This window comes from Dermacentor albipictus, chromosome 2, assembly GCF_038994185.2.
Source record: "Dermacentor albipictus isolate Rhodes 1998 colony chromosome 2, USDA_Dalb.pri_finalv2, whole genome shotgun sequence".
NCBI classification, from domain to species: Eukaryota; Metazoa; Arthropoda; class Arachnida; order Ixodida; family Ixodidae; genus Dermacentor; species Dermacentor albipictus.
In genome coordinates, this window is record NC_091822.1 from 138306364 (window position 1) to 138450542 (window position 144179).

Here is a 144179-nt window from a genome sequence, read left to right on the forward strand (position 1 = left end):
ATTTGTGGTTTCTTCTTGCGTTTCTTTCTCTTCTACAGCCGAAAAGTTTGAAGTTGTCATTCACGTTATAAACTGTGAACCTGCGCCGTATACGATAGACATACCTGTTCATATGCCACAGTTTGCTCAACACTAGGGCAGGAGTAATGTGAAAAGTAAGGTGACCGTTATTTACCTGCTCTCAAATATTACTAAAGTATCGTTACGCGCAATACGTGTATTTCTCTATCAAAAGTTTCTTGAATGTTGTCACCGATTCTATAGCTGAGGAACCTCTGTCTAATCAGGTCGTGAAGATTGTGCGTGAAGTGAATATTGCTGTACGTGATAGACCTTATGCAAGCGCTACGGTTTACGCTGGAATCTAAAGTGAAACATGTACACACACACACACACACACACACACACACACACATATATATATATATATATATATATATATATATATATATATATATATATATATATATATATATATATATATAGATGGCCAGGTAACGTGCAAAAACCACTTTCTGATTATGAGGCACGCAGTAGTGGAGGACTCCGAAAATTTCGACCACCTGGGCTGCTTTAACGTGCACCTAAATCTAAGTACACGGGTGTTTTTGCATTTCGCCCCCATCGAAATGCGGCCGCCGTGGCCGGGATCCGATCCCGTGACCTCGTGCTCAGCAGCCTACACCATAGCCACTGAGCAACCACGGCGGGTAGCCCCTTGTATTTCTTCATTCCTTATTTGTTCTAAAACTACCGGCCGCTTCTTGGCCAATCCTCCATTGGGGGTAATGAAGATCATCATCACTGTCATTATATTAAGCCCGTGGCGACCATGTTAGGGCGGTAGCGCTGCCAGAGAGCCAGGCTCTCCGCGAGAGATGCCGCATTGGCTTTAGTTTCGAATTATCAGCAGCTTATGTCGGTATAATACTTTGTAGACACTATATTTGCAGTTTGTGATGGTCAAACCTTGTGAGAGTTCTTTAAAGTCAGCAGCCCTCGCTTTGTTGCGTAAGCAAACTGTTTCCATACGGACATAATTTTTTTCGCACAGGAACCATAAAGATCCAACACAACTTTGGAATTTAAATGACCCGAACCTTGTTTGTGTTGCCCAGAGTGCCTATGTTCGGTCATTTTCCAGTAGCTTCGGAGTTTTTTCTTGTTTTAAATATTGTTTTAGTTAGTGAGGTAGCAGCAGTGTTGGACGACAAGCGCAGGTGCACATGTGCATTGCAGACACTGGTTTTATGTACAGGATTTATTGCTTGATTGTTCAGAACAGTGTAACACTCACTGGCAAAACGAATCAAAGGAAGGCTAAGGCTCTCAGCAGAGGTGAAACATTACCTTGAACTTGCCTTGAGTGCCAGCGACGCGATGTACCACTGATTAAACCCGCTGGGCTATTGCGACCCGTTGCAGTACCGGAAACGTCGTTTGCTCAATTAGGCTTGTACCTTCTTGGCCCCTTTGCAATATCTGACAGCGGAAACCGATGGGTCATATTCATGATGGACTATCTTACGCGGCACGGGGAAACCAAAGCGATTCCGAGTGGCACTGCCGCTGAAGCGGCACGATTCTTTATCCAGAAAATTGTCCTGAGACTCGGTTCTCCGGCGATGGTCATAACCGACAAAGGAACGACATTTACAGCTGAGCTTTTGCGCACTGTCCTCGAGCTCAGTGGCACAGCGCATAGGAGGCCGACACGCCTATCACCCACAAACGAATGGGCTACAGAACGCCTAAACAGGATGATCGCAGACATGCTTTGCATGTATCTCGACGTGGAGCACAAGAATTGGGACAAAATATTCTCATACGTCACATTCGCATATAATACGGCACGCCAGGAAACAGCCGAAATGAGGCCGTTTGGTTTTATCCATAGTGGCGAAGTCACTACTATGCTTGGTGCTATGCTGCCTCATGACTGCAATGATTCAGACGCAGACACCGCAGAACTCACTGAGCGCGTCGAGGAAGCACGGCAGCTCGCGCGCTCCAGAATAACTACACAGCAAGAACGTGGTGCCCGACGATACAATCTCCGTCACCAATTCATCGCTTATACACTCGGGGATAGGGTCTCGGTTTGGTATCCGGTACGACGCCGAGGCCTCCCTGAGAAACGTCTACGCCGATACTTCGGACCATACAAGGTGCTGCGTCGTATTAGCGACGTGAATTACGAGGTCATAGGTGACAGTTCATGCTTCTCCAAGCGCCATCAACAGGTGTCTGAGGTAGTCCACGTAGTGCGCATCAATGATGTGGTCACCGACAAGCTGTTTATCTAGTCTAACGATTAGCATTTGGTGAGCATCAGGATGATGCTCGCTCTGGAGGGAGGGTAATGCTGTGTCAATATTTCTGCCAACTGCGCCCTGACGACGACCAAGACGACGACGTGCTCGAGAATACGAGCACGGTAAAGAAAAGAAAATGTCCTTCATTTGTGCTGGCCTGCATCCTGCGAGTACAACGCGGTACTTGTCGCAATAAAGCCCCTGTGCTTTGTGACCTGCGACACTGACGGCGACAAAGACGACGACCGGGCTCCCAGAGAGAACGAGCACGATAAAGAAAAGAAAAAAAAACATTCTTTTCTGCTGGCCTGCATCCTGCACGTCCTTCTCAAGTACAACGCGGTACGGCTACTTGCCGCAATAAAGCCCCTGTGCTTTGGGACCTGCGACAATATATTGTGGACTAACATTTAGGGCTATATAAGTTGTCTATTTGGCGAGAGACGTTACGCAATAATGAGGTTTGTTGGACAAGCAAAAGTTCTGTTTGAAGGGAAACTTAGGACATACTTGATCGACTGTCTACTTGTTCAACTCTACAGTGAATTTTCGCAGCACAGTTCTCAGCCTCACGCGGTGCCTTCAGCCATAAGTGTTATTAAATCTTATTGTCATTCCGTCTCAGTTTGAAGTCTCGCACCTGCCACATCAAGGAAGAAGATGATGTCAGGGCTTGTTTCACGTTCTAGTCGCGTGCCGAACCAGAAGAAGAAGACAGACAGTGCGGTCAGGCTGTTGCTCCTCTGGCTCCGGGCTCAAACCGTCGTGGAACAGGCATCTTTCTCGACGACATGCGGCCTTCTCGTAAGTTTTGTTAGTTCTCGGCCTCCGCTGTCCCTCTGTACAAGCAAGCAAGTAAGCTGCAGTTTTCTGGCTTCGAGAATTAAATTGCCGATCATAGTTGTCAGGCGCTGTACTTCATAAAAAGCTCGAAGAGCATGTGGCTAGGAAAAATACACCGCGGGGCCCTTAACACTTTATCACATTAGCGTCTGCGGTGTAGTCATTCTGGCATGGCCGCCGCATTTTGGTGGGGCTAAATGCTAAAATGCCTATGCACTTAGATTTAGGTGCCCGTTAAGGAATCCTAGGGGGTTTAAATTTCCGGAGTCCTGATAATCGGAGCGTGGTTCTGGCACGTAAAACCCTATAATTTACCTTGAAAGTGCGTAGGTTTGGGCATGTTAGTATTCCATAACTTTTTCGTTCTTAGCTCACAAAAGAGATGAGAGACAGAGGTATGACGCGGACATAACGCTGTGTCTGCGTCATACCTCTGTCTCTCATCCCTTCTTGTGCGCTAAAAACCTAAAACCTATAATTTAATTTTGTTTATCTTTCTCTCACTTTTGTTTATGTCTACGTTATGGTGTCATAATTTTCGTTCAACGCTTACCTGAACTAGCTGCGCCAGGGTAGCCGGTTTCGGATGTTACCAACTGAATGTAGCCAAAGAAGGTATGGGGGAAATTAACCGTTCTTTGAACTGAGAAATCGAAATAGTATGTAAAAGGAAAATGAAAAAGGACGGAAAAGCAACTTACCGGGGGGGGAGCCCACATTGTCGACATTGAGCGAGTGATGCTACAGCAATTTAGCTGTAGCGACGGCTGTCCCAATGTCAAATTTTCGTTGCTTTGTGTATATGCGCTAGATCTAACCATGGTAGTGTTGGCCCGCACCACTTAGGTCTATGGTATCTGATGGGCCACATTATTTTAGGTGTAGGCATCACGTAGAACGTGAATTTTAGCGTCATACAACTGACTGATAAATCCTTGTACGCTACATTACCTCATTAGGTCTGCCAGATCTGAGGTCCGTCCTACTTACAGAGCGGCTCAATTTTTTTGTTGCAAAAGCATGAAGTTAAAAGAGAATGAATGCAACTGTTCCCTTCGCTTCAGTATCTGTGTGCTCCAGTTTTCTTGTAAAATGGAGCCCCTTGGTTCCCTTTAGATTTCTTGCTAGTTTGTAATGTAACTATTTCAATTGTTCTTTACCGCGGATTAGGGCACTATGGGGTAGGGTTCTATTATCCTCTTTATGCCAAGAAAGAGGCCTTTTCCTGACATAAATGATAGCACTGGAGCGAAATCAAAGAAGGTGAATGAGGTTACATTCTCTTGATCAGATTATCCAAGAAGGAAGTGTGGACAAATATTCTCGGAAATATTTTACTTTGTTCAAAATTTACACGAGCTAAAGGCCTAGACTACTTCAAAGAGGAACGAATGCTCTCGCTATAATTGAAAAAGTGAGAATACCACCTATTAATCACAAATATGACATGTTTACAAGTCAGGATGTCAAGCGGCAGCCTTCTAAAGTACGAAGCGAATTTGCTATTCTCGCATTGCCATTTGTTGGGCTTGTTGGTAAAATGTTGGGCGCATTGTGTTGTCGTCTCCCTTCCGTCCTTGTTTGCTGGCGCTAAATATGCTTTGCTATTCTCGTTCACAAGTGGCTAATCCCTAGGCAAATTTTTAATATTAGAAGCCTATAGGCAATATTTCATAGGCCAAGTACTTGCAGTGAAGCGAAGAAGCTCAGACGTTCTGTGGCTTATACTATCGCAGAAAAAAATACTTATGCCCCTACACCATTAACATATTGAGACACCGTATAAAAACTAGTATGCTGTCATATATCATACTGGGCCTAAGAGACATGCACCGTATGGGATTCAAGAACATTCGGGCTTTTATATGGGATCCGTATAATCTTATTATGGGATTATCGGACATCGAACATGTGGGTTGTTAATAGTGCAGCGTCGCGGAATGTTACGCGTTCCATTCCAGGAGCCCTCTGTCATGAAAGGCGAGGCTTGCCAGCGTGTCCAGCGCTGGTGACCACCTGGTTTGTCTGCGCATGTATGCCAGGGACAGCAGAGGGCGTTGGTCTATACCGCAGGCTCGCCTTGCACCGCTCCCTGGCGGACATCATCCCGGTGGCAGGATGTGAGTACACGCGACGATCGGCGCCACTCACTTGGGGCGGGCTGGTCTATAATATCTTCATTGTTATCACGGCGCGCTTTAACTAGACTCCATTTTAACATGTGCAGATTGATAAAATCTCTTATGCACTAGCTATCGGTCACGTACAGGTACGTGCACGCGCAGTCTCGGAGCACGTGCCGGGCATTTCTTTGTTTTAATATTCTACCGCTGTTGTTTACTGGCTGCAATAAAAAAAAGAAGGTAGCAGTTTCGTCCCAAAGTCGAAGCATCTATTCGGATAGCAAATTAGTGGACAGCTACAGGAGCTAAGGATAGTATTTTTATCGGCCTTATATATTGTAAGCATACACACACTAACTAAATTAACAAGCGCGGTGTCCCGCGCGCACAAGGAAACGTGAACACATCTCACTCGATATCCAAGGATACTCGCTGTCAAAACCCTGCAGTGAGGAAACGTGGCAGCAACAGCGAGCGAATCGACCTTCGTGTAGCCGCTCGGCATCAACGTGAAGTGTGCCGCGAAAACATGGTGCAGCGCCGACTCTGCACCCGTCACACATGGCTTTCAAGACACAGTGGCCTGGCCGGGTGCACGCGGTCGCCCGGGCCGCCCAGTATAGAACGTAAAGCGGGCACGCTTCCTTCCCAGTTTCCTCCGTTGCGTACACGAAATTCAGGCGCGATTGCCGGCTCACCCTGGCACGGTTTCACGCGCACATACAGCATACAGCACGCTGCGATGATTTTATCGCCGTTGGACTTCATACGGAACCTTGCGGCGATGGCGACGTTGACGCCGACGGAAGAAATGCGCCTGGAATGTGGATATAATTGCTATCGCAATGAAATAACAACAAAACGTGATGTCACAGAGCTGATTAGGCCTTCGTCACGCTTGACCACTATTTCCCATGACTTCATCAGAATCTCATCCCTACTTGCAGTTGGGCTAGACTATTCATACTTATTGCGGTGCAATAGGACGCAAAATAAAGTGAATGAATTCGAGGAGTTGAAAGAGCAATAAACTGTTTGGAATTGCGATAGAAACTTGAGAGCCTGGGCCGGTAAGCCTCCTCCACAGGAGGCCACAGAGCATAGAAATGCTAGGTCGCGCAAGACCTCGTTATTTCTACTCTCTATGATTTCAGAACTATGCACTGCGGCTGTTAATTTCAAAATTGTTACGTCATTCTTTTCATGCTATCAACGTATTTAGATGGAAAAAAGAACGACAGTAACCATGCAAAGACAATGAAATCACCACGCAAAAGCATCGAAAATATTCTAGGCTTTGTTTGCGGAACACGGGGAGTTGCCGTTTCAGAGCTGTGTTGTGACTGGCTGTTCGACTGTGTCACGATGTTCTTGACGTCACTTTCAGGGCGCGAGTACTGCGATGGCGGTAGATGGGCCTACAAGTCGCCGTACTGCGGAAACGTGACCAATATGGACCCCAATTTTTCAGAAGGTAAGTTCACATTGGTTGTTGTAACCTTATACGGAGTTTATTAAGCCGGTGATGGTTACTAGTTCAACACCAAACCGTCATGTAGTAATGATTTATAATTACAAATGAGAGCAGTCCTTGAAAGCTTTCGACTTGGAAAAAGAAACGCGTGAGAGAGAAAAAGATAGGTTGGAAGAGAATATATCTATATACATACATACATACATATCTATATATATATATATATATATATATATATATATATATATATATATATATATATATATATATATATATATATATATATATATATATATATATATATGGGTGTGTGTGTGTGGACGAGACCGTTGTGGGGTTTTCAGCGCAGTGCCTCGTAATCTATGAAGTCGGGCAGTGTCTTTGTAGTCATGTAGTCATGTGTCATGTCATAACTTTAGCCAGAGTTTGAAAATATGCGAATGCCATGTAGCTGGACAGAACAAAGGTAATGCTGTTTGCCGGCGCGTGCAGATATCCAAAGTATTTCTTCATTCCGTCTAATTAGACAAACATAATTATTCTTAATTAATTAGCTTCTCAAATATCGTAATTAGATTAAAAGTGCCAATGAGAATATTGTAGGGCGACATGAAAGAGTCCCGATACATCTTTCTGTTGCTCAACACGTGCTACATAAATTTGGTTTTCCGAGCGTGAAAGTATGCCGCGACTATATGTAGCATATATATATATATATATATATATATATATATATATATATATATATATATATATATATATATATATATATATATATATATATATATATATATATATATATATATGTATATATATATATATATACAGTATGCCACGACGCGGGATACACGACCGGCCAGTCGCGCGCCATTGTACTGCTGCTCAAGATTTCAAATTTCCGTTTTGAAGTTCTGGTTCGTTTGGATAGAAACTTTAGATAGGTCTCGCAGATCCCAATCGCACGCGAGAAATCGTAGGGAAATTGTCAACTTTGTAGTGTCACCTTTTTGAAAGCGTGATTATTGGCAGTGTCTCAATGGTAGTACTTCAGTGTAGCGAAGACAAAATACAAGCTCAACCATCCTTTGTCTAGAGGTGACATACACATTGGGTTAAAACAGAACGCTTTGCTATCGTCTTATTCCTGGAAACAAATTATTTAACTAAATTTGAGCTCATCAAACCGGCATACGGTGCAAGTCAGACAAACAAAAATAAGAATTCGCATCAAATGAAATCGAAGGAAATTGGTTTTCCTTCATTTGAGAAAATTTAGCACCGCACAAATGTTGCTAAACCATGCAGCTTAACGAGGTGGAAACCCGTATAACTGGGAGCTTGGGACAGCAGTTACACGAATACAAAAAACCCACACATACACAAGCAAGCAGTGCTTCGTAGTAGTATTGATGGAAGTAGACATAAATAAGAATAATAGCTAGTATATAATGGTAAATTATGTAGGCAAAGCACAATATTTTACATACAAGAAATAGGTAGAGAGATCGCGGTCTCTCGGAATGTTTAATATATTTTTGTATGAATATGTCACGTGAGTTCGTCAAAGAACTAAAGGAAAAGGTCGAAGTAATCGTGACACATGGCCCTTTAGCATTGTGCGCAATATAAACTTGAGGATTCGTTTCCCGTATTTGGTAGAGCAACAACTGATATGCCACTGTTCCAGATGGCGAGTGTCGCCTATTGCTGTATTCTCTCTAAGCTGCGGTAATTGCATTATTGTTTTGTCATTCTTGCTGGTATTTAATTTATAAAAACGACTTAGTTTAATTTTGTAGATTGGCAACATGTTAAAAATGCGATATCTTTTATTTATGCAATGCCCGTGGGCGAGAAAATTATGCAGCAGAAGATATTCACTGAAGAACTTGCTTCTGCAGTAACAAAAACTGGTTTAGGTTCTCTGTAGTTGTGGTTGAGCTGACTAATGAACCATAATTAGGCGTCCAAGAGAGGAGAGAAGAGTATATTATAAAAAATCACTGACGTTGAGTAGTTAAGGTTTCACCCCACGAAAATATTAGCTCACGATAATTTCTTAATTATGTAATATATGCCCGCACCCCATGTCGTATGTCCCGTGAAATTAGGACCCGTAAAACCCTGGACTAAAAGCTAACTGCGACTGCGGGGTGGGGGTGCTGCCTTGTTCTTGACACCATAGGATTCGGGGTTTCGTGGCCTCGGTGTCTGACGTCACACAGAGGGCCGCTCTCTATGCCACCGGTTACTCTCGGGACAGATAGCTGGCCTACGCTGCCGGAGCGTCACATGGAGGCTAAGCGGGCCCACGCCGTCGTCCAAGCTTTCTTGACGAGGGTTGCTTCTTTCGTGGAGATTAAGAGGTAGAGAGGACGAGGAACGAAACAGGGGGGCGGGGGGGGGGAGGGTTTGTTTCCATTGGAAACGCAAACTTAATTCACATAGAACAAGGGGTGCCCGTACTGGCCGGAGCACGGAACGCAGTGCAGCGTTCTCGGTAACATGAGCTACATGCCAGAAGACTACATCTTTCTGGGAGAGCACACCAGCACACTATAGCACACCCTAGCTACATCAAAGGTGTCCGCTTTTAACCCCTCCGTCCTCCCTAGATCCCTAGGTCAGGGCAAATCCGCGGTCACACCACCTTCCACTTCGGAGCACTCGCAGTCGTCTTGACAGTGAGAGCGGGCACAATCACTCCGGCACCTTTGTTCACGGAAAGCCATCTGATAATTACCCCCGGGTGCACACGGCTCGCTCGCCTACCCCTCCCCCCCCCCCAAAAAAAAAAGAAAGAAAAAAGAAGGGGATGCCCGTAGGCACTTTTGTCACGCTTGGCTCCATTTGCGCGTCTTGGCTCGGGGTATGGCTCAGCAGTGAACGTAACGAAGCGGCAGACAACGCACTTTCCCTGGAGTTTCTGGGTCCCAGCGTCGGAGTCGGCGACCAAGTGCCATCCATCAACCCCGTAGCCGCCAAACATGTCTCGCCTTGGTGTCGCCGCTGGTCTGTCTGAGGCAACGTACTGTGAGCCTCACGATGGGATTCGTCGCAGTAGGGCAGGAGAGGCTAGAAAGTCGCTTCCCCAGCTGGTCGATCGTAACAGCAGGCACTCACTGTCTAACAAGTTTTTGTTTACGTTCATTCCCTTAATTTGCTATTCTAACAGTTTTCAGTAGTAGTTTGTGGCACTTGGCAGCCAAACACCTTGTAGACTACCAAAAGTAAACCTTCCCTTGTAGCCCTGTTCGGTAGACTACGCAGATGAATTCGTTCAAGAAACAGCTAAATACGCCGATAAAATAAATATGTGGAGCGTCAGTAGTGGCTGTCAAAATTTAATAACTTCCGATCTACAGAGTATGGAGCACTTGTGTATTGTTGGTGACGCGGTCCTCGGGGTATCTTAAATAAATAAAAAAAGGAGACATAAACAACAAACTTTAAATGGAAGGTTTCTAGTATTTATGTTAGAAACTACATGAAATTTCCATATAACTTTCAATTTCGAAAGCAGACAAGAATGGCGGTTCAAATTTTTTCCTTGATCATGGGTCATGGGCAACGACCACGTTAATTCTCCAACACACAAACTGCATCTGTGTAACATAGTGCAGGAGCAAAGGGCTGGCGACCAGTCTTTAGCACTTCTCTATTTGTTTTTTCGCTCTTCGCCACTCCGAACAAAGACCTTTGCAACCCAACTTTACGAAAGGACCTGGTGACTGCTGATCTTGTTTGTACACAAAATCTACGTATGTATACCTTGTTAATGACTTATTTTATTCGCACGGAATGCACTGGCAACGCCGCTGTATATCCATGACATCCGGCTCTGCAGCTTGAATATAAACAGTAACTGTCATTAATATTCTGGGGCCAAATTAATAAAGCTTTTGGCTAATGGTAAGTGCTCTTTCCCATTGGGCGGCCGTATTCGCAAATAGTATTTTGAAGGCGGAAAATTCAACGCTATACCCAGTGCCACCCACAAAGAATAGACGAGACAAGCACTGTGTGGTATTTTAAAGGTAAAAAATTCACTTCGTGGGTTGTCCTGGGTCTTGCGCTGAATTTTTCACCTTCAAAATATCATGTACCAACTAACCCCAACCGAAGTTTTATCTGTCGAATAATAGAAATGACTGAAACCTTTTTTTGACGAAAATTTCTCGCGTACAATATTTTTAACGATACGAAGCTTGAATCCGTATTCAGAAACATATTTTTGCGCTAGAACTGTTCGTGAGAGCAGATTCAAACAAGCCGTGATGTCAGACATGTCATTAGAGTAAGCGGCCAGTCAATGGCAAAGAGCACTTACCGATGAAAACGTTTGCTAGTTGGTTCTCTCGATCATAAAAAGATAGGAAGGGGGAAGGGGAGGCCAACTGCTGCGTCCTGTGTTTTCTCTCCTGTCGTTCCCACCGCTGCTCTCTAACGATGTTCAGGCGAGAACAGGGGCCCAGAGTTTCGTTTATTTCAGCAGACCTTCCTCTTTCTTGAGTGCGACCTTCCTGTTTAATTTATGGCATCTTCGAATGCTTGCTTCGATCAGACTAGTCAGGTCTGAAGAGCAGCACTCAAGATGTATTTCGAGAATACGCAGACCCTAAACATGGCACTGAATAGAACTTATCATGGCATGGAAATGAGGCCGCAGACATATCGGTTCTCGAGTGCATTCTATTTGCCTTGCACCTTAACTCTCTTACTACACTGAGCGTGTATCCCCTCAGGGCAGCGCTGAACGTGGCACGCCAGACATTGAGCTTTATGGGTGGTCTCTGCATGATGGAGACGACTTGATCTCGTCACATGGCTTAGTTGTTTTGAAGCTCCGTAGGAATACCTGGAAGTGAACAGTAGATGCTGTCCTAACATAGCCTACTGAGTGACTTGCACTACATGATGGTTGATTTGATTATCTCGCTGCTTGGCCCCTCAGATCAAGACGTGTGGCCGCACTTCGAGAAGGCATGCGGCAATGCTGGCCAGTCGCCCATTGACATCAACTTCCTGCAGACCAGCTTCAAGAGCTTCGGGCCCATTGCATTCCTCGGCTACAATGTGCCCTTCCGCTTCAAGGTGGAGAATGGAGGACACGCCCGTGAGTGGACGGGCAGTACAAAAAGGAAAAAGAAAATAACCTGGCATCAGCTTCGCGGAACATGCCTTTTGCAACGGATGTTAAACGTCGACCATCTCCTTTCATGCTGGCTCGTTAGTTACTGCAGTATTGTAACCAATCTCTCTTAAAAATAATTTAGGGATGACTGTAGATTCTTCAGAGACGCCATATGCATCATCATGTGCATAGATATGCCTGAAAAAATCGGTCTTCTCGAACAAGCATTGTCTCTGGACTCGCAATTTACAATAAATGACATTAAGCACGAGGCTTAACACATCATTTGAATTTATCGTCTTACAGATATAGTTATATATGAGACGATATATACACCGATAGTCTTTGAGCTAAATGCAGTCCTCCAAAATTAAAAGACGTGTCTTATTACAAATTATCGGTGTCTGCTTATGCATTGCTTCTGTGTTGGCCAAGGAAGCGGTTGAGATGAACTGGATTGTATTTGTTAGATATTGTATGCTAATCAGACCTTAGACACCGTTGCCCACTTTTTCCCATCCATACTCCCATCTCGCAAGTCGTTCGCCGCACATGATTAATAGGATGGCTAAATGCCCCTAGAGATGTGTTCATCCGCACTGCGTCGTATGGTCAACGGCTGCTGTGTTGGCGGTATACGACGTGTAGGCGCAGTGGTCATAACTTGTCACGTATCGGTCTAACATAGCGTGTAGCAATAAAAAAATATATCATCGTTCCATTAATCTCCCATCGCTGAATCGGGAACTATATTCCACTGCTGATGTATATCGTGCGTGTGTACACCTCGTACCTTCGGCAGCGTTGCAAACGACTTGGATGGAGCGTACACGAAAAGATGGAGCATGCAAGATAGAGTATATAGACAAACGACACGATGGAGTATAGCGGAAATAGACGTTTCACGGGAAGTGTTGCATCGAAATGTCTACTACTTCTGGCACACAAAACATTACTGGCTGTATTGTAGGGAATGAGACAGTGCAATTAATCAACGTACACAGTGACCTTTACTTTGAGAGTAAGTTATTGCTATTTCGCTTAATCGGTACCACCGTCCTGCACACGTAAGTTTGCAAGACTCTGCAGAATGTATGAATAGTAACGGAACTACCGCGAGAGGAGATGCTGCAGCTTCGTGACTAGAGTATACACGCACAACACACGGTATGTATTGCAGTGTACATCACACCCGAGGACGCGAATCTGGAGTCGTACGGGGGTCCGCTGCCCGCTCGCTACACGCTGTCCAAGGCCGTCTTCCGATTCGGCAACGAGACCAGTGAGCGCGGCTCGGAGCACACGCTCGACGGACGAAACTTCGCGGCCGAGGTACGGAAACACGCGAGCACAGCTACTTCGCCATTCAACTGGTGGGATCAGGGGCGCTATAACGTAAAACTATTCCAAACTTTTCTATTCCAATTCTGCTATCAGTCCTCCGCGATTGGTCGAAAACTTTTTTCAGCCGTCCCCACTTCACCTGTCTGTTACGCGACGTCACGAAAACCGCAATACATCCCCATCTGATATGATGTGTACACACTGATTATGCATGATTTGACAGAAAAAAGAAAAACAGTTATTTCTGATTCGACACCTTTTCGCCATTGGCCCTCGGCTATTGGTAAAAAGTTTTCGGGCTGCACCCACTTCACCTGCCTTTCACGCGACGTCACAAAACCGCACAAGCTGGCCGCGTCAAAGTGACGTGTACGCGATAAAGATGCATTAATATGCCGAACAAAACTGAATTTTTTTCGGAATAGCCACAGGCTGCCCCGTTCCGACAGGAATAAAAGAAGGCTGCCGCCGATCGCTGAGACGCTGGCTACTCGCACCTGCCGGAGTGCATGGGTGTATTTGCATATAATAAAACTTCTTGTGTGACCGTGTAACGTTTTCAAGCACTTTCGGCACGTTTACTACCTCATTCTGCCAACTCTGCTTTGCTGGGGGTCAGTTTTAGCGTCATTCTTAAGTTTCCGTCGTATGCCGCCGCGATTTTCGACCAGCCACCACAAGCTAAGTAAGGGAAAGCCGACCAATCGCAGACGCCGGCACCACCCTCTTTATCCAGTTATCGATTTTCAGTGCACTGGCTCTGCCTCAGTGAATCCCTCTCCACTTGAGCGTTCTCCTCGCCTCTTGTCAGCCAATTAGATACGACAAGCCGCTCAGTGTAGGCAATGTTATTCGTTGTTCAAGCAAACAAAAGTGACCTCCTATGAACGAGGAGAGCGTTTGATTGGTCTGTTCAGGCAACCCTGCGAGTGACCGCCCGGTGCTTGCGTCGGTGGTTACGCAAATTTGACGTCAGGAAATCGGAATAGAAACATATTGGAATAGTTTTACGTTATAGGGCCCCAGATGTAGTTCGTTACCGGAAATTGGAGCGGGGCGACGACGGGACACGAAGGGGACACGTGTCTCGTCGTACAACGTGCTCTGTGCCGTGGCCGGAGTTGGTCTACGTGGCACCGCTGCGGTCCCTCCGGTGTTTCCAATGTAGCCATGCGTGCTCCCGTCGTGGACACTACTGTCGCCGGCATCCACTTCCGAGCAGATTGGAACTGGCGTCACCATACTTGCCTGCCAGGTTGATACCGTGTTGGTGCTGTTGCTGCTCCTAGAACAGGTTCGCCGGAACAATCATTTTCTGTCACCTTTTTGTCCGTCAGTGAAGCTGTCAGCCTGGTTCGGGGACGGAAGCCCAACAGCAGTTCGGCGGGCGATTTTCCTCCTGCCAATGGTGTCGTTCTATAACGAAATAAAAACTTGATTAGTCGCTACATCACGCGTGCTTGATAACACTACAAAGTACGAAGTAGCGCAGCTATTCATCCTATCGCAGACGTAATTCACAAGTAATCTTTTTAGCTATTTGACGTCAGCCAAAGGTACTTTTCTTTTCGACTTCAATGTCTCCATATTGCCTGTCAAAATCTGCGTCTGCCGTAAGGTGTTCAAAGATATGTGTTCGCATCGGTATACATGTGCGGCTTAGGGGAAAAGCACCAGAGTTGATGAGCACTGCTGTTTGGTTAGTTGGTTAAGGTGTTTGTTACAGGCAGTGCTAGCCAGGAAGTCCGGGCATGCAATTGGTTCACCCGTTCGTTTGTTTCGCAGTTCAGGAATCTGCGACCACATGTCTATTGGCCCAGTGTCGCGTAGATACCAAAGTATCCGGCATGAGATGCCCTTATTAACTATCCTCTGCGTTTCCGGAAGCAGTATCTGTTCCACACATGCGTTTGGAAATTCTCTTGTTCGCGTGTTGCCAAGTAGAATACCGCTTACGCGCTAAGCCATTTACTACAGATGTTATGGTCAAACGTTGGTGTTTACCACGGAGGAGCAGAGCAAGCGACACGCGGGTATGAATGCACGGCCCTAGGGTGCAGTGTTTGTTTAGCATTAAGTTGATTTTCCAGTTTTTGTTTGTTCTTGTTCTCGCCCTTCGGCATTGGCTTGGACGAATCCGTGGCACCACGATCTGTCAGAGCATGCACGAGGGACGGCAGATAATAACATAATAAAAAAATGAAATGTTTCACCTTTGTAAGCGCAGATTTAAAGAAAAGTGCTACGTGCTTGTTTCTTCAGATGGATTTTTTTCCTTCGTTATGTTCTCTCTTTATTAATTTTTGCAAAAAGCGCCATGCGGTTTCATGAGCGAAGTACAATACGTCTGTTGTTTTGTGCCGCATGTGCCGGTGTCGCACATTGCTGTCCACATGCTTGATAATACGTTTTTGTTTTTACTCATTCCATGTATTTATTCATTTCCGTCAAACTAGCTATGGGAAGTGCGCTTCGTCAAGCTGCTTTTCACGTTTTTTCAAGCAAGTTTTTCCTGACTACGCCTTTCTCCCTTGGAGATAAAATATATTTTTTTTCTAATTGAATTGAAATGCTGCAAAGTGTAAGGAATCTGAGTTCACTGTTTTCAAAAGTTGCGTAGCCTGTCTGAGAGCCTGTAATAATACGTTGGGCTTTTTCTTTGTTGTTGTCGTTGTTGTGACGCTCGTGTAGCACTATTTAGCCGTGTTTGATTTTCAGGGATTTGGAGCAATATAATTTTTGGTTAAGTGCCACCCGTATGCATCGCATTGACAGGTTCAGACACACGCGCCCGGTGGTTTCGGAAACAATTTTGACAAGAACTTCATATAATGCAGGAATTTGAGCGTCTCTCTGCCGTGCTCTTTCCCCCAGCTCCAGCTTCTGATGTCCTGCGAGAAGCCAACGCCTACCGACTGCCTTCGGCGTGACAAAGGGTTGGCCATATTCGTCATTCTCTTTGAGGTAAGAGCCTATTTTTAGCCTAGCCACGCTTCGTGACACTTGCACTGACGTCACTAAAGAAATTGGAGGACGCTTAAGCTTCGCCTTCAAGAGTGGAACACGACAGCGTTCCCGTCGACTCGCCAAGGGCTGTAAGACAATGGGCTACGGCGCAGCGACTACGCGCCCCGCATCGGACGCGGTGAGCGTCGAGCAATGCAGCGTTCGGCGCGGCAACGAAATGTGCGCCTGAGCGAGCGACGCACGCCTGAGCCTTAGAAACAACTCGTTTCTAAGGCAACACCGCATTCACTAGAGGAGCTTTTGTACCGCTTTGAAGCATCGTACTCGTGGCTCAGTGGTAGCGTCTTCGTCTCACTCCGGAGACCCTGGTTCGATTCCCACCCAGTCCATCTTGCAAGTTGTTTTGTATTCATGAAGTGCCTGCTGGGATTTATCGCTCACGGCCAACGCCGACGACGCCGACACAGACGACACCGGATTTTCTGCGACACGAGCTCCTTAACGCTGTCGCGTTAAAATATATACTACGAAAAACACGCAAGCGCTATAGGCGGCGTCCCGGAGGCAGCAAACGCGCCGCGGACACTCGAAGCAGCGACACTGCCGGTTTGTGTTTGCTTTACCCTCTGCTATTTTGTGAGAGCGAGCTCCGCTATCTTCTTTTTCCACAGTCGTTGTCGAGCTCTGCCTCCGTCGTGAGACATTTGATACATAATCGCATATGCGCAGAGAAATAACCAGACGAATCCGCCTCTATTCCACCTGTGGAAGTGTTTGTACAGCGAAGCTGGCGTGAACGTTAGACAAGGGCCTCCGCCCCAACTGATCGAGATGAAAGGGGGTTATCCGAGGGGCCCGATTTTCATTAATCATACCATAAGACGGACACCAAGAAAAACATAGGAGAAATTACTTGTACTTACGGATTGAATTAAAGAAATGATAAGTTAATGCAAATCCCAGGTCTTCGCATTATGCAGAAAGAATGTTCCACATCCGTCACCAAGGTTTGTGAGTGGTGGCGCTGGCTAAGACTCCCATGGTTCTAGTAGTAAAACATAAAAACCCAAGAAAGTGGATGGGAAGACGGCGCCCGCGGTAGCTCAATTGGTAAAGCGTCGCACTCGTAATGCGAAGACGTGGGATCGTTCCCCACCTGCGGCAAGTTGCGTTTTTCATCCACTTTCTTTTCCAATTATTTATCATTTCTTTGATTCGGTTAGCAAGTACAAGTAGTTTCCCCTACGTTTTCCTTGGTGTCATTCTTTGTTGGCTTCACATCCCCCCAACTGAAGTTAGTCGGCATTACGCAAGCACCAAAACCACAAACGACGTACCTAGCACGATCGCGTATGTGCGCGGAAGTTCACCATAAATCCTCATTCTTCTAGGTCATCTGTCAAGCGCAAGTGCCTTTTGGAACTAAATTATTAATTGAATCTAAATTGCGTCCGAAAACTCGTAAAATACGACATACACACATGCTGTAGATACGATAGCTTCGGACTGTACTGCAAGTACACGAGAAAACGTAATTTAGTTGCGCGGAAACTCAAAGAGAAAACCCTTTTACAGCTGTCGATTGAGGTCTGTCCTCATTTACTTTCATTCTTGTATAGACCCCCTCCCCCGTGTGGTGCAAGTGCTTGATTGAAGTAATGTAATTTTTGAAAGTAAGGTATGTAGAAAATTCGTAAAGTACAACTTACCCACGACCTGCAGACGTAATAGCATGCGACTGTAATTCGAATGTACGAGAAAACATGATTCTGTTAAGGGGAAAGTCAAGCAGAAGCCTTTTTTCCCGCTACTATTTTATCTGGGTGACCACGCCACGAAAAATCCCGATCAACTAGAGGCTAACGGCTTCGCTGTAAAAATAATTATAGTTGTCGGAATATGCGTTATTATGTTGTACGGCAGCACGACATTTTATTTAGTAACTCTAGATTATGGAGCTTTATTCTGCCAGATGTTACTAATGTACAATCTTCACTAATGGCAGTGCGCCCCTCAACCCTCCCGCCAATAAGAAGAGCCGAAAAATCGAACCCGCTAGGCCCTCGTTTTAAAGCTAAATCAAAAGTTAATAGGTTTGGGCATGTTGCTAATGCATCGTATTATATGAAACATACCGCCGTAAGCGCTTGTCTCACCTCGACTTGTCCTCTTTCCTTACTGCGCTGTGTTTTCTGCATTTGAAGATAAATGTCTGTTTCCCCGTCGAAAAGCTTTTATTCAAACTATACTGTGGGCACGAGGCCTTGTTTTGCTTTCTCTGCCGGTGCTCTTCGTTTATATTTATTTTCGTTTTGTTTTGAGCAATATATTTGCGGGCGTCCGTGCAATATCGATGCCCCGTGGAAACTGCAACCTGGCGTCTCGGACGCTCCCGACTTCCAGAAACAGGACGTGTCCAACCCGTCCGTGGACATACTCATCAACGCCACGCAGCACATGACGGCGCGGGGCAACACGACCGAGACGTTCATTCCCCTGGCCGTCCTGCTGCCGAACTCGACGGCCAACTACTACCTATACTTGGGCTCGCTCACTTTCCCGCCGTGCACCGGCAAGGCTCTCGTGGTGGTCTTCAACAGCGCCGTCTCCATCGGAGAGACGCAGGCAAGCGACACGTCCGTTGCTGCTTCTCGATGTTATCGGCAGCCACGTGACGTAAACAGATTTTCACTGGCATTCTCATCTCACAGTTACCTCGAGACCTGTTGAAGCAAACACACACCGCCTCAGTCAATATCGAACGCAGAATACTGCTTGCGTGGGTCTAGTCATCCCCGTTTTGTTTGCAGTCAACTATAGGTGAACCTCTAGTGGATTAGCGCCTTCTCTACTAATATCCACGGTGACCTGGCGCGACACCCGCAAATGAGATAACAAAAAAAAAGTCACTACGTTTCTTTTTTCGATATCCCATGGTGATCAAAGGAAAATAGTACGATTGATAGCATTGCGAAGATTGCTAAATATTAGATGAAGAGCACGACGACCGGGACTAGAGCGTGCTGCACAAGCAAGCGACGCTCACGCGTTCACGCACTTCTTTACTCATTCCAACGGCCAATATGGACGCGTTGCTACCGTTCCCCGGGCAAGAAACTCGCCTCTTCTCTAGTTTGTAGTTTCTAGTTTGCTAAGACAAATTTGCTTCACAAAGATATCACATTATGTCATTTTCTTTCGCTGAATTACGAGTAATGAAAATCATTCGCTGTATCCACGAAGTAGTTATTAGATGAAATCAGTTCGTAAGTACAAGCGCTAGCCAATAGCGACAGCGAACATATTAGCCATTTCAACAGGCCAATAGCAAGGAGCTCACACGTACGAAAGGTTTCGTTATTTTCGTCCCCTGGGGTGCTATGCAGGATGCGTCGAGTTTGGCGAAACTCGGGATCTTCACGAGCTCTGGCGACACCCCAAGATGAAAGCACGAATGGTACCGAGACACAGTTTATCTTTCGACAAGCCTCCAGTTTCATTGGTTTATCTAGATTCACTATGGCTGGCTATCATTCCTTGGGCGTTGCCTTCTGGGCGGTCGACAAACTGGGGCTCACGTGATCATACCGTCGGTGCATGGTCGTGCCTTCTTTCACTTGTTTGTCGTTCCACCGAGTGCATTACATGCAGAAGCAAGTTGTAAAACAAATGCATTTAGTACAATATTATTATTTACTTTAACGTGGTTTAGAAGCATTTTGAAGCTTACAAGATGTGCACTGAATGCGTCTTAGACTAATTTGTAATTTAGTACGCTTCGCATTATACCACGAGGGAGCGCTGTAGTGGCGTCATCACATCCATTCACCGGGCAAGCATGGCGGCTAAGCATCAGAGAGGCCCAGTGTAAACAAACCCGTACAACGAGCTTGCAGTGCGCGACGTAGTGATCAGGCTCGACGAAGGCCACTATTTCTTGGATAGTTCTGTTCCTCCGTGGGCAATCTTCCCGTGCACCCGGTAAGACTGCCAATAGCTTCGGCGATTTTACAGATCGCAACGCGCACCTACTGTTCACGGCGAAGTGCTGAAGAAACAACTTGTCCGGTGCTGCTTCTGCGAGTGCGCCGAGTTCCTCCACTCTGCGTGACTGCGAGCGTCACGAACATTACATAGTGTGGGCAAAAGGTAGACATCCTATATAGCTACGATGCGACGAGGTGGTACCGACGATGGATCTCGCTACCAACACAGTGAAGGAGACTTCGACAAACTGCAGATAAGTATATTTCTAGTGTTTCATATTTAGCATAATAAGAGTGCATGGATTAAGTCACTTTCGTAGTAACGAACTGAATGTCCAGCAGTTTAAAGAAGGCAGTGAGAACCAATGAGTGTTCGTGCTTTTACGTGCAAGTGGGCCCGCGAAAATATGGAATAGATGAAGGTAACCTTCACTAACTTGGTGAGGCAACAGAAATTCATGAGTGACATTAAGCTAGAAAATTTATGGAAGAGTATCTTTATCCAAGTGAAATATCAATAGCAAGTACTTATATAAAGCAGGAAACTTATACAAAAATTTCATGGGTTGAACAGCACATGGAAGGCATTACCGAATCGTGATCGCCACGTTACCGATATCCTTGAAAAAAGTCTAGAATCATTGCATTCCACCGGTTATGCAATATGGGACATAAACCTGGAGGTTAACAAAGAAACTTGAGATGTCAAGGACTGTGTAGAAAGCGAAGTAACAAAAATTGTTGCAGATAGCATTAAGGCAGGAAGACAGTGGCGTAGTAAACCGTGGCAACTGATATGCTAGTTGAGATTAAAAAAGAAAGGAATCGGCAGGCAGGCCATGCACGCATTCGATCACTTGTTGCCAATTCATATCAGGTGATTACATAAGCATTACAGAATGAATGTCAAGGAGAGAGAACTACAGCCAAGGATGGTAGAAAATTGCGTAATGGGACAAGAATATGATGTTTGTAGGCATAGGATGCAATCAGCTCGTATAAGACGGGATTGTAGGGTGAGGCATTTGTTTTGCAGCGAACAAAAATAGGTTTGTGGTGCTGACAGTAGAGACTCGTGAAGGTGCAGGGCCACCTCAGCTGCTGGCACACTAATCAACATGACAATTGGCTCTGAAAAAGAAAACCCCAGTTTTGAAAAATAAAGCAATGTTGTCCCAACGCATTGTTTTACTAAGCATACTACACTAGAGGCTTCCACATTTAAGGGCACTTAGTACTAATAGTGCAACGAGCATTTTTCTTTGTAAATAATGGTTTGTATGTGGCCGATTCATTCCAATACACTTTTTTGCAGCAAAACATTCTGCTGCTGGAGCCACTCAACCACATGGTGGCAGTAGGCGAGCGCCAGGCACGTGCTCTTGAGAGTGTGGCAAAGGTCCAGAGGGCTGCTCCGCAACAGTAGTATCGCTGCCCTCACTGCTCTCCTGTCGAGCCCACAGAAGGCACCTTATAAAGGAGCTTTCAGTTTAATATTTTGTTTATTATTCAAGAACATGAATAAAATTATTGCAGTAAACATTGTGCTGTGCATATTAGGCAACTTATAACATGCACTTTGTGTCCCTTCAAAATAGGCAAAAACGTAAGACAACCTGTGCCACTCTTGGACCATGTAAATAAAAAATACACTAATGCAGCATACACGTCATCATGCTGTTTGTTCTTTTTATGTGCAAGAATACAGTGCGTGTTCATTAGCCACAAGATGAACGGTGTGTGTAATTCACAATGAAGAAAGGAAACAGCAGGAGCTTAATAATGCTATCACCTATAGACTGTGCATATGACTGCAACACTCCCCGATTCAAATGTGCCATTACATGCATGTTCGATAGCACATATTCTTTAACATTGTGTTATAATTGCATGTACCATATTTCACACAACTTAAGCCCTTGCATAGCACACTTCTGATGTATCCATTTCATAGGCCAAATAATTGTACACTTTGTCCTTTTGTGTTGTATGAAAAGCAGCATCCTTTACAGTCGGATAAAACTTCAGAAGACAGGAGAGGCCCCACCCAGATGACCAAAGCGCAGCAGCCGATTGCCTACACGTCTAAAGAAATAGTCCCTCTCCAATGAGCAATATTAGTCTGTCTGGCGGCACGTTATCAGTCTCGAGTGCGTGCCCATTGGTGCAGGCTTGTGTTCACCTGCCTTAAAGTGCAGATTCCGCAGCCTCCTAAAGTTGTATCCGACTAACAGAAACACGTAATGCCTTGCACCAGTTGCATAGACTTCTGCAATTTGATAGCACACAATGATCAGGAGCAGAAATCTATATAGGCATCCAAGGAAAGCTGGCTGGCCACACTTCCATTATGAGGGGCTGAAAAAGGTCTCGCCAAATATTCCCATGACGTCCTTGAAAAAGAGGTGGTGTTTGGCACTTCTTTAGAATCAAAAAGAGATTACACCGAATGTTGTGTAGCACGTCAAAACAAACTGAGCTTGGTTATTTGCACAGCATGTAATGGGAGGTCGAGCTTCACATAGGAAACAAACTGCTCTGTCCAGTACAATTTTGAGGCCGGTATGGCACCTATTATGGCACCGGTATGGCACCTATTATGTCAACAGTGTCTATATACAAATTACACTTTTCACAGGCCATTGATTTTACCATTATTTTTGTGTGATGGTTCTTTCAATCATTGCTGGTATTACATGAGCAGGTGGATTTGAAAGCAAAGCTTTGTTTGCAAACCTTCCGACTTCCATAAGTGTGTGGCAAGGCACTGGCATGTTGTCGAATAGCTCACACTTCCTCGGTCCTGCACCAAAGAAGCCCAATGCTCTATTTTAAGTAGGATCGCACAATTCAACGGCACACAAAGAAGTGTAACACACACAGCAAAGCATTCTGCTGTGTGTATTTCTCTTTGTGTCCCGTCGAATTGTTGTGCAATTAAACTTCAAGCTTCTATACCAATACACCGTCTTCAACCTCACCAATGCTCTAGTTATTAGGCCATAATCGTGCACATCTTTGAAATTTCCCAACACAAATTAGTTCTCCGAAAAATCACAAATGTTAAATTTTGCAGCACAGCTGTATGTATGAACGTGCCATATTCTTTACCACTAAACTCACAGGAATCAAAGAGGCAAGCATTAACCAGCCTTGCTGCTGCCGTTACCATTATCATCATGACACCAATGGAAAGACAGTGCCACGTTTCAGTAAAGGGAGTGCTGGAGGGAAAGGTGTGACAGCGAGGGCTTACAATAAAAATAACAGTTACGAGACATGTTCAATGCCAATATATGCTGCATGTCGCTCAGCCTACTTTGGCAATGCGGCAAGTGTTTACTCGTTTGGGCATATCACGTTTTGTGTAATCGTTGCTCTAAACCTGTACAAATGGTCTATTTGCTCTGCAAGTTTTATTTTTATCATGGTAGGTTAAAGACCCACTTTTCATTGGCATCTGCACCACATTTCTCCCGATATGTAATAATGCCTTGGTGGTTCATGACATCTTCACGTACTGAGAGTTCTGCAGAGTATCGGATGTGCGTTGTTCTAATGCTTAAGAATTAGAGCCCCATTATGAGACGAAAATATACAATTTATCCATCCAGAATAACGCCGCCCCCCCCCCAAAAAAAAAGAAGATGCACTGAACCTCTGGCACCTGCATCGACAGTGAACAGAGCAAACAATCTGAAGTATTTTCTTCATGCAAGCCAACACACTAAGATTCTCAATGCATTTTCATTTCGCCACAAATGCATAGGCACAACCGGCTTGGCGCAACATCCACATCTCGCGCTGCAACAAATTGTGCAATGCCTCGCTGTTTCATAGTGCGGCCGAGAGATTACGCATGACCAAAATTCAGCAGTGTGCATACTTAGTAACTTCACCAATGAAGAACCCCAAGTTGTTCATGAGATTAGGATTCATAGGTTACTTCACACAATTAGTGATATCCATTTATCTATTTATACTTAACCCCTTTCCCAAGAAAGTGAGCCATTTGGAAGGCACTCTGACGGATAAGTAGAACAATCGACAAAAAGTGATCAACCAGCGAAAAAGTCTGTTAATCGCAGTAACGCTGACATTGATGGCGCCTTAATTCCTACGTACGTTCCGTCGACACACCCGACTACGTTCGTAATGTTCCCACGAAGTGGGAAGCATTTTTTTATACATGCCCGCTCCGCCGCAGTATTCTGGAAAGCTAGCCACCGCTTACGCACTGCCGCATCGATAAGCGCGTCATACACATCTCTGACACAGTGGCTAACAGTAGTTTGATGGCGTCCGATGTAACGCTCGGCGCCGACTCTTCCCTGAAAACTCCCAGTCCCGTAGAAACAGAGGGCACAGATGACTTGCTCTACGACGGTGAGCGAATGACGCCCGCCACGCTGTCTCCGCAGACGAGAGTCTTCGCCTAGCTCGTCACACAGCCAGCACACTGATGTCTTCGACAGGCGAAAATAACGCTGAAACTCCCCGTCGGTCATGCAGGTGAACGGGTCCGGACGGTCATACTGACGCTTGCTGCCGCTGGATGCAATGAAACAGGCTGCTGCTGCCGCCGCCATGTTCCCGAGTTGAACTCGGAGGGGGTTTCGCGATGTACGAGTTTAGTACGAGTTCGCCTGTCAATCAAAACCAGAGGTCACGCCCCGCGCGAGGCATGTAACTATTGCGCGCGCACCCACTACAGTTGGGCCCCGCCCAACTTATCTTCCGGCAACAGCGACGCGGTGTCGAGCTGAGAGGCATCAACAATCTTGACCGCCGACATAAAACACGCACAACGCACTGTCATCCGTGATGTACTGAGCACCACTATCGAAAACAAAGCGTTGACTGTCGCTGGCATACATCTTCTCGGGCTGACATGGCCGCACAACACGGTTTCACTGCCTGCATTGCGGCGCGTAGCGCACAGTAAATAATTATTGGCACGTCACTGTAGGTTCTTGCAAGGCGTCGAGGGGGACGACGATGCTGAGGAGTGCTTATTGCAGCAGTCGTTTCAGATGGCTGCTCTGTCATCGGTGATGAAACGGAGTCACAACGTCGTGAACACGATCAGCGTCCGAGAATCGCTCGCTCTTCTAGGCCCAGTGCAATGGCATTTCTTCATCACAAGCACTGCGCACTCAACAGTTCCAACACCTCTCACCGTTCGAAATCTGATTTCATAAATGCACACAAGAGCCCTCACCTGCCAAAATGCGAGTGCTGCGGTGTCGTTACGATATCCATCTGCGATCGCTGCTGGCTCCAGCAGAGGTAATCCGCAAGCACCTTCGACTGCACAACACACTCATATACTGCGTACATGCGCTCAGAGGCGCCTTCACTGGGCAAGCGATGACAAGCGATGAATTCTGTGGCTGGGGAAGCACGCACGTTTCGCAATGTATCGCAGAGGCTTCGCGCACAAAGATAAACTGCATGGTACATTTTCACTGAACTGCGTCACTACGCACTCTAAAATAACATACCGCCATTTTACAGCGACAGCTGTTGTGTCGTTTTTAGTCGGTAAAGCGGGGGCCTTAAAGCCTAGTGAAGCGCCTGCGATGAACAGCCGTACCGCGGCGCTGCGTTTCTATTCCCCTAATAGAGAAAGAGTGGCCTTGACCCTCCATGGATCATGACCGACTTTATTGAGAATAGCACTGCAGCGCCCCTAGGCGACTTATCACCGTAAGAACGCCCTCGTGCGTGCGACCCGCTTCAATGTACCGCTTCTAAGCTTTCGCCTCCCTGTCGCCAGTCACGGCAAGAAGTGCAAAATTTAATAATTTGCTCGATCTCCGTTTGTCATCACAAATTTCTAGCACTGAAAACGAAAAACAGATATATAAAGAAATAAAAATGTGCGTTATTTTATTTGTCGTATTTTAACGTATTCGTTTGAGTGAAAGTGTAGGTGCAAGAATGCGCCGCATGTTGAAATGTTGAATAAAATGAAAATGAAATGTACCCCGTTCGCATTCGATGGAGGATAGATAGATAGCGCCCGAAAGATGAGGCACGCCCTTGACGCGCCCGGGAAAGGCGTGGCAAACGGCTCACGGCAAGTGTGCTGACAGACAGCGGGGCAATCACGGTATCGCTAAGTTGCGATAATCCGTTGATAACAATACGCGGCGCTGGCGCGTTTCGTTGTGCAGCCTTCTGCGCTTGAAACGTGGAAGCAGCGTGCCGCGCAGGGTGCGCTCATGTTGTCATACGCGACTTCTTGTCTACATATTTTTTTGCCTGCACCTTCGGCCCGTTCCGCGCTATCTCCGTTCACTGACTGCCGTCGAGCAAACTCGGGCAAAACTCGGGTGAACGAGAAACTCGACGCATCCTGCATAGCACCCCTGGTTTCCTAATGGCTCGCCAGCTCTGACGTACCTACGTGGGGACCTATTTTTGTAGGCTTATTGGTGACGCTATCCTGTTCCAATTTCGAAAAGCTTCAAAACAGGTTTCAGGCGACAAAGAGCTCTGTAAACAGCATGAGACATGAAAGCACACTTCAAAACTCTTTCTTCTCCCCGTCTAGGTTGTTGTTTTCTTCCTGATTTCATCGCAATGAGTTTTACACTGGCAAAAAAATTGGAACGAAGGGAAGAAGTACGCAAACAGAAGCGGAAATTTGTTTTGCGCAATATTGCGCTTCGTCCACACAGATATATGCGGATGTATATATATATATATATACGTCTAGCATTTATGAATATTGCATAAGAATGGAATACAAAGCAAGTATATAGTACCGGTACTGGCAATGTTACGTGGCGGCATCAATGTTTTCCTGCTAAAGCTAGCTGTCTCGAAGGTGTGGTCTGGCATGCTCATTTCTGAGATTATTCTCTCTCTCTCTCTCTCTCTCTGATACCTACAATGATACATAGTGATACTTATGCATAGGTATCACTATGGTAAAACATAGTGGCCTCCTAAGTACGGAACGATGTTTTCGCGAAGTAGTGAAACGTTTACCAGCATCTTCGTCTCGGAAATTTGAGGGTACTTCCCAGTCGTACCTCGCATAGACTATGCATGCTGTATCACGCTCGTGCGTGCGGCTTATCTGCTATAGAAAGCGCAGGCTATCGCTTTACACGCAGTGTTGTCATTCACCCGAAGTGTGTGTGGGCCAGCCCGTACCATACGCCGGTGCGGCATAACACGCATGGTGGAGCCTGATTACGCCTGCTAACTTTGGCAGCAGCGAACTGGTTACCGCAACGTTCCGCTGGACAACACACTTTGACGTTCATCAGCACTCCTCCGATTCATGACTCTGCGGTCGTACTTTGACAGGCGCCAAAATCATTGGTTTTGTAAAAAATGGAGTAAAAACAATTTTCTTTTAAAGGAACAGATAAACAGCACACCATCAAAATTAGCTATCATCATTTGACAGCAACGTTCTTTATGAGTGTTTATCCTACACTGTTAGTTCATGTACACTCTCGTAGCCAACACTGCGGCTCTTCGAATCCGAAACTTTATCTATATGGCCACAGGTACATTGTTGTGTTAATACAGGGCTTCTTCACAAAGCAGCGCTTTTGATGGCGTGTATGCAGCTGAAGAAGCTGAGGAACAACCTGTACTACTACTTTGGCACCTGCAAGAACCGGGTCGCCGGCAACCTGCGCAAACAGCAAAAGCTGGGCAACCGCATCGTCTACAGGTCATTCAAGTTCACCGGGGCGGCTACCACCTCAAGGCCTGCCTTCAAAGTGCTGATCGGAGTAGCGGCAGCGACCACTGCCCATTCTATCGGAAGTGGCCGCACTATTTAATTGCGCGAACATATTTCGCAACGCGTGCGTACCCTATGAGACAACGAGGAGCAGTTGTTTATATTACCGAAAAAAATTATTGCGAAACAAATACATCTGATGCAGTTTGCATTTATCACCTGATTTTTTTCTGGTTTAATGAACACACAAATCGCTTTGTGAAGAAATAAAAGCAAATATTTTACGGCCCGATCTCCGCCTACTTCTTTCTCGTATAGGAAATTTCGTATTTGTGCACAACTTTAGAGCAAGTGTGAAGTAGCTTTAAAACAAAAAATGTAGTCAGATGATGCATTAATCGTATATTGAGTTGGTGCGATGGAAGTACATAGTAAAAAAACAGTTTTCTCCGGGTACGAAGAGAGATACCAGATTGGTAAGATGGCCGGAGATGCTGAAAACAGTTTACAGGGCACTGTCAAGAAGCTACGCTTTAAAAAACAGAACCAGTTCTTCGTTACAGACTACCAACCAGTTTTTAGAAACACCTGATGTGGGGGAACTATGTAGTGAGAAGACGTAGGACCTGATGAGCAGTAGTACATGATTTGCGACACATTGCGAGGACATTGAGTGGTTACCTAACGGTAGTGGTGCGGCTGTTTCTTGGAACCTTTGGCTTTGTTGAAGTCAACCGGCTCTAGAAGAGCGCGGAATTTTTATTCGCTCAATAAAGTTGCAGCGCGACATTGCTTGTTTAATTTTGCTTACTTCAAAGAGCTTAAGGCGTGACCGTGTTGCGGTCTCCCCTGACTGTTATTAGTGTGCAGAGCTATTATTAATAATAAGGTACAGCGACACAAATCTCTAGCACAAAGCATCTTATAAAGCCACTTGCAAAAGTGCAAAGAGGGATGACGTGGAGGATACGAAGCAAAAGTGGAAGCATGCTTGGATGAGTAACGACTTTTACTAAGAACGTATTGTGGCCGTAAACCGAAACAAAAAACCCCGATAAAATCGGCTGCAGATGACACGATCAGATTGCTTTGAAAGGCAACAAAAGCAATGATGTGTCAGTGTCCTCTCTATTCCTTTTTTTTTTGCGCTGTTTTTATGTTTTGCACATGGCGGCCTCTTACCAATTCACGTTATGTTGGCGCAGGAGAAGAGAATCGGTTTGACAGCTTGTCAGACAAGACGGGACAACAACCTTCGGTCAGCCGTATACCTCAGCAGATGCACGTGTTTGCATCAACACCACACGAAGGCACATTTCGCGAGCGCGCAAATGACGCACGCATACATTTGCGATGTGCATGAAGGATAAACACAAATGACGCCCCACGCATGCACGCAGCCTTTTGTGACCCATTGTCGTTTCATAACCAAAGAAGTCACGTGTTGCGATATGCATTCAAAGCCTGACGACGGAACCGGGAGAATAGCAAAAGCTCCGAGCTATGCGTTGTCAGCGCAAGCATGTTGACAAAGCAGCACAGCGTGACAACTGCGTTTGTCAGGTGTTTGCTGCGTGCATTTTGTGTTCTTTTTTCTTCTCTTGTTCTTCGTTTTTCTCGCGCCAAGTTTATCGTGACGCGTTCTAATTGCTGCGTAATTAAGGGAGAAACCCAGCGGCTTGCCCGATCAAGGTCACCAGCAGACTGCCCGACGGCTGGCCGGTGTTGGCACAGAGCCTTAGAGGGAATTTCGCCTGCCTTGTGTGAATGTGCGACCTAGCCAATTTTAATGTCTTATTTTCTTGTTTCATTTCTCTTCCTCTAAGTTGCTACGCACTCTCTCTTTGAGGCAAGTTCTTCTCATAGAAAGCGCACTCCTTGGTGAAGCCTCTGCTGGACGCGCCCTCTTAGCTCTCGGACGTAAATAAGCTCATTTATTAGTGCCCCATGTGCGAAAGCGTACAACACATACTGGTAAAATGAAGACGTCGGTAGCGCTCACTGTCGCAGTGGTTTTATTCGGTAAGTAGCGACCACTCATTAAGGGATCCATAGTCACGAATTATTTATCGAGAAGGTCGATGCGTGATTGTTGCAGTCAGGAAAATGTGGTTGATAGAATGTCGCCATACAGTCACTGAAACTGAATATTCTGCCCTCCCGAATTGGCACATGTTGTACAAGCTTTTCGAAATAGATTTTCGCGAATAGGTGTTTTAAATGCAAGAGCCATAGCCCTGTCGTCGTGTTTTCTTGTATTTTGCCTGTAAATATTACAAGGTACACCAACGCATAGTTGAGTAATTTAATCTATTTTTCATGTAGAAGCGGCCACGAGGAAGTAAGTGTGTACCTTACTTTTTAGATTAGGCATCATAAGTAAGCATTTTCTTCGTTTCCCTAGAATAGCGTCATTGGACATGTTTTACTGTTCGCTACCAGCGCGACGCCTCCCACGCCAGTGTGAGCCAAAAGGAGGGCACACGTCTACGAGTTTTGGGTTGAAAGTATGGCTTGCGAATATCCGTCAAATTGGCTATCCAGTTTAACCGAAGAGAAGTGGATCTGGCCTTGAAAACTGGTTATCTGGATATCCGTATATTAATTAAATATACAGGACATCTTATTTAATTAACCGGTTAGCCGGCTAATCGTATACTTGAATGTAAATATGCGCTATCAATAAAATACTTCATTCGAATATTTGGTTTCATCGCGTCCATTGCGATATAATGTGCAAAGAGGAATAATTCACAGCCTATATTATATTAAGAACTTCACTTCCTTATTTTAAGACATCGAAACAACCCATATATTCTAAAGAACACAAACAAAAAAGAGGGGGCTGTCATTTTGTTGTAGAGGATATACACGTTATTACTAAATAATAATAGAGATGTATCATATGTATAATATATATATATATATATATATATATATATATATATATATATATATATATATATATATATATATATATATATATATATATATATATATCGGCGAGCTGCGCGAGGCTGCTGACTGACATAGAACTGGACATTGAACAGCCCGTGGAATGCTGTTGCTTCTGCGTGGCTAGTGCTTATTCCCCTTAAATAACTTATATTAAAGTATGGGGTTTTACGTGCCAGAACCACGATCTGATTATGAGGAATACAACCTGGGGTTCTTTAACGTACAAGGCTGGCTTCGTATTTCGACCCTATCGAATGGGGCCGCCGTCGCCGAGATTCGATCCCTTGACGTTGTGCTTAGCCGCCCAACACCATAGCTACTAAGCAACCACGGCGGGTGTATCCCCCTTTCACTAATTCGAGGCGCCATGTTGTTCAGTATCTCTCTAACATTGATATGGATTGCCTCCCTAGCATCTGGCTCCTCGTATGGGAGGTCTTTATAGCCTAAAATGAGAAGTAATGACTCTAACCAGCAACCACCGAGCTCTGCTGGGCGCCCCAGTTCAGAGACAATGGTGACGGGAGACGTCATATCGCTGGAGATCATGGCAATCGATATGTGATGGTGAACACAGAAATAAATTTATCCCGTTTACTTTCGCTCTGAGCGCGGCCTTCAAAAACAGGCTATAATCAAATCCACGCACGGTCTTAACGTAGCTGGGAATAATTCGTCGATTTCGTGTACGACATTCGCGCCACCAAGTATACAGCAATTCAAAGAACTTCAATGCCCAAAAATAAAAACATTTATTCTTATATTTTATTATCCGAATAGCTGGATATTTGAAGAGGCGGAAGCGCGAGAAGACATGCACGGGGACGAGACGACAAGAACGAGTGCTCTCCCTTGTGGCCTCGTCTCCATCCCGTTGTTTTGCGCTGCCGCCTTTTGGAAATGCGTACCAACACGCCCAATTTTCTACATTAATCAGGATGTTATAGCCGAATAAACGGGCAGCCTAGCCAATTACTCCGGTTATCTGGTTTTCGAATTCGAATAACCGGTGAACCGATGAGCGAGTTGGCCACAAACCGTCCTAATGTCGCTGCACTGAAGTCGATCCCATCTATAAGCACGTCCCATCTCATTGTCACCAGGTGGCACGCGTAATACAGGTTCTGAAGGCAAGGGGGCGTACTGTTTTTTTTGCTTTCATATTTTATTCCAGCTCAAATTTGTCAATGGCTAGCGCGAATCTGCGACCCCGCATCCCCAGTATCGGCGATTCAGCTGGCCGGAGTTTGTAGGCTGGTATAAACATCTTCATTACAAATGTGGTGTCGATGGCAAGCGTTAAGGCAACTTTAGTGGTAGAAAGGATGCTCCCTCTGGTCGGTGATTAGTTTTCATTCGAAAATTAACAAGTATTGCATCCACCTTTAAAAACGTTCATGTCAAGTTTGCTAATATGACTGTTTCATAGCTACGTTGATTTTGTGATCTTCCAAGTCACAGGACTCAAATTCTGGAGGGCATTAGTATTCCTTTAGTGCTACCACAGTAATTGAATTTCACATAATTTCTTTTTCATCTTCATGTGCACCGAATACGTTCATAAATGCGAATTCGTTGTACTGGTACGCATTTATTTCATGCAGCAGTGTTATGTGAATATTACGTGTCTGTGACACTTTCCTACCGTGTTCAAATCCCGACCATGAATTCTAGTATTAATGGAGAAACAAGGAAATAAATTTTTAATTTGCTGTCATACTTTACCCGACACAATTACTGGCTGCAGAATAGGCAAAAGAAATGAATAAGCACAGCCTGCCGGTATATTACACCTTTTCTAGCTCTGCCTAATTGAAACAAGACGTTTTTTTTTTTGAAGCCGCTGTCTGTTTAAAGTTGCATATTCGTACAGTGTGCAACATTAATAAAAAATGTTTAGGATAGCTAAAAATAATTGCTCGCTGTATACTGCTTTAAGCTGCTTGTTATATTTAAACCTAGGAAAAAAACTAAGTATTCTGTTCTCTTTCCTAAGCACCTCCGGCGTTTAGACATGTAATGTTGTAAAATTGAATAGGATGCGCAAACCACTTGTTTAAACCAATTAAGGAGAAATTAGCGAACGCTCTGTAAATAAAAGTGCAGCCCCGCTTACACCTACCCATGTAGCCTAAAGACCCGGTCCAATTGTTATTGCTTATATGTAATCGACGAAAAAAAGAAAAAAAATGTAAACAAGCATGCACTGTATTTTTAACTAATTTGAACGCTTTCTTTTTTGCACCTCAAAAACTTAATAAGTGAATGGTTATAATTGGATGGCTAATGCACACAGGGGTGTTCACTGAAGTGACCGCACGCCTGTTCACTGCGGACTCCACTTGCCACCGTCTGCGCACAAAAGTGGTGAGTATATAGATCGAAGTGACTAGTTCAAAATAAAGTTATCGGGTTTTTAAGTGCCAAAATCACGAACTAATTATGAGGCACGCCGTAGTGGGAGATTAATGCACAATAAATTCAACCCTCTTAGTTCTTTAACGAGGACCTAGCCTATGGTACACAGTCATCTTAGCACTCCGCGCCCATCATGATGCAACCGTCACGGCCGGGATAGCACCCAAAACTTCACGTTGAGCCCCGGAATTCTATATACACTGAACTGACATAGCGGTTGAAAGCGGCTCGTCCTCGCGCAAGGAACAATTTACGCGGCTTATAAAGAATTATTGTTTGTCGAATGCTTTCGCAGATACTTGCAGTGTATCTTGATTGCACTGAATGAAAGATTTTATACATGAAGCTTGCTTGGAAACACGATCGCGTTCACTGTGTTTTTTCCCTCTCGTCGCGGGTGGAGCTCGTTTGCGCATTGAGTGAGCAGCAGTAATGCCAGACGGCAATGAACTCCCCATGCAATGATGATTAATCGCTCGCTCTGGACTGCGGCACGTCAATGATAAAGTACGCAGAAAATGAAACACTGCGAGTTTGATTCCTCCTAGTTTCCCCAAAGAAACGTGCCCCTAATTGCTGCTAGTGCCATTAGGGCGAACCGTGGATGGGAGTACAGCGAGTAACGGATTTTTCGAACAACGTTTAAGAAAAAAATGCAGGTTATTATGCCCGATTTGAGCCACTCGAGTAAGTTATTATTGACACCTTTTTACAGGCGGATCTTGGTTGAACGATAGGGAGTTTCTAGTTTCGCTTATCCGCCGATCTCGATACGCAAACTCTCCTCTCTGGCTCCGATGCCGTCCCGTTTTCATGTGATAACAAGGCGTAACCTGGAGTCCGTATCGCACAATTCAATAACCACTAACAGTGCCACTAAATTTCCCGTGGTTTTGGCCCGTAAAATGTACCTGGAGAGCTTGAATAAACGCATTTCTTCAGTGGTGAATGTAATTAAACATCTCGGTGCATTAACTTGAGAATGTGGTTTTAGCGGAAGGGTATAACGAAAGCAAATAGTTAAAATGTTATAGCAACCATGCGGACGTCACCTCAGGGTCCCTTCGGACCATGCAGTTTGTTTCCACAGAGAAAAGATAGCATGACGGTCATACTTTTTTTCTGTTTTTCCCATGTGCACGAGAAGGAAAAGGTACGCAGGCGTTGCGTCTACCTATGTCACTTGCCAGAAGGGCACATTAGGATGGCACTTGAAGAAGACGGTACCCCTTGCAAGGTAAGTAACTTCAACCATTACGCGTTGTGATGTGACGTACATACACATAAGTTCATGCATAAGGAACAGTAGCGGTTGGATTGTCTTATATCTTGAAGACAGGTGAAGTAGCGTTAACGGAAGCTACTGTGAGGTTCCAAAAGGCCAAATATATAGTTCTGCTACTTGCAGGTTACAACGGCTATTCTGCCGCTTATCGTGCAAACAAGAACATGTATAATGCAAGGCGATCGACACTTTTTGATTTTGTGCATCTCCAATTAACTGCAGAACAACTTTAAAAAATACTAGAGTCATACATACACAGCACATTATGCTAGCACTGCTTGGAAGAGCAGGCCAGTCAATCCCGATAACAAGTTTGTTATTCGCGAAGGTCGCAAATAAGTGGCAAGAGCATCATACAAAAGAAGTGCTTTGCGACTTCTGCTCCTACGGCAAAATTTACGAAGCTTTGCATTCGTATGCGTTCGCTACCATCGGCCGGCTACCTTCACTAACGGTGGTGCAGCATCATGATTCGCTGGGACACCCTATTGCAAGCACTCGCAGTGCATAGACTTTCTTCTGAATATGGTCTCTGTTCCTTCGTACCTTTCTTGTTGAAGAAAATGGTATTAATGTGCATCGCTAATGACCTCGTTGTTGAATGCTTGTTCCAGTGGCCAAAAATAATATCTTTATTTTTTTGGTTTCAGCGTTTTGTACGCGAAGGTGTGTGCTTGCGAGGACGTTGTCGGAGGCTGAGACCACGAAAGAGAGACCCCTCTATTAACCATGGCTCTGAAAACGAACCAGTTCCTGATTCGACGACGGCGATCCCACGGGATGAGTGACGGGAAATATTTGAACAGTTCCCATCACACCCTTTTGTCAATTGACATGCATGCACCTAATTCTGACACCTGCAGTGAGAGTACATGTGAATGCATAATTTTTTGCAGGGAAATAATCAATTTGTTAAACACTACTGACAAGGATGCGTCTACAGGTGTGGACACTGCTAGAAATAGAGGAAAGTAGAGCGCCATCGAAGCCAAGCAACCAAAAGATGGATGCGCAACTCTAGTAGTTCTTTTGTATTGTGCAGAACAAGCAGATGCAAAAGATGCCTGATGAAGAGTTGTCAGAACGAGAATGTACAATTCTGAGGCTATGATAACAAATATAAACAGCTGAGACACGTGGTCATGTTCCTCCAATAAAGCATGGCGCAAGAAAAAAAAAACAACTAAGGAGGTGTGAGTTTCGCACCGTACTGATTTTGGAATGACTGACAGCATCAAAATGCATCTTTCTTGTTCTTGCCTGTTTGCTGTGCTCATTCAAAATAAAGCTGCACGCCTGCATTCACTTTCTACTCAACGACTGGAGCCGGCATCCAGTGCGCCTCTTGCTCTAACCTGTTGTAGTAGCCCTTCATCTACGGAAGTTTGATATTGTAATTAATTGCACTCCCTGCATATAATTTATTCCGGAGAAGCTTCAATAAGGAACAGCACATATTGTTTTTGGGTCAAAACTTGCAGGTCTGCAACCAATTTTTTTATGTGAAAGCATCAAATGGCCCATTGAGCGAGGATGCTGGCATCTGTGACAGCTAAACAGTACGTAAATTATCATTGGCTGCAACGCCGTTACATCCGTAGGATAACTGAAACAGCTGGGCAACTGAAAGGGTGCACCTGCTGCCACGCTGGCGCGCCAGGTGTTGTGTGAGGGGGCGATGGCATCGCCACGCCGCCCCGTCATCCTCGCTCTGGGAAGTATGTGCTTATCCGTGCATTATTTGCACGCGCAAGCTGTTGCCTGCCTTATAACTTCGCCTCGGTAAGTGCTATAAATCAATAAATACATTAAAAACAAAATAACTCTGAAAGGAAAGACGTTGGCGGTAGTGAGTTTCGAAGATTCGACCCCACGCTCAGAAGCCGAGTGCCTTACCCGGTGGGCTAAGCCGGCCAAGCCGATCAATGCGTTCGCTTGCCCGCGAGGCGCTCACAACTCGAAGGAGCGCCCGGTGGCGCTCAACTGGCCATTAATACTTTCGCATTCCGAACTCATAAGTGCTTAGTTGTCCTGAGATTTTTTTTTCATTTGTCAACTACTAGGCCACGGCAAATTAGGCAAAATTAGGTCAGAAGAGTGCAGGCTTGGTCTGGTTGGTAATACATAGTTGCACTGGAAGCATAGCGCGGGAAAGACGATCGACAAAGCGTACACAGGACAAGCGCTAACTTTCAACACGAAAACCATTTTCGGTGTTGAAAGTTAGCGCTTGTCCTGTGTAATCTTTGTCGATCGTCTTTCCCGCGCTATGCTTCCAGTGTAACCGTGCTCTCAGTGTTGTCATCGTGTACAGAAGGCTTCTCCAGACTGATCGTTGTGGCACGGCTGCTTCCTTCAGTGTTTCAACTTCTGCGTGAACCCTTCGATAAGTGTCATAACAAAGCGCGCCCTGTCCAAAACCATGGATTACCACAGGCTGCTGTTCTTCCGCGCGTGTGCTCAAACGACTTAAAATGGTGGTAATTTGGGCAAGTGGGAACAGTTCAGTCATGATTGCAGATAGCGCACTACGCGGGCAAGGGATAGAAGAAAAACAGTGTCGTCGTTTCCTTCGCGTTTTCTCATTCTGTCCCTTGCTCGGCGTAGTGCGCTATTCTCCATCATGGCTCTTCAAACGACATGCGATAAAATTGGCGTCGTTACAGTGCACGCATACTTCAGAAGAACTTACATCCCAATTCGTACTGCACTTGGAATGCGACAAGCGTGGGCGGAGATTTAAATAGTCGAGCTAAGCTTTTGTTTATTTTATGTTGATTACCTTGCCGCCTCTTAAGACTACTTATACGGTGAGCAACATACGCTTTTTGTCGTAACTCCAAGTCTTTATCCGCAAAACTTTTCATGCGCTATTCAGCTAACTTCCCCATAACGTTGTTATAACTCAATTTCGCCAATTATTTCTAGTGTGTTTGTGCTAACTTTCCTTCTAGCGCTTACCCTCTGGGCTAGAGGCATTCGTTGATTCTTTGAGTTTACGTTTGAGCGAACTTCAAATGCCGACTTTGTTTCGTTTTGGGATGGCAGGGTTCCTACATTTCCAACGCTGGCTTCTTTTTTTATATTTCCCCCGGGATCGGGCAACACTTGTAATGAGTTTTCTGGGCGCCTTCGTTCGGATTGCCCCGCGGGCTCTGTACAGATCAACGGGTGGCTCTATGAATTCTTGTGTTTTAATGCTTGCCGCTAGCAGCTGTGCCTCCTTTTTTGTGAAGATTTTCTACGAGAATCAGACCGGGGCCACATGGCGATGCCGGCTCTCGCGCAGCTTTCCGGGAATGTGCGAGATTGCCAAACGGCTGGTCTTTCCCGCAGGGCATTTCCCTGCACAATATGACAGGCCAGAGACACACGCTGCTCCAGCTGTAGCCTTTCCGCGTTGAATCACTTAGCTTAACGTTATTTATTTTCGCTCTCTCTTTCTCTCACTAACCGAACGTTACGGGTTAAACGGCGTAATATTTGAGCTTCAGGAGAAGCCAGGATCGATTAGAATTGTCGTTATGGTGAAAACAACATGAGCCATTTTTCGTTTCCACGTAACCGGGATGTGTTGAGAAAACCAGACTCGAAAAACCTGCGTACTGCAGCTCTTCACTGGGCTTTCCAGTTCACGCACGCGCTGTCCGATTTTCGGAGCCATGATTATCGGGTTTTTAGTTCTCAGCGCTAACGTTCAAGCGCTACTTATAATTCTTACTCTGAATGGAAAGTACAGGTAAGCGCAGGTTGTCATTGACTGGCTTAAGTGGAAGGACCATCACTGTTGCGAGAGAAAAAAATACTAATATAGCTGTACTGGCGCCGGCGCAACGTTCCACATTTCCCTGTCATTTACCATAATATAGAACATTATTTATAAATAAAACCATAACAAAACAAAACAACAGTGACGTGAATTTCGAACACGCTTTGCCTATTCTCCAAAAGAAAAACTTTGTAGCCATGGAATTTGACAGCTCCGGTGTTATTGGGCTGTTTCGCTGGTACAGAGGTATTGATTCCCTGCACCACTGCCATTTATTTATGTGGCTTCGCGCAGTTAACGACCAAGATATGTTGCCAAGAGGCATGCAAAACGGAATTCTTCCATCATCCGATCGTGTTCGTACAGCAGAAATAGAGTATACCATGGACGATAACCAAATCCACACAGTTAAGAGCACACAGTGTGAGAGTGTGTGGGTGAGTCCTCACACTCGAGTTGGAAAAGTGGACAGCTAAACTACTTAACCAGTCGCCGTTTAAGGGGAGCTTTCGAAAGTTGCACATAAAGTGTGCGTGCAGCAACTGACTTAAGTGCGTGTGATTCTAAAATTAAAAGATCAGTTTCCGGATTAACATCTTTCTAAGTTTAGTAGAATACAGAGAACCCCGCTAATCTGACGATTTCAGCTGCGAGGCTAGCTTCGACACATTGTTGCAGACAGCCCGCCGATGCGGGGCTACACCTTCACGAAAGATGCGTAAGCCTTTGCAAGGTTATCAACGATGCGTGACCGATATCACTGACCTGAACCACGCTACAAGTCACCGCAGTCATGAATGTGTGCGTTGGTGCTTGCGTTAAAAAAGAAAAGGTGTGCTACATTCAACATACATTAAAGTACGCAATGTTTAAGGCACTGATCTGGACTAGTTGGTGCACGTTCACAATTACGTTGCGCAAGGTTTTACACGAGCAAAAAAAAATGGCGAAGAATGCTTTTTTTTGCCAGTGTAAAAGCCAACGAGACGTAATCATGAATGCAATGTATTGTTAGACACTTCCGTTGGTAACAGCCAGCACTTCAACTTGCGATACCCTGTGCGAAGTAGATATACTTGGAGCACGTCATTGCGATCTACTATTGTCGTGGAGGATATTAAGACCCTTACTGCGAAGTATTCTTCACCAATGTTGTTTTAATATATCATGTTTAGGGTATGTCAGGGCCTTTAGTTAGCATCGGCTATCCCTTTTTAAATAGAAATGTAAATAATAAATTCCAGAAGTATGAAAATATTACATAAACATACAAGTTAAAGACAACTGAATGATGAGAAAGTCGACTAATATAAAGGCTCCCTAGCAAATCATCGTCTCTTGCTGCTTCTAACTAGAGATGTGCATTTACCTCACAGCTTGTTCACAGGCGACGAATTTAAGACATCGGTTGAATGAATGATCATACGTGGTAAACTCACGATCTGCCACTTTGGTTTTTCAATAAATTTCATATGAATGAATACTGAGGAATTTCGGACATGGAGTTTAGGCGCCACACGTTACTGGTACATTTCTCTCGCTTTGCTAGTAGTAATTCAATCTCGTGAATGTTTCCTGTGTGCAGGAAGCTTTCTTCACTTCCTTATTTCCGTACAACTCATTTCACGTGGCTAGTTCATGGCTTGCCCCTGTGCGTTACTTTCGCTACACAGTGCAAGTGCACTGCGCTTCTGTGGGAAGAAACGGCTTTGGTCAGAAGTACAAGGAGATTTTTAGTGAGAAGTTTCAAGTTCACCTGGAATGCCCAGCTTTTCTGCGTTTCGACCAAAGAGCACCGTTTTTCGTGTAATATCTCTAGGGTGTCATTGGAAACACTTCGTGATATCTGTCTATCCAGGGTCGTAACGGTGAGTGTCATTTTCTTACAGAGGTAACCTTAATGAATGATTCTTACACTTCGCAGAAAAAATTAGACTTCGGCACCTCGTTTTTCTCATTTGTGCTTGTAATTTGCTGGTAGATGCAGCTTACGATATTGTTTGCTATAGATTTGGATTATGGTATCAAATTCTAGTAGCACAACATAGTTAATAACGAACGCCCAATAAAAGCTGACCAACAAATCTAGCCACGAGAAATTCAAGACACGTGCAGGCAATGAAAAATTACCTTCAGTCTGCTGGTGCTTCTCACACGAAAACAATTCTTTGATATGTGCGTGGCTCACCATGAACCTTCAAAAATTTAAAGGTGACAAAGTTTGCACTGCAAACTGTCATTTCGCCATTCCACACTTTACAATGAAAAAGAGAATAGTGAGTCAAAGCTAAATTACATTTTATAACAAACGGAACTAGTAATGTTTCCCGAGATGGCTAAGTCAATAAAATTGTGTTTTGAGCAATAGCAACTGGTGAAAATTGTGAACATAATAAATAAAGCGCGGAGATCTGTAAAGTATCGTGCATGGCACTCTACAAAACACGCATAAACCTAAGTGTACTGACTAGTGCATGCAGTCAGCGTACACAACCGGTCTCAACCTCCCAACTACGGCATTGCGGGACTGCAGATTCTGTAGGAACGGAAAGGCGGAGTATGCAAATTCGGATAGAGAGGGATCAAATGTGAAAAGAATCATGCATCATGAGTAGCGGCAAACGGAGGCATTGGACGGCAGTGATCATATTGTTACGTTGTTCTTCTCAGAGTTGTTCGCGCCCATTTATCACTTTCTTTCTCTTCGCTGACCGCCTATGACTGATATCAAAATTTCTCACATGGTCTGTTCTCACTTTGCTTTCGTTGTAAAATGAACCAAGCCTACAGCCATGCGAAAACACTGTATGTGCGCGCCAGCTAAATGCGCAATTGAAACAAACGGATTCACGAGAGTAACGAGGACTGCTCGTCGCTTGAATGTTGCCTGACTTCTCCAGTAGGCCGCCATTTTTAAGATGACCGTATGTACGAGTGATTTTGCGTAATGTACATGCAGTTGTTGAGTCATATACAGAGTAAAGTGATGTGCGAATCCTGTCATTTCAGTGCGTGTTTTGTACCATAACATCAGCGTCATAGTAACTGCAAGCGAAGTGTTTTTAATCTGCCGTAAATCTTAGAAAATTCCTGTAGGCGTTTTTTTTTTTCGCGCGTCTGTGTGAGACAAATTTGATGTTTCCTATAATACTGGAAATCAAGGAACATTATGCTTTACCAAGACAATGACCGTGACCTGCGAATTTTCCACTCACTTCACTGCCGAGTCAATTTCCTTTGCTTGAGAATCGTGGAGCCGAGTTGTGTAGCGTATTTGCGACTGCGCTGCAGAGCACTTGCATCAAATGCTCCTCTTTCTCTTAGTCTACCGTCACCAAACAGTTCAATAAGAGCGAGCACGTTTTCTGCGAAGGAGGTGCTGCGCTTATTCCGTCATCTCTGCTTTATGTTACTGCGATGGTAGTTATGTATTCGAAATTGGGTTATCCTCGTCCTGTCCTGTCTTTAGATTCCGTTACCATGTTGACGACCGTTCTCGTGTTATCGAGGACAGATAAAAATGGCCGTCCGTGTCAGGCCACATCGTCATCGCCAGCTTCATCATCATCATAGAGCGAAGAAAAGAAAAACCATCCGTAACCGCCTTCATTCGAAGTCGAACCCACGTTACAGGAGCAATGTTCCTTTGGGAGTCGGGCACGCTAACCACCGAGATATTGTGCAGTACTGTTTCCTTATTAAATGAGAGTAAAATGTTTAAGAAAAATAATGCACTACAGAAATTTAAGGCAACCCTGAAAACGTACACTCAAAAGTCAGGCCAGCAAGTGCAAGAGTCCAGTAAGGACATCCAATCTGGCGGTGCTTATTTTTTTTATCCATATACTGCAAACGTAAACATGAAGCCATCCGCTTTCTGGAGCAATTTTGAGAGGCAGGGTTGCATAATTACCATAAAAAATGGAAGTTTTTCACCTGTGGAGGGATGATTGTTGAATACTATGGTGTGCAAGGTTGTCGTTAGGTGTGTCACATAAACATTGTCCTTCATAAGATGGCGGTGTGTTGATGTAAAATTTTGTGTTATCGTACTGATGAAAACAGCATTTGAGGTGCACCAAGGAAGCATACACGACAATACTGGTGATAATCATCAAACATCGCACATACGTACGATACAGTATGCGCCAGGAATGAGGTAGTACATGGGAAACAACGAAGAAAGCCTCGATGGCCACAACGTCGACAATAACGACGACTCAGCGGTAACACTATCGAAACTACACAGTTTCCCACAGAGTTCACAGCCGCCAGGTGCCCTAGCAAGGTAAATTTACAGGAAAGCAAATCGAGAATGCTTCGCTTTGACCGATTCCTACAGTGTGTGGCATTTGGATAGCGTCTTTGTTTTTTTGGATGCTTTCCTTTCTTTGCTTTGTTTCAAGTTGGAACGAGAAAAATTCGTAGTTATTTACTTTTCGTTGGCATTCTCCCACTCAGGTATTTACTGAGTATGTGCGTTATGCACAGAAAAAGATGCACAAGTAATTGATATGGTATACGCAAAAATATTTCTGAAGTTGGTTTCATTTCCTTCAGGTTTCGCAAAACTGACTACTCAATACGCTTAGGCTTATTTGATTTAATATTGGCTTATCTTGCATTTTAATTGATCTTTTTATTATTGTAATATGCCACCGATTCCTGTCCTATCCGCCAGCCTGCTATCGTGCAATTTTTGACGGAAATTGTGATCATCATCAAGGAAACGATGCCCTCCACGTGGGGGTTTGCCGGTTGACCACGACGGAGAAGAAGATCGGGCGGTCTCGCGCGTGCCACGACGACGTTGCAGGACCGCGTCAGAAACGACGGCGACCTCCCTTCATCGTAGCCGGACTTCGTGCCACCCCACGGATCTCGGACGCCAGCATCGCACAGGCTGCCACCCCTTGTTCAAGAACCGAGCACAGGCGAAAGAGACATGGCCACGGCTGCTCATCCGCCGGCCGACAGGCCAAGTACGTTCCATTTCCCGATGAAGCGCACTGTCCACAGCTTGTAGTACTAATTCCGAACTCAAAAGCGAATGTCTTACTGCAGAAACAGTATAATTTACTATGCACAGACAGAAACATGCGCAAAAAACACGGATGAAAGTAAACACACATAGAAAATGACACATTGAGCTGTGATACCGCACAAATTGTCGTTCCATATGTGCCGTTACCTTCGTCCGTGTACTTAGCACTGTTCTCACGTGAATGTGAACAACCAACTAGCCAATGCTTTCAAGTTATTAATTTCTTAGTCGACCACATTATTGCGAAGCTGAGGAGCGCCATGTAGTTTATACTTGTGTGCTCTAATATTAGCCGCATTGACCCATGTCAGCACTACACTACGTGCGCAGGGCGAACCATATAATAGGCGAAATACACGGGTAACCACGAGGAACTGTATACGTCGAGGAAAAATCTAGCACAATTTAGAGAACCTTCAAACAAGCCAACAATCACAGCGTTGACGATAGCCTTTAATCATCCTGCGCATTTGGGTGTATTTTATGCATCTCATTAACAGCCGAGACTTACAAGGAAACGGTTTAGTAAATAAGTGTTTACAAAGACGTATATTGGCTTTAAAGTTTTCAAATGTACATGCGCCAATTTGCTTCATGTAGCATGCGGTTCTTCAATGCACATTCTCACTTTTGTGTACATACCGGTACAACCTAGCTCTAACACTTGAGTTACCCACTCTTTACGTGGCCCAGCGACCTCGAGTGTCTAGGCGCTTTCGAAGTTGAACGGTGATATCCGCTAGAGGGACATCCATTGTGTAGGATGTTGCGGCCTGTAGCCTCTTGCATGTCGTCAAGCCACCATCCTGTTCTTCAGTATGATCCTGGTGATAGAGCCCTCAATTGATTCATGGTGATAAGCATAATTTGAAAGAGTGCTTATTACTGCCGTGAAATTTTAACACCCTTTAAAGCATTTCCTGAGCAACGTTCTTGAAATGCTTTTCTTATTGACTTACTGACATGTTAAAGAGGCACTGACACATATTTTCGGGTGCAGTAAAGAACTGTTTACGAAACGTAGACAAAATTTCCTCGAAATGTCATGGTAAAGTCAAAAAGTTATAAGCGCCCCTGGAAAAGAAAAAACGAGACAGGAGTGATAGGCAGCATTAATAGCGTGCTTCGCCAGCTTTAGGGAACTGATGAGTTAAAGGGAAAGGAGAAAATAAAGTTAAAGAAAGCAAATTTCAGTGGCCCTCCTTTGCGTGCACGCACGAACATAGCTAGAGCCCAAAACAAGTGGAGAGATATCACGCAAGTGATATCTCTCCACTTGCTTTCTCTCCACTTGTTCCCCACTTGTTCTCCACTTGTTCTCCACTTGTTCTCCACTTGTATCTCTCCACTTGTGGTTTAAATAAATAAATAAATAAATTTCAGTGGCCCTCCTTTGCGTGCACGCACGAACATAGCTAGAGCCCAAAACAAGTGGAGAGATATCACGCAAGTGCCAAGGAAAACGTAAATTTCTGATTTACCCTGCGGATAAGCGGTAAGACGAAACTGTCATCCGTAACGATGACTAACGAATCGCGAATTTTACGTAGACGTAAATAAGGCACAGTTGCACAGACAAAGCGCTACTTTCAAAAGTTTATCCTTGTGATCTTGTTACTGCGTTAATACCCACAAAGTCATCAATCTAATAATTCAAGCATATTAGACAGCACTACTTGAATAAAACAGAAATGACATGCTATCAAACTAATTAAGCCCTGCTCAGGCTCCCGTGGAAATCGTAAATAGCACCTGTGTTTTTTAGATAATGTGCTTTTTTGTGTCTGTATGCAGTTCCTGTATATTTTTTTTGTTTGTTTGGCAGTTATATGCTGTCTCTGACCTCCGCGGTGAACTGTTGTGGTTGCTGGCGTCCCTGGGCCTGTCATTTAAATCTTGCTAGGAATCATCGCCCCGCAAGAGACAAACTTAGTCATAGTTTATGTCCTCTGAAGAGTGCCTCATTAAGTTCTTCGGCCATGTTGTGCAGGCCGGGATTGAGCAAGCGGGCCGTGGAGGTACTCATGGGTAATCCTAAGGTCTGCTTCTAGGCTTTTTGCATGATTACGTCGACTTTTTTTATTTCTGTTTTGGAGAGGACTGTGCAAGGGTGGTCGCGTTATGCTATCCGAAATAAAACGCTTTGACGGGTCGGACTGTGTCCTGTTCCTTTGTGCCGCGCTGTCTGTTGGAGATTCGTCAAATCACATGCGTGGTTCGTTCCGCTGAGTGCTTGACGTGGTTTATGAGGATAGTGTTGTTGGTATCCGCCTCAGTTGTCAGCCAGACGATCTTGAGGTGCTTTTTTTGGTGGTTGGCGTAGCCGTCCAGTAGAATGTGAATGTCGCATCATTCAATGGCTGCATCTTTTCTCGTGGCTTGTAGCAGTTCCGACTTTCCGACAAGAATGGCAAAAATTGATGGGCCTATTGGGTGACCATATTAGTTGCCTGCTCTCTTGAAGGCCGCCCAGACCATCATGAAGGAAGGAGAAAAGCCAGAGTCAAGGTACTCGACAAACATTATTCGAAGGCCTCCAGATAGAGTACACTGATGCGGCGCCGTACCAGTACGACCTGCGAGTCGTGGCGACCATGGCCACCTCAATAGATAAATCTCTCACCAGTCTCAAAATCAAGACCGACTCCATACAGGAAGAGGACGAAGTGACCACAAAGGAAGAGTAATATCTCACGCCGATTGTATCCCACCACGATATGACGAAATAATATAGGCCATCACCCTTATCCAGTCCAATTTCTCCAAACTGCGGGAAAACACGTTAGGACAACTCCAAGATAACACGGTTCCTCACGCCGTATGATTGAACCTCTTCTTCTCTAGGCAATACTTTCAGGAGTACCGGTTCTGCGGTAAACCAGGCAGACTCTACCACATCCTACTGTAGTGTGATCAGAACCCCGATATGCCTCCTCCCTCCCCAACCGTTCCCGTGAGTAGTGCGAGAGTGTGCGGTCTATTGTCCACCTAGGAGACCAGACCAGCTCAGTCGACCGAGCAGTCTGCGCCACGACCTCTAAATACTTACCGGACTAGAAAGCCACTCCGCAATTCCATTCACTTTATTTTCATAAATCAACTCTCTCTCTCTCTGTATATATATATATATATATATATATATATTGTGCTCCTCTAGTGCCACTCTCACCAGCACTCGACGCAGATAACGGTGTTTCATTTTAATTGTAAAGTGGCGCAGAAGCTGTTGCTCCTGATTCGATGTCTATTTCGGAAGGTTGCATGGCTGCACTTTTTCACCCTGCTAATACTTAAGATTAGCTTAACGTCCAAGGTTGAAGGGAACATAGAAAACGCTTACTACTTTAGTTGGCATGCAGATTACTTGTGACGGGATGGAAGTGTTTCCTTACACACGTTCTTGATATTGCAGACTTGGACAAGAGAAAAGCATCGGCGAAGATGCTGGTGTCACTTTACCCTAGGGTAAGCAACATTGATTTTCATAAGTGCTTTTAGTTCCTCGCTCTCGTCATCATTCAACGACGAACTGATGAAACCATGTAGAGCAACCTACTCCATCTTATAGAGCAGAGCAGTAAATTCTTTGGGCGAAGGCTAGTGTAGTCCGCATGATCTCGGTCGTATATGCTTCCTTGGAAGGCTAGATTCATAACCTAAAAGACGAACACGTTTAATTGAATATAGCTTCCTAAGTAGCCACCACTAATAATGGTAATTTTATCTACACCCTGCACGTCGAGCCTGATCCCCTCGCCCCAGCCTTCATAAAGAAAGACCGCTGAAGCAATACTCGCACGCGAACTTTTTGGTAGAGCTAGAACAGGAGCCGAGTGGGTGCGCTGCATTTCTCAACTGTATAGAATGCGTTGATGGAGTCAAACTAAAAGCATAATATTTAGCTTTAGTTCGTGCTGGTGTATACAAATGGAGTAATGTTGAAGGTGCAATAAAGTTGCAGAAATTAGATCTGTATTAGTATTCCATCTAGTAAAGTAGTCTTGTGATTACTAGACAAGATAGAGAGAAGTTTTTATGTGGCTTTTCGCTTGTCGATAAAAGCCGGTAATACGCGCACTTGTGACTTCAAAATGTATTTGAGGCCACCTGTATTTACGAGCACCGTGCCACCATGGCCAATAGGTGCCACAATAAACAAACTTATTTAAACGCTGCTATAGAAGAACGCACTTCATCCGGTGTCAATCTCGCAGTTTATCACTTCAAGAAGTGACGCTTATTACCGCCAGTTCCTCGGCAACGTGTGAGCACTAAGATCTTCATGTCCTCAAGGGGTAGTGATTCTGTTGTGTGCTTCGGTGCACGAAACTTGCGTAACAAGCAGGGAGGGCAAGGAAACAAGCTTATGCGAAGCCACTCCCATAAACCTTAATACGGGAACATTAAGAGGAAAAAAAATTGAAAGTATAGTTGGGACAGAAGGACAGTTGGACAAGAAGCATTGGAGCTGCACTGAACAAGCTCGAAAAGCGCAAGCACAACAACCTTTAAATGTGGCATTCGCACGCAGCTGTTTTCTTTAAGTACTGTGGGGAGGAGCAGGACGCGACACAGGTACAAGTCCTTTTGCACATGAAAGGATTGAGAGGAATGTCCTGATTGTCGCTACCCCGGGAAGCGGCACTGGGGAGGTTCCCTGTGGTCGTGTCCTCGCAGTGGGGAGTAGTCACGCTTAATCATTTTGCTACGTGCATGTGCTCGTTTTCAGATTCCAAAGACTGCCTCGGTGCTGCTGGAGTTCTTCATCAAGCGCGAGAGCAAGGTGTCCCTGATGCGCGAGCCACTGTCGCACTTCTGCCAGGAAGAGGTGGTTCTCCATGCGCAAGAGTGCCAACTCAAGCTCACCAAACAGGTCATCACGTACCAGGACATCCGCGATATGGTCGAGAATTTGGTCGGTCTCCATAACATGGTAACGATCACCCTCCGCGGCTCCGTCGTCGTGCAGCATAAGCTGTTGTGGCCGCAAACTACAACCCAAACTTTCAATTTTTGTACCATACGCAGCGCATTAAAAGTGAGATTTTAAAGTATCCCGCGCAAATTGGCCGCGGTTGAAAACAGTAAAATACCGCAAGCTCTCTTCTTTGGCAAGGTGTGCGCAATTGGTTATTATATGTACTTTATAAAAGTAAAATTTGATAACGTAAAATATATTTGCTTGCAAAAGTTTTTGTTGCCGACTTTACACAAATATATTGCGAAATTGAACGCGATGTTGAGGCATTGAAGACAAAAGCGTAATTTCGAAATTCTAAAGGCTTTTCACAACGTAGGAACATGCCGTTTCCTTAAATAATGCATCCTGTGCTGTTCTACAGCCAAGCTGTCGGTGTAACGATGCGCTCGTAGGCTGGGTGGTATGGCTTATTTAGGAAAGAATGGGGAACAGTTTAACTACTTATGGGTCTATGCTCTCTTTACTCTCTTTATAGAATGTTGCACACTTGTCTAATATTGATTCTTCCATAGTCTTGCTTGCTCGACAATATACGTACGATGATATTACGCAACCTTCTACCCTTACCAAGACCCGGGATTTCTGCACCAAGCTTTTGCCCTTCTGCACCTTGATAACACGAACACTTCCCGCGTCCATCCTCGGCGAATTCGTTATCACATGCTTGCACTCCACTTAGGCCTCCTCCAATTAGCAGCAGTAGCAGGATTTGCGTGTTAGAATCTTCCACGCCGCACTGCCATAAGGCCTAATGAGACGAAAGACTACATTAAAATAAAAAAATGATCAGAGGCTTAAGTCGAACTTTGCAAACGAGGTTGCCATCCTGTATCCAACGTATTTTGCTTTTTTTGTTTGACTGGGACATGCTGTTTGCTGAGTGCTGGCAAACATGTCATTGACATTCGTTGATGGACACAAATAACTTTATTCGAGTTGTTGGCGCGTCGTGATAGGGTGACCAAAAGCACGCCTATCCCACGCTTGAGTACAGTGTTGAATTCGCTCGCGCGCACAAATCTTCCGGAACCGAATTCACGAAGCTTTTCTTTCGTAAGCGCTCCTTGGCATTGTCCAGCCTGTTTTGCTAATATGTTCAGCATCACGCTTGGCTGCAATTTGCTATTACGGACAATTTTAGTAGAAGTGTTCGTAAAGATCGGCCCTCTACCGTTACTGCTCATTACGATTGGTCATTTCGGCGATGATTAGACCCCGATCAAACGCTGATTGTAATATTGAGCGGCAGGTGCTCAAGTGCCTGCCAATAAGAAAATGGTTTCATCTAACAGGTTTTGAAAATACGGAGCCTGATTTCTTGGTGTTACAATAGCTAAACTGGCCAGGGGCTGAACTAAAGCTTTTCTTTCGGATTCCCATCGGCCCGCCAGCTTCACTAATATCAGAACAAGCCGTACGTCACGATGGCTGGCATCTGCTCTTACGCAAAGCTTTATTATAGGGATATTTCTTTTTCGTTAATATGGGCCCAATTTATTGCATGCTTGCGTCGCAACGTTTCTTTAGAGAACCTGAGTTATTTTACGTACGCAGCTAACTGTTGTCACCGCGTTATTTTTAGCGAATGACGTTGCTAATTTTAGAAGGTATACAGAGTTTGACTAACTAGGGGCGCTATAACGTAAAACTATTCCAAACTTTTCTATTCCAATTCTGCTATCAGCCCTCCGCGATTGGTCAAAAACTTTTTTCGACCACCCCCCACTTCACCTGTCTGTCACGCGACGTTCCGAAAACCGCAATACCTCCCCATCTGATATGATGTGTACACACTGATTATGCATGATTTGACAGAAAAAAGAAAAAACAGTTATTTCTGATTCGACCCCTTTTCTCCATTAGCCCTCGGCTATTGGTAAAAAGTTTTCGGGCTGCACCCACTTCACCTGCCTGTCACGCGACGTCACAAAACGCACGAACTCACCGCGTCAAAGTGACGTGTACGCGATAAAGATGCATTAATATGCCGAACAAAACTGAATTTTTTTCGGAATAGCCGTAGGCTGCCCCGTTCAGAAAGGAATAAAAGATAGCTGCCGCCGATCACTGAGACGCTGGCTACTCGCACCTGCCGGAGTGCATGGGTGTATTTGCGTATAATAAAACTTCTTGCGTGACCGTGTAACGTTTTCAAGCACTTTCGACACGTTTACTACCTCATTCTGCCAACTCTTCTTTGCTGAGGGTCAATTTTAGCGTCATTCTTCAGCTTCCGTTGCATGCCGCCGCAATTTTCGACCAGCCATTACAAGCTAAGTAAGGGAAAGCCGACCAATCGCAGACGCCGGCACCACCCTCTTCATCCGGTTATCGGTTTTCAGTGCACTGGCTCTGCCCTAGTGAATCCCTCTCCACTTGAGCGTTCTCCTCGCCTCTTGTCAGCCAATTAGATACAACAAGCCGCTCAGTGTAGGCAATGTTATTCGTTTTTCAAGCAAACAAAAGGGACCTCCTATGAACGAGGAGAGCGTTTGATTGGTCTGTTCAGACGACGTTGATTTGACGTCTGGAAATTGTAATAGAAACATATTGGAATAGTTTTACGTTATAGGGCCCTAGGACTGAATTATTTTCTTCGTTATAAGGCAATTTCTTTTCACTTTTACCTTCTGAAAACCTAATTGATACTGATGGCACTAATTGCTGCCGTGTTATAAACTCTCGGCAACAAATTAGCTTAAGGAATTCTAACGGAACATGACACGCTCGTACCCAGGAGGACGAAGTTCAGGGAAATTTATGCACTGCTCACGATTGCCACGATGTCTTATCCACTGTAATAGCAGAGCACGCTGCCGCTAATGCACTAGATATTCGTTCTACTAAGTCTTGAAACTGTAAAGCTTCAACAAGTGTAGCAGCTTCATATCTACCGGAAACGACGCTTACCGCTTTCAGATCGCGAGTGTTGCCGCATTATCACGACCCCTATGTCATATTGGCATATTTTCTCTTTGGGGAAAAGACACTAGCTCAAGGAAATATACGAAAACTTTCTGCCTTCGACTCCCTATCAAGGCAGAACAAGGAGGAGCACTTATGTCTTCCAGAAATATCCAAATCTGTGCTTACCGCACACTCACATGGAAACGGGTTTCTCTCGAACATCCTTGTCTGCGAATTCAGAAGGCAATTTTTAATTTCCGTATTAAAACGTTGATGAATTGGTGAAAATTATGCACCACTGTGCAGGGTGTGTACCAGAAAGTTTCGCCTTCGGGAACACACACAGCTGCAAAAATGTCGTCTCCATATCTACTATAGATTTGTATTGAACTCAAGTTCACAGTAAGCTCCCTTAATCTCGACCTCAGCTGCAAGCAGTCTGTCCAGTCCGCGCAGGTCTACCGATTGGATAAAGGGACATCTGACGACAAAGCCATGACGAGGGAAGAACTAAGAACAAGCTGAGTGTTATTGTGAATGTTGTTTCGTTTTTTCCGCCAGTTTCCATGACCCCCGACAAAAAACTACTTCCTCCTAAGCGTTTTGCAATTTCCGATCTATAGGTATTATTATTTCTTTTTCAAGGCTGATTTCGCTTCACCTATGTAGAGGAAAATTCCACGAAACTCCTTAGACGGCACCTTCCATGGAATCTCTTGAGGTGGAAAAGGAGAATACAAGCGTCTTTGTCTTCCACTATTGCGTGACAGTACTGGTACTTTGAAGACCTAAATTAACCACAGGATGTACCTTTTGAGTTACTATTTCTACTATCAGCTTATCACGTGCTTTCGTCGTTCATGGACGGCTAGAGAAATGAATTCGCACGCGCGTGCTTTTTCGTGAGAGGTTTTCAGCGTGATAAAGAAAGTCTCGTAAGGACACCATTGGGGAAGCATGGAGGGAGTTATTTTTTATGAATTGTCGCACAGAATGTCATAACTGGTCCGACCAGCTACAACAGCTAAAATAGTCTACTCAGAGCATATACACCACTCTTCGTACATGCTAAGTTTCCTTCTTGTCACAGCGTATATTAACTTGCAAAACATCGGTACCCCTAATCACAAAAGCCTCTTCAGTTTAAATTGTGCGTAAGAGAAAATCTGAGGTATTCCCCAAGCTGAACATGCTATTAGAGAAAACCGACTGGCAATAATGAAGAGGACTTACGAACTAAAAGCTTCGTGAATTCATTCGCTGAAATGTTTAGCTTTGTAGTTCAGGTGGAGATCAACCTAAGTTTCTTTAATGAAGAGTTGTGTGAGAGGAAAATTCATTTCTTATGCACGGGGACCACATGGTGAGGAGACGCTATAAATTGCCCTGCATAGTGATGTTCCAGCATGTTAATAATTATTTATAGGTCCAAACATTTTTCCGCGCGTTTCAAGACTGATACACCAATCACACCAGTCCGCATATTACGCAGTTAACTAGCTACAACTGAAAAATGAGATACGTTTAAGCTGAAGTAGTGCTCGAAAGAAATTTTAAGCGGGATGCCAAATTTAAGAGTGTGCTTATTGTTAGATCAAAATCATCCATGTAAAAACAAACAGCAGCAATGCAGCAAACATTCGTATAGCGACTGGATTGCTTGTTATATTTTTTGGTTTCTTGATGGACAGCTGCGGCTGGAGGGCTTAAAAAATATCATTTTGAAAGGACACCTACGTTCCATATTTCGTGCACAGAGCTATGTCGCGATTCTCACGCAAACTGGGCTGTCACACTTTGTGACGTGTTGCTTACTAATACGTTTGACGTACGTGGCAAGGAACATTTTGCAGGCCGAGTATGCGCAATAAACTTCGACCCCGCTTCTCGTGCAGTGTTTAAAGAAAAATCCTGAAGTTGCGAAAGAACTAGGCAACACCGTACGCAAGCTGACTATCATCGTGGGCGAGGTAGCGACATCCTTGGAGAAGATTGCCGAAGTCCCCGTCACGGACTGGATGGCCATTGGCGACGCTATTGTCAACAAGCTTGAACGGGTGGGCATTTGATAGGCGTTCAACTCTGAAAGATGAGCGTGTTGCTTCACATCTGTTTGAAAAGGTATGCGTAAGGTTAGACCGCTCAGAAATATCCTATCTATCGATCGACGATGTCATGCTGCGTGCGCCGGTTCTCGTGAAATCACTCAAACCACTTCTGTTTGTTTAATACTTGAAATGCAGACGTAAAATAATTTGTAGTGCTGGTGACAGCCCAGATTTAGTGGAGGGGCACAGGCGTAAACTTCGAGCGGGACTGCTTCGGCCTTCGTGACAGTGGGTGGCTTCATCCTTTAACATCTTGCATTAGTTTTGTTTAAAAAGACAAAGCAAACAAAATTCGTGCGAACAGAGCAGAGTGATGCAGCAACAATCTGAAGAGTTGAAATTTACATTCGTGATGACATACCAAATAATATTACAGGCGCGCCGATATTTGCACCGATGTCTACTAAAAAGATACGAAGAAATTCTGTTATAACAAAATCAAAGTAGATATCGCAGCTGGCGAGCCGGGAACAAGTTGGAAAAAAGCCGTGTTTCGTAAAAAAATTGCTGATGATATAACTGGAGTTTACATTTTATATTTAATGAAGTTCTATTTATAGTTTGGTGGAAGGGTATCATCGGCAAACACTGAAAGGCGGCTCCAACAATAAGGCAAATATTACGAATGGTTCACCTTCTCGACATTGTTCACAATGAAGCGATGAAGCATGGGTGAGGAACTAAGTAGGCTTTCGCATATAGCCAAATACTCGCACATCAACTGAAAATATAGTTAATCTATCCGATTCAGCTAGGACGCAGTTAGGATCAGTAAACATGGAAGATGAAGGCGTGGGGTTATAGATTTCTTTGAGTGGCTATCCAGTTCGGACCACATTAGTTGCCATCGTCGTCTGTCAATGCAGCATGGTCGGCGATAGCATGAGAAGAACACTGTTGCGATGAAACAAACGAACAAAAAAACAGAATGCCTTGTAGTGCTATTACCGGGCATTCTGCTTCGACAATCGACTAGATCGACTAAGGTATATACTTAACGAAGAGGGGCTCTATTTTGCATGAATGTATTTTTCTTTTATTTAGATTTATCACGAGTGGCCGTAAGTGGCCGATACAGGCGATTACGAAAGCGTGGTAACATGCTTTATCCAATGACAATGGACAAAAAGAATAAAAAGAAGGAAAAAAATCTTTAAATAGTGTGTCCCCATGGTGATAAATTCTAAGAATTTTTTTGATTATACTCTTCTAGAATTTTATCGTACGAGTTCTTTTCTGAAGTGGACGGAGAATGTTCGTTGAAGATGTGATCCACTTATTCCCAATGAACAGCCATCCGTGTTCCTTTGTAGCAGTACAATGACTCTAGCAAAGGTCGACGTCTTTTCTTTGCACGAGCAGCACAAATTGAAAGCAAACATTGAAATATCAGACATGGTAAGCTTTGCCTAGATATGTTGCTGAAACCGCTTAGAATAATTTTAAAGTACCAGAAAAGACAAGGACAATATATAAACCGAAAAGATGAGATGATGACAGAGCAGTTGCGATGGCATAAACAATTTGTAACGCTATGCTTCTGGTAATTGTTTTTCCCCAGAAGCACATATGAATATCACATAACCCAACATAGCCATCACTCCATCCATTGAAGTGCCAACTTAGCATTTCTTCTCATAGCACTGTACCCTTGTTTACTTCGCAGTTAAATCCACCTAAACCACTTCCATTCGCCACGTTTATTCCACGGATGCGTGACTTCAAGAGCTTGAAGATGCTCGGGGCTGGCGGCTTTGGGTACGTTCGCATGCAACACAGTCAAGCTTTTATGATTGGCTTAAAGAGACGTACCCCCCTCCACACACAGACACAAAAACACATTGACGCACGCACACACATATGCACGCACACGTACGCACAAATACAGACCCACGCACAGACACACCTTATTATGAGCAATGCGAAACAGGGAAGACGAGATGCTCATTGTTTTCTTAGTAACACCCTAATAGACAATGCAGACAGGGAAAGTATGGGGGCAAATTGAGTTTGACCAATACATTCTTCCAGTTTTAATCATTATTTGTAGAAGATACGCTATATTTGTAAAAGTTGTGTACATAGTAGTAGCAGTAAAGCAGTAGCAGTAAAAGTAGTATTAAAGTAGTAATAAATAGTAGTAAAGGTAGCCTGCAACCACTGAAACTAATCCTGCGCGTAGGTAGTAGAAGAAACTTAGCTCATGCCCAGATGCCGCACAATGTTGTGAGAAATCGGTACTATTTTTGGTGGCATGACTTTCTTCCAATGTAACATATAATGTCTTTGCTTTTTACGTTGGGACACTAGCAAGAGCTTTCACAATTTGGAGCCGACATTGCTCCTGAGCCGAACTTGCACTCCACAGGGCTGTGTATTTGGCCAACTACCGCCCTGCCAACTACGTGACGACGGTGAAGCTGGTTAACATGGACCGGTTCAGCCGGCACAAGCAGGCCGCCATGGACAAGGTTGTCGCGTCCGTCATCAGGAACCCATTTCTCGTCAAGTACTATTGCTGCTTCTGTGTCAAGGTGAATTGAGACGACTTCACGACTCGTCAGTATATCGCTGGGAATCAAATAGAATAAGAAAAGAAAATCCACCCCATTAACTATTTTGCGACAAATCAGATTTTCAGATTTCTGATTTTCTGATTTTTGAAATCAGAGACGAGCAGCCTCAGAACGAGGCTGCTCGTCTCGTCTAAGCAGCCTTTGTGCCACGTCGTGTGCACATGCAATCCTGTAGTGCACCATGGACGCTACCTCTGTCGCGTATTCTAATGCACCTCGGCGGCCACATCACTCATCGTTTGTCCACATACTTTTCACTCATCTTGTGTCATGTCCACTTGCTCATGATCTTCTCCACGCTGTATGGCTTGTCTTGGTCACCCGTGCACCAGTTTGGCTGCAGGCAGCGTTTGTGCTGTTCGTTTCACTCGTTGTTTCACTCGTTTCACTCATTTCCATTTACGAGTTAACTTCTCATTGGGAGCCTCAACCAAGCTTTCGTACCTTATAACAGTGACTGGCTTATCAGACGAGATCTTTTTGCGAAAGACATCAGCTAGTACACAAAGATGTCACTACTGTCATCGTCATCGTGAAAAGCGCCGTATGCATGCGCGTGCACTGAACAAGAAAAGTAGACCGCACTATAGCTCAGGCTGCTGTGACAGCGCCCATTAACGCTTTCCTTGTGGTTTTCGTCTTGTTCCTGGGGCCGCGTCCACAGGCACTGTTCACTGAGTAACTAATCACAAGCGATCATTGCTCCAAAAGGGAATAATTTCTCATCGCGATGTTAGCCCACAATCTTGGTGTTGTGATTTCTGTACAAAACTTTGGTAGCTCAGCGTTTTTTCTTTTATTTGAGTGAGCTACAGGGCGTGATCCCGATGTTACAGATTTTTTGTGCACAGGTGACTCTCGGAACGCTGTTTATTTTTCTTAAGTTTATTTAGAGTAAGACGGTGCATGGACACTGTGACGTATAATATGGAAATTATGAGACAATATTAGTTAATTCTTGGCCCATTTGATGTTGGTTGATAAACACAGTACTGTAATGAACCGTGTCAGGACTTCTCTCACAGTCGAACGCAAGAAAGGTCTTAAAACTTAAAGCGCACAATCGGACGATGACGGTGAAGTAAGACGGGAGACACACGAGGGCTAACTTGTAACAATTATATAGAACGGCAAAGCTGGACGTAAAGCCATGTCATGGCCGCACATCACGTGGCCGTACATTTCCTCATCGTCATCTGGTTGTGACCTTTAAGCTTTTAAACAACAGCTTTCAACAGCAGTTAAACAACAGTACGCCTAAACAACAGCATTACTCAGTAAGAAAATTATTACATAGTTGAAAACTGATAACATTACATCAGAAGGTAACAGCGTACACCTAGCATGATCTTTGTATACCCCGAAATATATCAATCATCGACAGAAGTAACTTTCGCTTTCTAAGCGAACTTTCTTCGATAGACACTGTACTGCAATCTAATTGTTTGCCTTCCCAGGTAGCCCTGGAAAGAAATGTTAATTTCTTTCTAAACCAATGTCTTATTTTTGCTCGCAAGGAGGCTCTGAACTAATTTGAACAGAGTCAATAGAAAGGGACTTGTGCAGTGGTACAAGAAAATTTGTCGCGAAAAGCAAACCGACAAGAAGAATATGGTGATAGTAATAGTAAACAGTAATGCCCCTAGTTAAGGTCTTCAACGGTCACTGAGTTCAATTTGCGAGTGCTAATCAATCATCAGTACGACTGTGGCACACATTATTCTGATTAAAACTCGTGCTTGCATCATGACAGGAGGCGTACGTAACCATCATGGAGTACATCGCTGGCCTAGATCTGATGCGCGTGGTGACTAAGGAGGAGTACTTGGAGATCGAGGCCGTGCGCATCATCATGGCGCAACTGATACTTGCGCTGGAGCATATGCATTTGCGCGGATTTCTCCACCGGGATGTCAAGGTGTCCAAGTGAGTGCCTGCTCGTTCTTGCAGGCGCACTATACCAGCGAATGTAGCGTACCACCGACGCTGGAGCTCAGTACGAGTCGGCGGGCACCGTAAGCTCCGCTCCACCTGATCGTAGATATTCTGGATGCTTATATCTGTACAGAGACGCTGTACTTTCCATGTGGTACACACGTGCAACGCCAACAAATAAACAAATATGGAGCCCGTGAACCCAAGTTCAAGTGGCAATTAGTACCAATACTTGAAAACATTCCTACTGATGTGATTGTGCAGCACATTTTTACGGCTCTACGCCGTGCAATTTTTCATGATGTGGGCGCGACTGCTGCTTTAATAAGAGGCATGCTGAAAACATTACAATGTCGTTATATACTGTCCGCTATTAAGATCACCATGTTCTCCTTGCTGTGTTGCTCTTCGCGACAAACTTGCTTTTACGACTACATACCAGAGATTGATGAATGCATACAACAAACTTTTTTTCCAGCATGCTAATTTTGCCGGGCGGGCGAGTGAAAGTGATCGACTTCGACACAGTTAAGGTCTGCAATGGTCACTGTGAGTTCATTTTGTATTCCTTTTACGTACATAAACGCTTTAAAGAAATGTCAGTGTTCTCGCATTAGCTGGCCATTTTACTGACAATAAATATACCAGCAAAGGGCACCTTCAGGGGACCAAGTATTTTCGTTCATAAGTAAGTACGCCATGATGTCTTAACCAGTGTCCCGACCATAACCTTTCGAACAAGCTTACAGGTCCTATTGCTGCACTTGAACGAGTGCTATGGGATAACATGATGGTTTCTTATCATTAGATGATAGTCCGCCAATATTGGTAGGATGAAACCCCTCTTTCACTCATAGTTACGACTTTATGACTATACGACTTTATGATCTGCAGATATTAGTCTCAAGTCTGACGAGCTTGACCTACTTACAATGCGGACTTACTCCTCAAGACCTCATGTTCTACTGATGGCCTACTTATGATGCATCGTGCAACTATAAAAGTCTGTACCACAATGGTTATTACACAGCAATGTCAGTAGTCGACAAGCCCACAACAGCACAACGACTGCATCAGACTATCGCCAACTTCGTTGGTGTGTCCGTCACATTAAAATCGTTCGGATGAAATATATACACTGTGCAGTAGTATTATAATCGGCTGACCTTCACCTTTTATTACACTGCCTCGGTGATTTGCCAGCCAAGTGTTCTGCGTATCGACATCCCCAACGGAAGGCGGCGACTATCCTGTATAATGCCATCGCATTAAAAATAGGACAGCCAGAATGGGCTATGTCTGATAGGGCTGAATACGCGAAGAAAACTACTACTCACCTGGGGCGCTATAACGTAAAGCTATTCCAATTCTGCAATCAGCGCTCCCCGATTGGTCAGAAACTTTTTTGAAACACCCCCCCCCCCCCCCCTTGCCCTGTATGTCACGCGACGTCACGAAAACCGCGATAGCTCCCCATTTGATCTGATGTGTGCAAACTGATTATGTATGATTGGACCGAACAAAAAAATAGTTATTTTTTATTCGACACCTTCTCGCCATTAGACCTCCGCTATTGGTCAAACGTTTACGGGCTGCACCCACTTCCCCTGCCTGCCACACGATGTCACAAAACCGCAAGAACTCACCGCATCTAAAGGACTTTTACGCGTTAAAGATGAATTATTATGCCGAACAAAACAGAATTTTTTTTCTGAATAGCCGCAGGCGGTGCCGTTCTAAAAGGCATAAAAGATGGCTGCCGCCGATCGCAAAGGCACTGGCTACTCGCACCTACCGGAGAGCATGGGTTTTCTGCGTGGCCGTATAACGTTTTCTACCACTTTCGGAATGTTTACGACCTCGCTTTGCCAACGCTTCCTTGCGGAGGATTCGTTTTAGTGGCATTATTCACCTTGCGTTGCACGCCGCCACGATTTTCGACCAGCCACCGCAAGCTAAGCAAGGGAAAACGGACCAATCGCAGACGCCGGCACCACCGTCCTCACCCGGTTATCGATTTTCAATGCACTGGCTCGGCCTCATCGAATCCCTCTCCACTAGAGCGTGCTCCTCGCCTCTTGTCAGCCACTTAGATAAGACAGCCGCTCAGTGTAGGCAATGTTATTCTTTTTTAAAGCAAACCAAAGTGACCGCCTATAAATGAGGAGAGCGTTTGGTTGGTCTGTTCAGACAACCCTGTGGGTCACCGCCCGATGCTTGCGTCGGCGGTTACGCAAATTTGACTTCGGGAGATTGGAATAAAGAAACAAACACATTGGAATAGTTTTGCGTTAGAGGGCCCTCTGCTGGTCTCGTGAAGCATATACCTGTTCGGCATTAAGTTTATAACACGCCCTATGTATGTATGTATATATATATATATATATATATATATATATATATATATATATACGACATGTTTGGAAAGAATTTCGTTGCTGCCTATCGTTTTCCTCTTAGTCCAACCGATGGAAGTACAGCCCCTTTACTCGTGGTGTCATTCCTGAGTATACCAATGAATCCGCATCGACCTTTTCTGTAACGTTCATCGGGGACCGCAGGGTTTTCGTTATACTTTGTAGTGCTATATGAAAGTCTCAACTGTCCTTTGTTACATATACCTTCCCAGCCTGTTGGTAATATGGGATATTTAATGTGGTTCTACTACTGTCGTGGTCACGAAAACTTCTTCTAGATGCCTCTTGTGCGTCATGTATTTTGCGATGACCGCGTGGTCATCGCGAAAGCTAGTGGGTTTTCTCCGAGTCCCTCACATCTGTACCGCAACTCAATCTGTGACATATAAATATAGCCCCTGGTCAGCATCACAAGATCGAGCATTGCAAAAAAAAAAAGAAGTGGTTCTCCCGAATTTGCCTAAATTGCACTTTGGGTTTCGAAGCACCCATAAGCTCGTAAATATAAGTGCACAAGCGTTTTCATAATCCGCCCCTCGTCAAATGCAGGCGCGTGAGTGGGAACTAAACTTGCAGCTTTCTTCTTAGTAGCGGAATATTATAGCCACTTGGCTACCGCGGCGGGTCCGGAGCGTTGTGCTTTGTCTGAGATGGTAATACATAAATCACTATTAGTTGGATACAAAAAATAAGGTTGCAGCAGAGAGGAAGAAACACGTATCGCCAACATGCCTATCCTCTTCAACCATATATTTGGAGCGTCAGCTGCACACAACCGTAAAGAAGACTGCCTGAAATCCAGCCAAAGTGCATGTTGCTTATGTTTTCTTTTTTTTAATTTAGCAGACAAAGCGAGACATTGGAACCAGATGCTAAGAAAGCTATATATATCAGTAAAAAGGTCATTTATATTATGAGCTTTTATCCCTGTAAAACTTCTAAGAAGTTTCGAACACTCTTGGCTGTTTTAATTATAACCAAATACAGTGGAGTGCAGGTTCTAAGTTTCCTAAATTTTCTGCACCGAGCAGCAGTGAAATAGCGAAATCTTACGTGTTTGCCACTAGGTTGTGCCGACGCACTGATGCAGCTTATTTATTTGGGCAAGCTTAGTCAGTTCAGATGTTTACTTTAGACGCACTATCCCGTGGTGCACATAATGGGTTCCTCTGTAAACATGAATGCATGCGCGACCCTGCAGTCGCCAAGCGTCTCCTGAGGGGCTACTTTCGGAGAACTCCCTTCGAATTCCACGACGGCGAGTCGGCCGGCACCATACCGTACATGGCTCCGGAAATTCTCAAAAGGAGACCGTACGGTACGTCCTACACTCTGCTGTGAACAGAAAGTGAGAACCTTTCGACATGAATAATTGCCTACACTGCTTGTGAGTACCACATTACATGGCGTCGTTTCGCGCACGTTTCCTTCGTGGGTATAGCGAAGTATGATAACGGGGCTCCGCCCTCCCAAGTATACGCGCCTCCTCGCGCGCAAGTCTTGCGGGTTTGGCGGGAAGGCTTAGTTGAGACTCTTGGTACAATATGCGAAGTCGGTGGTCCTTCATTGCGCGTAGGTCGTGCTGCCGACTGGTGGTCGGCGGGGATCGTCATGTACAAGCTGATGACGGGCCGGGTGCCGTTCCGAGGGAAGTCCAAGCAGCTGCTTCGCGAGCGCATCATCACGTCGCCGCTGAAGTGGCCGCGGGCCGACGAGCATCCTCACTCGGCCACCACACCGGCCAAGGACATGACGTATCGAATGCTCAAGAAGAACCCCGTGGAACGGCTCGGCTCGCGCAACTACAGCGACTTGAAGACCCACCCGTTCTTCGACCAGTTCAACTGGCAGGTGCTTTTCAACAAGACCGACTTGTGCGAGATACCGAGCATCGCCGAAATCATGAACAGCGACGCCGCGAAAGACGGCAAAGCTGTGGACCCGGACGACAAGCGCAAGCACCAGCAGATCGAAGAAATGACCGACGTGAGCGCCGACAGCCAGAAACCGTTGCTCTGCTACGCTTCGCCTAGTTTCAAGAAACTCATGCTCAAGGTACGCACACATTCCTCAGAACTCGCGAGGAAGCGATGGTGAGGGTCGTTCCGTCTTGAGAATAATGTTACCGTTATATGCAATCACGCATAAATGAAAGAAAGAAACTCGCCTTCGTGTATGTTCTATAGTAGACACGCAAGCGGCTCTTATGATGCTGGCTGTGGGGACTCTGGTACAACTGAAAGAATAGGTTTTTATTGACCGCGTTTTCTAAAACGGGGAAGGTTCTCTAAGGAAGTTGTAGCCATTCTCAAGAGGTGTTGCACCGTCGGTGACGATGACCTGAGTGTGAAAGCGCCAACAAAATAGTCACACTCCGGTGAACCGGGAAGTGACAGCGGATTTCAATCCTTCCAGGTAAAGGCGAGCAAGACGGCCATCAAGTTATCCGACTCCTTCATGGAGTCCAGCGGGCAGAGCTCTTCAGCCATCGACTACAAGGGGAACTCTCCGGTGTCCACGAGCAGAACCGCGCCGCTGAGCAGTGAGTGCGCACACGAAACACTGTTTTAGCCCGCTCCGGTATCGTTGCTGCTCTTTCGCTCATATAGGAGCACACGCTTCCTGAAGGATAGTTTTACGATTGAATAGCGCAAAAGTATGCCGCGATTATCTCAGGGCCATTGATGAAATTATTAAAGGCATAACTGCTAGAGGCCCACTAATAACTCCAATTTTGTTACCTAATACGCGCTCGTGCTACGCACCATACATTCCGTAGATAGGCGACGTGTAAAGTACAGAAACTACTACTGTGATGGCGACATGTGTCTGCCCTTTCCGCGTTACGAACGGAGCCTTGTCACATCACTGTGCATGGCGACGTTCTTGAACAAGCGTTCGTTCTTTGCAGGCGTGGAAGGTAAAGACAGCGTGGCCTCCGAGAAGGTGGACCTCATGCTTTACCGAAGGAAGCAGTACATGAAGTTCTGGGGCTTCGGCTTCTCGCTGCGGCGTGTCCAGGGAGAGGAAGCGAGCTATACCTACGTGGACGTGAGTGTCAGTCTGCCGATAGAACGTGTTTCACTATCGCCTGGCGGCTGTTTCATATACGGATAGTACGGAGCGCACAGGTTGATGCGTTTCGCATTTGAACGCGTGCGTTACGTTTTGCCTTTGTCAAAACAAAGATCGACAGGGAACTACTCAGTGCGTGATACGAAAATGTCAGGACTGATCTGTAATGTCGGTGTTGATAATTTAGAGGGTGGTACAGTAGCCTTGCATCAGACTCACAGACCGATGCGAAACACCAGATTAGTCCACTGCTTCGAAAAAATGAAGCCCACATGCTAATTGAAAAAAAAAAGCCATTGGCCATGGCATATAGCGTAGACGCAGCCATCATCGGGAAGATCGAAATCCACTAGCGTTCTAAATGGCAGATAACGTACAGGTGACCACTGAACAGGGATGCCCACGCACTAGTCATCTTTCGAGAGGCTTATGCGGTTCACTCTTTTGAAACAGCATTGACAGCGATCTATTCCAGACGCGCAAGAGCCCATTTAGTTATAGGTTTTCATTTTTTTACGTCTCTCAACAGCTTTACTCAGAGCTCGGAAAAAAAACCGCGATAGCATAAGCCCATGTAACCAGCTTTATTAGGTGTTCCTGAGCACGACATACAGCTTTTGAATTTATATTATGCCTTAAAGGAATATTTAACACTGTGAACAATTAAACCTAACCAATTAGTGAACTGAAGACAATTCCAGAAACAGCTTGAGTATATTAAAATGACTGCGAACAATGTGGCGTTGGTGTGCTACTCTGTTCTTAACGTTTGGTATTAGGTTACGCGCAACCCGCAGCGCATTTTACTCACGCGTGAACGTATACGTACGAGTTATCACGCGCAAAGCGTTGTACCTTTAAAATCATCGGTGGTGAAGACGTCTTCCATGCACCAACTCAAATGTTTAACAAAAAAAAAAAGAGGCAAGCACTCGACATGGCACGTGATTTTCGAAGGCTATTCATCTGTGTGCTTAGCCGTAGAGCCGATCTTAAAAATGAGCACACCGTGAAAAATCCGACCATACACAGTAGCAGCTTTCCGAGCTAATGACCCAAGTGAACAGCCGAGGTACTACAGCGACTCGGTCAAAACGTACTTCCGGCTAGCGTAGCTGTGCCATGATTTTGGGGCGGGAAGGCTTACGGGTGCCGCTTTCTCTGTACCGGTGTACAGACGGTGACCAGGGGCTCGCCGGCTGACATGTCCAAGGTGCTGCCGCTGGACTTCATTCTGAACGTGAACGGAATCGCGGTCGTGGACGCGCCGTTGGCCCGGGTCAAGAAGATCATCAGCGCTGCCGGCGACCAAATGGTGCTGTCGGTAATGTCATCGAGCCCGTACCGGATGCTCACGAGCCGTCGAGACATGCTGGGCATCATTCGTGGCATGCCCCGGGAGTCGGCCGTTGTTAAGACCGCTGCGTTCAGCTGCATCGGCGGCAAGCCGTACGGCATCGGCGTCCTCGACGTCGACGTCGCAGACGACAGACTCAAGCAGTCGGCTAAGTGCTTCGTGCTACTGGTGAGGTTCGAAGACTGCGTCCCGCATCGTCGAGTAGTTTTTGGAGCATTGCGTGGCGAGCTTAGTGAGCAGACGTTGAAGCAACGTTGTGCTATATTGATGGAACCGTTGAGGTACGATAGCGTTCGCATGTACAACTGCTAACAGATTTAGTTCAACGATAGAGTAAGAGTGGTGATAAGGGACATGGCGTTACTGCAGCAAAAATGTGAAAAGCGTGAGGCTTTGCGGAAACCGAGTTTTAGTACAGCGTGAAAGCGTTGGTTACGTTCGGGGAACGCTATTCACTCAAGCGTTGAATAGCGCATACATGGTGCACTTACATAAGTGATTTTATCTATTCGCAAAGCATTGCATCGGCGTGCGAAAGCTGCGACAAGCAGCATAATAACAGCCGAGAGCACGCGGTATTTGTGATTTCCCCACCTGCCCGATCGATGGAGAAATCAGTACGAGGCAGCCGTCACACATAGGTCTCGACTTAGCCAAAAGATGGCACTGCCGTTCCAGAAGTTTCACTTTTTAGGTCTCGAAGCATTCGGAATGAGAAGCAATCTCGACAATTCCGCAAAGTTATCATTGAAGCGCCGTCAGACTAAGCAAAAACCATTTTACGCAGTCGTTTGCTATGAACGAAGTGAAGGAAGTCATACGGACCACGTGCTACGAACAGCAACGCTAAATTCAGTTCGAAGCTAGCAGCCGTGACTACCGGCACGTTGCCAAGCTACTTATATATACGTAAACCACACGAAGCCGCTAACGTTAAATCCGAAAAAAAGCGCGTTTGCGCTGAATATTACTGATCTTGTAGAGTACAGCGCATGTGCATTCCGAGCACGCTGTTATGCTAAACGCGGTAATAAAACTGTAATGGATCGGTAAGACACATGGTCATAAAGATAAGGGTAGATGTTTTGGAAAAAATAAGGGTTTGTCGATGCGTGAGCTCTCCGGCAAGAGCTCTTCCGAAAAAGCAAGTCGCTGCCATAAGTTTATTCAATTCACAGTATGCGGGGAGTGGGTATATCAGATTTAACAGCGCCGTCTCACAGGGTAAGATTTTTTCCACTTCTTTCTTTGCGTGACCTTTGAGCCGGATCGCATGTATATATCGCATGATGTTCCTTACACTGTCTTCTTGATTCGGAGTAAACGACTCTCTATAAAGCGGACGCTTCCGAATCGCAATTTCACCACTTGTAAAATAATGTCACCCTGCTCTTTGATTATGCGTTTTCCTTTTAGCCATCCTCCTCAACATTAGCGTATAAAGAAACTGGCGAACAAAAGAAAGAGAGCGATCCCCCAACAAGTTGACACCGTCATGCTGTCCCTTCACCGTCACTACGGGTACGCGCGAAATGGCACCTTCAACAACTGTTTTACATACGTAATCTCGAAACCGCTTGCAGAGTGTTCAGTGTGGGCAGCTACAAAATTAATTGATGCAAAAACTATATATGTCCTATGAGGCAGAAAATCCAGCATGATAAAGCGATGGTACCAAGGAAGGAAGGAAGGAAATGACATTTATTCGAGGTCCTGAAGGCCAAGAGAGCTTTGGGCTCTCATGGAGTGGGCGTCTCCCACGACGGAACCGGGAGGGTGAGTTTCCTGCCGGCGTCGTGGACCTGCTGGATGACCCAGAGTTGGGGAGCTAGTTCTTCGCTGCGGATTGCTTCCTCAAACTTGCGCTTCTCCTGTTCGCAGTCTATGTGAGCTTGCGAGCACGGCCACAGTAAATCATAGACGTTAAGGGATGCATTGCCATTGGTGCAATAAGACTTGTCGTAGAGCTCATGCATGCAATGGTGTAGTCTGTTTTGCGTCGCGTATTTGTCTGATTGTAGCATTCTGAATGTAACCGCTTGAGCTCGAGTGAGCGTGCGGTGTGGCGCGCTATACTCTGTACGTTGTAGGTAGTAGTATTTCGTGATTTGAAGAATCATCATCAGTGACGTCATTAGCGTTTTGTAAGACCCAGTAGTAATACAGAAGATTGTAAATGGTATACGTCTTGTATGGCCTCAGTAGTAATGCAGGAGGTAGTAAATGGTATAAAAACGTTAATTAGTAGTAATTACGAGTAATTAAAGTGAATATAGGTGAATTAGAGTGAAGTATGTAACGCGAATAAAAGTTAGAATAAGTTATATTATAGTAAGGTAAAGTGAATAAAAAAATTAAATTTAATGATGGTGAATTAAAGTGGAATAAGGTGCATTAAGTGTGGTACAAATGAGATTGAGGCGGATTAAGGTGAAATAAAGTCGATCAAGTTGCATTAAAGCGCATTAGGGTGGATTAAGCTTGTTACAAACTAGAGCAAAGCGGTTTAGGGCCGAGTAGGGGCAATAAAGTGTGGTAAAGTAGATTAGATTCAGGTCGATTCAGGTTGATAAAAATTAGAGATTCAGGTCGATTCAGGTTGATAAAAATTAGAAAAAGGTGGATTCAGGTGCATTAAGGTGTAGTTGTGAACGACACCTGACAGCATAGGACGTCCCGTATCATGAACCTAACCAGTTAATTAGAGAAGTCGTAATGCTTTCGCATCAAAATCACGCAAGGATGCTTAAGTGACTGCCAATTTTTTTCCGACCTCTCTCGAAACTGGACGAAACGCTGTTTTCGAAGACGTGGGCGTCAGATCACTTGCGTCCCGTCGTTGCGACTTATTCGTACGAGAATCCGCGCGCAGCCATCGTGCTGCAGCCTTACTTCATCGGCGTGTCGTCGTCCAGTACGTAACCCATTACCAGGCTCAAGCTTGTAAGCTAAAATCAGGAGAAGAAGAAACTATTTAACGGTCTATTAAGCTTCACATGAACACGCAACACTGGGTTCACTGGCTAGGAGGATTTGCTGCTGAGCGCAAGGTCGTGGGTTCGATCAATACCACCTAGATAGCATGATGCCTGTTCCATACGTCATGCTACTAGCCCAGAATTTTCATCGCCAAGGCTGGCATGACGAAAGCAGTGACGTCAAAATCACTGTCGCCTGCTCGGGAGCAGCCCCAGTAGATTCTACGGCGATCGGGCCACTAGCATGGCATCAAGGATCAGAGTGAAAAGACCTTGTGCTATCTATTATAGGTGGTGTTGGTTCAGTGCCCTGCCACAGTGACCGCATTTCGATCGTGTCGGAATGCCGACACGACCGTGCGCTAAGCGTTGCGTGCGGGTTCCAGAATCTGAAGTATCGTCCGAAATTATGTATAGCAACTCACTGCAGTGTCTGTTACGACTTTCGCATTTATTTTCGGACTTTAAGCATGACCAAGCATTCAACTTTCGTGGGAGTGTTCGCGGCCTAGAACACTCCCGAAACATCCCATTTTGGCAGACGCTTGCAGGTGTCTCAACAACGCTTATATACTTTTTAAACATTAACATTCGTCTGATTCGCTTGCAGTACGCAGACGTGGTCAGCTCGAACAACAAGTTGGTCTTCCCGGGTGATGTGCTCTTCCAGATCGACGGCGCATCGGTGGAGGGCATGTCGCGGATGCAGGTCGAGCAACTCCTGGGTGGTGGCAAGCCTGAAGTCACGCTGTCGGTGGCTCCCCTGTCGCCATTACGCAAAAGGCGGTTCCTGATCTCCAAGTTGCACGAGACAGGCCTGACCGACGTTAACGTTCCATCAAAGTCTACTGCTGCTGATATAGACTGATTACTCTATTATTGCCCCTGTCCTCCGACAATTGAGTTATCGCATATGTATGACAACTGCGTTATTCTGCTTGGTGGAAAGCGATTAAGTTAAGAACACTTGTTTTACAACATTGACAGATCTGGGACGCAAGCTTCCAACCATAGCGCTGTTGCTACTTTGGCGACATTTCGCCAGTGGTTATTTAAGGTATGTCTAGAATACGTTTTGTAATTACGTTGGATTTGAGCGGAACGCGTTTTTAGTGGACCGTATTAGGGTGGTTGGCGAATCCGCGAATTTATCGCCTGCTTATCGTGCTGCAATTTTGCATACCGGAATCCTGCGTGTGGTTCCCGTTAACACGAAATGCTCAGTATGTGTGTGAACTCGGAACCGGCTTCACGCAAGAATGCAACTCTGTGTGATCAAATGCTTGATGCAGATGTCTGTGCGACATGGACGAAATTTTGAAACCTGATAGTACCAGTGAGAATCCTGTGGTTTACGATTTTCGCCTACGCTATTTTGTTACGTATGCTGTCGAGCGAGATAAAAAGAAATGTTGCTATTAGCGCACACCCCAGAGACGTTGGCGTCATGTTTAGCTAGAGAATATTGTAGAAAACACATCCTTCCTGGGCCACTTTTCTATAGCGGGCATGTCTGTCACGCTTCTGACCTCTTGGTAGGCCAGTCCCGAAGATAGTGCAATCTATATGATCTCTAACAATCTATAAGGGGTTCCTGCGTACACACTACGGCGCATGTGGCTTTGGGCTTAGTGGGTCGTTGCATGGGTGTGGGCAACTGGAGTAATGACTATGATGATGATGATTGTGACGATGACAATGACAATCATGGCGATGATCGTGATGATGGTAACGATGGCAATTTTGAAGGAAATTTAACCGATAGGTGACACCGATGAAATACGGTGCTCCAGCTCGGTTTTCGCAGTAAATTATACGGTTCACGCTGTCCAGTCACGCCCCACAGTAGGTCTCGAGGACATTCTCTTTCGTGGACTTCAACTAGACGTTGAATCGCCTTCTAGCGTTTTTTTTTATTAGTCGGTTTACTCGCTGATGAGTGTGTTCTTTGAGAGAGGAATGAATCTACTGCACACGCATATTCCACTTCCGCACGTTGCATGCTGCAATGGTCTGACGCATCTTATTACTTAGCAGATCATCTTATTTAGTCGCAAACGCAGCTCTCGCATTTGGCAGTTTGATAAGCTGATGACGGTGCGATCAGCTTTGTAATGAACGTGCAAGCGCAGCAAGACTTACAGCTTTACCAGATGGAAAGCTTAACCATGCTGTGCTTAATAAGTAGGCCAATCACGCATAGCCTTAAATTCAAGCCACATAAGTATGACACATTCAGTCATGAAATTCACGCACATAAGAAAACCAGGGTACACAGGAAGCGCGCAGAAAGCCGCAGGAAGCCGCACGAAGTCGGGCATAGATCCAAGAACATCATGTCACATAAAACGCACACGCAAGCTTTGAACACCCGAATAATACTCAGTATTTGGCGGCAATATCTCTTGCTTCTAGGCACCCCTGGAGACCCACTGGAGCATGGGTGTAGCCACGGTAGTAGAATAGGAGAGGTGACCAAAATAGCGCCCCAGGCGCGTGACCGCACCTTTCAAGTTTCTACAGCAGTCGCCAGGTGCCGAAAGGGGCTTATAGGCTGAAAGACGCGCATCGCAAGCTTTCGCTGTGCTGTAAAAGGTTGTTTGCTCTCGCAGTTTTTCTCGTTTTAAAACGCTGTTTATGAACTTAATAATTTATAGAGGCTGTCCGTTGGCCTTGCCCTCAAAAGTAAGTGTATCAAGCTCTATGGAGCCTAAAAATTTCTAATCGTCGCGGCTAATCGCTCCAAGACTAACACAGAGCGCCGATCGCAAGAGACGCGCCTGTATTATTCTGGAAGCATGAAAATTCTTACCAGCGAGTGTATAGCGCAAAAAGAAATATGTGGTTTTCACGTCATTGTATGTGGTTTTCACGTCATTGTGGGTAACGTTGGGCCTGTGTATGTAGTTGATTTATGATCACCTGGCTGTAACTAAATTTCCCTGATGCGGGGTCACCAGTTGTGCTTTCTTTTTTTGTTAAGCTCCAACTGTTCCAACTTTACAAAGCGAGCAGAAATACCCATGCTATCGCACGCGCAGGTTGGACAGAAAGCCAGAATTACCACATATCCAAGCGGATCACCTAAACACGACTGCGAGGCGCGCGCAACGCTGTAATGCAGTCGGACAATGGAGGAAGCTAGCTGTCCTCCTCCTTTCGGGCGAGCACGCCCCAATACGAAATGCTGGAAACAGCAAACGACGGGAGTAGACGGATGCCGTTGTGTCTATAGAGAGAGCGGTGTCGCCACGCCTTGGCGTTCGCGGCCTACCTTGGCCGGCCACTCTGAGCAAAGAGGAACAGAAACGGCGTGAAACACGCAGTAAGTGGTAGCCGTAGTGGCCGTTGTAGATGCGACGCAGTATACTTCACTTCACCGTCTGTCTTCCGGGCGCTAAGTGTCCGCGGGGGAGGTGACGACGGCCAGAAATAGCGTCAGTGGCGGAAGTATGGCCTATCCCATTGCAAGTGAAGCATATTGGCCTGTCGTCACGCGTGCGCCAGTGATTTGGATCGTGGTATGCGGGATAGCTCTCCCGCATACCTCCTGCCCGATAGAGGGCCCAAGCAGGAGGGGTATAAGTACATAATATATGTAAGCAATGCGTACAAATATTATGTATAACAACGTCCCATACCTAGCAACAAAGAATAGTTTTAAATGTAAAAACAGAAAAATGAAAAGGAAAACGGCACTAACCGTACAAATATTAGCAAATAGCAAAATCAAGTGCCGGGGCAATGAAGCATGCCACTCAACACAACGATATATAAAGTTGCTAACGCACTTGAAAAACAACCAAACTGCCAAAGACGTGTCGCACACACAGACACAAAGAAATTATGAAGCGGTTACTGCAGCTAATGAAACACAGGAATAACGAACATAAGAAACCTAATAAGTGTAGCTACAAATTCACAATACATTAATGCCAGCGATGTCAAATACTGATATGTTCTAAATAGTCAGGTACAAAGCAGAAAAGATTAAATTGGATGTCATTATACGCAGCACCTACAAGCTAGCCTTAGGACTGCCAAACAACACCAGTACGGAACTTCTCCAATTAGGACTCCATAACACCCTCGATGAATTAATCGAAGCGCAGCATCGGTCTCATTCGGAGCGTCTCACCCTCACAGAAACGAGCCAGCACAAGTACAATCGGCATCACCCACCACCCCCTCAACATGGAGACAAATACCCAATTCAATTCCACGCGACGGACATACTTGGCTGCATGCTGACCCTATCCCGAAAAACGTGCACGCGACTACAATAAAGAACGTCGGAAGGCAAGGGCTGCCTCCCTCATCAAAGCCTGGCGACACTACGGGTGCCACCTTCGTCGACGCAGCTGAATATCAAGATGGGCATCACTTCACGGCGACTACGACAGTAGGCAGGTCACTCAAACATGCCGCCAGCAACGTAACCTAAAACATCGAGACGGCCGACGAAGTGGCCATCGCCCTGGCCACCCTCAATCCGGTCTGCCACACCATCGTGAGTGATTCCCGCATGGCAATAAGCACTTACACCAAAGGTTGTATTTCACAATATGCACTATGCATCCTACATCAAGCCCCTTACTCACCCGAAAACCAAATAACTCTCGTCTGGTTCCCGGCGCACGTGGTGACGTACATCCGCAGCTCACCAACCTCAACGAGGTCGCTCACTTCTTAGCACGAGGCCTTGTCAACCGTGCTGGAGACAGCGCAGGTTCACCCGCGGAACGCGATCGCCTCACCAGCTACAACGACCTTACGAAATCATTCTATCCCGAAAGAAGAACCTTCCCCACTCCTCAGCACAAGCTGAACAGAGCACCGACAACCACCCTTCGTCTGTTACACACACACGTACCCCTCACTAACACGTTACCACAGGATATACCCAGACATCTACCCTAGTACCACTTGAAAAATCTGCAAGACTCAGGCAGCATCGCTTCCCCACTTGCTGTGGGAATGCAAACTCCCATATCCGACATTTAATACTGTGGCCCTCTCGTCGAGATGGCACGCCACCCTGCGCAGCTCCCACCTCGACGACCAACTCTGGGCAACCCAGCAGGCCTGCGATGCGGCGAAGAGGCAAGACCTTGACGTCCTCACGTAGGAGGCCTAGGCCCAGCCAACTAAACTGATGGTTTCAATAAAAGTTTGTTCGTCCTCCTCCTGCTCAGCATTAGATATCAGTGAAAAGGATAGGTTGTTCCAATCTGTTATGGTGTTTTAGATTAATGCCTGCGTTTGTCAACTCATCGTGTGCGACGGCTTGGATCGTGGATACTGCCGGGCAGTACTCGTCGTAAGAACGGACCTAGGAAACAGATGGAGACGCAGCCTCAATCTCACGCCGTAGATGACGCAACAAGCTGTTGGTACCGGCCAGCTGGACGTCCTCACAAGTTGAGGTAACGGCGGTGTGTTAGGGTGCCGCACGAATTATTGCTTCGACATGGAGGGCAAGAAAGGAGGAGGGCAAAGTAAAAGAAGGCAAGCTCTAAAATTCTTACTTTGGTAGTACATTTATGTGCTTCTGAATCACCATATGATACAGTCTCTATATATCTTAAGTGCAATACCTAATAATTATGTTGTTAAGCTACACTGAAGCGCCAAAAGAAGTGTCGATAGGTTTCGACTGTCCTCATAATAGGAAAGGGAGCATGACATGCCTCTGCAATTACTAAACCCAATGTTGCTCGAGCAATGCTTTAACATGCTCTACAGCTGTTAGCTATTAACGTTGAAGGCCCTCTTGAGATGACTGCGAAAAACTTTGGTAGTACATTTATGTGCTTCTGAATCACCATATGATACAGTCTCTATATATCTTAAGTGCAATACCTAATAATTATGTTGTTAAGCTACACTGAAGCGCCAAAAGAAGTGTCGATAGGTTTCGACTGTCCTCATAATAGGAAAGGGAGCATGACATGCCTCTGCAATTACTAAACCCAATGTTGCTCGAGCAATGCTTTAACATGCTCTACAGCTGTTAGCTATTAACGTTGAAGGCCCTCTTGAGATGACTGCGAAAAAGTTTCACCATGCAGATGTGGTGAAGAATATGCTGCTTTCTGTTTAATACTATGGGCAAAACGAGAACGAGGTGAAAGCAGGAGCCATCGTTTCGACAAGTGTACTTGTCTTCTTCAAGGCGACATATGCTTTTCTCGCCACAGTATGTATAGGTGGGGTTCTTCTAAAGGGGAGAGGGCGTAAGGTGGATGGGTGCGGCAACGAGCGAAGGACTACCTATCTGTTTAATTGTAGTATTACAAAGCTTTAGTAGCGATGGAACTGATCTTTCCTATGCCGGGCCTGCAGCGTGGCGATTAACATTCATTATTGATCTAACTCGTTTTTCAAGGGAGTAATTATGAGAAGAGAGCTCTCTATCTAGTGTAACCTCAAGAAATATGAGCTGCTTTAACATGTCCAAGTGTTGTCCCACAAGGAACAGCTGAAAGTCCATTAGATGTCGTTTCGTGAAAGGTACCATAGCCGTTTTAGTGAAGGACATTTACATTCTTCTTACGCTTAAGAATTTCTCCACAACGTTAAAGCATTCCTGCAACGTTGCTTGAACAATGCTGATGCATTGACCAGACGTAGAAACGCAGGTATCGTCTACGCATATCGAGTAATATAGTGCAGGCGGTTCTTTGTTTTCGCCCGTGTTCCCTATACCAGGTATATTAGAGCATTTCCACCTTGCTCTATTGCAAGCTGTCGAGAACGTGACGTGCCATGGTAACAAGATGGTGACATGGTGACCACCAAGTACGCATTTTTTCTTTTCGTTTTGGACAGTCGAGAAAAAAGAAATGTGAAATACTATGATGGTGTCCGAAAAATTTAATGTAAGAACAAGCATCCTCTTTAAGGAAGTATCAAAGCGAGAATTAAAGAAAATTAAAAAAGAAGGCCTTGCTAAGGCTTCACTGTAAGTTACCGACGGGTATTAGATGATGAGATAAATAATTCTCATAATCAAATCGTGGTTTTGGCTTGTAAAACCCCATAATTCAATTCAATAAATAATTTAGACTGAGGATAATTTTCGCAAGCGAGTTTCTAGGGCTGAACCACGAATTTGTCTCGCTATAGCGTATCTTCGAGTTCACTTTAATTACGCTACCAGCAGGAGGCAGTCACTTTTCCAGTGAGATAATTGAAACAATTAGGTCACCTGGTACGCTGTTTTGTTGAACTTAATGCTCGGTCGAAGATAAGAGGTTTCTAAAAATGAGAAATGTATACGCAATTATGGAAATAACAAAAGATGATACTAACCTAGAAATTAGAAAGTTCGTAAACAAGATCAAAAGTTTGTGAACACGACGTGAACGCATGTGAGCTCAAATGCTAGGTCGTATATACGTACAGGCTCTTTTAGTTAAGCCTGAAAACGACACGAGCTTTCCCATGTTTAGTTTACGTGTGACCCTCGTTATTTATTGTTGGTGCGACATACTCATAATTATCAAAATTGTAAACTAACAGAAATAGCATGCTGCCTTCGAAAATTGTTGCAGCGTAATTAGCATCCATATTCATGCACTTTCTCGCAGGCATTCTACACAGCTCAAGGTTTCCAAGGGCACCATGCAATTGCGGCATAGCACCCAAAGACTTCCAAGAATCAACAACACGTATCGCCATAGGCACGCCAGCGAGCACACATATTCGGTGGTAATAGCAACAAAAATCGTTCGTCACCATTTCGAAATTCAAGCGTTGTTCTTCCTGTGTTCTTTCAAGCGTTCGTCCTGTGTTGTGCTGTTCCTGTTTTTATTCTAAAGGTGAACCAACCAGCCCCATTCAAACCACTGCTAAGCGTTGTGCCATTGGCTACCTTTGCGCGCGTATCACGTACCTTGGTAGTTTTGCTTGATCTCCGTAACTGGAGCGTATTGACGTGCCGTCGATCGATGTCTTCATCAGTTTACAGAGATTTGAAAAGCTAATGACATAAAAGTGATCGTATTGTTCTGAGAGCAATAAGATGGAACGGGATGTACGAAGTTTAGAATACAAAAAGCGGCAATTCTTCCCGACACCGCATTTTCATTCCCCTTCGTCAATTCTCAAGCCAATTTAAACCACCTCCCTCCACACAATGGGTCCCGTGAATAGCGTTATACATTGATTGTGTTTTGTTTTCGTCAAAAGGATAAAAGCTCGTAACACAAACGGGTTTCGCTTATTATGCGCCCATGTCGAGTGAGACCTCAGCTCGAGCGCCAGTTTCGTATTTCTGCCAGCGAAAGTTTTCCCTATTCACGCCAGACAATACCGGATCCCGTTGTGTGTCCCCGATGGGAAATTCAAAGCGTGCTGATCTATACTCGTCTGCTTTCAATAGTTGGCGAAGTACGAGCAGACGAGTCAACCTAGGGACGCAAAAAAATTGAATCACAGAATGCGACATCCAGGGATGAGTGAAGCCAAAAGCGGCTTTTCACACATTTTCTCATTTTTGCCAAAACTTCTTCGCCATTCGCACTTGTTCTCGCCTTAATAGATTCGATTGCGTAATCATTCGGAGGCGCACTCCGTTTCCCAAAGGGGCTATTTTGTGCGTCAGACCTTTGTATTTGTTTACTGCATTGCCGTACTGAGATGTCATTTATTAAAGTGGCGCCAAAAGAAAGCTAAGAATCTCGCCGCGACAGTCGTCCCATTCGCGTTTCAGTCGTGAATATCTGGCATGAAAAACCCCAACAAAGCGAGGCAGGCGCTCTGCAATACGTCATGCTACATCGATGGGCTCTTCACACAAAGGAAGCAGATGACGCTTTGTGCGTTTGCACGATAGTACTATCGTTTTCATTCCTCATTAGTTGGATAATACGCTGTTGAAGGCTTAGACAAGAATAGGATGCGGTAACTTGTGGAATAGAAATATTTAAGCGGCGGCGAAAGTCCAGCGCAAGATTGTGTCGGCTTCGAAACCACAAGAAAGAACGAGGAAGTGTGGCAAGGAACAACCGCCGAACAATCGAAGAACCGGTGTTATGTCCTTTTTACTTCTCCGTGGCCACAGTCGGGCTAGGGCCATGCTTGTGTACCAACTGCTCGCTTCAGGGCAGAGCAACGGCAGTGCACAAGAGCCACATCACGCGGTACTTTTTTATTTATTTCGCGGGCTTCTTTGGCACACGGAAAAACGAACTACGTGATACTTATCATGCAGGAAACAATTTATTATGCGGTTACTTATGGTGCTCTACAATGCTGCGTGTCACACTTACGCACTTAAGCCATTAATTAAAACGGTTGCCCAAATAAATGTAATTAAATTATTAGTTGTGACGAAAATAAAGATTGCCTGGGTTACTCCAGCCTATTGTCAACACTACGCTCGGTTCGATTCGCGTCCTAAATGCCTTTCATTTTTGAAGTCTTATCTCAAGTTACGTGGGACAAACTGTATAGTGTTCCACCTTAGTTTATTAAAACATTAATTATTACATTATTAATGTAACATTATTAAAACATTAGTTTATTCAGTCGTTACGACTAGGAAGCGCACCACCCACTCCAATAGCGCCCAAAATAAGCACCACTGGACAGACTGTTCGGAGAACAAAATCTGGACGTATTTGACACATACCGGCTATTTTCACAAGCCAATGTGCACTGTCTATTATCCTCAAAAGCACAGAAGCATAAATAATAAAGCGTACAAGAACGAAACATGAAAAATAAAAGTTTTTCAATCTAAAATTTCCTGTTTAAAAAGCCCCTATGCACTGTGTGTACCAGTGGTGCTTCATATCTCTCTCTCTCTCTCTCTCTCTCTCTCTCTCTCTCTCTATATATATATATATATATATATATATATATATATATATATATATATATATATATATATATATATATATATATATATATATATATATATATATATATATATTGGGGGGGTTACTTGAAGTCATTGCTCCCCTCTGCACCCTGGGGCCGAAGCTAGGGGTACCTAATCACAGATTTTAAAAGTTACGTTTTGTGACATTAGTAATTTAAACGCAAGAAAAACTTAGCGCACTGGTTTCCGCATAAGCCTCTATTTTCCCCCAACTAATCGGCGATGGAATTGGTTCACTAGCCGATAGACTACATTGTTTTTCATTGAAACTGTGCCATCTGTACTTTCTTTAAGATTGTGTTTACGTGCCATGACAGTGCTATCTCTCATTTTTGTCATATTTTCTTTACTTCCTCTTCTTTAATGGTATTTTCTCCCAATAATCTTGATTTACATGTTCTTTCCCTCTGTCAGGTACTTTTTGCTATTCACAGAAATGAGGTCTCGTCAACTAACATATCGCTTTTAAACTCAGTTACGCGGCAGAAGTATTGTACTGTCAATGCTCAAAATGCAGTGGACCCCTTGTAATCATCTGTATGAAAAACAATACTTTATTATTATTATTATTATTATTATTATTATTATTATTATTATTATTATTATTATTATTATTGCGAGAGCAACTATAAGGAGAATTCAGGCGCATTTTTGCCGTCGCCGTCACCGAGAGCTTCCGTATAAGTGAAATCGTGTGAGTATGAGCCGGGGAACGCGGTTCAAACTCGCGTTCGCGAGCGAGGAACGCGGCCCGGATGCATGCCCTGTCCCTGTGGCACGCGAGACAGGGGGATCAGGGGAAGGAGGAAGGGTGCCCTTCTCCGGCGGCTGCTACGGTGTCTCGATGTCCTCCTTGACCACCGCTCCGTAGAGTAGAGACAACCGCGGCGTCTACTACGTCGTTGGCCACGTGAATTGCTAACGCTGTAGTAGGCACCTTTGGCGGATGCTGTGTATGGACGCGCTGCCGGCACTCGGGCCTCTTGAAAGCGGTCGGCGACGCGGCTAAAGTACGCGCCCGCGCGGACCTTATCTGCAAAGCGACCTGCGACGTTTACAGAGTGCGCGTAGTGGCGGTAGCTTCGTATGCGCCGTGCTTTCGACGTTTCGTGTGCGTTGAAGCGACAGATTCAAGGAGGTCAATTGGCTCGCGGCTACTGCCACGATTCCTGACTCCAGCGTTTTCGCAGGCAGTTTCCGCTGTCATCGAGCGATCTGTGTTCATGTTCACCTGTGCGCGCGTGACACCGTGCTGTTTAATTTAGTTAAAACACGTTGACGGGCTTATTGGTTTGAATAATTGGTAGAACGTGTAAGGGCGACTGAAGAAGGATGTAGAAAGAAGCAGACACACAAAGACAGCCCTTTCTCTATGCGTCCGTTTCTTTCTACGTCCTCGTTGAGTCAGGCTTACGCATTCTATCATTGTTTACGTAGTTACTAAGCGAATGTTTACAAGTTTATACGGCCGACAAAACTACTATCCTCACTTCGTACAGCTATGTACTAATTTTCTATCGCAATCGGTGCTTCACCTTTCCGGTGGAACTGCAAATAATTTACTTTTATTAAAAAGAGCGACTGAATGCGAAATGAATTAGCATCCAACGCTGCCTGTGGCCCACTGGTGAGACGCGTGGGCGAATTAAGTCCGGCAAGGGGCGACAAGGTGCGCAGCAGTCTCTCCGAAGTGTCACCGTTCCTTTCTTTTTTATTCTTTTCTTTTTTTTTCTGACCCGCCGCGGTTGCTCAGTGGCTATGGTGTTAGGCTGCTGAGCACGAGGTCGCGGGATCGAATCCCGGCCACGGCGGCCGCATTTCGATGGGGGCGAAATGCGAAAACACCCGTGTACTTAGATTTAGGTGCACGTTAAAGAACCCCGGGTGGTCGAAATTTCCGGAGTCCTCCACTACGGCGTGCCTCATAATCTGAAAGTGGTTTTGGCACGTTAAACCCCATGATTAAATTTTTTTTCTTTTTCTGTCTTATTAATTAGGAGCACGGATGTGTCCTGCCACTCGGTAAGTTTTATTCTACGAAACGTTCCACTCAGCTAATCGTCAATTGCCGCGACAAAAAAAAAAAAATTACTCCATCGTTTTCTAGAACATCAAACTGCGCCGTTTCGTGATTACATTACAAGTTATTTCTACCCTTGTGTGCAGCCGTGCGAAGTATAAGAAGGCAGCTATACCATTAAGCAAGTTCACACGCCTGTTATTTTAATCATGTCTCACGCCTCTTAGTTTTGCCTCGGAGGTAGCGCTGCGCTGAAGTGCTCCGGATAAGCTAGCTGGAGTACGTTCGTTACACTTAAATTTACGCCTCCTAATCCGCCTTCACCTAAAAGCTTTCCCGGCTTCTAAATTGCCAGAAATTTCAACAATTTCGGAAGTGCAAGGGCCAAGCCGGATCACGCCGTTCAGGCCGAATTTCTAAGATGAAACCAGTTTCGAGATATTTTATCCCAAAGTGTAAAACGAAATACGTGGGCGTTCCAGTTACTTCTGTGCTTCAGTGCCTCAAAGAGCATTTTGTTCAAAATTTAAGTGGAACAATGGATTTTTACAGCACGTTTAATGGCGCTTATCTCCGAAGTGGCGTCATTCTGAAAGTTCATTCCAACTAGATACACCTTTAAAATTCACCGGACACAATTCGTGAATTGCAATATGGGCGGAGTGTAACAAAAAAAATTAGTGTTTTTTTTATTAATTAGTTGAGTATGTGTTTTGATTTCTCGTGCAAGTAACGTCTCCCTCTCTGAATAGCCTGTCGCAGGTAACATAATTATAGTTCGTGAGCTGGATTATTTAGAAAAATTTATAAAACTTAAAAATTATCGCTTTGTATATTAGCTGATAACACTAATGCTAAAATAGTGTGCTGCTCGTTGCACTTACAAGTATAGTTAGGAACTTTGTTATCTCCTAGCACTGTTTTCTTATTATGTTGCACGCGCTAATGATAGTAACCAGAAATTCCCGCAACTTCCGAGAGGTAATTCCAAACTTACGAGAAATAGTCTAAAGAGGAAGAAGCAGAAGGTAAAGAGCGAGTTTTAAGAGAACTGAGAAGAGGGGAAGTCAGCAGAAAAAAAAAGTGTTTGTTGTCCAGTTCATTTGGGAAGTGCAGGCTGACACGGCAGTTCGAATCATGCAAATGCACCGAGTAGGTCAGGTAACATCCATCTATTACCAAAGGTTTCCGCACAATGCGTTTGTCTTTTGGATTCACCAGAACATTCCCTTTGTTTTCTGATGTGATTACTGATAAGGCTTGCATGCTAGTATATTCTGGTGCCGGAAGCGAATAGCTGTCTGGACGAGTTATAATAGTACCGATCAAGTGACTGTTACCTCTTACTTAAAGAGCGATATTCGCAAGGAATGGTTTCGATGACCATGGTAATCAAACTGCAGCCTCTCGGTGCATTAGAACATTTTTAGAAAATTGAAGTAAAGCATGCTGCATTTTTTAAAACTGAGCCAAGGTTGAAAATTCAATGTCAATTCATTGATTTATTACGTTAAGTCATTAGGGAGCGGCAAATGTTCGAAGAAAACGTAACATCTTAATTTTGTCGCGCCGATGAAGGGTACAATAGTTTACGGAGTACGCGGAGTAGAGCACTAACATAAAAAATTCGTTGCTAGGTCATATGCTTACCGAATCCAATTAGTAGGTCGGCGACAGATGCGTTACTTTTACTAATCTCCTACTTAGCACTCACAATGTCCGAAATGTACTTTGTACGCCATTTGCGATGCTCCATGATCTAAGTTAATATGCAATAAATATTTTGTTCCTAGACACATTTTGTAGAAGATATGTGACAGCAAAAGACGTTTAGTTTCACCCATTTTCTTTTTTTCACTCTCTACAAAATACCGGGGCTCTAACCCAGGCGCACTTCCCGCCTTTCCTCTCACAGCATTGGACCATATATACTATAATGTCAAAAAAAAATGGACAAAATTATTCTATGAACGTTCATATCTAAAACATTCTGGTTAGCTGAACAAGAAAGGCGGGACACATTGCCTTCTGAGGAAACACAGGTGTGGCTGTGTTCATTTTGACGGTTGTATAGCAAGACTGTGTGTCAAATAAATTTAGTTTAGGGTCGTATTTAGGAATACAAATGCTCAAGTGTGCGCGTTAAATGTGGTGTCCTTGAGAAGCCGCCAACATATAAATGAGCCAAATCGTGTGCCCCCTTTCTGTCACAGCTTATTCTGACATCGCTCCGGCTCAGTTGTCTTCCCAGCGTTTATGCTGACCTCGTTTGATTTGGGGCATGCGTGACGAGACCCGTAGACATTGAGGGATTGGAGAGCCTGCTTGCTACGTCATGCCACTCCGGCGATGAGCCCATCCATCATTGGTGGAAATTTTCGCGAACCAACATCTGCTGAGAGATGTCTTACGTCTGCTAGAAAAGAAAATGGATGAAGAGTTGACATCTGAGGAGCTATGGAACAAATCTTTAATAAGTTGTGCAGGTCAACGACTCATCTTCATAATTTTACACCACTTAATGAAAAGAAAACAGAAGTAGTTCAGATACTTCAGGATGAATTGCCGAAAAATTAAAAGGCGCCCAAGCCAGCTATATGACGCATCTGCGCACACTTCAATTAAACACGTGCGTTGTGTACAGAACAGTCATCTTTTGAGAAAATGGAGCGCTACCTACCGCGGGGAAACGACAACACAAAAAAAAAAACTTACGTGTTCTTCTTTAGGCTTTCCCGGCTATTACATGACACTTAGTGACGTCAACAAAGGCATGCTTCTGACGTCACCTGAATAAAGCCTGTCGATTGGCGTTATATTGAGAGACGTGAGCCGTCAGTTCCTATCCATCTGCTATAGCACGCCTTGTCCATGGCGTTCACCGCCCCGCTGTTAATCATCGTTTCGTTCGGCTTTCGTGCGCAAATAAGTGATATCAGCTCTTGTAACCGCCTATTTATTTCTGCGTGCGTGGCAGCAACTGCGGCTAGCAGAAAAGCGCTAGCTCCTGGTAACCTCAAATTGATGCTATTTTCCGACAAACACTCCCATGTCACATTTGGTAATAAACACTGACACTGTAATGTTTGCGTGGCTCCTGGAGAAGAACGCGGCGGATGGCACCCGTGGTGAGTGCATCGCAAGCTAGAGAAACCGCTCCTTCTCTTTAAGCAATGTTGAACAAGCGAAAAAAAACGGATGTTGACATGAAGATTAAAAGTTAGTTTTTTAGTTTAACATTTCTCGAAAATAAAGGTTCTCGTGCACTGTCCACTTAGGTGATCCTTATTTGCGCTGTGTTTACATGGAGTTAACACGGAGATTACACCACTCATGTCTAAAAAATGTAGATAGACGTGTGAATATTATTTTTAAGTCGGTACATCTTCCAAGAGTGCACAGAGGTAACAAAGATTAGTTTTTTTTTTCTTTTTTTAAGTCAAGCAGCCATGAAATGAAGCTTAGGCGATCGCATGTCTTCGAGTTTTATTCTTTTAGTTGCAGTGCACTCAGAACCACGACGTTTAAAATAGGCAGGCAGATGCTTTAACGACTTCCAAATGACACAACGTCCACGTGACGTGGTGTGTGCTAAGAACGATAGGTTGTTGCTTAGAGTTTAATTGCCAAGTTAACAATTTGCTAAGCTTAATGCGCTGCGTTGGAAGAACTCGCCACGCCTATAATGGCCGTAGATAAATTTCACAATATAAGCAAACGCTTAATCGCCCATTGGCAATGACGAGTGCAGCGGTGCTATAGGCGTTTCCACATATTTCTATTATTGCGTAGCCAAAACGCTATCCTGTAGGAAGCACAGGAGCAGACCGTGGCTAGAGTAAAAAAATATACATGATGTTTCAGTTATATTCTGCAGTACCCGAAGAGTGTCGTTAGGCATTGTCCATTGCCCACATGTGCCATTCTATTTTTTTTTGCGGATGTGTAATTGATTACCATGGACAAATTAATTTTTTAGCATCATCCTAAAGAAAATACCTTCAATATAAAAGTATTACAGTGCACTGACAAATACCTCTTTTTTTCTGCATCAACATATATTTTGCAGGTTCATTTTATCGGCAAGAGTTGGAATATTCTACTAAGTGCAATGCGGGTTGACCCTGACGTGAAGCCGACATTAGTGCACTTAATCAAAATTTGTCTATGTTTGGGTGTGCAGCTGTTTTTGGGCTCGATTTTCTTTGATCGTGAACCCAGCTTCGTGTTAAATTGTCTGGTGTAGAGACAGATGGAAAGAGAGAAAAGGAGAGAGGCTATTTAAATATAACCTTGGAAAGCTTAGCCGGTGTGATGTGCCTAACGTGCTATTCAAGGTTAGTACGGTGCAAATTGAAACGATGCGCAAATTTCACAACACAGCTGCACAGAATACACAAAACACACGACAACACTCAAAAGTGTGTGTAAGCGTTTGTACACTCACTGACCTACATTTTGGGGAAGAATTGCAGAATATGACAAATATATTTTCTTGGCCCAACGTGCTGGAACTGCAGTGTGCTGGTTGTGAAGGTCACTGTAGTAGAGGGCTCCATGTTAACTTTAAATATGTGGTGTTCCTTAACATGTACTGAAAGAATGGTGCGCGAAGGTTATTAGATATTGCGGAAGATCAAACTGCTGCCGCCGGGGCCCGAAATCAAAGCCGTTGGCCTCGTTCTCTGCAGCTCAACACCGCAGCCACTCGGCCACCATGGCAGGTTAGAGCTTCGCAATTACTAAGCGAGAAGGCCTTATTTCTCCAGTCTCCCTATTTTATCTAGCATGGCGACATCATTACGTTCACTTCTGAGTCAACAAAACCTCAGAAGTGGTTGACGCCATGAGCGCATCTCAAAGCTTCTCAAAGCAGCTTTAGCTGCGAAACAGCCAAAACTGACACAAAAGCAGTTTAATTAGTTTTGCTGCACCCGATAAGCCTCCCAGTACGTAAGCCACGGCCTTCTGACGACAAATGCGCGGTGCAACATATATGTCGGCTACAAAACAAGGGAATCCCAAGGTTAACGCCAGCACTGAAACTGGAGAAAAATGAAGAAAATGTAAGCTGCGTTCTCCACATTTTCCCACACGTGCCGAGACGTCCTGCTACGATCTACGCTGCGAGGCACCTAAAAACTGGTAATTGCAGCCACGCGGCAATTACGCCGAACCTCTGCGTTTCGAACAAACTTTGACTCCAGTAAAGACTTCTCTGACGAAGCTCATGCATAAAGCTTCTAGCTAGCCTAGTCGTGAGCGGCACAAAAGTTGCACAAGAAAGTTAAAACAATTTTGCACTTGCAGTCTCTGGCCCTTCTGGGTACCGTCTAACTAGCTAACTTTTTCAATGCCAGTTCTGACTTTGCGAGTTGCGGACGCAGATAACATTAAGCGGTTCACGCTCGAACAAAGAAGCAACCAGCACTGGCGCAAATTAGGAGAAGCTGCGAATACGTGTACCCTGCACTGCAAACCATACTGTCTTTGTTCCTGGGACACACGCACATGAATTAGGGCACTTAATCACACAAAACATTTGTGAGCAGATTCATACCCACATCATCTTTATTGTTGGTTTACTTACAGCTGTGCTTTGAAGACTAAAGCCACGTGTGCACGAGCTCGCATGACTACTTCCTCATTCTGACCGCTCGCAAAAGAGGGAAAGGTATTGTATCCATATGAAAGACATACTGTCTACAAAATTGCTAACCGAAAGTAAGGGCGAAAGGGCGGGGCAGCCAGTAAATTCTTCAATCTACGTAGGTTCCACGCCGTTCCACGATTGTGTAAACGAAGAAATATTACTGACGGCAAGGGAGGCTATACCGTCGTTCTACGACCTGCAGTATTAATTTGCGCAAATCCAGCGTTTCGCCGTGGAGCATGCTGTGAGCTTTGATGCAGTAAGTTTGACTGCAGAAGTTCAGCCAGATGTAAAATTGTGCACAAAGAATGAGCCACATACCTTTACATGTATCTGTTAAATTTACGTTAAATAAAGGTTTTCTTGTGTTGAACGTGCTTGGCCTGCTCTATTGGGAGTGGTATGATGCGAGTCTTCTTCAGTGAAGTGGCCTGTGCTATCAAGGATTAGGAGGTTCCTAAGCACTTCATTGTAAAGACCTTTGAGTTCATCGAAAACCTACCCATGGGCCGCAGAACGCCGCGGCCACTAGCCGGTGAGGCACGTATATGATTTTAATTCGATAGCCTTGTAGGGTGACCTCAAATTTCTTGTAGTTATTCTTATGGCCATAAATGTTGCCCGCTTGATGGCAATGAGCGCGAAAATTTCGAGCTTACCCCGAATGCAGTGCAGTCTCACACAGCGTCTCATAGTAGTACCTCTCACGGGGAAATAACACCAGAAACTTGCACGTGACACACGCGCCAGACCTTTCAAGCAGCGCCTTCGATGTGACAGAAGCGTACGCGCCGTGGTCGCTCAGTGCCTATGGTGGTGGGTTGCCGAGCACGGGGTCGTGGGACCGAATCCCGGCCACGGCGGCCACATTTCGATGGGGGCGAAAACACCCATGTACATAGATTTAAGCGCACGATAAAGAAGCCTTGCTGGTCGAAATTTCCGGAGTCCTCCACTACGGCGTTCCTCATAATCAGAAAGTGGCTTTAAGACCCGATAGACCCGATAGACCCGTAAGACCCAATAATTTTTTGGCATGACAGAAGCGTGTATGTGATCGTGGCATAATGGTTAGAGCGTTGCGCTGCTGTGAAGCAAGACATAGGCTCGATCCCACCGTTGGTCACACATTTATTTATAGCAATATTGATAGACCTCACCCACTTTGGAGGTATAAATCGCGTCTCAGTGTGCACGAAATTGCAAAACTGATACGAGCTATAGAATGGTCACCATGATGAATTAATGTTTCCATGGTCCTTCGTAACGCACGCGCGCGCGCAGCGGTCCAGACATTAGAATCATCACAATCTATCGCATAGTTAAAAAAACTTGAGGGCGCTAATTTCAAGCCTAGTTTTATTTAAGAAGGAGTGAGGCAACTGAGAAGGCAGGAGTGTGTTAACTAGAGAAGCGTCTGGTTTGCTATTTTACGCTGGGAGAAGGCAACAGTCTAAAGAGAGATTAAGCGATACGGGAAGGGGAGACGCGCTTAACACGTTCCGGCGCGCGGACCACGCCACGCTGTCAAAAGCGGCCGTATAGGCTATAGTCATCTTTAAAGAGAGACCTGAGAGAAACACTAAACCAGCTTAGATTATTTAACTACACTCTTTCAAAACTATACATATGTTACTTTCGTGGTAGTAGGCTCACTAACGGTAGAAAATAAACGTCCATATTGATTTTTTTTCACCACCGACATCCCAGAACCGCTACGTCATGGTGACGTGACGGATTTCAACGCATTTTTCATATTTTTGTGATTGTGATTAAGTGAAAGTTCTTCGAACCTGGCTATCCATCAGAATGCTGAACTTGTGTTCACTGTTATTCATCCCTCTTTTATGTCATCAACATCCGTCATACCGCTATTGAGTACCCGTCCTCCCTCACCCTGTGGAGAGTAGCAGGCTAGAGCCCGCTGTGGCTGCAGCCTCGCTGCCCTTTGCTGAAATATATTCTCTCTCTTTTCAAACTTGGCTTCACTGATTGGCTCATTTAGAATGCAATGCACTCAGTCTTTACCATAAAAAGCAAAGCAGACGCCGTCAGAATATGACCTCCCGCAGAGCTGCTTCGGGAACTTCAAGGTGGCGTTCATTGCTAACCAGGTTTCGTGTTTGTACTTCTTCTGGTTTACCAAGCGCTTGACATAGTAAGAGTGGGTTTTCTCGATATTATATTACGGTAACTTACAAATACAGCTCAAAGGAATTTTCTCTTTACTGTGCCTTCTTTAGTGCCTTCACTTCCTTCTGGACCAACAATTGGCAGGGGCTATGTAACAGCTGCGCCTTTAGTCACAGCGACCGATGTCACAGTCATCCCAACTCATTAAATAGTTATTGTACTTGTAGATGAAATCGAGGAAAACGGCACAATATCTGGCCGACGCACACTTTTCTAAGGCAGCGCGGAAAGCCTTTGCAGTGAGGTGTCAATATTCTGTATGCAGATTCCCCGCCTCAGATGTCACGTGCATCGCTGTCAGCAGTTCCAATTAGTCTGAATGAGTTTTAATGAAGGCAGCTCCTAATGACAGCATACACAGAAGAGGTGCCCCGCATCGGTTCAGTCTGCGAAGACGGTCAGAGTTGCAGCGAAGGGTTCAATGCATGAAGCCCATTTCGTTTCACATAAATTCTGGCGCTTACTTTCAGTAAAGACATCTACTAGACAGATTGAACTAACAGATCCAGAAGGTAATCTCCTTAACTCTGAGAAATGCGCGTCAGCTCTTAACGACTACTTCACCTCAGTTTTCTCCAACACTAATGACAGTCCGATTGAAGCAATACCACCACTTTCAGTAAAATTAATGCCAGACATCAATATCAACCCTGATGACATAAGTAGCCGCATTAATTCACTTACAGTCCCCACCTCAGCTGGGTGTGATGGAATTAACGCCAACGTACTAGTTAACCCCAGTAACATTTCTAGCCAGGTAATACACCTAATATTTACGCAATCCTTAAAGACTGAAAGCTTGCCAGACGACTGAAAAAAGGCCCATGTCATACCAATCTTCAAGAATGGCGACCACTACCGTGCTATAAATTATCGCCCAATTTCTCTGATCAGCATTCCTTCGAAACTTCTAGAACATATAATCTCACCCAACCTAATGTCCGACCTGGAACCTAGCAACTTCTTTTACCCTCAACAGCACGGCTTCAGAAAACTATTTTCATGCGAGACCCAACTTGCCGTATTCACCCATGAGATTCTGCATTTCATGGACCTTCATTTGCAAATTGATGTCATTTTCTTGGATTACTCGAAAGCATTCGACCGCGTTTACCACAAACTCCTTCAAAAACTCGCATCTTTCGGAATCCCAAATAGCTTGCTTACCTGGCTTGAACACTTCTTAAAAGGTCGCACACAGTTTACCTCTGCAAATAACCATAATTCATCTCTTAGCAGCGTAACATCGTGTGTGCCACAGGGAGCTGGTTTATAGCCTTTCCTTTACCTTATCTACATCAATGACTTACCTGCTAACATTAAGAATAAATTACGTCTTTTCGTGGATGACTGTGTCCTATATTTCCCTATCAAAGGCTCGAATGACATCACCGCACTACAACAGGATCTAGATTCCATCGCAGTACGGTGCGAGTAATGGTTCATGCCGCTTAACCTTACTAAATGCATAGCTCTGGCATTCACCCGCAACCACAGCCTGACCAGTCACACCTACACAATAAATTCAGTTCCTATCAATCATGCCCCATCTTACAAAGATGTCGGCGGTCGCATGACGTTGACACAATCATGGGCAACTCATATTGACACAATCTGTTCTAATGCTTCACGCACCCTTGGATATTTAAAACGCAACCTGAAAGCCGCATCTCCGGAAATGAAAAAGCTAGCATATCTAACATTGGCACGTCCGCAGTTAGAGTATGCGTCATCTATCTGGCACCCTTCCCGATCATATCTTACCTATGGCATAGAATAAGAAGCCAACAAACACTGACACCAAGGACAACATAAGGCAAATTACTTGTGCTTAATAAATGAAATAAAGAAACGATAAATTAAGAGAAATTAAAGTGGGTGAAAAAACATCTTGCCGCAGGTGGGAACCGAACCCACAACCTTCGCATTTCGCGTGCGATGCTCTACCAATTGAGCTACCGCGGCGCCGTTTTCCCATCCACTTTCTTGGGTATTTATGTGTCCGTCAAATATGTGATACAAAATGTACCTCTTGTAGCTGCTTTGCTGTGAAAATAAAAGAGTATTCCTTCTTGCTCCGCGGACACCCTTGATGACATTTCAGACATCCACTGAATGCGCACGAAGTTGCATCCGTCAGCACCTCAAGCCGAGATTTATACTCAAGGCTTCTCAACAATCCGCAAAGACTCACGACTAATTCCACTTCAGATAGTCCAACATTTCTTGACCAGACGTCGGTTCTAACTGAACCTCTGGATTAGGAAGGGCATAATTCAAGGAAGAGATGTGTGGCACGAGGTTCTGGATAAAGATGCAAATATGCCGACAAAATTGTGTGGAGAAGCTAAAATTGAATATTTAGCTAAAATCAGTTCCACATAGTTACTTTGTTAGGGTATAAATTATATGGACACTTAAGGTGAATTTTAGCCATTGTCATTGTCACCGTGGCCGTGATGTCCTGTACAAAATGCAAGTGCGATAAGGTCAGGCCCCGCGTTCTGTAGTCTGTGGATGCGATAGAAAGTGTGCGAGGGTGAGCCTAAAGGGGATGATAGTTTGGTGCGAGTAGTCTTCCCGAGCACGTAGTGGTGGAAGTCACGTGATCAAGCGCGCGCAAGGGTAGGCGAGCGGGAGTCTTTTGCATTAGCCCCGCCATGGCTGCGCATGGCTGTCGGCGCCGCTTAGCCCATACGCGGCCTATGTACTGTATATTGTAGGCAGACTTGTGGGCATTGCAGAAAAAAGTAACTGATTATAATTACTTGATTCAAACATATAGTTGACCAATTACTCCCTTACGAGAGTTATTGAAAAGCCAATAGATTACATTTGTTCTTCGTGAACACACTCATATGTTACCATTGGACAAACACAGTAATTACAACGAGCTGGCCTGGCTCTTTCAGACCACCCTCTGCAGTTTATAACGTGTTGTTTGACTTACACTAACTCCCGCTTTCCAAAATTGCGTTGCTCACCTGATGCGATTGTGTCTGAACGTCGGGGAAGGCTATCTCTTTAGTTCCAATGAAAGATGCAAAAAATTATCCGTAGGTTATTTTGTGACATCACTGTTAGAAGTGCCCGTCATTGTTAAGCCGTAGGAGCACCCGTGGAATTCCTAGATGAAAATCTGGTTGGGCTCTCTCCACCAGGAATTTCACAACGCTCGCTCGAAGAGTGGCACCACCAGTGGCGTTGCAGGCGCTGCACCTAGATGGTGCGCGAGACGAGGGCGACAGGAAACCGGCCGGATGTGCCGGACAGAAGGTCGCGCTTAGAGCCCAGTGAAATAGCACGCAGCGTTAGCTCGATCTTTATCGTCTCTTGCTCTCAGATCAGTGCGCACAAACAGCAGCACGGTGGGAACATCTAGCGTGATGCTGCGTGCGCACAACGCGCATGTAGTAGCAGAAGGCAGGACGTTGGGCTGGTTGCACCACTGTCGAGGTGTCACATGTTACCGCCGCCGTCCTCCAAGCTCGTTCAGCGCGCAGTGCCTATAATGGTACAGCACGAAGGTGGCAAAAGTACCGACGTGGACGGCGTGAATTGTATGGGCCACCCACATAATTAGTACTGCAATAAAATTACTTTGCGGTATTTTGAACGACGACAGGCAACCACCTGGTAAAACTGAAATATCGGGGTGTTACGTGCCAAAACCACGACTTGATTATAAGCCACGCCATAATGAGAAACTCCGGATAGATTTTGCCATGTGGCTGAAGAAAAACCAGACAGGCGCTGGAGCATGGTGGCCACAAATTATATTTTAGTCGAGCTCGCTCAATCAGCTGGAACGCGGATTCTGCCTGATAGTGCGCTATACTAAATAATGTTAGTTGTGAACACGTCTTTGAATTGAGTTTGTCACTGTCGTTCTTCGAAAGATGACACACCGGACAAGCCAGAGGACATGCCTTACTTCAGCTTAAGGAGAACGTCTCGTTCGGTGAGAAAAAAAAAGTTCAATCAATAGAACTAAGCCGTGCTGCCGGGAGGCATGATAATAGGGAACAGATTGAAAGGCTCTTGATTGTTTGATTTGGCGACGCGAATATGGAAGTTCGAATGATATCCACTAAGCCGAGTGTGGAGTCTACCACACGTTAGAATGAAACACCTGGAACGAGAACCCAATGTTCACTGAAGAAAGAGAATCAGGGTCAACAGGAAACGTGCGAATTATCGTGATCCGTGACTCCAGCGTTATAGCGACAGCTGTGAGTCCAAACTTATGGCGCAATGTATCAGAGAGCAATAACGTCGAAATCTGCATCGTTTCTGGTTGAGTCACGCGTCTACGAAACCAAGAATCTTCAAGATTGCACTTTCTACATGTTTCTGCGACGTGTGAGACAAGTAACGAAAGTTTTTCTTCCAAAGTGGCAACTCAGCTGATTGTATTTATGTCACCAACGGCTGAAGAAGAGGAAGGATTACCGAGAGCATTGCCAGCTGCAGACGGGCCGGCATGTGGCGCCCGGCAAGTTTGAGTTATACGCTAGCTTGGAATAGGAGTTTCTGGCTACAACGCAACGTCTCTTTTTAAAATATAAGCTCTCAGCAAACCATTAGATATTGGTGTGCTGTGGAGTTCATCGGTAATCGGAAGTTATCACAATGCAAACATGCATGAACCGAAAGGGCACTGTCGAACACTATACCATAGAAATGCCCACACAATGCAATCGTGTTCGCATCACGGGCCTTCCTACGTCACTCACAGCTTGCCGTAACTCTGAAACGCGAAGATATCTTTGAAGCAACCGCAAGGTAACGTTTAAGCATCTTGTTGCGTAAAAGAAAACTATAGTTAAGCCACAGATTCAGCCCAAGAACGACACAGCCAAATATGTCCAGAGTTGTGACAGTCTTGAAAGTGACCGAAAAGGCATAGAAAAGACGAAACGGAGAAAAATTGCATAAGAATCCGAAGAAAACGCTTCAGCATTGTCTTCTGCTTATTGGCTTTGAAAAAACATAATTGCATTCATGACACATTGTGGAAAAGTAAATTCTTTTTCCGTGTTCGGGAGAGAGCTTCTTTGGTCGTTTAATTATGAATCAACAAAGACAAAAATGTTGGACTGCAAAGTATAGGGAGGCGTGAGAAAAAAATGCAGAAGCTGTTACGACACGTACTACTACGCCCAGACACCAGCATTATAGCAGTGATGACAGGAAACGAAAATGTTTCTCGCATTTTCGGACAGGGTCTTAATAATAGATGAACGTCTGCCGCACGTCGGGCTGCCTCGTCTTTTTCTTTTCTTGTTTCTTTTTGGCACTCAGCTCACCTATACAGAAAGCCGAGTGAGTGTGGTAGGCGCTTTTCAGGAGCTGTCACTAATAAGGTAATTGCTATGCTTATATTGACCATCGTAATGGACTTATCCGCATAACCAGATACAACAGGAAAATTATGTGATGAAAAGCAAACGTAGTCCTCTTTCCACCAGACGCTTGTAATGACGTTCCTGCCGGTGCGGAAGAAATAAAGCCCCACAGACACTGTATTGACCGTCAAACACTACTTAATTCATACGAGAGGATACATTTTTTTTAGATTCGAGCAAGCCACTGACAATAGTTTTTAAGATCGCCACGTTCAGCGCAAATTATTGCATTGGCAATGATGTTCTTGCCGGGCAAGCCTGCTTATAACCTATTTATCCAGCTCTGCATACGCTGCAGGAAACGTGGCTGTTTCACCCTTGTTTCTGCATATCGAGTCGAGCTTGGCGAATAAGAAAATTTGTTTTTGACGTAATCTTGATACGCCTCGAAATTAGCCAAGACGTGACGAAATGAATGCTTTATGAAAGCGCGCCGCTCTGGCTTTTGACATTCATTATAGTAGGCTGTCCATCCGTTGAGTCAGTCTTTCATAAAACTACTTATCCTTCTGCACTTTCTTTCGTTTGTTCCGACAAAGAAAGCTGGACTGATGAGATCCTTTCCTCGTTCCATTGCTTCAAGGGCTTGTTAGTTGAGCTGACGCTAGCTGAGTGGTCAATCAGACGTGGTCTACGCCTCTTTAGAGCCTCTTGAAATCGCTGTGCGCAGGAACTTACGGAAAAAGAGTAGTGTGCTTTAGAACCAGGAACCACGCCAAATGCATACACAACTCTAGAAAAACCCTTGTATAGTACACTCGACTGGTTGTTTTACAACGCTTTAGAAGAGCTACAGGAGTCATGCAAAGCAGCAGCAGCTGGGGTTTGCTAACGAGACTGAAGTGCCTTCAATGGGGAAAACTGCGCCTCATTACAACTGCGCAGCTCTGATTAGGATAGGAATACGCTTTCATTAACATGACATTGCGGCCTCATGCGTCCTCTCAGACACGGTCAATCGAAGATGCTAATCGATAGACAACGCCATGTCCCTCGAGTGGAGGGTAAATGTTTCAAAAAAAAATAAAACAGGTGTATCGACAAAATAAAACAGTAGGCTGCTTGCCTAAGAGTCTTCTAGCGCTCGAGCTGGACGAGAAAGAAGGAATTAAAAAAAAGGTGGACCACTGAAACCGAAAATTGGCTGAGGATTGGTGGGGACGCCGAGGCTTTGGCACAACAAAAAGAGACAAAATTGAAATGCTAAGAAAGGTGAATGTTTTGGGGACTCCTGTGTTTCACATCAACCCTAATATAATTTTTGACTTTGCCGTAACTGTGTGCGAAACCAATCTCCTGTGGCGTATTCATGAGCTCACAAACGCGCGTAGTCTAGACGTTAGCGTTTCGACAGTGCCAGGCGAATGAACTCTTGACCACAGCCCCGAAAAATATTGGCGTGTTGGGAAACAAACGTCTCACGGGTTGCGGAAAATATGGACTGTTCTTTGCCAGTGGGAACTCACATATGAAAAGTGAAGAGGTGGAAGAACAGAAAATAAATTCGCTGGAATGTCGCCTCATATTTGACGCACGTTTCAAGACACATTCCCCGCCTGCCGAAAGCAGCGCCATGTCCTAAGACGTAGCCAAGTTTATGGTTGTTCAAAACCGGAACGCTTGAATTATTTCAGCATGACACTATGCGGTTGCTCATATAGCTGGAATTTCGAATCACTAGTCAGTTTCACTTAGAATGCTCCAGACGGGCTCATTCCTCTCGCTGGGCTTTCTCAGCCGTATCTACACAGGCGTCGATTCGAGCTGTCTGGACTGTAATGAGATGTATTCTTCCTTAGCGCGCATGCTCTGGCAATGCCCCGCGTTACCTAACGGCCCTCTATCCAGCGAAGCCGACTGGGAAGAGGCACTCCAGAGCCCATCGCTCAGACACAACTAGAGGCAATCCAGAGGGCCCGAGAAAGGGCGGAACATCAAGGTATTCCTGCCCCGACTTGGATGCGGCCAGCGGCTTCCGCGGGTCCCCGATAGGGGCCTCCGCTGAAGCTCTTCAGGATCAAATGAAGTTCATTGTCTGTCTGTCTGTCTATGGTCGACTCAAAATAAACTCTCATATATAAACTTGTAATTCATTTCTGTTTTAGTCTACGGAACACACAGCCTTCTTGCCAGAAATACAAGATTGTGGGCACCTATCGCTAGGACACACTGCGTACGTGCTGCGAAATTGAGAACAATGTAAGTTTATGCAATTGGACGAACTATTTCTGGAAAGTCCCAAGAACAGTATAATACGTAACAAATTACATGTCCTTAATTACTTGTAATCAACTATATTTTTAGGCAATCTTGTAATTTAACGGTTACTTTGGTTATTCGGCAGCGCTCATTTTTTGAAAACTACTTTTATCAGTAACCAACTGCAAGTAACCAGTTACTTGACTGACGAGACAAACTGCAACCACCGATGCTGCTTTGAGAATTTGCATTTCGTGAAACTACTGCAGAGCGAGCGAGATTGGGCCAGGCTGCAGCGTCCGGAATGCGCATGTCCAGACAGGCACACCAGGAGGCGCAGCATTCGTTTCGTCATATTAAAGCTCCACCAGTTGCTGACCGACTAAGTGAATAGGTACTGGCATGTCTTGATGGTGAAGGCAGATTTGTACGTTGTAGCCGCGAAATCTCATAGGAAAGATTTTTGCAGTTTTTCATTGGTCCAACTAGGAGCGTCTTCTTCGAGTCCAAACGACACAGAATAAACGATGCGCTCCGTTTTTCTTTTTTTTTACAGTGAAAGCTGTATATGACTTACCTTCAGTAGTTTTTTCGGTGACCGGCCACAGAAACGGGTTTAGCGATTTCTAACAAATCAATAGACAATAGGTTTCATTGTTCGCTTTGTGTGCGCGATCCATCCCGTCCGGGTGCAGCGCGGCGGCGCAGACGTCAAAATGCGGAACAGATTATAACACTCGCCGTGAACAATAGCATGACGTCAAGGTAATCGCAGTATAAAAGCAGGACAGTTATCGGTGCTTGAAACAGCTGCGTTATCGATGGAGCGGACAGGTATTATGCGTACACCCGAAGAACAACATGCGCACGAGGAGCGCCGGAGGCAACAGCAACAAGAAGGTAAAAGGTGCCGGCGCGAAACGACCACCGACGAAAAACGTTACCGCGATGCTGAAACGAAAAAAAAAATGACAACCATTCTACTCTGTGAAGATGGAATGGCAGCTAAAGCACTTCGCATTTCGTTTGAGAGCTTTGACTCGTCAGCTTTCGCTGCCATTCCATCTTCGCAGAGTGGCATGGTTGTCATCTTTTATTCATCGAGGACCCAGATGCCGAGCAACCGCAATCTTGTGCGCAAGATGAGTAAACGTTACAACACCGCCCTACCCAACAGCGAGTACATCGAGCGAACTGGATAAGCTCCCGATTTTCTCTCCTTTCCCCCTCGAACATGTTTTAGGGTGGCCGCTGCAATATTAAAAAGAAAAAAAGAGGGACGATGACCGCGGAAAATTTTGAAAGCAATTGTTAGTGGATGTACGGAATGCATGAAGGGCAGCAGAGGACACGCTCAAAGTGCCAGACCAGCTCGTCTTGCTTACGGTATCTACGCAATGTTAATAAATATTCGCTATAAAGTAGCCTACGCAAACCCATTACCATTGTTTCATTCCTCAGTTAGTTTCTCGGGGCGGTAATTGATAAGTGTAGTAAGTTACATTCTTCAATGAAGTAATTGAAAATGAAATTTCGCTTTTATGCAACATGTACAAGTCTGCGCACAAGTTTACTGTAGCCTTGCTGGTGACAAGAACTGAGTCGCGTTACAATAAAACCAAAAGGACTTTCATAAGATCACAATAAGTCATTACGTCACTGTTCGCTCACTTGAAGTTCGAGGACAGACTTTGTCCTTGGTCTTTGTTCTTATGTAACAATTTTTTGTAATGTTTCAGTAAATTAAAAAAGAAAGTCAGGAAATTTCCGTAGTAAAGAGTATCGCAAGTTTGCATAGTAGGTACATTATATTGTAGCACCCGCTGATGCTGCATGCGGGAATGCTATGGTCGGCCCTTTCAGCCGGCGCCTTGGTGCCGGCTGCTAAAACAAGAGAGAGAGAGCGAGAGAGAGAGAACTAAACGTTTATTTTCTGAAACGGTAATCCGAGTCAAAACCCGGTTCACCCTAAGTGAGAGGATTCCTTATTCCGAGGACCCTCTGGCTCGGGCTGCCTGCTTGGCCCGGGTGACGAGTCTACGTTGGTGCTAAAACAAGAAAAAATAAAATTGGGTGGTGCGTGCTCACGGAGCAGGCACGGCACGCACTGGTCCATTCTAAGATATATAGAACGCTCGCCGCTGCGGCCACCGCTCCACTCGTCGCCTTCGCTCTTCTGCCGAAATAAGTGTAGGGACGACGGCAAGGCTCGTGAGCCGCCGGCACGACTTCCTATACAATCTCAACGCCCCTGTCAAGGTTTGCTGTGTATTTCGCCACGGTACACTGAGGACACGCTCTACACGTGCGCACGGTATTAATGTGAGGCCCTCTTTACCTCGTACCATGACGTTTTGTGATAAGTAGGTAATGGTGTCTCTCTCACCCTATTTAGGACCTCTTCAAATAATCAAAACGACGCAGAATCCCAGGCACCAGGGAAATCGAAGTTAAGCGAATCATTTTGCAGGTAGATGAATATTCAGCAGCGTATCAGGTGTTGCAAAGCGTGGCCAGGTTATTGTTGGAGCGATTATACACTGATATTGGTGCTAAGATTTTAACCCTTACAAACATTGTAGTTTGGCACCGAATTGGTTCTTTTGCGAGAAAACAATTCTCTACTTCCTGCCACAAAAGAGTGATTACTGCATGCTGTAGCATATATTACACACCTACGAATGTGAGAACCACCTGTATGTATTTCTTGATGAAAGCGTACCTAGCTTATAATCAGTAAACAAACACATACCTTTTTCCGCGATGACTTCAACTGTATATTTCAAGTGTTGTATTATCGCCGTGTCACAATACTTTGTATCCTCATTGTGTTACAATGCATTTCTGTGCATATATGTATAGTAATTTCTTTGTGTACTTGCCACCATATGTATATTAGTCATGCAGTCCCGCTTACTTAATGCTCCAATGAGGAGCCTGTCAAGATCTGTAAATAAATAAATAAATAAATAAATAAATAAATAAATAAATAAATAAATAAATAAATAAATAAAATTTTGAAGATAAGCTATTTATTTATGAACGCTGTCCACGTGTGTGACAAGCGGTCCCTTAACGTTAAACCAAAATTTAACTAGAAAATTATTTTTAGTGCTAAAGTCACTTTGTATATCATAGCTATAGATATAACATGGAATAGGTTCTCGGTGACTATGTAGGACTTTCATTCTTTTCGATTGTGTTAGGCTAGAAGACATTATTTTATGCGCATAAATACAATACACCAAGCGGTAGTGGCTAACCAGAGGGAAGTGCCCGGCAAGCGGACCATGTTCGAGTCGTTTCTAGCTTTTGCTAACAAGCCTGGTCAGCACTCCCGAGTGGGAAGCCGATGCGGGCAGCTCACGGGGCGTCATCATCTGCGTACCCTCCCTTTCTTTTAGTACATGGTGCTTAGGAGATGTTGTCGCCTTCAATTGGCGCCGCCTACTCCTTTTCACATAGAGCTTGAACAAAAAGAATACACCATGATAAGCGAAACAAAATATTCTTATATCAATATTAACAGAAACTCCAGTCATATAAGTACATTAATTACACATTAAAACTGTAACTCAGAAACAGAACAACACAGGGTACAGTCGCATAAGTGCACTGAAGTAAACAGAAAGTGTGCTCAGATAACTAGACTAAAATAAGGGCACATAAAAAAGCAGGAAATAGATTCAAATGAAGGTACTTGAAACCAGGCCTTGAATAGGCAAAGTTGGGTGAATAAAGAAACAACAACCATAGAATAAGTTTATCACATTTAAACACTTTATTCAATAGTTTCCGGGAATATTGCTCGCTTTCTAATATCTTTGAAGGGCCCGTAACGCTCGCCTTTGCAATAAGTGCCCCTCCATATCCCCCCGTTCCTACACCTAAATTTCCTTAGGCATCCAGCATTGCCCATAAAGAGGTCATCCATTATTTAATTAGGCTGACGTTTCTAAGCAGTTTAAACAGCAATGTGTAATGAAGTTGCGGGAATCGTAATTATGTTTCGATGTTTCCTGTAGAAAAAAAAAATAGAAGGTTACCCTAATCTTTGATTCTGGTGCCTTTTAGTGGCACTCACACCTCGTCGTTGGTGTTCTTTAGGTTAAGCAAGCGAGCGTCTTTCCCCTGGCGCGATATGCGGGCGAGGAGCCAGGGAAGTCGAGGAAGAAGCACAGCGCACGCTACATGGTGGGGCGTAGCCCCCTAGCGATCGAGCTAGGGAGCGAGCCAGGACGTGAGCGTCATATGCTGGCTCATAAACGTCATATACTGGTTCCCGGCACACTTAGGACCAAGGATCGGCGACGTCCCCAACCTTAACGAGGCGGAACACGAGACTGCGCGCGCGCTTACAGACCGCGCGGCTTCACCCGACCACTCAGAGAACAAGGACGCCCCCACTAGATACAATGAAATCACTACTACCTACACACTACTACCTACAACTTGCGAAATGCCAAAAAAAAAGCTACGCGAAATGCGAAGGTTGTGGGTTCGGTTCCCACCTGCGGCAAGTTGTTTTTTCATCCACTTTAATTTCCATTAATTTATCGTTTCTTTATTTCATTTATTAGGCACAAGTAATTTCTCCTATGTTGTCCCTGGTGTCAGTGTTTATTGGCTTCTCATGATATGACTAATAAAATCGGGCCCCTCGGTTAACCCCCCTTTCTTCTCGTTACCTACAACTTAGAGAGTATAGCACGCCACACCACATGCTCACTCGAGTTCAAGCGGTTACACTCAGAATGCTACAGACACATACCCCACGCAAAACGGACTACACCATTACATGCCTGAGCTCTACGACAAGTCTTATTGCACCAATTGCAACACATCCCTTAACGTCTATCACTTACTCTGGCCGTGCTCGCAAGCTCACATACACTGCGAACAGGACAAGCGCAAGTTTGAGGAAGCAATCCGGAGCGAAGAACGCGCTCCCCAGCTCTGCATTAGTAAGATCTTGATGAGGGCTAGTTGGTTCATACTTAGAACTGAGGTGAAACAGCGTTGTCTGTGGTATTTGTTTCCTTGTGTCCTCGTCTTTTTCGCGCTGTTTCACCTCAGTCCCAACTCTGGTCCGTCCAGCAGGTCCACGACGCCGCCAGGAAACCCAACCTCGAGGTTCCGTCATGGGAGACGCCCACTCCACGAGAGCCCAAAGCTCCCGTGGCCTGCAGGACCTCGAATAAGGTTGATTTCCTTCCTTCCTTCTTACTCCACTTTCTACTTACGGGTTTCCAGGCATTTCGCCAAAGTCGTGCTCACCTGGCGGGTCTCTAAAGTCTACGATTCTGTGCTTTGATGTGTGGTAAAGATAAATTATTTATAATTAATTTTAACTATTCCAGACACTTCAGTAACTCAACTTGTAACTAAACTCATGTTCTGATATATATGTAATGAAACCCATAAATTTTGTACTGTACTATTTTTGTATTTCTTCCTTATATATTTTGAATTTCGTCCCCGGTCATCTCAGTGACTTCTAACTAATTCTAATTATTCCAAATACATTATAACCTAAACTTGTAACTAACCGCATGCTCCAATATCATATCTATAATATAACCCACAAATTTTGTACGGTATTATTTTTTCTATCTTTTTAAAATTTATTTTGAATTTCCTCCCGGGTTGTCTCAAGAGGTCAACCGGAAGCGCTGCGCAAAAGCAACAGTGTCGCTCGATGCTCGTGCAACTAAATAGAACGAACAACCTTTGTGCAATAGGATTTTGGATGGCAGATTTCTCTAATGAGTATGCATCTGAAGCCGCTATAGGAAGGCCCGTAGAACCACCGCAATGAAGCTCGAATGATGCCTGACGGCGCGGTAGAGCCAATGATTTGATCATCTTACTTACTTTCCTTAAGACGTAGTGACCGCCCGGCCAACTCGGCCATGTGTTTATTTGGCCGCTTTTTAAATATTTTTCACAGAAGCATGATGGCAGCAGCTCATACAAGTACTTATGTCTGTGTGGACCAGGCTCGGGCAGCAAATTATTAATTTATAAGCGAAGCATACGCGTTGTAAGACTTCTTATTTGCTTTCTTCACGTCGGCGAATAAAGCGATCAGAGAGCTTTCAATAGCTCGTCCAGGCACGCAGCCTATTGTAGTGCACTTTTTTAATTAATGGTGCCTTTTATGGATGTCTAATTCTCGAACGCTCAGGCGAGGTACAGGCCACAGTGTGCATTCGATGTCCAGCCTTGCCTTGATCATCTTATACAATGCAGAAGTCTTATTCATCTGTTAAGGCCATTCTTAATACATGAACATTGCCTCTAACAAATAGGAGTTCGGGCATGCCAGGGTCCTCACGTTGATTACTCGTTGCGGTCAATAATTATTTCTTGAATTTGCAGTTGAAGCGAAAAAAAAAACATTCTTTCGCCTGAAAGGAGGCGCATTCATTGCGAAAGCAATTTAATACACGGCTATATGAAGTAAGATTAGTAGTTTTATCCGCTGTGTAAAGTGCTGTAAACATACATTTACGAAATAAGTTAATAAGCACGCAGTCGCTCACGCAGAGGAGAAGACGAATACACCTCACTCTTTGACGGCGGGCATGGGCGTGCACATGTTGTAGTCGCGTGTACGCATCACGAAAGAACACTGGTGTGTTGAAGAGCGGTAGCAGCGTCAAGTGGTTTCCCTATCAATCTCGCTCTCACTTCAACACGAACTAGGCGTGCGAGAACACAGCTAACGAAGCCATCAGCTCCCTCGGGTCGCCTAGCCTTCCAACCCATCGTAAAATACCTCCAAAATAGGGCTCACGCGGCCACGCACGGATGTGCTGTGCCGCCGCAGTAGAAGAGGAAATGTGCCAGTAGCCTCCCCTCCCCACTCCTACCGTGGGTGACATGAAGGCGCGCACCATGCCCGCGTTCCTTCCTTGCATTCGCGGGAAAACGTCGCCGCATCAATCCATCATGTCTCTCGGCTCATCCTAGCAAGCTTTCCCTCGCACATACTGCATACGGCACGCGACCGCTATGTTATCGCACTCACACTTTATACAGAACATCACGGCGACTGCGACGGCGTCGACGACGGCGGAAATTCGCCTGGAGTCTCGATATATTTAATATCGCAATAAATACAACAATAAATACAACTAGGCTGGCAACTACACCTTCGGAAAACGCCCAACTCAAGCCTGCCTCAAAACCTCACATGAAATGAAGCAAATGATGATGATCTCGGATTTTTATGGCGCAGCAGCCCTGTAGGCTATAATGCGCCAACAACAAAATGAAGCAAGGAGAAGACGGAGCGAGGAAGAAAAAGAAAATATATATCGAAGCCGATAAGTTCACTAACAGCACTGGGAAATCTCTGAATGAGTTGGCACGTGACTAAGGCAGAAAACACAGCTCTACAATAAGATCTAAACTCACAAATTTGCAACCGTAGTTTAGGTACATTGAGCGTCTAAATGATGAGACAAATGAAATTTCAAAAATTTCAAATAGCAGATTTATTAGAACTTAAAACATAAATAAGGAAAAAGACGCAAGGAGGAATTTACTCTCGCTATTGATGGGTCACCCTTATCGCCTTAATAGAGCTGAAAAAAGCTTTGTGGGTGATGAGCTGGCGTTACTTGCCTGACGAGGAAGAGTGAAGTTTAATAACTAAATTTAACCGAATAACGTTTTCATTCAACATTTTATGGCACTTATTTCTGTTTTTAACTGAATCTAGCAACGATAATTGGCATATATGTTAACGCGAATTCGTTGGCCAGCACCAGTTCTTTAACATACATCTTCGCAATGTGTAAAAGTATACCTTAAAGTGCCACTTATTGTTGTGCCGTGAAATGCAAAAGCGGTGTGTTTTAAACATTCTAACGTCAACGTAAATTCATTGTCAAAACATTTGAAACAAGCATCTCGAAACTGGGGCTAATCTCACAAGTTATGCAAGTGACTAAAGTATCAGCACTATCTGGCTTCGCATCCTTATCTTGAACTGCGTACTAAAAGCGTTATTCTAAAATATAGCCATGGTATGTGGCTTAAGTGCTCTATTTGCAAAAAGGCCAATAATAGAAATGGTGTGTTTTATGAACCACATAACAAATTATGCAGTGCACACTATCCTAAAAAGCCGCGTCCACCCATCAACTGCTCAAAATAAACTTTCCAGTTGAAATCGCTAGCAGAACTGACAGGCGAACGTATGAATGTGGGCTGGTATTGTGGAATTCATGAATTAAAGCAAAAACACCACATAACAGGAAAAACGACATACAAGAAGCGCCTGCCATCTCTAGGTTTTCGTCCTTTGTTTCGCTTGCACATCAAATCACGACTCTCAAGGAACTGTGCCTCCTCAAAACTTTATTCATTTATTCCTAGAGAAAGCGTCAGCTGGTGCGCCTTATATATTCCATAAGGCCTTCTCCCGGTTCCAACGTCAGAGACGCTCTTCAACTTCCCATTCTTTTTCCCGGCAGATGAAAATCGGAAAAATGAAAATAGAATTGGTCAAATGTAAGAGGTAGCCTACCATTAGAGCAGATATTTAGAAAGAGAAGCGAGTCTATTGTAGGGGCTTTTGTCAAGCGAATTGGTTTGGAGGTCAGTGAGCACAGTTCTGCATCGTCGAAGCGTTATAAGATGGATACGAGATTAAAGGAGTTTTATCGCGCCAAAGGCAGACTTCAACTCTTCGCCCTACTGCCGAGATAAATGCATTTGCAGTGCTGCGCTTTTCTTCTGTGTCTTGCAGTCGTTATCTTTACATTGGCAATCTGGTTGCGTTGCTTAGTTACGCTCTGTGCGCAAGCTGCCTGCAAGATTAAAAGAAAGCGTCTTTGTCGTCAAGGGAAAGGATCTGCAATATTGGTGCCAATCCAATCCTCTCCGCCAACTGAGTCTGCAGTGGCGTCGACCTTGTGCCTTCATATCACGGAGTCCAAGAATAAATGAGCCAGTACAAATGGAAAGAGCGCATGGGCTAGAAACGTTCAGCTGCGCTACACGCTTTGATCAGCGCGACTGTCCCCAAAGCTTGCCCACTCCGTTGCACAATCGCTGCTCAGATTAGAAAGAGTGATGGCCAAGTACAGGCTGGACGACAGCTTTTTGTAAGCCTCGCGGGTGCGCACTTTATTATCGGCCGCGGCCCTTTCTTCTGAATGAAAAGGTGTATGAATATTCTACGCGGGAGCTATCTGTCCGGGAAGGAAATAAAAATAACCGCCTATAAGAGAGGCAGTTCGGAGTGGCGTTTTACAGATGACTATGTCTGTGGCGTTTCTTCTCTTCCTGCTTTTTTGTTTTTACTTAAGAGTGATGTGCACCATATTGTATGCAGCTAGAACTCATTACAAGCTGCAAACAAAGCAAAAGTAAGAAGTGAACCGGCACAACATATACAGTCACTTGCATCAGGGGTCAAAAGTTACAAGGCGTAAGTTATGTTCTTCATTTGCTTGCCACCATCACTGACATGTCCAGCATTACGATTGAGTTCCATATGCTGCTGTGCTCCTACAAAGACCTATGGCGTTATAACCTTATGCAAATGCAAGCCAACGACCTTGTCAGGCGCAGAAAGATAGCGAGAAGACATGGCGGAGAACACAGGACTGCGGCACCTTGCGCACACTTTGCATCAGACTGACAGCTACTGCCTATGCGTACTATCCTGTAAGGTAAGTGCACCGTTAGCGTGAAGAACTGCTTTATCGCTTTGTCTTGCACTGCAAGTTGCATGAGTAATTTAGTTTCTTCCCAATTCATATAGAATGTTTGTTCTGGTGTTTAGTCTTACATTATCAATTTCAATCGGAGCAATGTTTTCTAAGACTAATGAAAGAACTCGACAGATTGCTCGTTGAGTCCTTTGGCAAGAATAAAATGGTCGGCCACCAGCGTTGATGCACAGGCTTCTGGGTAGATACGTTCAATGACGAAGCGGTCTTGAGAAGTGCTCTTTTGTCTTTAGGAGGCACGAAGGAAGAATATGTCTTCTGGAGAATTGTCGCCTGAGGCGGTAGTGTTACCGCTGTGAACACTACCGATGTTGCCACGGTTAACACCACCGATGTTAGCACTTCTTCATGCCATTGATATTATGAACAACAGCGCGCTGTGCACACTGTGCCATATAACGCGGTTGTGTAACAAAAAAGTTCGTAATAAGTCTGTGTAATAAAGTCCGGTAACGTATGCCTAATGACAGTGTCACTACAGCCGGCGTCATCTGTGATCTTATCAAGGTTACGCAAAGCGTGGACCACCTGATACTTATAAAGCCTTCTACAGAAGGTGTTGATATCCGATTGGTCACCTCGAGAACACGCGCTTTTGTCAAAGTTACACTTCATGGTGACTACATTCCCGAAAATTCTCAATATGGCCTCTTTCGGCACACACACAAAAAAGTAAATTATGGGGTTTTACGTGCCAAAACCACTTTGTGATTATGAGGCACGCCGTAGTGGAGGGCTGAGAAATTTCGACAACCCGGGGTTCAATAACGTGCACCTAAATCTAAGTACACGGGTGTTTTCGCATTACGCGCCCATCGAAATACGGCCGCCGGTGCCGGGATTCGATCCCGCGACCTCGAGCTCAGCAGCCCAACACCATAGCCACTAAGCAACCACGGCGGGTTCTTTCGGCACACAGTTCGCCCATATATTTCAACACCACTTCAGTGCGACAAGTGCCCAACGCTTGGAAACGTGAAGGCTGTATATACAGGCTCAGTTGTGTGTGACCCGGTGTGCGGAGAACCACACAGAAGACACTTCCCGTGTAACACCTCTTCAAGTGCTTGAACTGTCAGGGTTATTGTGATTCCAGTTCTAAAGATTGTCTTCAAATTAAGAACAAGTGCGTTATCCTCAAGGAAATGATCCAGTACAACTTGAAGTACCAGGAAGGCACTGAAATTGTCCAGCATTGCCCACACTCTTTCAGGCAGAATGCGGCTGCTGTGAAAGAGAAGTCTACATTCGCAGTACTTTCTATGCTTCCAGCCCTGCGCGCATCCGAAGTTGAGTGCACATTGGAGACCGAAGCTGACCATACTTAAATGTCGAGAAGAATAGCCTGCTGTCTTTTACTGACATATTGTTAGATAGTCACCCGTGGGCTGCCCCTTCCGTCAAACAACTGCCATGGCGAACTACTGTAAACAATTCAGCGTAGTTTGGTTCCGTTTACGTGTTGAGCTCTCCTTGACCTTACTGTACTCTCTCTTCCTCTTTATTTGTCTTTCTGCATTTTTCGCGCCCCCAGTGCTGGGTAGCTAACCGGATATTCCAATCTGGTTGCCCAATCTACCTTTCCCTTTATTTTTGTTTCTCGTATAGTTTGTATTTCATTTTCCTATTCGCATCCACATAGATGTTCGCGTTACTTCTTATTTTTATGTTGCTTTCTGTTCATCGTTCCTTCTTCTGTTATTCCTATTTTAGTTTAACCACTTTCTTTAGCTGTTTCGTTTGTGGCGCTGCATTTTTGCCTGGCAAAAGTTTCAAGCATAACATCCGATTATCTGATACAGACCATTATTCTTGTTTCCTCCTTCCTGCAATAGTTTGGAGCTTCTTGTGCGGCAGTTCCAGAAATAATCCCTGGGAATCTGTTCATGTAGAGCCTGCGTTTGTTTACTGAGCAAGATGCTCTATATTGCATGCTTTTTCATGCATGCTCCTCTATATTGCATGCATGCTCCATTTACATTGGAGAACAGTACCAACGGAATAATTCTTGCAAGTCGCATTTATTACGATCTCGCGGGGTAGCTATATAGTAACAGTTCCGTTTGCTCGATTCTATTCCTTTCCTATCACCCGCTGCTCCCGACCAGACGATCCTTGATAACGTAGGCCCACTGACCACTCACCGGGACTACTGACAAGGATCGACACGGAAAGTAACAGGAATAAAATTGTTACATTATCCCGGTCTAGATTACCATGCTGAGAGCGCATGATCAAAAAGCAACTAAGTCAATGAAGTAGCTGTCCCGTTATCGGTAACTTTTCGAATTCGGTAATTGCCTCATTATTCGTATCTTCATTTTTTATGCATTCAACGAAAAATCAACAGAAACAGGCCACGTTTAAGGCAGTGGAACTATATGACAGCTGCGCAAAATGCCTAGTGGATGTGGGTGCTGAGTACCGTGGCACAACGCTTGGCATCTACTCCTGGGCTCGTGTGCCTTTGCAGTAAAATAATTATTGAAACTTGTATATTTCACACTGGAATGAACTAGGCGTAGGGTTTACATAGGATTAGGCGTAGGAGGAGTAGGGGTTGCCTTTCTCAATAAGATTGATCATTTAGCCGACTATTTTTAACGAACACAGGTCTTCGGCATGCAGTTTATTCAAATTAGAAGTTGTGTTCCATGTGAGAAAGGTTTGATCACAGATGCCTTAGGCGAACTACCCAAAAATATGCGGGAACTAACGGGGACGGTCAAGAGGGAAAGACTTTTTGAGATTACTGGAATCAAAAATTTCTCAGTTCATACCTTTGGAGGCCATGAATTAGAACGTAAGGAACACGGGCGATACGTTTAGCAGGCTATTGAAACGGTTCAAGAATTTTGCCTTTTGTTCGTTTGTTACCTGAACTATACATACAGCGTCTTTCGTTATGCGACGAGAATTTTTATCAGCACTATTTCCTTCTCTCTGAATGTGGAATGGTGTGAAGGTTGCAGCCCATAATTAGGAGAAATTTTAGGCGGGCCTTAAGTGGCTTGCATATTCGCTAAAAACAAACACTCAGCGTCTTCAGTGCACCCCTTAGAATCTAACGCGCGTATAATGAAACTTTAGGCAAGAAATAAGGCATTCTGGCGTGTAATGCCTATACTGTTGATTGGTTACAATTCAATACCTTGTACTGCTATAGCATAGTCGAAAACAAATATTTAAAGCATAGTGTGGGCTACTAACGCAGACGTATACTGTAGTTTAGAGCAAAAGTACGTTACCATGAAACATCCACTGTTCAAGCTTTGCAAGCATCTACAGTAACTGAAAAGAATGATGTGTAAAACTGCTGCCTTGTTTCTTTCTTCAGCGAAATATCTTCAAACATTCCCCCATTCAAGTAAATACCAGTTTTGCTCAAGGCTTGCTCTCGCTGAGGAGTTGCGAAACGAACAGTAAGAAGGCTAGCAAAGCGTAAAGTAATCTTCTTTTATTTTAAAATATCGCGTACATTGACCGCTATTGTTGCGATTTCATTCTGTTCTGATTGAATCTGCATTTACAATGACGTATTTCAGAGGATTTTGGCTGTTCTCATGCGGCCCTTGTCTAACGTGCGCTCGTTGCATTGCTTAAAAATTACTTTCCTTTTCTCGTCCAGTCGCCGGCGCAGAGTTCTCATAAGCAGCAGCAACAACGCACTGACAATACTGACTGCAAGAGACGGCCTCAATTTTAAGTGTTTCTGGGAGGCTTGTGAGCTTGTCTGAAAAGTCATTTTATTTTAGCTTATATTGTTTCCATGCCTATTCAATCATGGCAGAAAAGGCGTCGCGTCGTCGCGGCGGCTATTTCCAAGCTGCACTTGTTGCGGTCGAAGCCCTGTTCTTCGGTGCATTGACACTATCGATGCATATGAACACAATACGAGCAGTTTCGCGGGCTGAATGTAATTGCTACATTTTACGTGGCGATCCATCATTCTGGAAACCGCGAATATAAGCAACAGGGCGTCATAAACAGGTAGCTGCTAACTAGGAACGCTGAATGACATAAAGCTTAACCAGGGATGGTCTGTTCTGTTCTCGGTTCCAGCGCGCAACCAATTTTTGGTATTTATCATGTGTGGAAGTATCACATGTCAAAATAGAGTACTTGCAGAATTCCACCCTGCCGTCTCATTTTAAATTTTTTTCTGTTTCTCGTTGAGATCCCTCTTTGACAGAACTGTAAAAAAAAAAAAAAAACTAAGTGCCCTTCCACTCTGGAAAGAAGGATGACCAGCGAAGCTGTGGGGGGGGGGGGGAGGGGGGGCTCAATGGCCACCTCCACCGCAGGTCGGCCCGGCATTGCACTATCTTTGGAACCGGCCCACGTATGGCAGGTGCTTAACGCCGGCTTCATTATCACGGTGGTTTCGCCTGGCATAGCACTATCTTCAGGGGATTTGCGTCTACACACGAACACGATCGTGGGGCAACTAGCCCTTAACAGCTTCGCTGTAGTAATGCATCTATTTGACTAACCACTGTTATACGTTGAAGACTCCTACTATTCATAAAGTATAGTCAAGAAAAAATATATAATTCACAGAAGAAGTATTTGAACCTGTATTCAGAGGCGTGAGAATCCTCATTGAATCAGGCGACAGACGCAATTAGATTCATACACTTACATTCACACTATTTGCGGCCGGTAATTTCTGCATAGCTGCTCTGGGTGAGCAGGAAACACTGACGGTATAATAGTCGACTTGGGTCCAAAAGGTGGCAGCTGCGGGAAGGTGACGCGATGGCGTAATGTTTCTCTATAGCTATTGAATCCTTTTTTATAAAATCTCTCATTTTTCATGCCAACGCCAAATATTATATTATACGCCCGCACTACTTGGACACGCTCACCAGAACAGTTAGGAACCGCATTCATTCTATGGCAGCGGCAGAAGGACAAATCACATGATCCTGGAGACTACTGAAACCACAGCGCTCGTGGGCAGAATGCAGGCATTGCGAAGGCCAACGTCGACCAGAAGAGCTGCACTCCGATTCAGTACCAAGCATTACGATGTAAAAACGCGGATTTAACAATACTTTTTACCACGGGTACAACAAGAAAGAAAACTAGCTTCTGCGCTTCGCAGTGAATAATGCTGGGGGCGTTCATTGGAAATTTCGATTTCGTCGGCGACGTATTGATGTTTCCTAACTACGAGAGTGCGTCCTCAGGACAGCATCAGACAGGACATTTAAAGGCTGTTTGCTGAGCACTTGAACTTTAAGGGGAGTCACTGTAATGGATGTTCATTGTATATGCGCATTTCCACTTCGTATGCCTTTCTTTCTTACTTTCAGAGCGTACCAATTCAAACTTACCTCTCTGCATTTCCTATAACAAGTCTCCTTTCTTCTCCATCTACTTGGAAAGGACTAAGCTCTAGAGCCTGGCTAGCTAGCCAGGTTAGTATATGAACACAGACTCTCAAAGAAGTATACAATTGAAGTTGGCGCCACCTTCCAGTTCAACCAACCACGGAATGATTGCAATGGCATAGCTGTTAGACAAGAAGACGGATGTACCGAACATATTCGCAAGAGCCTAAAGCAAAATGCCTTTAATTATGTCGCGAGTTCCTCTTGCTGCAGGAAGAAATGATTTATCTAAGCCGCTGGATTGGGGGATTGCTCGTGGCTATTCACGCAGTCAGCGGTGACGCTCCGGCGAATCAATGGTCCGTTGTAGCAGGAAAAGCTTGTTTCACAGTTTGGTGTCCTCATTCTTTCTTTTTATTCCACAAGGCGAGTTTGATTGAAAGTATTTCTTGGGGAAATGAAATTAAGTTTCTAAGCTTGTATTCACGCCTAAGCTGCGGAAGAAAGCCAAATGGCACCGGAAAGCCTCCTGCAAGAGGCGCAATGGCGTGAACAAAAGGCCACCGCCGGACAGCTAGTTTTATGGCCGGGGACTCGTTTCCTTGCCTGGCGAAAGGCCTCCGGAGAGCGGAAGCAATTTACGCGAGTTGCGTCCTGCCTTTGGCCTCTCCCCGACCGAGGGTTATGTGCGTGTTTGTACACTCGCTTGTTTGCCTGCCGCTTTGTTAGCGGTGAATGGAAGATTTTCAAGCGCTGCTGTGGCATTGACCCGTGTCTTTGACCGACCACCGTGAAAAAAAAGATTCCCTTTTTAAGGCTTGCTGCTACTTCTCCGATCAATAAAATCGTTTCATTTCAACAAGTATAAGAGATGGGCAGAGTCTTGCAACCGGGCAGAGAAGTTTTTACATTGAGTGCGTTAGTTTAGTACTGTCTGTGACTAAGAGTTAGAAATTTCGCCATACTGAGATGGAGTGTAGGTTTTACAGAACCGATCGATTGTGCCAGAAAGAGCGTCCTAAAGTTCTTGTAAATGTTGAAGTAATTCCTTGTATCAGATGCTGAAAGTTGTTGCGCAATAAGCTGGAGAGCTGACAGGTGCCCAGGCAGAGAGAGAGAGAGTGGTATAGAGGAAAGGGGAAAGGCAGGGAGGTTAACCAGAGGGCGAGATCCGGTTTGCTAGCCTACGCTGGGGAAAGAGGGGAGGGGGAGGTAACGTGATAACAAAGTAGAGATAAAGAAAGAAAGGAGTACAGACATACAATCACAGTTGGCCACTGTCGCCGCACACTGTCACCGCACAGCACAGTAGCAGCTTTCTGAAAAAGTGATAGGCGCAGCAAGGTTCGCGCGGAGTGCGTTTGACGGCAAAAAAAAAAAAAACGACGAAGCGAAGCCGACGAAGCTTCAACGCTACGCTCAATCACCTCAGTGGCGGAGGCATGGGGCCGGCATCAAGTAAATATATTCCAAATTGTTTTTATTCCAAATTCGCCATTAGCCCTTCATGATACATAAAAGCAGCACAGGCGCAACCCCTATAGGCGGCCGCTGCGTCTCCACGGGCTTCGCCCGTGCCATTTTGACCCATCACGGAGGACGACGCCTTCAGCTGTTGGCGTAAGCGTTGTGCGCACGCCGCTATGAGCACACTAACGATCTTGCTGTGACGCTTTCTCTATGCGCTTCTCTGAGCGGTACGGGCAGTAAGCGTCAATTTAACTATATCTTACATTTCACTAGGTGCTGACTAAGGCTGATGGTGTCCCGTCGGTGTCGTCTCGTACACCATCCAGGTGTTGTGCCTGCGACACCACTGGCGGCGCTCCTGATGACACCAGCGTTGGGAGACGCGTGGTAACTTCCAGGATGCTGTCTGTTGTATACAGCAGAAGTTGCCTTGCCTGCTGCATCACGCCAACGTGTCCTCCACGCGTGTGACTGGAACACCGCCAAAGGGGTCCCATAGCGCAGCACCGAACTTTGCTGTCACTGTCAATGCCTCGGTATTTGGGCCAAACCTACACATTTCTTTTTTATTCATCTGCCCAACACAATGGATATCACAAATTATCAACTTCCCAGAAGTGCAACGTTAAACGAAGAACTGTTAGACGTATGAGGAGCAGTCAACACTATACCCATTAGCATGAGAGGCACTATAGACAGTGTGTGCAATATGCTTATTGGATCCTTACTTGTACGAAGTGGTGGCTTTACTAAGTGTGCCTACGACAGAAGATGCCGTGGCTTTCGAGACTAGAAAAAAAGCTAAAGAGAACATGGGACCATGGGGAAAATGTTGAAATCCTATGAACACCGGGGCACACCAGCATTGGTGGGGGAAACATATCCACTCACGCAGTTGCGGCGCAAGCAGGTAGGCTTGATTACACGTGCAGCACCCCACAACCTAGCGGACCGAAATCCCTACTTAAACATATGGGCCGAAGGCTCACTTAGCAGAGCACTGATGCATTGCATTCAGAAGCTTCACAGGCATCCGTGTTCGACAATAAGGGTGGGCTTGCTCGCGCGCAAGAGGTTTTTTTATTTTTCTTTTGTTTTAACACGGCTATGACTAACGCTGCAGACACAGCTCACATGCCTGGGGAATAGCGATATGACAGGCAAGCTACGACTGCAAACAGGTATACCCGATGCGCACATTGTCAGGAGTCATGTCGAGAAGAGTGGCGGCACCTGATTTCGAGCCGCACAGCTTCTTCACAAGGCAGATCCAGCATTCAACTTTACTTCACGGTGACATTTCAACCTTGAAATATCAAATACAAAGTAACCCTAAAGCATAGGAAACTATCACGATATACGGCGGACAATGTGGTTTACTTCGAGTGGAGTTCAGCCCATGCGAAACGACGGAACTAAGCATGCACCTTAAAACACAAGAGTCTGCATAATCCGCAAGATAAAAAAAACTGAGGTGAAGATGCTCCTCAGCCAACAATCCATCGACCGAGATTCCTTGCCCACCTACTCCCCTACAGCGGCGGAGAGCTGTCCCCTTCCTTAATATAAAGGTTTTATTCGTTCATTCAGGCTACTGCGAGGGGGAAGCAGAGCTAGGAAACGTGACTTGACGAACTGATTCCACTTTTCCCATCTTCAATGACGAATATTTTAGTTCGATGGTCATCGCTGTTTAACAGTTTATTTGGTATGCTGTATATTAGAGCCAGAATAACAGGTAACATTTTGAAAGGCAGTTACCTTATTCTAGATTAGCGAACAAGAAATCCAGGTCTTCCGGTTGACATGGTACAGGCTGCCAGGAACATGATATGCGCTTAGTGTCAACTACAATTCATAGAGGGATGTCGCATTCTTTTATATATAGCCCGTTTTTCCCTGTATACGCTCTATGCAGCCTAGTGGAATATTTTCAGTTCATTTTAGAGAGCTACAGTCGTCAATATCCCCAATCCTAAACGGCATTAGCTATACCACGCATCTCACTGAAATCTAGTCGACAAGGCTACCAATTAAAGGCTCGACACCTGCAAAAGCGCCTGCTAAAGTATGCGACCGCGAAATAATAAAGTAATAAAAACTAACACGCTGTACATGTAACGCGACTATATTATAAGACTGCGAGGGCAAGATTTTGAATTCCCCAGAACACGGTAACAGCTATCTTTCTTATGTGCACACTGGCGCGCATGAAGTTAATGCGCTATTCATTTGTGAGAAGCCTATAGGGGCGCGCTTGAGTACCAGCTCAATTTTCGGAAATGTTCGTGACAGTTTTCTTTCAAAGTACAACGCGTTATCTGGCAGATTTGCTGTTTAACAGCACAAGTATAGAAAGTATTCGTAACAATCCTATAAAGCGTGTCTTGAGCGGACACAGAGAAGCCAAGCGCTGGTGCGTGTCTCGCACGTGTATTTAGAAAATGGCAGCATTTTAGGCTTCGCTTAGTGCGTAAAATCGTTAGAAATAAGCACGAATCTTTTTGTAGTTTTGAGAACGTAAGTTACGCAAGATTTCTGTTGCTATTTTTTGAGCGCGTGTTCTGTGTGGACAAAAGAAATTAAAGGTTGGGGCGTGTGTCGCACGTGTTACATGTGAAGTTTGTCCTGAAAAGTTAGAGCGACTCTGATAGCATTAGCATATCCGTGAAATCGACACGGCTCACAGAGGAACTAGTACTAGCATTATTTACGGATGTAGAATTCGAGCAGACAGAAGTAATTAGCTGTATCTTGCAAAAGATCTAGAGATACGGAATTTATTTAACCAATCGAATAGGTGTGCGCGAATAGTGATTTTTGAGACTGAATAGAATATCTAATAGTTTTCGAATAAGGAAGAGCCGTTATAGCAATTAACATTATTATGGGGAAAAGAGAAAATCAGAAGCGCAGATGAGCTCGGTGGTAAGATAAATCGATCTTCACATCCTAGTACTCTTAATGTTAGCCCGTTACACAGTACGTTATGAAGCGTTGCTCATTGAAAGCACAAATGAAGCCTTAAGAGCAAAGTATAGTTCTTTCACATGCACTTGACTCTTAAGAGTGTGCGAATGATCGCTGTGTAGCCTGTAGCCTGGAACAGGGAACGTAGGCGGCGTCAATAACGCACGTTTTCATGTTTTAAGTCCATTCTATGCCCGCAGAGGTGAAAATTGACCGTAGTTTTTGCCCAGACGTTTTTAAATATTCGAGACATATTCGAAAAATATTCTTACTTACATATAGTGAATATTTGATTCGAAGACCGAATTGTATGAATGAATGTGTATTGTTTAGTGGCGCAAGGGCCAGGGATGGCCAAAGAGCGCCATGACTAATTATGTGTTGTTAAGCGCTGATTTGTGAGTTTCGATGGTGGGATGTAACATGGCTGTAAAGTGGCCTAAAATCAATGCGTATCATAGAAGCGTAAAATGATATATAGGATAAAATTATGATAGTGACATATGTAGTTGTCTATGGGTATAGTACGCTTGATAAATGATCATGACGCTAAAATGCAAGAACATGGAAATGGCTCCTATGCCTCCGGAAGGCCTTTGAGCCCAAAGGCTGGGAGGCAGGCGCTTTCTATTAATGCAGTTACGGCAGCAGAAACCTCAGTTAAGAGGCTGTGCTACGGATTTCCTGGTGATATAACATGAAAACTACGTACATCTTTTAAAAATTCGAACAACGACTGATATTTAAAAAGAGGTTCTATACCTATGAACATTTGAGGATGAAGTGGAATTCGCTGCCGATGTGGGAATGGAAAATGCTTTTTCCTATTTGTGTCTAATTCCCTACATTGTATCAGGATGTGAAGCACGGTAAGTGGCTCACCACATTTATCACACGTGGGTGGATCGCCACTGGACAAGAGGTATGCGTGTGTGCTGTATGTGTGTCCTATCCTGAGTCTGCAAAGTGTTACTTCTGTGTGGCGGTTCTTTGATACCGGGCGCCAGTTGCCAAGATACGGCTTGATAACGTGTAGTTTATTTTCTGTTTCCTTGTCCCACAAGCGCTGCCAGAAAGCCCTTAGCTTTTTTCTTATTGATGGCTTGAGGTCCATTACAGGGACAGTCGTGGAAGTGTTGGAAGCGTTCGTGTGGACGGATGTGGCTAGCTGGTCAGCCAACACGTTTCCCTCTATCTCTCGGTGCCCCGGCACCCAGCATACGACGATATGCTGCTTGGACGCATAGGTGGTTAGTAATGCTGAGTAAAGAGATACAATGACAGGGTTTTGATATTTTTTGACACTTTTCAAAGCGTTTACCACGCTCAAAGTATCTGTATATATAACTGACTTTTGGATATTAAATTCTTTAATGTGTTTAACGGCAGCCAATATCGCGTAGGCCTCTGCTGTGAAAATACTTGTGCTAGGATTCAATACACCGGAATCCGAAAAGGATGGACCGACCGCTGCGTAAGACACGCCAGAATAACACTTCGATGCGTCTGTAAAGAATTCAGGACAGGAGTATTTGTGCTGCAATTCGAGGAAGTGCATTCGGATATGCGCGACAGGCGCGCGCTTTGTGACAGCTACGAAAGATGTATCACAGTGTATAGGTTGCCACTGCCAGGGCGGGGGCCGTATAACCGGGGGCATAAGGTGGTATTCAAGCAGTGCAACCCTTGTTTCTTCAGCTATGTCTCTAATACGTAGTGAGAAAGGCTTTGCCACTGTGGGCCGGTTGCGGAAAAGTTGAGAACTGAACAAATCATTTATAGTGGAATACGCGGGGTGCTCACTGTTTGCGTTCACTCTCAGAAAATACATAAAAGACGAATATGTTCTCTGCAGTTGAAGTGACCATTCATCCGATTCAACGTACAGGCTTTCCACTGGGCTTGTTCTGAAGGCGCCTGTGGACAGGCGAATTCCTAAGTGGTGGATAGGGTCTAGCATCTTCAGAGCAGTTGGTGTAGCCGACTGGTAAACTATGGCTCCATAGTCTAGCCGTGTGCGTATGAGGCTTTTATATAGGTTCATGAGACATTTTCTGTCACTGCCCCAGGTTGTGCGTGACAGCACCTTTAAGATATTCATTGTTTTCATACATTTGTTTTTAAGATACTTTATGTGCTGTATAAAGGTTAATTTCGCGTCTAAAATTATGCCTAAAAATTTGTGTTCCTTGTTTACAGGCAGACGCTCATCATGCAACACAATTTCAGGATCAGGATGCAGGCCTCTTTTTCGAGAGAAAACGACACAGGAGCTTTTTCGTGGGTTCAGACTGAACCCGTTCTCATCCGCCCATTTGGAGACATTGTGAAGAGCAAGCTGGACCTGTCGCTCGCAGATTGCGAGAGAAGTTGATTGAAATCCTATCTGCACATCGTCAACATATGTTGAATAGAAGATGTTACGTGGTATGTGTAGACGAAGAGAATTCATTTTTACTATAAAGAGCGTGCAGCTGAGCACCCCGCCCTGCGGCACTCCAGTTTCCTGTGCAAATTTTCGTGACAGAACGTTGCCCACTCGAACACGGAATGTGCGTTTGGACAGATAACTTTCGATAACATTGAACATATTACCGTGTATACCTAACTGTGAGAGGTCTCTCAATATCCCAAACCGCCACGTAGTGTGATATGCTTTCTCCATATCTAGGAATATTGATACGAAAAACTGCTTATGAACAAAAGCTTCACAGATACGTGCCTCGATACGTATGAGATGGTCATTGGTGGATCGACCCTCCCGAAACCCGCACTGGTATGGGTCGAGCAATTTGTTTGTTTCGAGGAAGTGCAGTAAGCGACAGTTTACCATTTTTTCGAAAACTTTGCAGAGGCAACTTGTTAATGCTATCGGTCTGTAACTTGATACGGAGGAAGGATCCTTTCCGTGCTTTAGAATTGGTATTACAATAGCCTCCTTCCAAGCAGAGGGGATCTCGCCGGAAAACCATATAACGTTGTAGAGGTAAAGGAGGGTTTTTTGTGTTTCGGAGGGTAGTTGTTTCAACATCTCATATATTATGCGGTCTGAACCTGGGGAGGATGTATTACAACAGTTCAGTGCTGCCTGCAGTTCTGCTATGGAGAAGGGTTCGTTGTACGCCACACTTTTAGCACATTTTCTTTGTAACTTTTGCTGTTCTATTCGCGTTTTGTTCTTTAGGAAGGTTTCGGAGTAGTGCGAAGAGCTCGATATGTGTTCAAAATGTGCACCAAGAGTGTTGGCTTGATCTTCCAGGCTTTCTCCGTGGCTGTTTACTAAAGGTAAGGAATACGTTTGTTGCCCGTTAACTTTCTTAACTCTATTCCAGACTTTTCTCTCATCTGTGTAAGAGTTAATGCTTGATATAAACTGTGCCCAACTCTCTCGTCTAGCTTGTCGGCGTGTTCTCCTTGCCTGGGATTTGACATGTTTAAAGTTTTCCAGGTTTTCTGCTGTTGGCGAGTCGCGAAGCAGTGCCCACGCTTTGTTCTGGTTCCTCCGCGCTTGCCTACATGCATCGTTCCACCAGGGAACACGCCGCTTAGAACCAGTGCCGCTCGCTTGAGCAATACACTTAGAGGCGGCATCAAGTATAAAAGCTGTAAAATATCTGACAGCATCAGCTATGGTTAAACCGGACATCTCAGTCCACGTCATGTGAGTAAGAGCTCGGTACTGTTCCCAATCGGCTGAGTCAACCTTCCACCGGGGGACCGGCGGGATAAGTTGATCTTGTTCCGTGGTACTTAAGATTATTGGGAAGTGGTCACTGCCATACGGGTTATTAAGCACACTCCATTTAAAAAAAGGTAAAAGCGTCGGCGATAAAATGCTAAGATCTATGGCAGAATACGACTTGTTAGCCAGGTTAAAATACGTGGGCTCCTTTGTATTCAAGAGACATGCTCCAGAAGTAAAAAGCAGCTGTTTGATGACGCGACCACGCGCATCACAACGTGAATCGCCCCACAGACTACTGTGTGCATTAAAATCACCAAGAATCAAATAGGGCTCCGGGAGCTCATCTATTAATGATTCTATATCGCGTTTGTGAAGGTGATAATGTGGTGGTATATACAAGGAGCAGATGGTTATGAGTTTATTTAAAAATACGGCTCGAATGGCCACTGCCTCAAGGGGCGTTTGGAGCTTGAAATGCTGACATGCTATACTTCTGTCAGCAATGATGGCTACACCGCCAGATGATGCGAGAGCATCCTCGCGGTCTCTTCGGAAAGTCATATATTGTCGGAGAAAGTTGGTGTGCTTGGACGTTAGATGGGTTTCCTGCACACACAGCACTTTAGGATTGAACTTAGAATTTCTTGGACATCATCTAGGTTTCTTAATAGTCCTCTAACATTCCACTGTATGATGTTATGCATGTTGAGAAAAAAAAAGTGCTGTGTGTCTCGAGAGAGAGGAGAGTGATGTTACTTTACAGGGCCTTTGTTAGGCCCTGTAATTGGTGTTTTGTCTTTTCTGGAGCGGTCAAGAGAACCTTGCCGCTCCTTCGACGCTAACTGCGCCGTTTGGCTTGAATTGGTGTCCATAGCCTGTTGCAAGGCGCTGGACACCCGCTCCAAAGAGCGATGTGTGCGTCGCGTAGACTTCATCTCAAGCGACGAAGTCTTCGTCCCCACCAGGCCGGAGGTCGACAAGACCCCTGTGGCCTCTGCGGTGCCCTGGCTGCTGCCGGAGCTTGAAGAGGCCACTGGTGTGGACACTTCGAGAGAGGGCAGGGCAGCGTTGGCTGCTCCCACCTTAGGGGCGGGTGGCGCAAGCCTCGGCACGCTAGGCGTGGACCGGGCTGCCGCCAGAAGCCGTTGTGGTGCCGCCCCCCGTTGCACCACTTCAGCGAAAGATGTTTTCAATGTAAATAACGAGGATACCCTTTGCCGTGCTTCACGGAATGTAATGTTCTCCTTAAATTTTATAGTAATTATTTCCTTTTCTTTCTTCCAGGCTGAACAAGCTCTGGAGTATGCAGGGTGACTGCCTTCGCAGTTCGGACAATGTACCTCATCATTTTTGCAGTCATCAGCAGAGTGACCGGTTGTGCCGCACTTTGCGCACATAAGCTGTCCTCGGCAGCTCTGGGATGCGTGACCAAATCTCTGACATTTGAAGCAACGTCGCGGGTTCGGGATGTAGGGTCGAACATGAAGCTTTACATAGCCGGTTTCAAGTGTCTCGGGTAAAGTAGTTGAACTGAAAGTGAGTATTAAATGCTTTGTTGCGATTTCATTGTCATTCCGTCTGATTTTGATGCGCTGCACATGGATTACGCCTTGGTCCTTCCATCCATCCAGGAGTTCTTCTTCATTCAATGCCATTAAGTCATCATCTGATACTACGCCTTTGACTGTGTTCATAGTTCGATGTGCGCTGACAGAGACGGGGATGTTACCAAAAGCTACGAGATGTGAGAGTCTGTTGTACTGTTCTTTGTCTTTTAGTTCGAGGAGCAAATCCCCACTTGCCATCTTTGTTACTTTATAACCAGCTCCAATTGTCTCTTTTAGGCACTTGGCCACAAGGAATGGGGAAATTGCTCTTGCTTTTGTGGATGTTTGTTCACAGTGAAGGACGTGGAATTTCGGGAATGTTTCTTTGTTTCTGGGTAAGAACAGCGAGGTTGCGTCGGTGCGTACCCTTTTCGAGGCACGATCGGGTGAAAACGGGTTGGAGGATCCCATGGAAAAAGTGAGTTTTTCGGCAACGGCGTCTGCCACCCACCACGGAGCCCAACAAGGGGACGTGGCAGAACATGAAAACAAGTCTGCACAGCGCCAGCAGTATGCCGTTACTATAACCCAATATGGTATACCCAAGGTAGGACAGCCACACCAGGTTAACCCTTGCCGCCAGGAAAAGTCGAAATGAATGGAAAAGATGAGAAGACAGGAAAGATAAAAAAGACCGAATTGTGTACGACCCTACTGAAGTCGTTTTTCTAATGTTTCTAATGTTATCAGACCCCCCCCCCCCTATTGACGGAAAAACTGGCTTCGGAGGCTGGCAGCACTGGGTGAAGAATAGATGCAATGCTCTTCTTCTGCTTTTTTTGTGTGGGCGGAGCTAGTTTGTAACTGTCAGGTTGTCACCGACTATTAGCCGAAAGCGAATTCTCTGAAATTTGTGAGCTAGGTGAAATCGCTGAGCCTCCACGATTAACACCACCGTGTCTTAGCAAATCATTTTGATCTGCCGAATGATGCCTCCACATTTAGGCTTGTAGCGGCTGCAGCATCTGCGTCAACTCTCGTGCGACGCCGATGCTGCTGCCGCTACAAGCCTAAATGTGGAGGCATCATTCGGCAGATCAAAATGATTTGCTAAGACACGGTGGTGTTAATCGCGGAGGCTCAGCGATTTCACCTAGCTCACAAATTTCAGAGAATTCGCTTTCGGCTATTAGTCGGTGACAACCTGACAGTTACAAACTAGCTCCGCCCACACAAAAAAAGCAGAAGAAGAGCATTGCATCTATTCTTCACCCAGTGCTGCCAGCCTCCGAAGCCAGTTTTTCCGTCAATAGGGGGGGGGGGGGGGTCTGACAACATTAGAAACATTAGAAAAACGACTTCAGTAGGGTCGTACACAATTCGGTCTTCGAATCAAATATTCACTATATGTAAGTAAGAATATTTTTCGAATATGTCTCGAATATTTAAAAACGTCTGGGCAAAAACTACGGTCAATTTTCACCTCTGCGGGCATAGCATGGACTTAAAACATGAAAACGTGCGTTATTGACGCCGCCTACGTTCCCTGCTCCAGGCTACAGGCTACACAGCGATCATTCGCACACTCTTAAGAGTCATGTGCGTGTGAAAGAACTATACTTTGCTCTTAAGGCTTCATTTGTGCTTTCAATGAGCAACGCTTCATAACGTACTGTGTAACGGGCTAACATTAAGAGTACTAGGATGTGAAGATCGATTTATCTTACCACCGAGCTCATCTGCGCTTCTGATTTTCTCTTTTCCCCATAATAATGTTAATTGCTATAACGGCTCTTCCTTATTCGAAAACTATTAGATATTCTATTCAGTCTCAAAAATCACTATTCGCGCACACCTATTCGATTGGTTAAATAAATTCCGTATCTCTAGATCTTTTGCAAGATACAGCTAATTACTTCTGTCTGCTCGAATTCTACATCCGTAAATAATGCTCGTACTAGTTCCTCTGTGAGCCGTGTCGATTTCACGGATATGCTATCAGAGTCGCTCTAACTTTTCAGGACAAACTTCACATGTAACACGTGCGACACACGCCCCAACCTTTAATTTCTTTTGTCCACACAGAACACGCGCTCAAAAAATAGCAACAGAAATCTTGCGTAACTTACGTTCTCAAAACTACAAAAAGATTCGTGCTTATTTCTAAGGATTTTACGCACTAAGCGAAGCCTAAAATGCTGCCATTTTCTAAATACACGTGCGAGACACGCACCAGCGCTTGGCTTCTCTGTGTCCGCTCAAGACACGCTTTATAGGATTGTTACGAATACTTTCTATACTTGTGCTGTTAAACAGCAAATCTGCCAGATAACGCGTTCTACTTTGAAAGAAAACTGTCACGAACATTTCCGAAAATTGAGCTGGTACTCAAGCGCGCCCCTATAGGCTTCTCACAAATGAATAGCGCATTAACTTCATGCGCGCCAGTGTGCACATAAGAAAGATAGCTGTTACCGTGTTCTGGGGAATTCAAAATCTTGCCCTCGCAGTCTTATAATATAGTCGCGTTACATGTACAGCGTGTTAGTTTTTATTACTTTATTATTTCGCGGTCGCATACTTTAGCAGGCGCTTTTGCAGGTGTCGAGCCTTTAATTGGTAGCCTTGTCGACTAGATTTCAGTGAGATGCGTGGTATAGCTAATGCCGTTTAGGATTGGGGATATTGACGACTGTAGCTCTCTAAAATGAACTGAAAATATTCCACTAGGCTGCATAGAGCGTATACAGGGAAAAACGGGCTATATATAAAAGAATGCGACATCCCTCTATGAATTGTAGTTGACACTAAGCGCATATCATGTTCCTGGCAGCCTGTACCATGTCAACCGGAAGCCCTGGATTTCTTGTTCGCTAATCTAGAATAAGGTAACTGCCTTTCAAAATGTTACCTGTTATTCTGGCTCTAATATACAGCATACCAAATAAACTGTTAAACAGCGATGACAATCGAACTAAAATATTCGTCATTGAAGATGGGAAAAGTGGAATCAGTTCGTCAAGTCACGTTTCCTAGCTCTGCTTCCCCCTCGCAGTAGCCTGAATGAACGAATAAAACCTTTATATTAAGGAAGGGGACAGCTCTCCGCCGCTGTAGGGGAGTAGGTGGGCAAGGAATCTCGGTCGATGGATTGTTGGCTGAGGAGCATCTTCACCTCAGTTTTTTTTATCTTGCGGATTATGCAGACTCTTGTGTTTTAAGGTGCATGCTTAGTTCCGTCGTTTCGCATGGGCTGGACTCCACTCGAAGTAAACCACATTGTCCGCCGTATATCGTGATAGTTTCCTGTGCTTTAGGGTTACTTTGTATTTGATATTTCAAGGTTGAAATGTCACCGTGAAGTAAAGTTGAATGCTGGATCTGCCTTGTGAAGAAGCTGTGCGGCTCGAAATCAGGTGCCGCCACTCTTCTCGACATGACTCCTGACAATGTGCGCATCGGGTATACCTGTTTGCAGTCGTAGCTTGCCTGTCATATCGCTATTCCCCAGGCATGTGAGCTGTGTCTGCAGCGTTAGTCATAGCCGTGTTAAAACAAAAGAAAAATAAAAAAACCTGATGCGCGCGAGCAAGCCCACCCTTATTGTCGAACACGGATGCCTGTGCAGCTTCTGAATGCAATGCATCAGTGCTCTGCTAAGTGAGCCTTCGGCCCATATGTTTAAGTAGGGATTTCGGTCCGCTAGGTTGTGGGGTGCTGCACGTGTAATCAAGCCTACCTGCTTGCGCCGCAACTGCGTGAGTGGATATGTTTCCCCCACCAATGCTGGTGTGCCCCGGTGTTCATAGGATTTCAACATTTTCCCCATGGTCCCATGTTCTCTTTAGCTTTTTTTCTAGTGTCGAAAGCCACGGCATCTTCTGTCGTAGGCACACTTAGTAAAGCCACCACTTCGTACAAGTAAGGATCCAATAAGCATATTGCACACACTGTCTATAGTGCCTCTCATGCTAATGGGTATAGTGCTGACTGCTCCTCATACGGCTAACAGTTCTTCGTTCAACGTTGCACTTCTGGGAAGTTGATAATTTGTGATATCCATTGTGTTGGGCAGATGAATAAAAAAGAAACGTGTAGGTTTGGCCCAAATACCGAGGCATTGACAGTGACAGCAAAGTTCGGCGCTGCGCTATGGGACCCCTTTGGCGGTGTTCCAGTCACACGCGTGGAGAACACGTTGGCGTGATGCAGCAGGGAAGGCAACTTCTGCTGTATACAACAGACAGCATCCTGGAAGTTACCACGCGTCTCCCAACGCTGGTGTCATCAGGAGCGCCGCCAGTGGTGTCGCAGGCACAACACCTGGATGGTGTACGAGACGACACCGACGGGACACCATCAGCCTTAGTCAGCACCTAGTGAAATGTAAGATATAGTTAAATTGACGCTTACTGCCCGTACCGCTCAGAGAAGCGCATAGAGAAAGCGTCACAGCAAGATCGCTAGTGTGCTCATAGCGGCGTGCGCACAACGCTTACGCCAACAGCCGAAGGCGTCGTCCTCCGTGATGGGTCAAAATGGCACGGGCGAAGCCCGTGGAGACGCACGGCCGCCTATAGGGGTTGCGCCTGTGCTGTTTTTATGTATCACGGAGGGCTAATGGCGAATTTGGAATAAAAACAATTTGGAATATATTTACGTTATGCCGGCCCCATGCCTCTGCCACTGAGGCGATTAGCGTAGCGTTGAAGTTTCGTCGGCTTCGCTTCGTCGTTTTTTTTTTGTTTTTTTTTGCCGTCAAACGCACTCCGCGCGAACCTTGCTGAGCCTATCACTTCTTCAGAAAGCTGCTACTGTGCTGTGCGGTGGCAGTGTGCGGCGACAGTGGCCAACTGTGATTGTATGTCTGTACTCCTTTCTTTCTTTATCTCTACTTTGTTATCACTTTACCTCCCCCTCCCCTCTTTCCCCAGCGTAGGGTAGCAATCCTGATCTCGCCCTCTGGTTAACCTCCCTGCCTTTCCCCTTTCCTCTATACCACTCTCTCTCTCTCTCTCTCTCTCTCTCTCTCTGCCTGGGCACCTGTCAGCTTTGCAGCTTATTGCGCAACAACTTTACTAGTCAGCATCTGATACAAGGAATTACTTCAACATTTACAAGAACTTTAGGCCACTCTTTCTGGCACAATTGATCGGTTCTGTAAAACCTACAGTCCTTCTCAGTATGGCGAAATTTCTAACCCTTAGTCACAGACGGTACTAAACTAACGCACTCAATGTAAAAACTTCTCTGCCCGGTTGCAAGACTCTGCCCATCTCTAATACTTGTTGAAATGAAACGATTTTATTGATCGGAGAAGTAGCAGCAAGCCTTAAAAAGGGAATCTTTTTTTTCACGGTGGTCGGTCAAAGACACGGGTCAATGCCACAGCAGCGCTTGAAAATCTTCCATTCACCGCTAACAAAGCGACAGGCAAACAAGCGAGTGTACAAACACACACATAACCCTCGGCCGTGGAGAGGCCAAAGGCAGGACGCAACTCGCGTAAATTGCTTCCGCTCTCCGGAGGCCTTTCGCCAGGCAAGGAAACGAGTCCCCGGCCATAAAACTAGCTGTTCTGCGGTGGCCTTTTGTTCATGCCATTGCGCCTCTTGCAGGAGGCTTTCCGGTGCCATTTGGCTTTCTTCCGCAGCTTAGGCGTGAATACGAGCTTAGAAACTTTATTTCATTTCCCCAAGAAATACTTTCAATCAAACTCGCCTTGTGGAATAAAAAAAAAGAATTAAGACACTAAACTGTGAAACAAGCTTTTCCTGCTACATGGGACCATGGATTCGCCGGAGCGTCACCGCTGACTGCGTGAATAGCCACGAGCAATGCCCCGATCCAGCGGCTTAGATAAATCATTTCTTCCTGCAGCAAGAGGAACTCGCGACAGAATTAAAGGCATTTTGCTTTAGGCTCTTGCGAATATGTTCGGTACATCCGTCTTCTTGTATAACAGCTATGCCATTGCAATCATTCCGTGGTTGGTTGAACTCGAAGGTGGCGCCAACTTCAATTGTATACTTCTTTGAGAGTCTGTGTTCATACACGAGCCTGGCTAGCTAGCCAGGCTCTAGGGCTTAGTCCTTTCCAAGTAGATGGAGAAGAAAGGAGACTTGTTATAGGAAATGCAGAGAGGTAAGTTTGAATTGGTACGCTCCGAAACTAAGAAAGAAAGGCATACGAAGTGGAAATGCGCATATACAATGAACATGCAGTACAGTGACGCCCTTTAAAGTTCAAGTGCTCAGCAAACAGCCCTTAAATGTCCTGCCTGATGCTGTCATGAGGACGCAGTCACTCTCGAACCTAGAAAACATCAATACGTCGCGGACGAAATCGAAATTTTCAGTGAGCGCCCCCAGCATTAACCACTGCGAAGCGCAGAAACTAGTTTTCTTTGTTGTTGTACCCGTGGTAAAAAATATTGTTAAATCCACGTTTCGACATCGTATTGCTTGTTACTGAATCGGAGTGCAGCTCTTCTGGTCGACGTTGGCCTTCGTAATGCCTGCATTCTGCCCACGAGCTCTGTGGTTTCAGTAGACCCGCGGATCATGTGATTTGTCCTTCTGCCATTGCCATAGAATGAATGCGGTTCCTAACTGTTGTGGTGAGCTTGTACAAGTAGCGCGGCCGTATAATATATTTGGCGTTGGCATAAAAAACGAGAGATTTTATGAAAATGATTCAATAGTTATAAGAAACATTACGCCATCGCGTCACCTTCCCGCGGCTGCCACCTTTTGGACCCAAGCCGACTATTATACCGTCAGTGTTTTCTGCTCACTCAGAGCAGCTATGCAAAAATTACCGGCCGCAAATATGCACTTGTCTCTCTCACAAGGAAAATATTTGCATATAACGTAAATTCTTCTGCAGGTTGTTTGCACCAAGTTAGAAGGAACACCAGCCTCACTTTAGTTCGAAGCACTATGATCAAATGTTGCTTTGTCTCAGAATGTGCAGTTCCAACCTAGCCGATAACGCTAGTAACGTTTCTAGCCTGAGACGTAGAAAACGGCGCACTCAACATATCACCCGGAGCTACCGTAGCCATCGCTGAGACTGCCTTTAGAAAATCCACCGATGTCACGGATGCACGGCAATTGGTGATAAGCCGAGCTTGCTTTCATGTTTACTGAAATGTGTTCATTTTACTGCTTCTTGAAGCTGAGGCTCCTTCGTCACTTATACGTGGCTCAACGTTCCTCACTAAGTCTATACTCTGATCAGGGTTGGCATAGTTAACTTGATTTCTCTAAACTCGTCTCTTTTCGTAGGCGACTTTTTCAATTGTCTCTTGTCAACCTAATCCCCTAGTATTTCTTGTTCCGCTCGTCTACTTAGGTGCCTACCCAGTGACACATATGCATTCAGGGGGATCGGCCAATAATATTCATACGCTGAGTGGTCCAACTTGTCGAATCTGACGCACAACCTGTGCACATACCCAGTTGCGCATAGCCAGTGTCCCAAATTTTCTATTTGGGAACGTTCCCTTTGGAACATAGCCCGCGGACCAACTTGTCCTATATTGGACATCAGCAGCCACCTGGCTGCTGCTGTCTTGTCCAACGATTCAAGTGGAACAATGCTGAAATGTCATTAAGTCCAATATCATTCTAATGAGAATAATGTCGAAAAGCTCCCACAGGAAAGGCGGGAAGCCATTGCTGTGAGGCAAGTTTCAGCAATGGCGGTCAGAGCGTTGTGGCGTGCGATCTTAAGAATTGGCGTTCCTTTCAGTGGGCCTCCGAATGGGGGCTATTATTTAAGGTGCACTTAACCGTCCTTAAAAGCTAGCCGTAGTGCACTGTTAAAAAACATGGGCTCTGTAATACGTTGCAACCTCGCACATTGAAAGGCTGCAACGCATGCCTCACATATGATGCAATTTTTCTTTTTTTTATGTTCATGCGCACCTGGGCACATGAACATAATATGCCCAGGAAAGGTTTTAATATGCCCAGGAAAAGAACACTCCCTTCTTTGCTGACTGGCTGCCTTATTGGTTACTGGCATTATTACCCTTACAAAAATTATACGTGACCTTGAATTTCATTTGCACGGAAACAGAAACACTGCTGAGCGCGAGGAACTGAATGTATATACAACAATATTTTAAAACAATTTTTGTAGTGTATGTAAACGTAATTAGGCGCTAAGGAAGGCGTACGCATAAAGAAATGCACCAGCGGCCGTTCTGTGAACTTTGTGTTAGCCTTCGTCTTTGTTAGCGCTCTAACCATGTCTCATAAAAACAAGCCCGTGGTGTGTTTTACACATTGTGCTTCATAAGTACAGAAACTAAAGATTTTTAAAGGCTAGACCAATAAAAACAGTGTATTCAAGCTTCACTGAGAAAAGTAAGAATGCCGCATGCCGCGGGGAAGTTTGGGAAGAGCAGAGACACCGTTCACAAAGCCAAAGGCTAACAAATATTGGACAGTAGTGCCATCTCTGCAAACTAGAAACCCTACTCAAATCTGCAGTTTACTTAAAATGCGATCAATGAGTCGAGCACTGTTTGTTTTGCCCACAAACGTATGTATAGGCTAAGACTTCCACGTTTCGCGTGGATAGAAATATTCGCCTCCTATGCAGCGACTGCATATAAAATGTAACTTTATCATAGTATGCTACAGGAAAGAACATTTTCGTTGTAGTTCCTCGTATCCTTAGCTGATCAGGCTGGTCATAAGTCATCCCTATTTTACATCTTTATAATTCACCAGACTCTCCTTAATACGCAGCTTACCTCTCCCTCTTGCTTTGCAAAGGTTAGTAAATTTACATGCCTGCTCAACTCTCTTTATTCTTGTTATTGGGCGCTATTACTTTGTTGCTTATTTTGCTGTGGAGCGAAAGCTTTTCCTCAGAATATATTTTTAACCCCTCTCAGCATGCATACTTGACACCGGCAGCTTTCCTATGACTAAAGCAACATATTGAGGGCTTTTGTTCCGCTAAAAGAAGCTACACGTGTCCTTTGGCGCAAGTCTTTAATAACACTCATTTTATTATTTCATTTAATTTCTCACATTTTTTATTGTGCCTAAGTGGGAAAGTTAGTATCATCCACAGATTCAGTCAATTACAACACATCGGCAAAACATTTGTTCACTCTCGTCACATAAAGATCGAAACGTTACAAAACTCTAGCAGTAGAATGGTGTAAAAACAAGTTGTTTTGTAGCTTTCTCTCATCAAAGCCGCAAATGCATTAGGTAAAATGAAAAAGAAAGCCATCATAATGCATGAAAATATAAAGAAATTGTCCTGTACGAAACAGAGGAGTGTGAGTAGAGCAAAGCCCTACATTCGGCAGACAATCAGCTACGCGACATTAAACATCAAGTTTTCTCTAATTCTGTGTAATTCGCTGTCCTTCGTTTCTTTTTTTGTTTATTGAAATGAAAACAAAAGTAAAGGATGTAGTCAGCTAGCCTCCTGAGGGTGAGAGCTGCTTGTTTTCCCCTTGTTCGTCCCTACAAGGTACACAAAAGAGAGCATGCACGTTGCATTCGCAGTCGAACATTCAACCACGAATACACCTGAATTTGGGTCTATGGGTAACAATTTGCTGACTAAGTACGTAATTCCAGCCTATAAATTCTGCACATTCCTTTATACAGTGAGGCAAAGAAATATCTCTAGAAAGCATGCACATGAAATAAAGAAAGTAAGAGAGAGAGAACGGTGCTGCTCGGTAAAAGCACGACTGTGTTGTGAGTAAGGCGGCCTCCTTTAAAGCCACAAGCATCGGCCACGACTTATTATTGCTTGCAATCACGCTGTGGAACAAAGAGTTAAGCAATTCGAATTATGCTTCTCATCCAACGCTATCAGCTACGCACAGCCGTATGTAATAACGAAAACATATATTTTATCTCTACTAATTACTGAGTTACGCGAATGCTGGCCTGAAAGACTCTCTTTAGGTCTCGAGCTCAGCAGCTTCAAACCTTTAAGAACTGCGTCGCCGGTTGCAGCATTATCTGTTCTGTCACTTATAGTCTCAAGTATAAAAGCATTGGAGAACCTTGTTTTACAGGAAAAGGTCAAAACACGTACGCGGCCTTCCGGGAAGCGCGTCTTTAGCCCTGTAGGCTCAAAAGCCCCATTTCTCTCTGACAGCAGACCTTTAAAGCAGAACTTGCTTTGCTGGCCTGTTTCTTTGCGGATAACGCTTTTCTTTAGCGTCAGCGTTGCCCCTTCTTTTTCAAAGTGTAACGTAAGGCGACCGAGGGAAACTCATCGTGATGACTGTCGTGAGTGGGTGGAATGTGCAGAAATTCTTCGCCATGGCCAGCTTTCGCATAGAAGAAACAACTGCTTACGACAGGTCTCCAAGTAAACAGATTGTGACATGAAACGACTGAATAGTGAGGGCTTGAAAATGTCAAGGTGCAAAATGGCCCTTCAAACCATGAAGTTTCATACATTTACTGGACGGAACTGCGGCGATTGTGCCTACGGGAGCTGCAAGTAAGACGGCATGGGAATAATGGGTAGTACGTGGATTTGCCCACACTTGGTCCTTCTAGTTTTGAATGGCTTCGTGACCTTGCAAAGTGACCATTTTTAAGAAAGTGCTTCTTTTTAAATAATTAGATAAGCATTATTAAGTCCGACGGCAGGATTCGAGCACAGGACTTATAGCAGAGAAGCCCGATACTGAAACCATCCCCGCTTTCCCATCTTTCATCGCCCCTATCCCTCTCTCATGTGTAGGGTAGCAAACCCTACACATGTAGAGTGTTGGTTTTTTTTGGGAGCCCGTGCGTCTTGATCTGCTGGAACTACGGCTGCGTGGGCGACGAGACGCGCGGCGATGTTCCGCTCCACAGATGATGCGTTCCAGGCGCTCACACAAGGAGTCGAGCGGAGATTGCACTGCGGAAGAGCAGGGAAGAGGTTGCAGAGCGGTTGTATTGTCACCCGGAGACGGTGACGCGGCTGCGATGGTTGGGGTGGCTACTTCCATGACTTTGTCGGCCAAAGCGGCAAGTCCGGTAAGGTCCATGGTAGAGGCTGTCGCCAGGACCATCTGCACGTTAGCCGGGAGTCGTTGCAAAAACAGTTCGCGCAACAGCGTGTCGTCGATGGATCTCGCGTTGTTGCCGAGCAGCTGGCTCATTCGGCGAAGAAGTTGACTAGGGCGTCGGTCGCCGAGTTCTTCAGCGGACAGAAGCTGCTGGATGCGAGAACGCTGTGAAGCTGCTCTGCGCTGTAGCAGTGCTGCCTTGAGATCGTCATAGGCGGCGGCAGACAATGGGGAGTTCAACAAATCTGCTACCTCGTCAATGGCGGCGGGCGAGAGCGCTGCGACGGCGTAATGGAACTTCGAGGCTTGAGAGCGGATACCAGCGACTTGAAATTGCGCTTCGGCCTGAAGAAACCACGCCGAAGGATGCTGGTCCCAGTACTGTGGGAGGCGGACAGCGATGGCGGAACAGGAGGGCTCACCGCGTTCCTCGGAATGGTTCTGGCCTTGAGCTCTCGTAGCGTCGGTCTGGTCCATGGTCGTCTCTACCACAGGAGCGTATGGCAATATCACGTCCGCGGTCACCAAACTGTGGCGACGGGAGACCACGTAGACCGTCAAAGTATCGGGCTCTCGCAGGAGAGGAAAAACCAACACTCCGTCGCTTAGCGTAGCATTCTTTTTAATGATCTTCGGAACGCTAGCCCGCGCCGGAACGCGCCAGCCGCTCGAGCCTCGTGTAGACGCGAGCGTCTGCGTCAACTCTCGTGCGACGCCGATGCTGCTGCCGCTACAGGCTCTTTCCGCAGACGTGCACGCTTGGAACTTCGCACGTAAACTCGTAATTATTTTTTGGCCGGAAACAACAGTGATGCTCGTAACGGCCATGTTGCTAGGCTCAAAGAACCTAATTCGTTCGGACATCTATTAATTGATGACGTTGGTGGCGCATTCGCATGGTCGTGCTGTCACAGTGTCGACACGCAGGCGCGGCGAGCCCGTGGAGCGTTAGAAGGTTGGAGACACGCGCAGTGCGTTTGACTTCAAGCGCGACGAAGGCAAACGTATGAGCAGCGTCACGCAGCACATATTCGCCAAGGTTGAAGACTGGGCGTGTTGGTATACCATATTAGAGGTTGGATTGCGCAACGTTTTGACGAGACGCACAGAAGAGAAACACACACCGCAGAGCGCTCTGGGGTGTGTGTTTCTTTTCTGTGCGTCTCGTCGAAAGGTTGCGCAATCCAACCTCTAATATGCACTCATTCGGCTCGGCCAGAGCCAGGGCAGCGTTCACGCTCATGTTGCTCACGAGCGCCATGCGCACACACATTATAGCGTGACTCTCGGGCGATTCTTGTGCATACCCCACCGTGGTGCGCAAACTGGTCTGAGCGGAACGTATGCGGTAAACGTCAAACCAAGTATTTCCCATCGGTCTCATCTCGGGGGCCATCGAGGTGCCACGCCTGCGACGTAATCGCTGGCGGTGCTTCTCAACACGCGAGCGTATACCGAGACGCCGCCGACGCTACGGTAAGCCTTGCGGTCGCTTTCGAGCGAAACTGCCAATTCATGTTTAATTATTGCCGCTACGATTAGTTAACCCTGAAAAATACAGGGCTTTCTCACAGAGATCGCGCATTTCTTTCTTTAGTTGGAAGTTTCTTTAGTTGGAAGCTGCTGCAGAACGCTGGTTGTTCGTGCCCTTTTAACACCATTGAGGCGAAGCCGTGCTATGGAACCATATCTAAGAGCAAAAAATGAAACGAAAACCAAGAGTGAACGATATTGTTCGCAGCACTTTCGTTTCGTGAGGCCGCGGTGCGTGCCGACCTGGCTGCTCTATTCCTCTTTGAGGCGCAGAAGCGAAGATTTCCTTTGCGCAACTTCGCGGAAACCGAACCAAAATTAGCGAAGGGAGCAGGTGGGGCCGATGAGGCGATGTCACGTCATATCGCGTAGATGTATTGGTCTCAGAGCTGAACGGCTGAGCCCGTTAGGATTAGGCATAGTAAGGCAAGGGGGCGATCGAAGCCGATCGAATGGATTTAGAGGCAGTTATTGGAAAAAAGAAAATTGCTGCTTGTCGGAGGTTACAAACAAAGTGAAATCCCGAGTTTGTAGAAATATATGAGAGGTGTCGAACAGGCATATATGGAAGGCAGCGAAATGTCGAAACGCTGAGAACATGCACATGCGTTCCAGTGAAATGTTCGCTATCTCTATTCCAATGCGATCACATGACAGTGCTTAGAGACACAAGTATATTTTTATGTAAAAAATGCTAGAACAAATAAAACTAAAGAAATACTTTTTTTTCAGTGAGCAAGAGAAACGTTACGCGCGTACTTTGCAAATATTTTGTTTATCTGATCCTGCCTTTTTTATAATTCTACCGTCTGCTGAGAGCATGGGCATCCCATCGTGTGAAGCAAGGAATGTGGTTTTCAAAAAGGAAGATGAGGATATCATTAAAAGACAAACACGGCATTATTGATACATCCAATCCCTTGTCTACGATACCTTGTCTGAAAAAAATACTGTTCAAAACGAAAGTATGATTATCTGAAAGTTGTGATGATGTCCGTAGAATGGCACGCACCCATAGCGGGGTGTTGGCTAAGAAGCGGGTGGTAGATATAGTGTCAACGCCATCTACAACTATTCGAGATGATCGCCACGTGTTAAAGATGATTATAATTTTGATACTATGGCGCATACCCACAATGGGCTATCGGCTACGAAGCAGCTGGCACAATTCCAATCAATAAAGAGAAGTCGAGAAAACGAAGGCGATATAAGATTTGTCACATTACTCATCACGGGTGCGCGAGGGCGCTTGCGCGCGCCGCAGCTTTACGCCAAAGACGGTGGTATGAAAGTAACGAACTTGGGGCATTTCATTACCTGCTTTTACGAAAGATTCGCTTGAGATAGATCCCAACATGTTCGTTGGGTCTGCATAATTTGTTCTTGTTTTTCTATGAGAAGAAAAGTCGTGCAGCAAAAAAGGGACGCGAATGAGGACGTGTCTGAGAAATGCAGACGGGGCACACAGTGTAAGCGCATGTGCACTTTTTGGCTAGTACTGCAACTTTATTCACTGCGCTTTCAACGACTGATTGGATTAAAGCATATTATTTACGTCAAGGGCATGCAATTTGAGAAAGATATCCGCCTGCACCACAACATTGTTCTAAACGTACTGTTACAATGTTTGCAGTTCTTGCATGAAAATTTTTAGCGATCCTCTCTTCTTTCTTTTAATGAAAACCGCACCTTTTCATCTATTGGCTAGCATCTCTTTATTCAAACTTCTCAAGTAACGGAAATATTGACCTCATGGAAAGAAGACTTGTGGACTACTGTAGTGAGCGCTTACCCACGTGTACGACGCTGCAAGGAATGAGTTTACCATGGAAGACAGCTAACCTATACGCAGTGAGTGTTCACATATCTTCCGCATACGCGTCATACACTGCTCCGAGATGAGTAAGCGTTTCTGAAGTACAGTCCACGATCGAGCATTATTAGACGCACTAAACGCTTGGAAGAGACTTAAGGAAATGTTTCATTCATTACTCATATATTAATACATGGTTAATGAATTAACGAATCGCAGAGATTTTCATTTGAAAAAAAAAAGTACATAAAGCTGTTCACAACAGTTTTACATTGACACTATAGATGCAAAGTAGCAGTTTTAGTTCTTGGGATGCTTGTACTATGCATCGTTTATCTCAAAACTGCAAATGATAACAAATAAAATCGTGTTCACAGTCCCCCCTCAGAAATCGACAATCTTAAATTATGCATTTCGTAAAGATTGTATTGCAGGGGTTTCTCTTTATGACTTAGAAACGTGTTTTGTCTTGCGGCTTGGCTCTGCTAGCTTACTTCTTTAGCAGCCGAAAATGCAAGTGACTTCAAATAAAAAGGTTAGGATTCAAGTATCGCGTGCTCTATCGGTTTTGGCAAATGTCTCTAGGCCTGTAAATAACGTCTGAAGAGAAAATATTTGTCCCAACTGGCCTTCTTACGGGACTATAGACTTTTCACCTCAGCTGGCAGTCGTAACTTGTGCGGCCTTCGGTGTGAATCAGAGATCTAACAGGTGTTTTACTTCATGCAAATTTTTTATGTTTTACTATGTGTGAGTTGAAACTTCTGTGACCTTCATTCATGACACGATTGAAGGCCCACAAAAAAAGCACTATGTGTAGAGTTTCATCATCGTTGATCGTGGCAGGAAAATGTGAGCGCCACGTAATTCCGGTGGGCTTGCCGATCGAGTCTGAGACTCTTCAACATGCTCCAATAATAAATTCCTGCTGTGGAAAAGGTCTATGGAGAGGTCATTATTACCCTGTTGTAGAATTGAAAAACTCGCCATCTTGGTGCCGTAACAGTCGTACGACATATCCTATTTTTCACGTATATGTATTCAATATGCGCACTGAGCAGTTCCCGAGGCACTTCATGTGATAAGAAGCGCTCATTTTCTTTTGATCTTCGCGAAATTTCGCGTTTCGATTACCCCAGGCGTGTTTTGATAGAACGAGCCTATAGCCTTCGGAAGAAGAGCTCGCATTGTTCATGGTCTTTGTCCCTGGTTTCTTGTTATTCGCCTGCGCACACTTGTGGAAATGAACTACCCACTTGACATCGTGACCGACATTCATTTATTAGGCCGAGTACATTTGTTCGAGCCCGCCGAATCATCTGTCCCATGTTTCGTGGAAAGTACTTCGGAAGAAAAGGAGTGTCGAACAATGGCGAAATGAGGTCATGTTCCTTCAATTTCCAACCATAGCTTTATCTTTAATGAATAGGCTATTGTTAATAATGTGAAACGTGATGTTTTATGAGGAAAATAATTTTAAAGAGAGCATTGGCAAGCAGAGGGAAGGTAAATAGTGTTGCAGATTGACATAAATGACTGAAACAAAGTGGCCGTGAGAAATACCTCGTCAATTACGAGGGCCGTTTTTTTTTCAATCTCCGATCGCTCTGTGCAGGCGCTACGCGGGCAGCAGAAAGCGGACATGCGCTGTAGGCAACTGCGCATCTCTCGCACTACACACTCCGCCATTGTTGACATTCAGGCGTCAGTAGGCATTGTGCTACAGCCACATAAACATGGCTGCCATTATTGTTGCTCCCGCCAAGTGTGAATTGCGAAGTGTTATTCGTTTTCTACAGGCTGGAGGCCATGGTGCTGCAGAAATCCATCGGAGAATGAGTCGAGTGTATGGGGAAAAGTTCATGAGTGATGGTGTTGTGCGTGAATGGTATCGAAATTTTAAAGATGGACGTAATTATGTGCATGATGAAGGGGGCCAAGGACGCAAATCTGTCGTTTCAGATGACCTGGTTCAACGAGTTTACAGAATGGTTAAAGAAAACTGCAGATTCATTATTACTGCTTTATCTACGGAATTTCCAGAAGTTTCAAGGTCTGTTTTGTACTCTATTGTTACTGAACGGTTACGCTACAAAAAACTTTGTGCACGTTGGGTCCCAAAAATGTTGACGGACGGCCACAAAACTCGACGAATGGCGTCAGCTTTGGAGTTCCTTGAGCGTTATCAGGATGAAGGAGACAACCTTTTGAAATCAGTCGTGACTGGGGATGAAACCTGAATTCAGTACGGCACACCGGAAACAAAACGACAATCACAACAATGGATGCATTCAAATTCACCAAACAAACCAAAGAAATTCAAAAAAAAAACCTTCAACAACAGAAAGACCATGGCTACTGTGTTTTGGGATCAACAAGGTGTGTTGCTTGTGGAGTGTACGGAGCCAGGAACCACAATCACTGCAGCTGTTTATTGTGAAACTTTATGACGTTTGCGTAGAACCATTCAGAACAAACGAAGAGGAAAGCTGACCGCTGGAGTTGTTCTGATCCATGACAATGCCCGTCCACACACTGCTGGAGCAACTCAACGGCTTCTCGAACAATTTGGATAGGACATTTTCGATCATCCGCCATACAGTCCCGACTTAGCACCCTGTGACTTTCATTTTTTTCCTGGACTGAAGATGTGGCTTGGTGGGAAGCGCTTTCAAGCCAATGGCGGCCTTCAAACCAACGTCAAGGACTACTTGAATTCATTGGCGGCAACTTTTTTTGAAGAGGGTATTGCAAAGCTTGTCAACAGATATGACAAATGCCTCAATCTCTTCCGTGATTATGTCGAAAAGTAAGCGTAACTGTACTAGTCTTTTGGTAATAAAATTATTGTTTTAGATGAACTTGTCTTTTATTTATAGGCTATCGGAGGTTGAAAAAAAAAGGCCCTCGTACTACTCATTCGTTAATTATCATCAGTTGTTCGTGGCAGAAATGCGGATTGCGAGATTATTTCGCCCAATCGCTAACAGGTGACTTAACGAGCGGAAAGGCTCGCCCTTTACAGGCATGCGCTGTTTCTTAGGCCCACATCGGGCTTTCTTTCTACCCGATCACGACTCACATCGTCGGTGAGACGCTAAGGGCCAAACAATGAAACCCTCCTTTACTCAGTAAGGAAGCTTTCATTGCGGTGAGGCTACCTTATGTCACTCTGAAAGCTTCCTTACTGAGGCGCCCTCGGTGAAGGCTTCCTTGGTACTTCCTCAGCATAAGGTAGCTCCAAAGCTACCTTCATGCGTCCTTACGCCGCTCCTGGCCCTGAACGAGCGCTTCACCTCACTGCTTAACCACGTGGCATTCGCTTGCGCATGCGCACTGTCGCCCACCTGCGGAGAAGCGCGAGCACGGTACGTCTTGCCAGACATGTTCGTTTCAGTCACGCGTGCGGCATGAAAGCATTGCTAGGCGTTGCTAGGCGTTGCAAAACGCCGGCGTGCCAGCGTTGCTGGAGCACATCAAGTTTTCCACTGTAATGCACAACTTTTTTTAAACTTTAGTAAACAAGCTAGAATAAAGCGTCCACGCTTCTCTATATTAGCTATTCAATTTAAAGGTTGTGCGACGATACAACAATTTTTAATAGAATAATGGTGTTCGCGGAAAGATTTGAAGAAATAATCTCGAACCCAGGCACGCGGCAACCGCTCCTTAGGTGAGGACGGGTTAAGTGAGCTTTCAGAGTACGCTTGCTTCCTCCATCGGTCCTTCGCTGTAAGGAGGCCTCACGTAAGGTTAGGAAGCGCTCGAAGGAAAGGAACGTTTTATTGTTTGGGCCAAGCTACCTTCACGCGTCCTTACGCCACTCCTGGCCCTGAACGAGCGCTTCACCTCACTGCTTAACCACGTGGCATTCGCTTGCGCATGCGCACTGTCGCCCACCTGCGGAGAAGCGCGAGCACGGTACGTCTTGCCAGGCATGTTCGTTTCAGTCACGCGTGCGGCATGAAAGCATTGCTAGGCGTTGCTAGGCGTTGCAAGACGCCGGCGTGCCAGCGTTGCTGGAGCACATCAAGTTTTGCACTGTAATGCACAACTTTTTTTAAACTTTAGTGAGCAAACTAGAATAAAGCGTCCACGCTTCTCTATATTAGCTATTCAATTTAAAGGTTGTGCGATGATACAACAATTTTTAATAGAATAATGGTGTTCGCGGAAAGATTTGAAGAAATAATCTCGAACCCAGGCACGCGGCAACCGCTCCTTAGGTGAGGACGGGTTAAGTGAGCTTTCAGAGTACGCTTGCTTCCTCCATCGGTCCTTCGCTGTAAGGAGGCCTCACGTAAGGTTAGGAAGCGCTCGAAGGAAAGGAACGTTTTATTGTTTGGGCCAAGCTACCTTCACGCGTCCTTACGCCACTCCTGGCCCTGAACGAGCGCTTCACCTCACTGCTTAACCACGTGGCATTCGCTTGCGCATGCGCACTGTCGCCCACCTGCGGAGAAGCGCGAGCACGGTACGTCTTGCCAGGCATGTTCGTTTCAGTCACGCGTGCGGCATGAAAGCATTGCTAGGCGTTGCTAGGCGTTGCAAAACGCCGGCGTGCCAGCGTTGCTGGAGCACATCAAGTTTTCCACTGTAATGCACAACTTTTTTTAAACTTTAGTAAACAAGCTAGAATAAAGCGTCCACGCTTCTCTATATTAGCTATTCAATTTAAAGGTTGTGCGACGATACAACAATTTTTAATAGAATAATGGTGTTCGCGGAAAGATTTGAAGAAATAATCTCGAACCCAGGCACGCGGCAACCGCTCCTTAGGTGAGGACGGGTTAAGTGAGCTTTCAGAGTACGCTTGCTTCCTCCATCGGTCCTTCGCTGTAAGGAGGCCTCACGTAAGGTTAGGAAGCGCTCGAAGGAAATGAACGTTTTATTGTTTGGGCCAAGCTACCTTCATGCGTCCTTACGCCACTCCTGGCCCTGAACGAGCGCTTCACCTCACTGCTGAACCACGTAGCATTCGCTTGCGCATGCGCACTGTCGCCCACCTGCGGAGAAGCGCGAGCACGGTACGTCATGCCAGGCATGTTCGTTTCAGTCACGCGTGCGGCATGAAAGCATTGCTAGACGTTGCTAGGCGTTGCAAGACGCCGGCGTGCCAGCGTTGCTGGAGCACATCAAGTTTTGCACTGTAATGCGCAACTTTTTTTTAACTTTAGTAAACAAACTAGAAAAAAGCGTCCACGCTTCTCTATATTAGCTCATCAACTTAAAGATTGTGCGACGATACAACCTTTTTTATTGAATAGTGGTGTTCTGGTGTTCGCCTAAAGCTTTTAAGAGATAATCTCGAACCCAGGCATGGCGGCAACCGCTCCTTACGTGAGGACGGGTGAAGGGAGCTTTCAGAGAATGCTTGCTTCCTCCATCGGTCCTTCGCTGTAAGGAGGCCTCACGTAAGGTTGGGAAGCGCTCGAAGGAAAGGAACGTTTCATTGTTTGGGCCTAAGAGCGCAAGTTCGTCACCTGTCTCGGCTACTATCCCACCAGTTAGCCGATTTGCCAGTGCGAGGACCCCAGGATACATTCTGTGGCACTGTGACGAGACACCATGACTCGATACCACCTGGCTTCAAGCCTGTGAAACGCCCAAGATCAGCATTGTTGTGTCTCCGGCAACTTAACATGTGCCGCTCAACTCCTGGGATTGCTAAGAAGGTAGAATTGTCACTGCTAGCCTTGAACCAGATTTCTTTGCTACTCTTCGAGTCGTACTTTGTCCACCTTCACATTTACATGGAAGGTCCCCCAATTCAAACAGCTCTACCGGAGCAGTAGTTGTTCCATCGGAAGCCGTCACTTTGCAGTTTAAATGTTCACACAATGCAACATCGACAGCAGAAGAACCTGAGGCTCTTCAAGGTGCACTCAAGTACGTGTTACAGCAGCCGCCAAGTCGTTGGACCATTTTCTAACATTCCAAAGCAGCCATACAAACTCCGCAGTTTGCCCTACGCCATGGGTTACAGGATCAGCTAGTGTACGAAATAAGGCACGCTCGTAATCAGGCGCTCTATAAACGCCATGACATTGTATTTCAGTGGTTGCCTAGCCATTGCGGAATTGTCGGCAACGACAGCGCAGATGAAGCTGTGCGTTCGGCCCACCAAAAAAACATCAACGGGTCCCTATATAACACTTTCATGAACTGATGCCGCGCGACAACTTCGATCACTTGCTCACGACATGAAACTTCTACAATGGAATTCACAGGGTTGCACTAACTCATGCTTTCACTCTATCGACATTAACTTGCGACTTCGCCTGCCACCTGGCCTCTCCCGTCGCGAAACAATTTTATTGTGTCGCATGTAGTTGGAAGTCGCATTTTCAAATTCCTATTCACTCCTGATGGGAATGACCAACAGTGCTTCGTGAAATTTGTGAGGGTGCGATGGAACTCTTGAGCACCTTCTGTGTCTCTGGGAATCCTTTGACACTCGACGACGTACCTTACAAGCGAAACTAACCCTGCTACATAATAGAGCGCTCTCAGAAGAAAAGGTCCATTACATGCATTGCATTGCACGCATTCTTGCATGCAAAGCACCACAAAATCCCTTCTGCCAGTCTTGAAGGACAGTGGATTTTACTAAAGCTTGTGAAAGTGGAGTTTCCTGTGCGACTGACAGGGAATGAGTGACTATAACTTCCCCTTATCCCCTTATCTGTTCTTCCCTTTTTTCTCTACCCAAGTGTAGCCTAGCCAAGCGGGCACGTCCTTGGCAAAACTCCCTGCCTTTGGATCTTCGTTTCTCTCTGTCTCATTTCATGAATCGCTTTTTGCCAACAATACAGTTGACAACAATGCCCTGTATAATTTTTACGCCTTTTATTAATAACTTCTAACGTTGCTTTTCTGAATTTAAATTACGTGACGGTAGACGTATCGTGGAAACAGCGATGGGTTGTTCTAGTGCGTATCTACAATGGTTTATTCGTAATATTGTAACAAAAGATGCTTGTGATCAATGATTGCGAGAAACGTAATCGAAAAGTTCCCATTTACTCAACCTGTCTGATCAGAGATATTCTTTTTTACATTACTCACAGCATTGAAAAACAAGAAACTGAGCTATATATAACAATAATTTTTTCGTACTTGCTTATAAACATAAGATCGGTTTTTAATGTTGCTGTGAAGAAAATAAAATTTCAGAGTTCTACATACATTTCTAGTTAAAATTTTGCCTTTGTTAACGGTACCAGACGTTGCAGTAAGAACGAAAGTTTTCTTTCTCTTTTACTTTCGAAATGACTCTAACGCTGTACTGTATCTGTCATCCCTATTACTGCAATATATTAGAGAGTTTTAGAATAGGGGCCCCAATATTTTGGGGCCCCAAAGAGCTTTACGGGTGTTAGCTTTGGGGCACGCAGGAGTGAAGAGCTTTAGAATAGGGCTTTGCGTTTGCGGATAGCGTCTTGGGCTGACAGCGCCGCTACGGCGTCTAAGAAAAATGATTAAAAATAATTAAATAAAATATACCATTTTATGATATGAATAGCAATTTTGACTTGCGTGTATTCGCGTTTAAATACAATTTAGAGGTTATTCTTCAAGCAACAAACAATTAGTTGTGCTTAGTTTTGAGCAACAAAACCAACTTTACGTGCCTTCACCAGCCATGCTTAGCCGTGTTAGGCCTACGAGCCATAAAATCCACTATCGAATTCGGAATCAGCGGCGTCTAATGAATGAATCTTCATAACACACGCTAGTTGAGAGAAAACGATAACCGCAGTCACTTCTCCTAGCTTGCGAACTTCACGCGTTACCGCGAATCGAACCCAGTTTGGTGTTAGGTTAGAGCCGTCGCTTCGATGGGTGCCGCCATGTTTGTTGACGCAAAGCTTTTGGGAACGCTATTTGAGCTCCCGCTAAATCGGTGAAATAGCGTTCCCAACGTAAAACCCAAACGCAGTTTGCGTCTCGCGCATGCGCAGTGGTTTCGACGCCATTTCTTTGGGGCCCCAAAACGTTTGGGGCCCCTATTCTAAAACTCTCTATTAGCTTATGCCGTCTATATTTATGTTCAATACATTGCCGATGCTACTTTGTATATGCAGTTGAAATTCAACAAAAGTTTTCGTGATCTTTATTTAACGAGCGGGAATGTTCTTTTATATCAATGTCCTTTCTTTTCTAGAAGATTTCCCACTATTTAAATTCGAAAGTTAAAGACAGAGTGTGCGGAAACTGCGTCATCACCTCGGCACAATGCCTACACCGCCTACACCAGGCTACACCGCGTTGGAGCCTCCCCCGCGCTGAGACTACCGAAGCGCTGACTGTCGGCGCTCTTTAGTGCGATGATGCAGTACTGCGCTTCACCACACCCAGATGGCGGTGCCATCCCTGCCAGGAGAGAGCATATTTTACACGATCGCGGTGACGTCACATCCATAACAGGAAGTGGATGGCGTACCTCGACATAAAACACTTTCGTGTTAAAAATCGCTTGTTTTTTTTTCACACTTTCCTTTTGTGACACTGACGCTTGCTGTGACTGCCACTTTGAGAGTCGGAGTGGCAGCCCATCAATATTGTTGGTGTACTCAATATTCCCAAGCGTACGTCCTGCGAGATGTGCGCATGATCAGTTCCGTGTACAAAAATCGGCAGGACATAGTGGAGATACGCGTGTCATTTGACCCCTTCCCCATTCCTCCATATTCTTGACGACAAAAGGCTTGAGACAGTGTGCCCGCATAAAACCGAACATGCAGCGCACAATAACTATACCGCACGTATACACATTAGTGTATCCTGCCTGTAGCTTAGGGCGATCGCCGACGCACGCTTTGTTGTGAAGCTTGCTAAACCTCCGGCCCATGCTGATCTCATTAGCGCCTGGCAGTGAAATCCTGTAAGGAGGGATCACGAAATACGGGCGCCAGGAGAGAATAGCAAGGCTCCGTTGCGTTCACCCCTGCAGCGCCACTGGCCGACATCCCGTAATCTTCCCTTGAGATTTAGCGCAGACTCCACGTCTGCGCGGTAATTTGTTGGGACATGCTACAGTGCCTGACGGACCGACCACTGTCATGCCTGGACAAGCATGCTGAGAATGGCGGTTTCACTGAGGACGCGTGGATGTCTGGAAACGGCAATCCGCCTGACCTATTAGCCTCTGGTGATGCGTCTGTACATAGTGCCCTCGGCCCTAGGCCGGGTTTATCCGCTTCGGATGGCACAAAGCAGGAGAATGAATCTTGTTTTGCGCTTGTTGCTTTCTGTTTCTCGGTGGCGTTACCAAGGGTGAATTCCTCTAATGTAAAGAAAGGTTTAACAAGTCCTCTGCACTTCGCCAAAGAAAGAAACTGATGTGCGAGGTGTCTTGTGCATTATTTTTGTGGCTGTAGTTGCACGGCACTGCTGCAGAAAAAATAAAACATAAACAGCGGGAACGACAGAATGCAGAGCAGCAAATAGCTTTACGACACAGTGTTCAGTTGCTTTCTATCACGAACGTGGTGGTAATGTGCGAAAATTTATTTACAGAAATGCATGCGCATAGGTCAACCTGAGCTAGATTGCGTCCACCTGTTAGTTTGCACTTAGGAAGAGGGACGGGAAGGAAAAGAGTGATAAGTGACTGGCTATAATGAAAAGAAGTAATTTCGCATGTACAGGTCGGTCCACTGTTAGAGAGAACACACGAGCGCATGGCTCATGCTCCAAACCATCCCTTCGCTGTGCATGCGCGTAGCCGCCGTACCATGCAATACCACATCAAGAGGATCCACTAAAAGGAAAAACATTTAATTATGTGCACTGCCACCCGTAAGATGTCGAAAGTATTTAAGTACACTCACTTCTACTACAGTGGCGTAGAATGCCAATAATCGGGATAATAACTATGTTTCGGAGGACGGCATTTTTAGACATGCCAAATAGCGTCGCTGTGCTGCGTCTCGCCCGAACATTCCGCG

General features: G+C 45.2%; 3 protein-coding genes, 1 long non-coding RNA gene and 2 other non-coding genes across 10 annotated transcripts in view; 5 read left to right on the forward strand and 1 right to left on the reverse strand.

The window, feature by feature from the left end:
* The first annotated feature begins 3018 nt into the window (after positions 1 to 3018).
* Positions 3019 to 28183, forward strand: LOC135918686 (carbonic anhydrase 1-like). Of its 3 annotated transcripts, none has more exons than XM_065452343.1 (8): positions 3019 to 3119; positions 5120 to 5278; positions 6669 to 6755; positions 11710 to 11871; positions 13070 to 13221; positions 16108 to 16197; positions 18604 to 18825; positions 27779 to 28183. In XM_065452343.1, the coding sequence occupies exons 1-8, from the start codon at positions 3107 to 3109 to the stop codon at positions 27995 to 27997; spliced, it is 1104 nt and encodes a 367-aa protein (XP_065308415.1). In that variant the 5' UTR covers positions 3019 to 3106; the 3' UTR covers positions 27998 to 28183. The 3 variants fall into 3 exon arrangements, with proteins under 3 accessions (XP_065308415.1, XP_070390104.1, XP_065308424.1); XM_070534003.1 differs by lacking the exon at positions 27779 to 28183 and adding an exon at positions 20215 to 23804; XM_065452352.1 differs by lacking the exon at positions 18604 to 18825.
* Positions 17292 to 17364, forward strand: TRNAT-CGU (transfer RNA threonine (anticodon CGU)). Its single transcript has one exon. It is a non-coding gene; the product is annotated as a tRNA-Thr (tRNA).
* A 1602-nt stretch (positions 28184 to 29785) lies between the features above and the next one.
* On the forward strand, positions 29786 to 35846 carry LOC135917741 (uncharacterized). Its single transcript, XM_065451328.1, has 4 exons — positions 29786 to 29919; positions 33152 to 33222; positions 34421 to 34510; positions 35209 to 35846. Exons 1-4 carry the CDS (start codon positions 29877 to 29879, stop codon positions 35344 to 35346), a joined length of 342 nt encoding a protein of 113 aa, XP_065307400.1. The 5' UTR covers positions 29786 to 29876; the 3' UTR covers positions 35347 to 35846.
* Positions 35847 to 43112: 7266 nt separating this feature from the next.
* LOC135917747 (microtubule-associated serine/threonine-protein kinase 3-like) lies at positions 43113 to 68827 on the forward strand. Of its 3 annotated transcripts, none has more exons than XM_065451340.1 (14): positions 43113 to 43309; positions 46784 to 46836; positions 48101 to 48304; positions 53155 to 53316; positions 55034 to 55125; positions 55736 to 55901; positions 57697 to 57869; positions 58357 to 58427; positions 61497 to 61613; positions 61872 to 62350; positions 62711 to 62837; positions 63207 to 63346; positions 64548 to 64895; positions 68316 to 68827. In XM_065451340.1, exons 1-14 carry the CDS (start codon positions 43273 to 43275, stop codon positions 68571 to 68573), a joined length of 2427 nt encoding a protein of 808 aa, XP_065307412.1. In that variant the 5' UTR covers positions 43113 to 43272; the 3' UTR covers positions 68574 to 68827. The 3 variants fall into 3 exon arrangements, with proteins under 3 accessions (XP_065307412.1, XP_070389166.1, XP_065307416.1); XM_070533065.1 differs by having other exon boundaries at positions 48101 to 48274; XM_065451344.1 differs by lacking the exon at positions 53155 to 53316.
* A 20525-nt stretch (positions 68828 to 89352) lies between these two features.
* On the reverse strand, positions 89353 to 89425 carry TRNAS-CGA (transfer RNA serine (anticodon CGA)). The gene has a single exon. It is a non-coding gene; the product is annotated as a tRNA-Ser (tRNA).
* Positions 89426 to 132138: 42713 nt separating this feature from the next.
* The window catches only part of LOC135917759 (uncharacterized), a 152133-nt gene continuing 140092 nt past the window's right edge, over positions 132139 to 144179 (forward strand). The window contains exon 1 of the long non-coding RNA XR_010569402.2: positions 132139 to 132356. This is a non-coding gene — a long non-coding RNA (uncharacterized lncRNA). The remainder of the gene's footprint in view (positions 132357 to 144179) is intronic.

Coding starts and splice junctions, on each gene's coding strand:
- LOC135918686 (XM_065452343.1), top strand. Junction 6,756..11,709: donor GGACCCCAATTTTTCAGAAG/GTAAGTTCACAT, acceptor TTGGCCCCTCAG/ATCAAGACGTGTGGCCGCAC. Junction 16,198..18,603: donor TATTCGTCATTCTCTTTGAG/GTAAGAGCCTAT, acceptor CCCGACTTCCAG/AAACAGGACGTGTCCAACCC.
- LOC135917741 (XM_065451328.1), top strand. CDS start 29,877: ATGAAGACGTCGGTAGCGCTCACTGTCGCAGTGGTTTTATTCG. Junction 33,223..34,420: donor ACCGTCTGCGCACAAAAGTG/GTGAGTATATAG, acceptor GTGCACGAGAAG/GAAAAGGTACGCAGGCGTTG. Junction 34,511..35,208: donor AAGACGGTACCCCTTGCAAG/GTAAGTAACTTC, acceptor TTTTGGTTTCAG/CGTTTTGTACGCGAAGGTGT.
- LOC135917747 (XM_065451340.1), top strand. CDS start 43,273: ATGGCCACGGCTGCTCATCCGCCGGCCGACAGGCCAA. Junction 48,305..53,154: donor TGGTCGGTCTCCATAACATG/GTAACGATCACC, acceptor CTTCTCGTGCAG/TGTTTAAAGAAAAATCCTGA. Junction 57,870..58,356: donor CGGGATGTCAAGGTGTCCAA/GTGAGTGCCTGC, acceptor CTTTTTTTCCAG/CATGCTAATTTTGCCGGGCG.